Here is a 142,971-nt window from a genome sequence, read left to right as displayed (position 1 = left end):
GACTCGATTTTTCTTATTATCTGTTAGGAAAATTTTAGCAGACTCGTCCCACATGACTCGAGTTTAGCCTAGTTTTTATTTTTTGTTCCTTGATAAAAGAAATCATACACATAAATCTTTTTTAATTATTTCATATTGATATGTATATTTTTCCAAAAAAAAAAAGGAAAATTTGTCAGAAAAAACCTTTTAAATGCCTCATTTTGCAAAAAAAAAATACCTTTTAAACGATTCTTTGCTTAAAAAAACCACCACGATCGCTTTTTTGTTTGATGAAACCTCACCCCTCTTTTTCGACATTGACTCCAACTTTCAGGCATTAACTCCAGATTTTCCCTACTTACAGCCACTGTTAGGCGTTTTTCCCTCTTTTTTTTTTGCTCCCTAATTTCCCCTCTATAATATCCCCAAATCAGTCCAACGAAGAATTAGGGCATATCATTCTAATGAAAAATTAGTGCAAATCTCCCCCAAATCATATCAATTGATAGGTAAATTAGGGTTCTTCAACAATTGTAGTGCTTACTTCACCATTGTAGCACTCACTTTAGTTCTCCTTTGTCTTCTCTAATTCACTCTACCATTAAACCTGACAAACACTCCAACACAAACAAAGTTGCAGAAATTCAACAAATTAGGGCAATAATTGAACAATTCTAGTGAAGAAATTCAACAATCCAAGCAAGTTTTTGTGTTATATTTAAGCACCACAGTTCAAAATCACCAAACAACCAACAACACCCCCTCTCTTCCTCCTTTAGCCATTGACATCAGCAAGAACGTGAGCTTTTCAATTGTCTAAAAAAAGCCCCAATTTTATTTTATTTTATTTTATTTTTTTTTTTTTACGATTTCGAGTCATGAATTGATGAATATACACTTACCTCAGCTTGTGGTTGAAGTATTAATGGCACATCAAAGGAGAGAGAGAGAGAGAAACCCAATTTGATGTATGGTGTTGCAGAGCATTCATGAAAGAAAAGAGAAAGAGAACACAGGGGAAAGACTGTAGAGGGAAAACAAAGAGGGAGTGCAAATATAAATACAATTGGGTGTAAGTAGGGAAAATCTGGAGTCAACGCTTGAAATTTGGAGTCAATGCCGGAGAAGAGGGGTGAGGTTTCATCAAACAAAAAAAGTGATCGTGGTGGTTTTTTTAAACAAAGAATCGTTTAAAAGGTTTTTTCCAGCAAAATGAGGCATCTAAAAGGTTTTTTCTGACAAATTTTCCAAAAAAAAAAAAAATATTGATATGTATTTTTGGAGGTGATAGATAATGGTCAAGTTAGTTGGCCCAATCCGATTTGGCCTGAAAAAGTGTGGGTTTACACAATATAAAAACATATTCTTAGACAAACATGAGTCTTGCCCCATAAGACCGATTTAGCCCAACACTATTTTACAAGTTCAGATACTGAATTTTATACTTAGGACTAGCCCGATCCAATTTTGGATCACCTCTTGATATGTATATACTTTATCTGTTCTTTTTTATCTGATCTGTTTCTTTGATCACATTTGCCATTGTAAATTTTTAACGATCAATAACTTTAATTCTTCATAAGTAAAAATTATATATTATGATAGTACATATTAAGACGAATTTAAAAAGATCTCACATAAATATGTTTTTCAGACTACCGCCGTTAAATATTAGTTTCATCTTTAGAATATTTTATTTCTCACAAATAATACCCTAAAGTCATCTAATATTTAACGGAGGTAGTACATAGTATTTGCAAAAGACGGTAAAAAAAAGAGTGATAAATAGTGTAAAAGTCAAAGCGGATCAAGTAAAAAAAAAAAAAAAAAAAACGGAGGAAGTACAAGTATATCTCAATGTGTCAATACCCAATATTGTTTCATTTGTTTGGTCTGAAAATTACAGTTTTTAGCGCCATAATCCTCGCTCTAGAGTTTAGACCATTGCTAAATCATTGGCCTTTAAATTTGATGGTGCAAAATAATGGGCTTTGAATACCCGACCAATAAATACTACTGGGCCTAGGACCGTTGTCTGAAAGTCGCTGGACTGGATCTTGCGTTATTGGTGCTGTTAAAATTAATACGACTAAATTATTAATGTCTACACGACTACGCCATATCATTATTGGGCCAATCAAATATCTACTTTATTATACTCCCTTTGTTTTTAAATATTTGTTTCATTTTCTCATACGCGAAGTTTTAGGAAAAATTAGTAAAGGTACTCCCTTCATGTTTTAATAATTGTTATACTCCCTCCGTCCCATAATACTTGGGAGTTGGGACATTGAAAACTACAAGTGAGTCCATTTAAAATATTTGTTTATTATATAAAAGATTCTCTTTTATATTTTTATATTGTAAGAAAACAACAAAATAGGGTGAAAGTGGGGTAGGTGAGGAGAGAGAAAATGTAGGATTTTTTTTTATTAGTGGTTTTATTCCATTTTTAGTAACGTGTCAAGTATTGTGGGGCGACCTTAAATGCGGTCGTGTTTTAATAAGTGTTACACTTTCTTTTTTGGCAAAAAATTACATTAAAATATAATATCTCTCTTCTTTCATGGTCCACATCCAAACTAACTACTACTTTTTTTTTTTTTTTTTTATTTCCTTACTTTCACATTCATTGCTTTTCAATAATTATTTAACCCCACTATCTTTTTTTTACAATTTTTTAATACTCCAACTACTCCACTTACCTCTTATTTGATCTAAGTCATATTGTCTAAAATTATGTGCCGGTCAAAATATAACACTTATTATAACACGAAAAGAGTAATACAATATGGAGGTAGTAGGATAGATGGAAGAATAAAAAATTGTAAAAAGCAAAAGTAGTTGAGAGAATTGAAGGAAAGATAATACTTCCTCCGTTCTTTTTTACTTGACCCGCTTTGACTTTTACATTATTCACGACTCTTCCATTGACCGTCTTTTGTGAATAATATGTAATGAAAAACATATTCATGTGAGATCTTTTTGAATTCGTCTCAATAAGTATTAGACCTGGCAAATGGGTCATTCGAGTCAGGTATCGGTCGGGTCATTTCGGGTCGGGTCAAGTTCGGGTCAAAAAGTTATCGGGTTAAGTTCGGGTCGGGTCGGGTCATTCGGGTTCGGGTAGATTTCGGGTCAACTGATAATCGAGTCGGGTTGGGTCGGGTTTCGGGTCAATCTTCGGGTCCAATTTTCGGGTCAAATTCGGGTTGGGTCATATTCGGGTCAATGCATTGGGTTAAATTCAACTCTGTATATATATTTATATATTTTTTGACGAGTAACTCACTATATTTATTAAGGCTACTTTTTTAATGAAATACAGTAATTGTTTGACTTTAGATTATTTTGTAATTTCATTTGGTATTGAACATTATGTTATGTACGCATTATTATTGTACTATTTTTTTTTCTAGACTTGTGAGAATTGTGACTTTTATTTCGAGCTTTAGTTAATTTTTTTAATCTTATGGACAAACTCCGTAGAATAGTCATTAAATTTCAATCTTTTTATGAATTTTTAATAACTTATAGAGATAAAAGACCGAAAAAATCGAGAAAAGTAATGCTCAAAATCTGTAAATTACTTACACTGTTACACATTACAAATTAATAAAAAAAATTAAGTCAGTTTGATTGCGGTTTTTTTTTTTTTATTTTGGTTTGCTCAGGTCAAGTCTTTAATTTAAATAAGTTCTGGTCATTTAAGGTATAAGATAATTTTGGTTCGGGTCCTTTGGGTTTCGAGTCTATTTGGGTCAATTACTTCAAGTTAAAGGTTGGGTCACTTTGGGTATCGGGTCAACTTCGGGTCTTGGGTCATTTCGGGTCGAGTCGTTTCAGGTCTCGGGTCAACTTCGGGTCGGGTCATCTCGGGTTTCGGGTCAAGGTCGGGTCAATTCCACTTCGGGTCGGGTATGGGTCGGGTCGGGTTGATTCGGGTTTTGGGTCAATTTCGGGTCACTATTTTCGGGTCGATTTCGGGTCATGGGTCGGGTCATTCGGGTCGGGTCATCGGGTCTGGGTCAGGATTGCCAGGTCTAATAAGTACCATCATAGTATATAACTTTTATAATATTTAATTATAGAGAATTAAAGTTATTAATCGTTAAAATTTTGCATTGACAAACGTGATAAAAGAAACAAGTAAAGTAAAAAAGAACGGAGGAAGTATGAAATTAATAAATTATGATTTATGTTGGGTTCACTACTTGAGAGAAATGAATTAAATATTGTAACAGTGTGTTTGGATAGATTAGGGGGAAGGAAAAGAAGGGGAGGGAGGAGAAGGGGTGGGAAGGGAAGGGAAGGGGGAGGGAAGAATGAAGAGTTTTCCTTCCAAATCTCTCCATTATTGGAGAAATCAATTTCTTGCTATTCAATCCCTCCATTGCTTTCCCCTTCAATTCTCTTCCTTCCTCATTTACTATCCAAGTGAGAGATTATCAATCAAATTCTCTTCCCTTCTATTTCTTTCAATCCAAACTAAGTGTAAAAGCCTTCCAAATAAGGAAATTAAGTAAGTATTTAAAAACGGTTAAAAATGAAAAAGTGGAATAAGTATTTAAAAACGAAGGGAGTACATTTTTACTAGTATTAAATACTTGATACTCCATCCGTATTTTATTACTCGCTCTACTTTTCAGGACACAGAGGTTTAGGAGGAATAGTAGTTAATATTAATTTATGATATGATGAAAGTGAGGTTGATTAAAAAAAAATGAAAAAAGCAATAGTAGGTATAAGTGGGAGGAGAATGAATGTAAAAGAATATTAAAAATATGATATGAGGGTTTAAATAGAAAAGAGGAAAAAAGTTTAATATTGTTAAAAGTTTCTCAAAAAGGAAATGGGGGAACTAATAAAATACATCCGTAAAAGAAAAGTGGAGCAAATAATAAAATATAGAGGGAGTTGTTCAATTTTTTCCTCAGTAGTAAAATACTTAAAAACTTACTTGTTTATCCAGTCTACATAATCATTTTTTTTATCCTTTTTTTTTAGCTTACTTAAAGATATATTTATTTATGTTTATATAGAGGATATAAATTACTACTCCCTCTCAGTGGCGGAGCCAGGATTTCTAATTCGGGGGGAAAAATTTCGGAGGTTCAATGTTTGACAAAAATCTTAAGGAAAAAGAAAAATCACAGAAATTGTTTAATATTTATTTGAAATCGTATACAACAAGTATTCCTACATAGCAAAAGAGGAGTAAAAATGTTCATCGCATTTTAAGAAAATTATCCGACAAATGAATAAATATTTGTTTGTAAACACCAATTCCAAGTTATGTAATCCAATAATTGATAAATAAAAATCTATTACCTTATCATAATGGTAAATAATTACTCTTTAAACAATTTGATGATAAATATATATAGAGGGATTTGGATTACATTTGAAAAAAATCAACACAACTTTCTATAATCAATCTTTTTTTTTTTTTTTTTTTGAAACCATAATCAATCTTATTATTACAAATGTGCTACGTATATATAAATAAAATTTTAAAGTTATTTACACATAATTAATAAATGGTAATCTATTAATTAAAAACATAAAAAAAAAAAAACAAACGATTGTAGATAGAATTTAATCATACTGTATGAGGTAACTCACTATTAACAAAGTAGTATACTAGTACTTGATTAAATAGTTAAATGAAAATAGTTAAGAAATTGGGAAAAAAAAGAGGCTGTTGAACATTAGAGTAATCAGAAAACAGTAAAAGTAGGAGGGAAAAAAAAAAAAGAGGCTTTTGAACATTAGAGTATAATCAGAAAACAATAATAGGATTAAGAAAAAAATAGAACTGTGCAAGCGTTAGATGTAGGATTCGAACCTAGAATCCAGAGTAAACCTTTTTCACAACTCAACCATCAAACCATTTTCTTCTTTGTGTTATTAACTGCATGGGTAATTTATTTATACCTTATTACAGAATTGTTTTAAAGTAAAAAAAAAAAAGAAAAAAAAAAAGGAAAATGGCTATCCCCCCATGTTCTAATGTGGCTCCGCCACTACTCCCTCTGTCCCTTAACTACGTGTCTATTTCTTTTTATTATGTGAGTAATATATGTTATAAATAGACACGTAATTAAGGGACGGAGGAAGTATTAGTTAAGATGGTAAGAAACGTAATCTTATATCCATGAGCTTCAATGTTCAAAAGTTGTGGAATGTAGTGTATATTTACGTGACAATTAAACCTTTTTAGGAACGCTTTAATATATATATATATATATATATATATATATATATATATATATATATATATATATATATATATATATATATATATATATATATATATATATATATATATATATATATATATATATTAAAGCGTTCCTAAAATTTTGTCCTAACAAAAATTTTATGTATACCAATAGTTTTTTGTTTTTTTTTTGTTTTGTTTTGTTTTATATATATATATATATATATATATATATATATATATATATATATATATATATATATATATATAATTTCATTTACATTGTGAATTTTAGATGGAGTCTTTATCCAATAAGGAAGCCTTGGATAAAACAACTTTCCCCTATGGCTTATATAATAGAGATATAACTTAAAATAATCTCTTCCCTTCCAATAATTTACGATCACAAATATTCTCCTTTCATATATTTAATTGCAATTTATAATTCAAAAGATATTTGAAATAAATGGTAAAACACAAAATAGATATGAAAACACTAAGGGGGCGTTTGGTTCACGAAATATAGGTATGAGGTATGGGTTTAGAATGACTAAAACCTATAACATATGTTTGGTTGACAAAAATATGAATTTCAAACCCATACCTCAAACCCATGAGGTATGGGGTTTAGAAACCTTGGGGGGGAGGTGGGTTTGGCTCATTCCAATCCCTTAGGTATCAAATAAAAGGAGAGAATAGTGAGATATTCCATTCCAGAATTAAACCAAACACATGGTATTAAGTATCAAGTTCCAACCCGATACCACCTTAACCCCATTCCTGATTCCAACCCCATACCACTTTGTGAACCAAACGCCCCCTAAATAGATATGGGAAAACAAAATAGTAAACAAATGAGTCACAATGTGTTGAAGAATAGACCTTTCAAGTATCACCACATATAAGTGTCCCACATTGGTGGAAGAAGAGAGAGTTAATCATTTTATAAGGTTAAGGGACTACTCGTTCTACCATATGATTTTGAAATGAAACCTCCTTTGAATTTGAGAAGTGGACTGTCTCACTCGATTGGAGCAACCCAGATTCGTATTTAACACAATGAATGTTTTTCAATATTATTTGTTTCATGATTTTAATTAATTTAATACATAAATATATTAATTATTATTATTAAAGGTTAAACATGTGCATTGACACATAAGTGTCAGTAAAACTGGTGATGAGTATTAAAAAAATGTGGAGTAATAATAAACCTTCAATTTTCGGAGAGGCACCTTTTTCTAAGACGGAAGGTTTGATATGCTCACATTCAATTGCCAAATACTTGCAAATCGTAGTCCTAGTTAAGAGCATTATTTATATATACTTGTTCTTTTGCTCCTCCAATTTAGGTAATAAAGTTGCATAAGATAAACTTACAAGATTTTGCATGATGATGCGTTTCATATATCTAATAAAAACAAATGTTGCAATACTACAAGGTGTATACAAGTGTTATGACGTGTTTGAATTTGCCTTGAACTTGTTAACCCCATTAAAAAGATTTATTATTATTTACGAGTGTTTTGTTCAGGTGTCGATTATATATGTTGTCTAAGGTTTTTTGCTTTTGGGCCTATGTATGTTTGGTTTATTCCTAATATGTTTTAAGAGTATATATAAATTTGCTAGGGTTTAACCTAACTATTATTAAATCTCCTCTCTTTCATCGCCTAGTCCATTGGTATAACTAACTCTTTGTTTATCAACCATGTAAAATTATCGTCTTGTTTGTTGATATTATTACTTTTATATCAAGATATTTTTTTGTAAATGGTAACATACATGACCTCACGTAGCTAGTTTTTTTTTTAGTCACACGGGTGAGTGACGAGAATTGATCCCAAAATTATTTAAAACTGAGAAGAGCTCTAACTACCAGAGTTATCCCTCACTCTCTTACATAAGTTTATTTGCCTCAACATATACATATCATTTCCGATTAATATATCTAACCAACTAATGACCAATAATTTTTGCCATATATTTCCCCCTAAAAAGTTTTTTTTTTTTTTTTTTTTTTTTTTTTTTTTAAAAAAAAAAAAAAAGGCATCGACAGAACGATATTAGGAGGATCTTTTTCGTGTCAAAAGCAAAGCAATAATGTTGACATTTATAAGTTATAAATTATACAGTTTACACTTTAAAGTATTAAATAGTACGCACGACTGTATATGTAGTCTATTTGCATATTATTTGAGTGCAGTTCCTATATTTTTGCAATTCTGGAGGAATCTTATAACAATAATATGGTATCAAATACACATTATTCTCATGTACTTTTCGTTTTCTTTTTTTGGCTGTTTATAATCTATTGTATGAGATGTCATTAAACTAGATATAAGTCATGGAGTCTAATGATTATATTGATAATTGTCAAAAAAAAAATATATATTGATAATTGTCATGTTGCAGTTATGACATTATTATGTGATGGATTGATAGGACATATCGTTTATTTTACTCAATATTGTAAATATGCAAAATATGCTAACTTTTCATTTATATGTAGTGTCTGTTTTTATTGACTGAATTGAGCTGAGCTGAACTGAACTGAACTTATTAGAGCTTAACTAAAGTGAATATTTTATGAGAGAAGGAAATTATGAACTGAATTGAACTTATTAGAGTTGAACAGAACTGAACTGAACTGAATTGAAAATAATCTGATGAGAAGAGAGTCACACTCAATATAACCTAGATTTCTAGATTTCTGTAAAATTAGATTTTAGAGGGCGTTTGGTTCGCAAAGTGATATGAGTTTGAAATCAGAAATGAGATTAAGGTGATATCAGGTTGGAACTTGGTACTTAATAGTTAATAACATGGGTTTGGTTTAATTTTGGAATACAATCTTTCACCATTCTCTCCTTTTATTTGATACCTAAGAGATTGGAATGAACCAAACCCACATCCCCCCCTAAAATTTCTAAACCTTATACCTCATGAGTTTGAGGTATAGGTTTACTTTTGACAACTAAACATATACTACCTCCGTTTCGTATTATATGCAATTTTGGTGTAACATTTGTGAGATATAAAAAATTCCAAAGTTGCATATAATACAAATCGGAGGTAGTAGTATGAGTTCTAGTCATTTTAGACTAATACCTCAAACCTATATTCCGCGAACCAAATGCCCTCTTAGAGTTATCCATCAAAGTAATGAAGAAGGAAAATGATCTTTTTAATGAAACAATTCACATGTAATGAATTAATGAAAATTTCACATAAATAAAAATCATTGTCAAAGATACAAAGTTTATTCGTTTTTACTAGAATGAATAACATGGTGATGACTTGTTATGACGGTCTTCCGTTGTACGGGGTACAATCTAAGCACATATTTCTTTATAGCATCAACACATACATAGAGAAAAATTTGGAGGTGAATCATTGGGCAAGGAAAGAAGTCGCAAGACAAGGAACCTCCGAACCTGGCCCGATTGGTTGTCTGGTTCTAGCTAATAAGTTTTTGTTCAATTTATTCACCCTCTTATTTATCTTGTACTTTTGTTTATTTGGCAAAAGACCACCATATAAAGTTTCAATTTTGAATGATATAATGAGAATAGCTAGACATAGTGTGTTTAGTATATAGGATAGTCATAACAAGAATGATATAGAATGAATGTGATTCCAAAACATTGATCCCTATTTAAGCTTGTTTACAATTTAATTACTACATTAAAAGGTAAAACTTTTACGTCATGATCTGATAATTAAGTCTTGTCTATCACAATATGAATTGAATGCTTTAATTGAAAACTACATCATTATAAATCACCAAATATTTTAATTAGTGTTGATTTATGCTACAAATCATGAGATAAACTGCCAAATTGAAAAGTTAATCTTGCCATCCTATGATTCTTATCCAATCCTATAATTCTCCAAACTTTTAATCCTTGCCTACTTTAATATAAATAGATAATTAGATAACCAATAAATTATCTTTTATCACAACTTATCATCAATTTTCTTTTCAAGTTTCATATATCCTAATTAGCACAAGCTTTTCTAGCTACCAAACAAAAATAAACAAGTAAAAAAGGTTTGTAAGTGCCTCGTTCATTCTCCCTCCTTGTCTAAAGAATAAATGCATCACTTTTCTTTCTCATCCTTTAATTTGCCGACTTTTCAAAATTTGTAAAATAGGCTTGAGCAAACATATCCATGATTGAGGAGATATGTACACTTGTAGCATTTGGAAGTCTTAGGATTTATGCCACATCAAGAGGCAATAGGATTGGATGACAACAAATTTAGTTAATTAATTCGTACTCTACATACTTCAAATTTGAGTATAAGTTTTACAGGAGGTATAAGCCCTATAAGGTACATGCGACCGAATTGTACTGTGTCGCTATACGTATACTAGTATCAATTATCATTTGAAGTTCGATCTCTCTTTACCAAAAAAGAAAACAATAGTTTATTAAAAAAAAAACCAATTTTCTCTCTTATAACTTAAGAGGTAATTAATTTATTTTCCATAAAAAAGGAGTTACTTTACTAATCTAAAAATAAAATTTTTGATATAAAAGTTCGAAACACTTTTTTAGATATAAAACGTACATACTTTGTATTAAATTTTTTTCATGTACCGTCAAAAAATTAATATGAAGTATGTACATTTAATATCTAAAAAAATGTTTCGAAGTTATATATCAAGAATTTTATTTTTAGATTAGTAAATTAACTTTTTTATATGGAAAATAAAATCCACTGCACGTTACTAAATAAAAGGATTTTTTGTCAAAAACTACCTAATAAAACCTAAATTTTGTGAGAAACTACCTAATTAAAAAAATGTTGTAAGTAATAACTAACTACCTAATAAAAGGTAAAACATTGTAAGAAACTACATTTGACCGAATTTCCACCGTTACCCTAATTTTACGATGCTTACCACCTCAAAACATCACGGGGGTTGGTTTTCAAGTTGGTAAGGTATTTTTCGGGGTGGTAGGAGGATATTACGAGTTGGTGAGGATAGTTTCATACTTCGGGATGGTGGCTTTTGGGGTTAGAGGTGGTGGTTTAATTTGGGGGTTAAAGGGTGGTTTCGGAGTGGTGGAGGCTATTTCAATTAGGTTGTGTGGGCTTTGGGGATGAAAGCTGTGGTTGTATTTTAAGGTTGGTCTACGGTGGAAATCCGGCATAGGTATGTAGTATTTTACAACATTCCACCTTTTAGTAGGTAGTTTCTTACAACATTCTACCTTTTATTAGGTAATTTATTACATTATTTTTCTTATTAGGTAGTTTCTCACAAAATCTGTGTATCATTAGATAGTTTCTAACAAAAAAAACCCTAAATAAAAATAATTAATCACTTGTCATACAACTTAAGTGAGCATAACATAGTGAAGTATATATAACTTTAGCAAGTTATATATACAATAATTGTTCTTTGTTTAAAATTCTAGAACGGTATGTTCTTATAGTACTTAAACATACATATTAATATAAACAAATACTTCCTTAGTATTTTTTAAATGGTTATATTTTTGTTTTGATGCTTGTCAATTTATAACTTTAGTTATGTAGTATTTATAACTTCAATCACCAATAAGTAAAAGTTGTAACAAGTTTATGTTTTGAAAGTGTATATTGAACCAAATCTAATAACACTTACATGATTATATTTTTACTGAATTATATCATCAAAGATAACCAAAGCATGATGTATGAAATAGTGTAAAAAAGATGCAACAAAATCTAAACCAAAAAAGTACCATATACTTCCTCCGTTACGAATTACTCGCAACAAAGGGGTATTTGTGAGAAATAAAATATTCTTTTATTGCGAGTAATATATAATGAAAGGCTAATATAAATAATATATATGGAGTCCTATCAACCTTTAATATGAGTGTCACTCCATTGACTGCCATTGGATTCTACACTACATTGATAAATTTAGTGGAATAAAAGGTAGGGCAGATCCTTTCAAATAATTGGTTCAAGGTTGTATGGTATGTAGCCTAAACCGCACGTCCACATAAAAGTGACTACTATAGTAGGATAATCTTTGTCGTAGCTAGAAGATTTTAAGACAATTAACTAGCTAGGTTTTCAATCTTATCATGAACTTAATTAGCCAGGTTAAGATGAGTTGGTCACCCTATTTTTTTTCAAATTATTGCTTAGTTCTTGATTGTAATTGGTGAGTATTTGGTGATTGTAATTGATGCATAAGTGCACTTGATGAAGTGATAAGAGAGGGGAATGTAGGTAGGGGTCCTAAAGAACATTGCATGCACTTGCAAAATGGTACGTACTACATTTTTCCATTTTATCATCTATAGTATACATAGATCAATAACATTTACTCATGTCTCAAACTCTCATTGCTTTCGAAATTTTAAAAAAAAGTTTTTAATATTAATATACAATATGACTGTACGAGACACGAAAGGGCATGCCCTCTAAAAGTTCCAAAACCTTCTTAATAAGGCTCCCTCGATTTAGGCCTAAAAGATACCAACTATTACATGTCTACACTTTAGCTGCTTCTCTTTCAATACACTATTTATCGTACTTTAAGTTCGTTCTTCATATGTAAGGTGGAGCTTTCATGGCTGATATCTTCTATTTTATTTTCAAAGTTTTACTTTTTATCGATGCATAAGAATATTTTGTTATCTATTTGTATAGATGGATGAGGAAAGAAATAACAAACTTTTCTTAGTTAGAAAGTACGGAGTATTGATTTCATGTTAATGTCCTCAATTCTCTGTACGTTAATCTATTCATTTCACATTAACATTTCTTGCACTTCATTAATTGATGATGAAATTTATTCCACAAACCACATGTTGAAGTGTTTCTTACCAAATAACACATGTAAGTGTTTCACATTGAGGAAAAAAAAAAAAAAAAAAAAAAAAGAGAAAGAGAGAGAGTCAAACATATTATAAGGTTAAGGGGCTACCCCTCCTATTACCATATGGTTTTGGAATGGAACCTCATTTGGATTTCTAAAGTGGACTCCCTCTCTAGGTTTGCGGGTGTGTCCTAGATCCGTATTTAACACGGTATTAAAGCCAAGCCACGGTATGGGACCTCTAATGGCTTGAGTATATTGTCAGCCCAAGGTTTGGGACCTTTAACGACATCAAGTATTCTAGGCCAAATTGAATTGGATCAAGTGATTCCTGAGTTAAAGGGACCTTACATGTGAGGGGGAGTGCTAAGGGGATACTCCTCTTATTGCCATATGGTTTTGAGATGGAACCTCATTTGGACTTGTGAATGGACTCTCTCTCTAGTTTTGCGGGTGCGGCCTAAACCTGTATTTAACATCATATAACTAATCAACTAGATAACCTGTATCTCTTCTCAAAAAAAAAAAAAAAAAAAAAACTAGATAACCTATAACATTAATTACTTGCACCAAATTAATTACGTGTAATTTAAAGACTTTAAACCTCATTACCCCTTACACTAGGGATGAAAAGATGCCAACTAACTCAAACTATACTTAATGATGTGCCAACATTATGCTCATATTAGGGAAATAGTTGACCTCAAAGATTATTAAAATTAACTAAGCTAACTAATTAATAAGTTAATCTAGGCCTAGGGCAAACAATTAATTAATTAATAAAAAAGGGTATCATAGGAAAACAGATTTGGGTAGGAGGAATGATATGATGTCCTTGGAAAACCACAAGACAGGGAAGATCCCTTATTGGGGAGTTTATCAAAGAAGAAAAGGCTTGCTTTGGAGGCAAAGTGGGCAACATTACCATCTTTTTTTGAGAACTTCCATATTTCTGTTTAGGAGACAATTAGCCATATTTTGAGGGAAATATTTAATTAAATTAATGTAACTATGTTTAATACTATAGACTATAAAATTATAGTACATTCTTATTTAAGGGGTTATTAATTTATTATACACCAATTTAAGGAGACAAAGGAATTTCTTTTGAAGTTAATTAAAAAGACAATATGCCTCATTATCCGGTTGTGGATTACTAGTGCTTGGTATATAAGAGAGACAAAAAGCACTTTGGGTTAATAAAGACAATAATTAATTATTTGTTAATTGTGTAATTTAATTAGATTTAGCAAAAGGCACACGAGTGAAGTGATTAATTCGATAAAGACAAAACGACTTTCTATGGAATCAAAATTGACAAATCTTCAAGTTGTTGCCCTAATAGTCAATATGGAATATTCTTAATTATTTTGACATACTTTTCATTTACAATATACTACTTTCATCCACCTAAATAAATAAACAAATAAATAAAAATTCAACAAATATACATCAACATAGGTAAATTTTGGGGAAATTTTTTGATTTAATTAATGATAAAAAAAAATACATAAGCAATGAACAAATGGAGGATATGACTAATTAAAAAAATCTATACTAAATTAACTAACAATAATAATTGAGAAAAACCCTAGCTAAATTCAAGATGATCACAAATTCACAAGGCCAAGTTAGCTAACCTTTTTGTAATTTTGAGGTGATGATTACCCCATATATTAAAGCCTATTTTAGAAAATCATATGGAATCTATATTTATCACCACTACCAAATAAAGTTTAAAATTAACAAAAATTGAAGAAAATATATGAAAGAAAAATGAAGACCTAATTATTGCCAAGAAGATACAGAATAAAGAGGGCGATTTTTCCACCCAAGAAACAAACAATTTTTTTTAACAACCTGAAGTTGGTAACCTTCTGAAGGATAATGAAGCCTAAGCAACAACTTAGCTTGTGACAACGAAAACGGACTCAAGGCTAGACTCTTGAACCCGGAACTCCGGATCATCATTTCCCATGACTCGAACTGTTGGTGTCTATCCATTCTCCTCTCCCCGTCCTCCCCTATGATATCTTTTATCTCCTCCCCGAACCATGCTTCCTCGACTGCCACCCTCTCTCGACTTTGCGGAGGTAGGGTGGCCTCTAGGGAGTCAAACACGGCTCCGTAGTGATCCAATGCCTCTACAAACCTCCGTAAAAAGAGAGGGTGGTTATGATCAGCCTCTCGTTCTCCCAAGGTCAAGACCTTAGGGTTTAAGGTTTTGACCTTGTGGAGAAACCTCCTAAGGGAACATGTATCGTATTCCCTAAGGAGGCGGTGGAGGTAGTCCCCACAATTAATTGCGAGGGCTTCCTCCACCTGATCAAACCTGAGGCGGTGATCCATCAAAGCATGGATCACCGCCTCAGAGTGATCAACTATTTCAGAATCATAAAGTACCAGATCACAAAACTCAAAATCAAGTCCTAGGGATTCGGCAAACCTCCTAAGCCGGTCCCCAGTTCGGTCAAGGAGAGTTGGATCACGGGCAGCCCCCGTGATCCGTATTGTAGGACACGACCGACCTAGGGTACTCGACCGCTCCATGAAGGCTTGCAACAGCGGAGGCCATTGAACGCCGTGCATGATATCCATGTCAAGGATATGGATCGAGGAGTACCCCTCCACGGCTTCCAGGATCGCTTGGTTAGCGGTCAAGTGGGTGAATCGGATAAACGGAGTAACTTGATTAAGAGAAAGATAAGATGAATATCTAGTTGTAACATCTTGTTCTACGACTCTAGATGATCTTGGAATTTGATTAGGTAATATTATTTGAGGAGGTGATGATGAAAAAATGGGACGTTGTTGATGATGAGCTAGTGTAACAGGAATATTAATACTAGGGTTCATAACACAAGTTGTAGTTGATAATAAATAACGATTGATACGCTCTCTTAAGGCTTTACAAAAATAATACACTAGCCTTTCAGTGGAGTCACCAAATTGTAAGGCGAAATCAGTGGATATAAGGGACAGTAGACGGTTAGCTGATAAGAACTCGGACCGAGATATTAGCTCAGCACAAGTGACCAACAACTGCCGTGGATGAATCACTGATGATTGTGGTGATGCTGATAACAACGTTGGCGGTGTCGAAGATAATACAACCGAAGATGATGAAGGAAGAGCAGTAGAAGTAGTAGTAATACTACTACTACTAATCAACAAACGTTGATAATCTAATAACCTTAGTGGTGGTTGTGGTTGTGGTTGTGGTTGAGGTTGAGGTAGAGGTAGATCCAACGGTGAAGATCGTTCGTGATCTCGATCTTCCTCAGAGCTATAAGAGGAAGATCCTAGCATATTATGAAGCACTAGCCTTAAGCTAGCTAACCAAGCAAACTAATGATGAATAACAATGGAGATATGAATGAATGAAAGATGAACACAAAAGCCCTAGGACACTTATTTTTATTTTTGAGGAGGGTGTGACACAAAAAGCAAGGTAAATGTAAAAAGGAAGGCAAACGATAAGATGCTAATACTACCAAGCTAGTACAAATATAATAAATGCAAGAAGAAAGGAGTAAATATCTTAGAACAAGCAATATAAGAAATAAATGCAAAAGAGAAAGATGTAAGTTAGTCCAAAAATAATTATAAAACCTAAGAGAGCAATGAAATAGCAAAAGGAATAATAGAGAGTTATTATTGGGTAGGGGTAGTAGTAGCTTAGCTTAGGGTAGGTGCGCCTGAAGATGATGATATGGCAGAAAGAGGAGAATGAAGAGAGCAAGTAAAGCAGCTCATACAAGTTTTAGTTTCCTTTCTTTTTCACACTTAATTTCAGTGCTCTAATCAGTTCAATTCATGTTCTAATTTCCTTCTCTTACTACCTCCGGTTTGTATTATATGCAACTTTGGTGTATTATTACTGAGACATAAAAAATTCCAAAGTTGCATATAATACGAACCGGAGGTAGTATAGACAATTCATTTCATCTCTATTCAGTTCAATTCAACCCCAATCAGTTCATTTCAGTAAATCAGAATAGGCCATAATTGGAGAAAAAGGGTGACCAAGTAATTACTCCGTTTTTCATTTTTTTAAAATGTATTAGTTTGATGCGGTAGAGTTTTAAGTGATTGAGTTGAATTTGTTAAAATAAGTGTTACTGTGATTTACTTAAGAATTAGAAATTATAAAAAAAAAAAAACAAAAGTGGTTTGTAAATAATTAATCAGAATGTGAGATACTCCTAAGAGAATATAATAATAAAAAGTATGAGGAACATAAGAGAAGAGAGACAATCAAGTAGTGTAGCTGGATCATTTTCATTTAGAAGAATGTTGCATAAACAAAATACAAACAATTAAGTTAAGTGTTGCATAAAAAATGTGTTACATTTAAAAAATAAAATAAAAGGATACAATATTTGTAGCGCGTTTTCTAGGCCACATCGTTTGACTGCCGCTTGTAAAAATGGGGTAACCCTATAACACTAATAGAGTAATAAACCTTTATTATATATATACTATTTGAGTAGGTCTTAAATAACAAATTCTTACAAAACTGATAAAATAGCCTCTATATCAGTAATTAAGTAATTTACTCCTATAATAGTAACAAGTAATCCCTATAAATCTATAACATTAACCGAGTAATTCCATTATCGCTATTGGCCAAGCATACTACATAGTCAGTCACGTTCACATAAGCTAGTGTAATGCTTAAAAATGTTTCGTACAAAATGTGGGTGGATTTAGGGATCAGTATATTTGCTTTATTTGTTTATTTAATATAGGAGAGAAGTGGTCTGATAGCTTCACTTACTACCATCTATCGCACGGTCACATCGTTTGGTACCTGAGCCACACATGTCCCTATGCCCGCACCTATATATGCCCTACTATCACTACTGCATAGTACAACACCCTCTATCTATTCCTTTGCTAATTTATGCCTTTTTTCATTTCTATGATTTCGGCTATGTTGCTAGCTTAGCTTGCTAGTACCATTTGTTTTAGTGAAATTCATTTCATCCAAATATATACTCGAATTATCGTGTCCGTGCCGAAATAATTAGTCATGTTGATAATGTTTTTTTTTTTATTAGTTAATTGTTGTTAACTGATAGATATTATAGGATTATTATAATATTTATCGCAGAGTAGGATATATTTGTATATATTTGTGATATAGTTTGTATTCTTATCGTACTAGGTTTCCTAACATGATTAGGACTAGTATTGTAACACTATATATATTATTCAATGGTACACACTCCAACCAAAGGAGTTTTCCCGAAATCTAACATGGTATCACAGCCTAGAATTTTTTAGGGTTCCACAAAATTTTTTTTTTTTTTTTTTCTAAAAAATTCCGATCCTTTCTTCCGCAAACTCTTCTTTCACGTGGTAATTCATCACCATATTTGCTACCTTATTTTGTCCTTCTTGCCGCAAGATTGACGATTGTTGTTTCTCCAGTAGCAGCCTTTTGTTCTTTTCCTTAATTAACAATGGCAAAAGATGATGAACCTGCCCCATCACCTTCTCCTCCTCCACCTTCCAACGACTATCACCCTGCTAATTCTATTAGCAATATCAAGAATGAGGTGCCTGAAATTCTTGATCGTGACAAAGGGAATTATGGTAGTTGGGTAGAACTCTTTGAGATTCATTGTCATTCCTGCAATGTTATCGACCATATAGATCCAAAATCACCCCGTCCTACGGACCTCACCACGGCGCAGTGGAACCGCCTTGACTCAATTGTGAAAAAGTGGATTTATAACACAATTTCTGCAGATTTACGAAGCACGGTGTTGTACAAGAATGCTACGGCACAAGAAACTTGGGATAGGCTCGCTAATATTTTTCAAGACAATGGTGAAATTCGTGCTATTTATCTTGAAAATCAGTTTAACAATTTGTTTGCTGAGAATTTTCCAGAAGTGTCTTCTTATTGTCAGAAATTGAAGGAACTAAAAGATCAACTTGCTAACGTTGGTCAACCCGTGTCCGAGAGAACTTTGGTGTTACGTCTTTGCGCAGGTTTAATTGACTCAGACTATGATGGAGTGGCTCAATCCATCACTCAAATTCGCCCTCTACCCGGATTTGATGAAGCACGATCACGAATTTTGCTCGAAGAGTCTCGCAAGTCGGCTAAGGAAAACTCTGGACAGGCTTTTGTTACGCAAACTAATAACATCACCACCACCTCCGCGGCAGCCACCCACCAGTAGCAGCAGCCGCAGCACCAGGGCAGAGGAGGTGGTGGCGGTGGGCGTGGCAACAAGGGCAGGGGTGGCAAACCCAAAGCCAAAGGCAGAGGGCGTGGGCAAAACCCGCAGCAACAGTCCGTGGCAGCCCAGCCCACCCCTGCTAATCAATCAGGCCCAAGCCAACAACAACTATGGGCAAGTTTTCAGCAGTGGGCTCAGCAAGCCACATGGGCCAGGCCTCCTGCTCCATTTCCAGCCCAACAGCAGCAGTCTATTCTCGGTCAGCCCAGACCCTCGCAGCAGCAAGCATACACGGCCCAATACGGGCAGCCCATGACACCAACGGAATTGGCATCTTCTTTCTCCACGATGACACTTCCAAATCCCGACAATCAGTGGTATGTGGATTCGGGTGCAACATCTCACATGACGAATAATGCCGGTAATCTCTTACCCCTGTTTAATTTAAGCACTAAAAATCATATTTTAGTTGGTAATGGTCATCGTATTCCAGTAACAGGTTATGGTCATAGCACCCTTCCCCATCCTAAAACACCTCTCGTTCTTCGTGATGTCCTTTTAGCACCTGAACTCATTAAAAACCTTATTTCAGTTCGTAAATTTACCACTGATAATTCTGTGTCTATTGAGTTTGATCCTTTTGGTTTTTCTGTGAAGGATCTTCGTACGGGGAAAATAATAACGAGATGTGATAGTTCGGGAGACCTATATCCAGTGAGAACCACCAAGTCCACTCCATCAACTTGTCTTGCTACTTCCCTTACTGCTGTTTCACCTTCTACCTGGCATAGCCGTCTAGGACATCCTGGAGCTCAAGTTTTTAGCTATCTTAAGTCTAAAAATCATATTTATTGTAATAAGGAGCATGACTCCCCGTTTTGCAATTCATGCCAATTAGGAAAACATACCCGTCTTCCCTTTGAAAATTCTAATAATACTACTATTTGTGCTTTTGATATTATACATGCCGATTTATGGACATCTCCTATTCGTAGTGCTCAAGGTCACAAATATTATTTAGTTTTATTAGATGATCATACTCATTTTGTGTGGACAATTCCTCTAAAATACAAATCCCAAGCTTTTCAATCATTTATCAATTTCTGAAAATATGTTGAAACCCAATTTGAACGTCAGATTAAATGTTTTCAATGTGATCATGGTAGGGAATTTGACAATGACCCATTTAAGCAAAAATGTATTGACCATGGAATGCTCTTCCGCTTTTCTTGTCCACACACTTCTTCACAAAATGGCAAAGCTGAGCGTATGATTCGCACACTTAATAATATTAAGCGTACAATTCTCTTTCATGCGTCTCTTCCCCCTTCGTATTGGTTTTATGCTCTTGAAACGACCACTTATCTTCTAAATATTTTGCCAACAAAAGCCCTTAAAAACAATACTCCTGCTTTTGCCTTGTTTGGAAAAACTCCTTCGTATGATCATATCCGTGTTTTTGGGTGTCTTTGTTTTCCTAATTTGTCTGCAATAGCTCCACATAAATTAGCTCCTCGATCTACACCGTGTGTGTTCTTGGGTTATCCTATTGACCATAGAGGGTATAGGTGTCTCGATCTCACCACCAATAAAATAATCATATCGCGTCATGTCACTTTTGATGAAGCGACCTTTCCTTTCCGAAATATCACTCAATTTCGTAGCCAAGAATATGATTTTTTAGGTGATGACTCTCCATCCCCTTACTTGTTTCATCCCACACTCCACAGCCCACGACAAGTAAGCCCAAATACACCTACCTCTCCACAAATCAGCAGCCCAAACTCACGAGGCCCAGCTACCCTTCCACTTAGCCCACAACGCACCCAAACAAATTCTGCCCAGCAGAATTCTCACGCCTCTCCTGCCCAGCAGACTAGTCCGCGGCTAGGCTGCGGCAGCACTGACCCAGCCACGGCCAGCCCGCGGACTCCTCTGCCCACGGCGCTGCCCCACCCACAGCCACCTTGTACGCCCAGCAGCCCTGCCTCCACACCCGCCTACTCTCCACCACCTATGCGTGGCATTCCTCCCATACAACCCACTCGGCCACCACCTCCCTCGCCCCGAGTCACCCGTAGTCAACGGGGTATTTTTAAACCGAACCCGAAATATTGTAACCTCACAGTTCAACCTTCGGGTCCCCATCTTCATAAATCACCACTTCTAAAGTCCTATAAACTAGCTTTAAATGACCATAATTGGAATGCGGCGATGAATGATGAATATAGTGCTTTAATTAAAACAGGGACATGGGAATTGGTGCCTAGGCCTGCGGGGGTGAATGTTGTCAATTGTATGTGGCTATTTAAGCATAAATACAAGTCTAATGGTGACCTTGAAAGGCACAAAGCTCGTCTTGTATGTGATGGCAGGTCGCAGGAAATTGGTGTGGATTGTGATGAGACTTTCAGTCCGGTAGTTAAACCGGCCACTATTCGTACTGTTCTCAGCTTAGCCTTGGCTAAAAAGTGGTCGATACATCAACTAGATGTCAAAAATGCCTTTTTACATGGTGAATTGCAAGAAACTGTTTATATGCATCAACCTCCGGGTTTCCTAGATCAGAGAGCGCCCAATCATGTTTGTCGTCTCCGCAAGGCTCTCTATGGTTTAAAGCAAGCTCCTAGAGCTTGGTACCAACGCTTTGCAAATTTTCTTATTAAGTTGGGCTTTGTCATTTCTAAGAGTGACACTTCTCTCTTCACTTTCCGACAGGGTGATGATATGGCATATTTGCTTCTTTATGTTGATGATATTATATTAGCTACCTCATCTGACAGGTTGCGTGCAGGGATCATATCTCAGTTACAAACTGAGTTTCCTATGACTGACTTGGGTCCTCTTAGTTATTTTTTGGGTATTGCAGTAACCCGAAAACCTTCTTATTTGCTACTTTCACAGGAAAAGTATGCCCGGGAGATTTTAGAGCGTGCAGGTATGGCCTCTTGTAAACCTGCAGCCACTCCAGTTGACACTAAGTCCAAACTTAGTGCAGATGCAGGGCCACCTTTTCGGGATCCTACTTTGTATCGCAGTTTAGCAGGTGCTCTTCAGTATCTCACTTTTACTAGGCCAGATATTGCATATGCGGTACAACAGGTGTGTCTTTTTATGCATGATCCCCGGGAACCTCACTATGAGGCATTGAAACGCATTCTGCGTTATGTTCAGGGTACCATTGATCACGGCTTACATTTATATCCGACTGTTTCTCATCGACTTATTACTTACACTGACGCTGACTGGGGAGGTTGTCCCGATACTCGACGGTCCACATCGGGCTATTGTTGTTTCCTTGGGGACAACCTCGTGTCTTGGTCATCTAAGCGTCAGCACACTTTGTCTAAGTCGAGTTCAGAAGCAGAATATCGAGGCGTCGCGAATGTTGTCTCAGAGGCGTGTTGGCTTCGTAATCTTTTACTTGAGTTACATTGTCCTCTACGGCAGGCTACTATTGTTTATTGTGATAATGTCAGTGCAATCTACCTTTCTGGCAACCCAGTACAACACCAACGCACCAAACATGTGGAGATGAATATACATTTTGTTCGAGAAAAGGTTGCATTGGGTGAAGTTCGGGTTCTACATGTCCCTTCAAGATATCAGTTTGCAGACATTTTCACTAAAGGCCTACCACGAGATTTATTTCTGGACTTTAGATCCAGTCTTAGCGTACGCCCTCCTCCCGCTACGACTGCGGGGGTGTGATAGATATTATAGGATTATTATAATATTTGTCGCAGAGTAGGATATATTTGTATATATTTGTGATATAGTTTGTATTCTTATCGTACTAGGTTTCCTAACATGATTAGGACTAGTATTGTAACACTATATATATTATTCAATGGTACACACTCCAACCAAAGGAGTTTTCCTGAAATCTAACATTAACATCAAATTTAGAACGTTATGTGTGTATAAGTTTAGTCATAGAATTACATTGTCAAATACTTTTAAGATTAGATAGCGTTTTGGATTGAACAATACTCCTCTAACAGAATGATAGATTTTTATAAGAGAAAAGAAGTGTGTAGAGTCGTAAAGATAAATGAAGTCAATTGTCAAGGGGATTAGATAATGTAACTATTAACTTATGGAAGAGGAGACATTAACTATACCACTCCTAATCTCCTATTAACGATATTCTAATAAAATTGTATCAACATGAAATTATAGAGTTAATTAACTTTTCATTTGACTTTTCTAAGTTTTTAAGAAATTAAAAAAAGACTATTATTTTCTCCCGAGAATTTTTTAGGAATCCTGTTTAAATTAATCACTAGTACTTTGGATTAGTCTAATAAGTTCTCAAATTTATTGATTTTTTTTTTTATTAATTGATCCTAAGTGACTAAAGACATACTGTATTCGTTTCTTATTATTTGCAATAAATGAATATTATTTGTGAGATATAAAATATTTCTATATTGCAAATGAAGATAGTATATAAATTATCTTTAAATTTGACGTGACACTCTCCTTTCTATTTATCCTCTTTGCTTTTCTATTACTTTCACTCCACTAAGAAACATCCTTAGCTTATTTTTGGGTGACGAGAGGAGGATGAATTTAGAATAAATAATTCAGTCATGCATTGGAAATATATATATATATATATATATATATATATATATATATATATATATATATATATATATATATATATATTAAGTTGGATATTGTCAATATGCCATCACCATTGCAAAAGGGAATAGAAAGTCATAACTTACACCAATACACCATGCATTTCTGATAAGAGTGATGCTAGAGTTGGTGTTTGACTGTTTGTCATAATAACTAACATTTAATGTAGGAAAATCTTCTCTAAAAACATACACACAAACAAAACTTGGATTATTTACTCTAGATATTTAAAAAAAGGAAAATGCTATACTTATCTCTAAGGGCTATATATAAGTATTAAAAATACTTTAGAAAATTGTTTAAATTTTGGAAATCATGACAAAAACACACTAATTACACTGATTTGCACGTGTTTTTGTCATAAATTCCTAATTTTTTTACAATTTTCAAGGATATATTTAATACTTATATGTAGCCTAAGGGCTTATAGCATTACCCTTTAAAAAAAAATGTGAATATAGGGTGTTGCAAAAATAGTTTTTGGATATGTTCCATTTTTTTTTTCTTGTGTGTGTGGGTGTGTTTTTTTGGAAGATAGCTTATTGACGCAAAATTAGTTCTTAAGTGATCAACATGAGCTTATTGACTAGTATTATACGAAGTACTTTAAGCTAATTTGGAGTGTTTGGTGGAGAGCGGATTTGAAAAACTAAATAAAGTCTTTTTCAAAAAGTTAGCTTATACAACATCTTAAAGCAAAATTACACTTATACTCTCATTAAAGCTAAAATCATATCTCAATTACCTAAGCTATCCCAAAATTAGCTTATCGTACCTCAACTCTTACAGTTTTCTTGGTCTAGCATTTACGTGTTAAACACTTTGCAAGTGAGGGTCTGGGGGAAAGGATAAGGGATTCCCACTGTACTTTTAAAGTGTGTCTAGTGAACGTTAAACCCCCAACCTCAAGGTTAGAAGGTACAATCATTGCTACAGTGCCACTAGTATAGACCAAGCTTAGTTTAATGGATATTTCTTTGAGCTTGACTCATATGATAAGGAAATACAAAGTGACACTATTTTACCCTCAAAAGTTGTTGAAAGTCATTATAACCCTATTGTGAGTATCCCAAATTGGTGAAAGATAAGAGAGATGATTTCATTTTATAAGGTAGAGGTTAGGAGTTACTCCTAATATTGCCATTTGGTTTAGTATGGAAGCTCCTTTAACCTTGTTTATAGACCGACTCTCCTCCTCATTTAGGTTGTTCAGGCTCATTTCATATTGTTACAAAATTTAACATAAACTTTATATCGAGTCCCACCACTTTTCTCTCTCACATTGCTCAAGTTTGGATTATTGTTGGATACGGAGTACATGGGATAGCGTATCTTCAGCTGTGGCCTCTGCACATCATTTATAGAGAGAGCGAGAGATAAGGGCCTCCAGAATATCCCCAGCCACACACAATTATAGAAAAGCTGAGAGTAGAGAGAGAAAAAGAATCAGCACGCTAAACAAACAGTGCTTTTGATTGCTTGTTGATTGCCATTTTGCTCAAACTGTGCACAAAAAAAAGTTAGTCATCGCATTAAATTCATCAAATTTCGTTGTCCTCAATTGAAATCAGTACATATGAAGCTCAACTGCTCAAGTTTCTAGCTATGATAAATGTGGTTCATTACAGCCCTCTACCAACTAAAAGATACCTCCTAAATCCTAATTGTTCCCTTGGACTGCTTTATGTGTCTTCGGAATACCATATTGTCCATATACGAGTATATTTTTGTGATGAGCAAAGCATGTTCACTAGGGCGATATATTTAGGCAAAACTAGTCGAAGTACATGTATTAGAAAAACATCCATCAAAATGACGTGAATCACAAATAGAAAAGGGTTCATCCCCAATATGTTCATGTCAATAAGAGCATACCATTCATAATAATTTAAATTAATAGGAAATATTACATACTACAGAGTACATAGATAGAGCAACACATTAAATTTCACCATTTGGTAAATTTGTGTATATTCATAATTATAAGCAAATTTGATCATTTATTCAAAACAAAGGGAGTATTTATTAACGATTTATACCAACAGATACACTTTTGACCAACTTCCCACTAACATACTGTTATCTATGGAAGACATGCAAACATCTACATATTACACATACTCTAGGGTAACAATTAGCAATACCGAGTTTCTTGCAGGATACTCCCTTCGGAAGATATATTCTTTGCAAGTCCTCAGTGAGAACATCTTTGATTTGGTTTGAGATCAAAGTTGTGTGCATTTGGAATTTTGGACCCTCGTATTCCTTGGCTTTCAGCACAATCCATATCAGCATATCACCTATTTTATCCTTTTCCCATAGAAACATCACACAAATTGTCACTTGCTGCGCCTCTCCAAGCAAATATTTAAGTACGAACAACACAATTTAAGCTCTTCCCTTTCCACATTAATGAAAGATGCAAAATGAGCTGAATGATAAGATCACAAGAGCATACTTGAGCATGAGATGGCGAAAAAAAAGACCCTGCTTCCAGCAATGCCTAGTGAGATTAGCTAAATGAATAAAGAAACTTGAGCGACAAAATTAGTATTCCCGCTTAAACTTAAGAGCAGAAAAGTCAAGGACCAAATCATCCTCAGTGAGATGGCAATGTTAATAGGTACCCTGCACTCATGTGCGTTCAGTAAATCCATGTCCCCCACAAATTAATTATGGCTGCAAGTGAAACATTATCAAACAGAAGTATAGTATAGCTTACCATTGTAGCAGCCCACAGGTGAATCCTTGTTCTTTCACTCAGAAGACACTTCTACCTCGTGTGGCGGCACATGAGCTCCAAGGGGAAGAATTTGATAAATAATTCATAATTAGCCCAAATATGAACCAGTTCACTCACAAAAAATCTAACTTTAGGTAACAGTGGGATGGTCATGCAGAATAGCATAATCAACGTCTTTTGTCCCAATCTTTTAAACTCAAGAGGCAACTTGTTCTCAACAAACATACAGCGAAGAGGTAGCAAAAGGAGGGAAATGGCAATTAAATGCTTGTCTAATGTCAAGTTAGTTCATACCAGATTACCAGGCCTTTAATGCATCAGCATGACTGCACATGGCGCACAAGTAATATTTCATCACCTTAAAGGACTAACAACCCAACCAGTGATTGGGTTTTGCTTGCGAATCCTGCTGGTCCGGTGTGAACCACTTTGCAGCCTCTCCAGAGTAGCATAAGTTATGAAATCAGGAGTCAAACCCTGTTCCTTGAGTCTAGCATACAAATCAACTGCTTCAGCAGTTTTCCCACTCCGCTCAAAACAATCAAGTAGGATATTATATGTAACAATATTAGGACTGCATCCTTGAGCAACCATATCATCAAACATCCTGCTAGCCATCTCCACTTTGTCAGTCTTACCAAAGCATTCAATGAGTGTGCTATAAGTAACTACATCAGGATTCAATCCCTTCTCTACCATCTCTCTGAATCTCATGTGAGCTTCGTCAAGATCACCATTCTTTCCCAAGCAATTAATCAAAGAATTGTATGAAACAATGTCAGGTTTAAAATCACTTTCCTCAAGCTGCTCAAATATTTTAACTGCTTCATCAACTTTCCCTACCCTACCAAAACTAGATATCAAAATATTATAAGAAAAGATATCTGGCGGAGGTCCATCCCTTTTCATCTTCTCAAAGAGATCATGAAGATGGCTTATCTGCTTTGACCTGCCAAGAGCCGACAATACTGTGTTATACATCATAATATCAGTGTTTATCCCCTTCTCATGAATCTTGTCCAAAAGATCAATGGCCTCAACTGTTTTGCCTGCAGTACATAAACTTTCTATCATGGACATGCAAGCATCCCTGTCTCCTTTATCATGAACAGCCCACATATTACAAAATAGACGATGGGCTTCACTTGCATGCCCCAACTTGCTGAGAGTCCTCACAAGATAGGCATATATTGACTTAGTTATATATTTATTTGATAACTCCACAACTTCATCTAGTTTACCAAGTTGTCCTTCCGCAACAAGAACAGTCAGAATCAAACTGTATGTAAACTCATTGGGGCGACAATTGCTTTCTATCATCTTTGAGAAGAGAAAAATTGTCTTCTCGACCATTCGATTTTTAACAAGTGCCTCAATCATCGTATTATAAGCCATTAAATTAGGGGCTAAGCCCTTACCTAGCATTTCCTGGAATAATGCTAAGGATTCATCAGGCTTCCCCATCTTACCAGTCATTCTGACCATGATGGTGTACGTATATTCATCAGGCTCACAAATCTTCCTCTTCATATCCTCAAAAACCATGTAGGCCTGATCAACCTATAGAAAACTGTATATCAGATCATTAGGATTTAAGCATGAGATGGGCAGAAGACAGGTGTGCACTTTCAAAAGAGATTAGATATTGAAAGTAACTAGCAGCTCCATCCATGCACAAACAAGTAAACAAAAGACAGAAGAAGCTTCATGATTTCTTATGTAAATGGGAGGGACAGCCACTACACATCCTTATATAGCCAAAGAACAAGGAGACCTGGTGCTAGACATACAGACTCCATTTCTCACCAGCAGAACTTTACATGTCCACTACACATTATGCCATCACAGGCCCAAATTGACAGAAACTGATCATCTACAAAAGCAATCATTCGTCACTGAAAATACTTATATTTCTGTGATGCATAGCAATATGTACCATTTCAACCACTTACAAAGAGTCAAAGACATAAAATTAGGTTATAATTTTGAAGTTATATGAATCCAATTCAATGATATGCTACTTGTTTTAAGCTCAAGTAAAAGGTGTGAAGCTTTTGTCGAAAAAGAAATCAGAGAGTACTTCGGAACGTTGAAAGAGACACATTTGAGTTCTGCATTCTAAAGAAATCAGAGAGTACTTCGGAACGTTGAAAGAGACTCTTAACACATTTGAGTTCTGCATTCTATATACTGCTAATGTACAAGTGCAATATTCATCAGTATGAAAAAATTCAAGTAGAAGCCAAACGGCCCAAACCTCCACCCCCCACCCATCTCATCCTACATATAGCTCCCAAAAAAAGTAGCCAGCGACAGCAACTATTGTAATAAATAGCTACTATCTGAACAGCTAGAAATTCAATAGCAAGTGTTTGTCTAGTTCTGACAGACTAATATCGGATACATACAGGTTTCTGTTAAGCCAATATAGTCCATACAAGCAGAGATCAACATGAAACAACAGCAGCAACTCCCCCCCCCCCCCCCCCCCCCCCCCCCCCCCCCAAAAAAAAAAAAAAAAAAAAGGGTCTCACTCAAGGATTATATTAGACGGCACAACGAAGACAAGCTGTTATTAACACATAATACACGTAGCCACGTAGGGGTTGAACAGCGGAAGCATAGCATAAATTATCGATGTATAAAACAGAATTAATAGCAGAAAGCATGAAAGAGACCAACAGAATGTAGAAAGACCTTAAAACTGTTGTCAAACTTTGCAAATTACACCCACAACGGAAGCAGAGTTTCGATAAAGCAAAAATTGAAACATGAAGCTAACAAAGAGCTATGAATCACGACACCGACTCTAATTGAATAATCAGGCGTTCATACTACCACACATACATAAGCATGCATGTAGAAAGCTCAAAGCTTTTGCATCAGATACATACACTGATATACATAGACTTCCTCCGAAACAAATGTACCATATGATTTCAATAGTCTAGTCCCACAATGTAGAGCAAACAACATAATACGGAGTAAACCATAAAAGCATTCATATGTAACATACATCATTACATATTACTTATCAATATTCATGAACAATTCCGTGCTTGCCAAACTAGATTAATGCCGCAATCTGGCATATATTAGATTTATATCCACGAGTAGCCATCAAAACTTTATCTTTCACTCATGGCATTAACCCACGAATTCAAATTAACCAGCTAAGTACTAAGCTAAATTTACCTCTTCAAGTACTAAGCTAAATTTACCTTATGCTAGCTCATACAAATTACCTTAGTACAGCATTAACATTATGTATGTACATATGTATAACCCAAAACAATTATCAACATTGAATTAGAAAAAACACAGTATTAACAATTAAATCAACAAAAAAAAATAACCCAAATTGTAATTTACCTTATTGATCTTAGCAAGAGAATGCAAGAGCATATTATAAGCAACAACATCAAGCGTATACCCTTTCCTCCTCATCACCTTAAAAACCTCGAACGCCTTTTCAGTTTCATACGACCTCAAATAGGCCTGCAAAATACACTTATACGTATACGAATTCAACTGCAAACCCCATTTCTTCACCAACCCTAAACACCAATCAACACCCGGAGCACCCAAAACCCCAATCAAAATATTCACAGTCGAAATATTCCCATGAACTCCATCCCTCTCCATTTCCGCCACCGCTTCACGGCATTTCTCAACCCAATCAGACCCACCACACGACGCCGCAATCGACAAAATGTGAAGCAATCGATTGTAAGAGAAGGTGTCATGGCGGAAATTGGGGAAATGGGAGGGGCAAAAATGGAAGAATCTGAGAGAAAGATGAGGGGAATTGTTGAGGGATTTGAGGATTAAGGAGGCTTCGGAAGGAGTTAGGGTTAGGGTTAAGGTTTGAAGGTAATTGGAGACGTCGGAAAAGGGGTCGGAAATTGGGGATTTGAGGATTTGGGTGATTTTGCAGATTAGGTCGCGGCGAGGAAGAGGAAAGCCGCGGGCGTCGGAGGGGAGAGATGGGGAGTGGACTTCGGCGGAGAGTGTGCGGCCGTCGGTGGTTGTTGAGGTTATTTTGGCGGTGTATTTGGTGGCGTAGTGCCGGAGTTGACGGTGGTGGTGGAAGTGAAGAGGGAGCTTCATGTTTTGGAATGAGTAAATTTTCAAATAGGGAAAACGAATGGACTATACCCCCGTTAGGCCGTAAATCACACTCCCTATTACAACTTCAACTTCAACTTCAACTTCAACTTCAACTTTAACTTTTCCGTCAAAAAAAAAAAAAAAAAAAAAAAAAAAAAAAATTCAACTTCAACTTCAGTCACATTTAGGGTTGTTCTATTCAGCTTAATTTTGCATTTAGGGATTATTCTATTCAGCTTAATTTCACTTTAATTTAATTTAGTTTAGCTCTAATCAGTTTCACTTTCTAATTTTTTTCAATTCAGTTATTTTCAATAAATTGGAACATGTCCTTAGACTCTATTCACTCCACTTAATTTTTATTAAATTGATATTGATTTTACTAAACTAAAATTATTTTTACTAAATTTAAGTCATATTTTAATCACCTTATTTTTACTTATTTCAAGAAAAATAAATTTTGAAAAGAAAAAATCGACACACTTTTATCGTTTTATGTGCGAATTTAAATTTGTAACGAAAATATTTATAAAGTTACATATTCATAAAATACACATTATTACGAATCTAACAAGATCCACTTTATATATTTTTTCTTTAGCTATTATCATACACATAAGATCAAAGTTTGATTAAATTAGGCAATCAGATCAGATTAGACCAAATTAGATCAGATCATACTAGATTTGATCAAATAAACAAAAATAAGGTGAACTCAACAAACCCTTAAATTATTTTTACTTAACTACGGAGTAATATTTTTTTTTATTGGTTCTCTATTACTCCGTATATTCTTCTTTGAAATTAGTGATTTTTACTATCTATTTTACTCAATTGAACATTTTTTTTTAAATGTGAAGTGAATAGGGCCTTTAGTGTAGTCTTATATAATTTGATCTAATTCAAACCTTTTTTTATTATTATTATATAATTTGACTACATTTTTATGTAACCTAAACTATAAATAAAAGATGAGAGTGAGGGATAGCTCCGTTAGTTAGTTTTTCTCTCCGATTCTAGAAGAAAGTATGTTTAGAATTTAATTATTATATTAATAAAATATTAGTTGACATGTTTCTTTTATTTGATCCCACATCACCTCTCTTTCTTAATAATATGTTGTTATACTTTTAAAAATCAATAAAGCATATTACAACTCATATAATATGGTATGTATTTAGGATTATTATAAAACAAATAATTTTAATTTTACAAAATGAATTAACATAAGTACATAACCTACTTGAACAATTTATCTATCTCTTTTTTCCCCCTAGAATTTTATATTTTCAACAAATGTGTAATTCAGGTGTTGCCTCGGATTGCATCTTTAAGCATGATGTTTGGAAAAAAAAAAAAAAAGAGGATTTAAAGAGAAGTATACCGCTCACTATTATGGAATGATAAGAAGTTTGATCTTATATACATGAGGTTTAGTGTTCGACATAGGAAATAGCTTTTTATTTAGCATTGTATGAAGAGTTTAAAGGGAATCTAGCATACACAATTGCACATCTATATCTATCTATACTTTTATATTATAATAAAAAACGTTCCTAATACAAGATATGTGCCACGTGGCACCCTTCACATGTATTAGAAGTATGTCACGTCACCGTAATATGCCACATAATCCATTGTATTGTAAACATGAGTTCAAATGCAATGAAAATAATTATCACAAGGTTTGAACACAAGACCAATAATAAATGAATTAATGTTCTTACCAACTTTGCTATCTTTTCATTATGCTTCATATTCAATTGTAATATTATTAAATATTTTAATTTGTACAAGACATCAATTTGAGAGCATTTATTTAATTTCATTAGTTATTATTGTCCACCTTTTTTTTTTTTTTTTTTTGTAACTATATAATTTATGATTTTATAGCCTAAATAATAATATGTATTGATATTCAAAGCAAAACTCGGTGCATCGTCGGAGGCCACACACTAGTTAATTTAGTTAATGACCGTATATTTTGTCTATGTGACAAATGTGAGGCTTAATTCTATCAAAGCAACTTTGACTTAAAATTATTTTGGCAATATGTAAATAATAACAAGGATAAACACTCATAAACTATACCCTAATTCCATCCTCACATTTAGAGGAAGAGGCCAAACTTTTGTCATCGTCTAACTCAAATACAATTATCTTCGTCGTTTTTGTCATCTTCTATCAATTTCATTTTCTTAAATGATATCTTATTTTAACACAATGTTTTTCATCACACGAAATTTTATTAAATTAAATTATTTTTACTAAAATTAATTTGTTTTCACTAGTTTGCTACCGTATTTATACATTGAAATTAATAATTTTTACGAGTACAAAATTAAACTTATTTTTGCTTAATTTAAATTATAATTACTGAGCATTATATTTTTACAGCAACTTTTTGATGCAGCAGGCCACACTATGCGGCAGGGGTTAACTGAGTTTTTTTGTTAGGGGTTACCTGAGTTTTTCAGTTAGGGGTTACTTGAATTTTTCAGTTAGGGGTTACTTGAGTTACTCGGTCAAGGGTTGCTTGAGGGGTTCACTCGGTTAAGGGTTACTTAATCAAGGGTTACTCAATTTTCTCAATCAGGGGTTACTCGAGTTTCTCGGTCAGGCCGCATACAAAAAATTGTGACTCAAGTAACCCATAACCGAGAAACTCAAGTAACCCTGGCAACTCGAGTAACCCCTGACCGAAAAAGTTGAGTAACCCGTGACTGAGAAACTCAAGTAATCCCGAAAACTCGAGTAACCCCTGACCGAGAAACTCAAGTAACCCCGAAAACTCGAGTAACCCCTGACCGAGAAACTCAAGTAACTCCAAAAAATCAAGTAACCCCTGACCGAATCAAGGTGAATCATCCTTTGTTTGTATATCTAAGGGCAAGGAGGGAAGATGAAAGAATTGAAAAGATTCATTTTACTTTCCCTTTTAATAAACTAAATCCCAAGGAAAATTGAGATTCACCTTTTCTCTCCCCTCACCTTCTTTTCCCCTCCCTCCTTTTCTTTCCCTTCCCTTTTCCTTCACTATTATTATCCAGACATGGGGTAAACAAATGAATATAAAAACAATTCCTAGATAAAGTTTCTCCTCACAAAGTCAAAATCCAAAAGTAAGGAGTTATTCTGATTTACTAAATTGAACTGATTGGAGCTGAATTGAATTAAATTGTACACATTTTAAAAGGTAAAATTAGTATAGCACTATTTATAAGAGTAAGCTTGTACTTTTTACAAGTAGGATACACTCGAGTGTTATATCCACTCGGAGTGTTAGACTAACTTTAACCTGAAAAGGTGCCGCAGTGCCGGGTTGGATTTTATGTACTCCGTACTAGATAACTCATGCCATGATCCCATCCCATGTTTATTTATTTTTGTTAAAGAATCCAAATGAAAAACAAAAAAATGAAAAACCAAGTGTCAAAAAGACCAAAACCGTTTGTGCTCCCCTGGTTTATTTGAGTCACCTTTATTCCTCCCCTTTCTTCTCTCTTACTTCTTCTTCTTCTTCTTCTACTACCAAACTTCACAATTTCACATACATCACTCTTCCTTTTCTCCACCCTTCTCATTTCTCCGACACACCGCTTTCTCTCTCCTCACCACCACCCGCCACCTGTCCACCTTCTCCACCGTCTGATCTTCCCTTACTCTGCACCTTACTCTACTAGATCAAATCCCAATCACACTTTCAATTTCTTGGGTTTTTCTATGCTATGGAATCCTCCAATACTTCCGGTGCACCCTCAAATCCCACCGTTGGATCTTCCAACAATGGCGTGATTAGTTTCGACGGCTGTGTTTCTTCGACACATCTCATGCCCAAGATTGTTCAAGGACAGTGTGGGTTTGTTCTTGAAGATGTTCCTCATTTGTCTGATTATCTCTCCAATCTCCCTGTAATTTTCTTCCCTTAACTTTTTATTTAATCTTAATCTTAATTTTAATGATAATTTTATTTCATTTTTTTTTTTTTTTGATAATCTATTGCATATTTTTAGTTTAATTTGTTTTTAATGAAATAATTTGTTTTTGCTAAATATGGGGGTCCGAATATTTTGCAAATGGGTCCAATCCATTTTTATTAAAAAGTCAATGCAAAAAGTTGTATTATGAATTATGGACATTTAATGTAATACTAGGTTTTAATTTTTGTTCTGTCATTTTCAAGAAAAAGGATGATATGGGACAATTTTGTTGGAATAATTCTAACTTATATTGTGAATTTAGCATAGTGTTACATAACTAATATTATTGGTAATATTTGATCAAATATGCATCCATTTGTTTTGTGAAAAAAATTATATCGGCTAAAATCATTATAGAAATTTAATTTGCCAAGATTATTATTGTTTTGGGTAGTTAATGTACTCCATAGTAATTACGCTATGAAATATCAAATGTGGATTATTATTTTTGGGATGGAACAAGTACTCCCTCCGTCCCTTTATTACATTTCTATATGTAAAATTACACGGGAATTAAGGAAATAGGAATAAAACAAAAAACAATAAAACAAAGTATAATGGAAATTACAAGACATTAATTGATGTCTTTGAGTAAAACAAAGATAGAATAATATTTAATGATGCACATGTCATCAATCCTTTGAAAAGAAAAAGGACCAATAATATTTTTTGGTGGAAAAAAAAAAAAGACTAATCATATTCATCTAAATTGATGCACATGGATTCTGAATTTTTTAAAGCTTGAATGAAGGAGGAGTGAGAAAATAAGAGTGAAAAGTAGAAAATAAGAGTGAGAAATTAGAGAAAGCATTAATTACAAAACAGAAAAGTAGGGATAATTTGGGATATTTAGTAAAAATTTACTTACTAAAAAAGGAAAGTAGGAATGTAATTTTGAAATACCCAAAAAAGAAAGCAGGAATGTAAAAAAGGGACGGAGGGAGTACTCCGCAATTCTTTAGTGGTAGTCATGGAGTAGTATGTTTTCGCTCCAAAAATAAAAGGGTCGTTCATTATTTCGGAATAGAGGGAGACAGGGAGTAATTCTTTAGTGTGTGCAATATATGTATTATTTGGTTTTTGTTGATTTTGTGACAATTTGATGGTTGGGTTTTGCAGACCTATCATAATCCGTTGCAAGACAATCCCTCATATTCTGTTGTCAAGTAAAGTTTTCTAAGCATAACTTGTTTATTTCTTTCTGTAAATGTGATTTTTGAACATGCTATAGTTTTTGGTAATTTGCTAAATTTTAATTTTTCTTGTTTATAGGCGGCATTTCGTAAATGAAGAAGATACAGTCACTCAGACGGTAATGGCTTATACCCTCTTTTTGTTGCTTGAATTGCATAATGTAGTGAATGATTAGTACCATTTATGTTGTTGAATTTGAAGAATGCATATTATTCTTATATTTTTTTTATTGGATTTTGAGAAACTTATGCTTGTAGTCTTTTTTTTTTTCTTTTTTTTTTTTTGAAAATATTAAATTCCAAATAATTTGAGAATTGACATCTGCCAAAGCTATTTTGTAGAAATTGTTGAAAAATAGGAAAGGAAATTCGAACTTAATCTGATTAAATTTTAGTCTCCCTAATTATATCATGAATGTAATTTGGAATAAAATTATTCCTAATACATTCTGATATAGTTGAATCATGTCTCAAATGATCTGAGTTTCTGAATTTTGATGTTTTTTTTTTTTTTTTTTTTTTTTTTTTTTTTTTTTTTCAGATTGTTGTTCATGAAGATAGTCCAAGAGGGACACATTTTAGGCGTGCTGGACCTCAGCAGAGGGTAATGAACATTTCCTGTTTCTCCTGGTTTATATTTTGTTTTATATAATTTTCTCTTTATCGGTGTTGTTTTCTATTTATGTATTTTGAATTTTGTTGTGTCACAGGTTTATTTTGAAGCTGATGAAGTGCAAGCTTGCATTGTGACATGTGGTGGTCTATGTCCTGGTTTGAACACAGTTGTCCGAGAATTAGTATGTGGTTTATACCATATGTATGGCATCACTAGAGTACTTGGTATTGAGGTAAGTCCTCATGTTTAATAATTTTTCATCTCCCTTTAATAAGAGTGCTGCGATTCCACTAAAAATAGTTCCTAGACCTTTCTTAGAAACGAGGTTCTGTTTAAATATGCAATAATATATCTAATTCAATGTTCACTGTATGTTTTCTGTTTCTGAGAATATCTTAGGATATTTTCATTAATTAGTTCTAAAAATTTCTAATGCACGCAAGTTCAGAGTCATATTTGATCGTGAATTGGATTTTCGTCTTACATGAGTGTTTTTTGATGCATGCAGGGAGGCTATAGAGGTTTTTATGCTCGAAATACTGTATCATTAACTCCCAAATCTGTAAACGACATCCACAAACGTGGTGGAACAGTCCTTGGTACTTCACGAGGAGGCCATGATACCACAAAGATAGTTGACAGCATAGAGGATCGAGGGATTAATCAGGTACACACTAGTACATACTTCACAATGTAGCATGTTTCGTACCTTTAATGATATGAGATTTGTTACTTTTGTGTTACAGGTATACATAATTGGAGGTGATGGTACTCAAAGAGGGGCATCTGTGATTTATGAGGTATATCAATTTGTCAATATCTGCTTTTTAAAGCTCACAGACTTATGGACAGCAACTCTCATTGCTCTTAGCTCTTCTGATCAAATCTTTCAGGAAGTCAGAAGACGAGGACTAAAAGTTTCTGTTATTGGGATCCCCAAGACCATTGACAATGATATTCCGGTATTTACATATTTCATTCTTTTGTTGTGTGCTTGGAAGTGTGTTTTCTATTTGAAATTTTAGATTCAGCTGCGAGAGTTGCTGACTTTTATTCATCATTTCAGGTTATAGACAAGTCCTTTGGTTTTGACACTGCTGTGGAGGAGGCGCAAAGAGCAATTGATGCAGCACATGTGGAAGCTATGAGTGCGGAACATGGTGTGGGTGTTGTTAAGCTAATGGGGCGTGATTGTGGTAAATTTCTGGCTTCCCTATCTTACTGTGACTAATGACGGATGAACATTTTATATTTCACTGTTTATGTTGATTTACTTTATTGTTGGGTGGGCTGATAAGAATTGCCCGGGCCTTCTTCAATTAGAAGATTTAGTCAAGGTCATGAGAGACCTTTTAAAGAGTTAAGAGTATATATAATGTAAATGCTATGTTTGAGATATTCACCTCCCCAAATTTCAATTATGTTTCAAATAAATATTTATGCATCTTGGTAATTTTGGAAAGCTTGGAACCTGCCCCTGTTCATATTTTCGTCTTTTACCAATTCAAATATTCAATAGCTTGGCTAGTATTATTAGAGGGGGTGGATGTTGACTTTCTTAAGTGGTGACTAATTATTGTGCAGAATCTACATAAGTATATTGGTTGCTTCTAGATAATCTTCCATAAAAAGTACCAAGCAAGGCTGTATCTATATTCTAATATGCCGCTGGTGGATAGGAACGAGTATTGACATAGTGACGATAGTGTGACTGTTATGTCAGTAACTATTTTTAGATTGTTGGGCAGTTCTTTTACTCAATTATTCTGTTATTCTACAATTAAACACGGATTTGATCAACTTGTGCAGGATTTATAGCTCTGTATGCAACTCTTGCCAGCCGAGATGTGGATTGTTGCTTGATCCCAGAATCACCATTTTATCTTGAAGGACCTGGTGGACTCTTTGAATATATGGAGAAAAGGCTCAAAGAAAATGGGCATATGGTCATTGTCATAGCTGAGGGTGCAGGACAGAATCTTCTTTCAGAATGCATGCCTAATACGGATGCAAAGGATGCCTCTGGGAACAAGCTGTACCAAGATGTTGGATTCTGGATATCACAGAAAATAAAGGTTGGCATTGTTGATTATAGTATCTTAACTCTTTGGGATATATAGGTGCGTGATTATAGGCTACATTATCTCATAGCTCGCTGATTCGTCTTGGTCTTGCAATCATGTTATTAGCTACTTTTTGCGCGGCATAATGATTTATTTGCAATTATGAGGATTCAAATTTTTGAAATGAGTTTTTCATATGTTACCTGCATTGAGAATATATGTCCAGAAGGCTAGAGGATTTTCTTTTAAGACATGGATCTGTTATCATTCCCATATAGCCAAGGCTTGCTTGTTCTCAATTTCATTTTCCTTATATTCGCTGTTGATGTTAAGTTATACTCCACAAACTTTGGTTTGATTCTTTGTGTCACAATCAAAATTTTTCTATGTAAGGAATTATAATTTTTTTTATTTTTGTAGGATCATTTCAAGCAGATCGATTGGGTGATAAATCTCAAATACATTGGTTTGTTCTCAAATCCTCTCTGAACCCTTACCCCCCCTAGAAGGGCCAGAACTCTGCCTGATAGCTATACTGACTCTTTCATTTGACTGTTATGTTCTCTTTGGCAGATCCCACGTATATGATCCGTGCAGTTCCTGCGAATGCTTCAGATAATGTTTACTGTACACTACTTGCACAGAGTGCAGTTCATGGTGCAATGGCAGGGTTCACAGGGTTCACTGTTGGGCCAGTTAACAGTCGACATGCGTACATACCGTTCCAGGTATTGCCATTTATCCTTCAATGTTTTGATCAAAGCATTGTTGTTGTTGCACCTAATTATGGTACATTTTCATTATAAAAATGCTGAGGAGTACATATTTTTTTTGGTATCAGTTTTAGAATGCACCCCTTACTGTCCTCATTAATTAAATGTTAGAAGTATACTCGTCTGAATGCCTTCTACATTTTTTGTGATATTTTAATATATATTGATTGTACATTTGTCTTCCTAGAGAGTAAGGTAATTTGGCAGTTTTAAGTAGTAGGATACAAATTTCACATGCCATTGGTGATGTCTGGGTAATTGAAGCATATATGTGCTTTGTGAAATTCCTAAATACCTGATGGTTTTCTTACCTCTGATTTATATATCTGCCTTCTTTTGCAGCGAATTACCGAGAAGCAAAACAAGGTTATAATAACTGACAGGATGTGGGCTAGGCTCTTGTCCTCCACCAACCAGCCAAGTTTTTTGGATCCTGAGACCATTGAAGGATTGAAGAAAGAAGAGCACAAGCAGACATAATAGCTTGAGTAAGAGAAGCTGATGAATTTCCTTAAAGGAAAGAAGACTACGTTTTCTGTACATTTCAATATGCTTGATATCCTGTAAAACATATACCATGAGAGGGTTGTTGAGGTTTTTATGCAGTCACTGAGAAAGATCTAACTGAAATCTTGATTGGATGGCGGAAGCTATATGACTGTGCTAACACTTCACCACTGGGATTCATCAAATTTTGAAAAATGCATGTCAGTGAGATGTTTAATGTAAACAATTTTGTTTCTGATAATTTTTTCTTAAATTAGGTGATTTGTTCTTTGAGATGGCCTTGTAAAAAATTGAGACATTTCCAGTTGTGCTTTGTACCTTTTAAACCCATAATTGGTTCATAGTGCCTTGTACAACTCCTACGCCTATGGTTTTAAGGTCCAACTTTTGCATAAAAAATATGGAATTGCTTGGCCTGATTATTCAGGGAATATACTCCATAGATGATACCCCTTCTCTCCTTGCACGTGCCATGTCGAGCAAGCATTGAAATTTTACATTTCATTTTTTTTTTGAAATCCAGAAACTAATAAAGCTTAATTAGGCTATCCAAATGGACAAAATTTTACATTTCATTATTTACGTTTTTTATTCCTTGAGCCTTTCAGTGTGCAGAATCAAGATTGCTAATCGATTAAAAATCTTGTTCTATAGTACCACCAAAAGTTCCACCACAATTCCACAAGTATCTGAAATTCCTGCAACCCTCCAAAATGTCACCAAAGTTCTGTATCATCACAAAAGTTAAAAGTTCTATAGCACCTTTTTATGTATCACAAAAGCGCGAAATCAACTATGAGTCTCTTTTCATTCAATAATTGAAAGACAATAGAGAAGGCCTTGGTATTGACAAAGTTCAGATGTAAAACTACCCATAGGGCTCCAATATTTTATATTAGCATTATCAGTAGACAAAATTGCACATGTGCATTTCAACCATGTGCTTGTTCAGTACATGAATGAACCGACTCTAGTGAGCTTCGTCCTTAAATAGAGGTAAAATCGAATATACATGAGTGCATCTAATAATCTATCTATGTCATATTTACATTCCACCAGATTCTTACACAACAATACAACATAATATCAATGTTACATATGCTTATAAGATGCCAAAAAAATGAGAAAAGTTTATGGTTTCTCTTCTCAAGTACTGAATACTTTATCAATGACTTCTTTCAGGTTCTTGCATCCCACTACCTGTAACCCTTCAAAGCCGAGAGCTGCTATGGCTTTTTCAGCCGACTTTGGAACAATGCATGTTTTATATCCAAGTTTAGCCAAAGTATTAACCCTTTTTTCAATTCTCGAAACCTGCAAAGAAGTTTTCGGTCAAAATATAGACTAACATAACATTCTAAGTTAAGAAGGGGGTGTGAATAAACAACAGACAATTTATGGAGCATTATATACACGCTTAGAAAAATCAGTGGTCAATTGGTCATAGAGAAATAGAAATAGATTATGTGAGATTATGTCACTTCCTCAATAGGGCAAGCATTTTTAATAAATTGTTGGAAATTTACTTCAGTTGCATATTTATATTGGCAAAAAATTGATTTGGCAAGAGCCTCATACTTACCATTCGGAGTTCACCACCAAGGCCAATTTCTCCAATAAATGCTACATTATTTGGTAGAGGGAACTCCAGAAGACTGAAGAAGGCAAATGTAGATATGTTACTTCGAATTTGATAACAAGAAAAGGATAGCTATAGTTTTTTGAGCAATATACACATTACAGAACTCACGAGTAAGGCATATATCACCAACCAAAAACCGAGACTCCTCACCAAGATGACAAGAAATTAAAAAAGACTCTAGAAAGAATATGAAAAGGCTGGACAACACAAGTCTCTAAAAGTGTAGTGGAGAGCCAAGAGAAATGGTTGGATAAGAGCTTAGAATCAGGATATCAGTACACTACTGCGGTCATACCAAACCTAGTAACATAATTTCTCTCTAAATGCCAGAAAATTTGGTGAGACAAATGAGCCAACAAAAAAAGAAAACATGCCTGCTGCAAATTGCCGCTGCCACAGCAAGATCTCCTGCAGTTTCAGTGAGAGATACTCCACTAACAACATTAAGAAAAACACTCTACAAAAAAGAAGTTACATTAGCATATAGCACATACAGAGATGAAATTCCAACAGGCTACAATTACCATGAACTTACAACAGTTAAAAAAACAAAAATGAATTATAACAAAACTATATCCAGTGTACCAGACTCTAGCTTGGAAATGAGTTCCACAACCAGCACATAGTAAAATCAGTAATACATTAATCATCAGGTACAGGAAGCTAATATATTAGCATCATGTATGTTGTTTAACATGGAACAATGGCTTGTACAAATTTAGAAACAATTAAATTGGACATGTGCCCACTGTTCTGTATCCACTGTCACTGACGAGCAAGCATAAAACTGTTTTTTAACAGTATGAGTTAAAATGGGTTATTTATCTGACTAACACCCGGTTTTTGACTTTTCTCTGATCCTTGTAGTGGTTTTCTAATTATACAATGGGATTGATACTATTTGTTAAAAAATATAAAACTTTTAACAAGTCTCTTTGGTAGTTCATGAGTCTTGTGTACATATAGTATGAGTCTTGTGTACATATAGTATGAGCAGGGTGCTTCCGGAAATGCTTCTGACTTGAAGATCAGCTGCTCAACGGACGTATAGGCTTTTAGGCTACATTTCCTAACTGAGGAGAGGATCTAAGAAGTCCTACACTCCCTTGCAAGAATCCAGAAAACTAAAGACGCATTGTAATGTTTTCAAATGAACATATTGCTGATAACCTAGAGCTTTTTGGCATTTGGAGATGATCATAAAGGAAAAGAAGGGAAACAGTGCTTTAGGTTGTTCAGTTTAATTTGTATTGAAATAGATTTTCTGAAAATTCCTTTCCTACAGATAGACCAATTCAGAGACGCTGCTGACAGTTGTTCAATGCATGGAACAAAATTCTCCATTGAACTAACCAATTGAAGAAGACCCTAATATTAAGTAATCAGTTAATATAGAACTTATACTCTTAAAAAAGATGCTGAAGCCAATGAACAGTGATGTAGAACTATTTATCATGGCTCTACATTAAACCACTAGTACCAATTTTTGATACTCGACACTCTGATATGGATATGAACACTGGACATTTCCTGTATACAAATAAAAACATGCATAGTTTCCCTAATATAATCGAGTGTAATACCTGGGCATATAGTCATGTCCAACATCACTAATTGATCAGATTAACATAAATGCAAATTGAAGTAGGCACAAGATCTTTTCACAATATGCAATAAATTATGTTTTGGGACACTGCATGTTCTTGAAACATAATGCACCATTGACAAGATCCAGCTGGATTTTTTATAATTATATAACAGGATATTATATTCTCCATTCTAATTGACATCATCTTAACATTATCCTGAAACCCACCATTCATCATCCAACTATATCATACGAAGTATAATTTATAATTGAGAATTTTATGGATGCAGTATGGCTCCTGACTGAGCTATGGTTGGTTGAAGATATATTTAGCCTTACCCCAACAATTATTTTTAATTTTTTTTTTTTTAGAAAGAGAGTGAACATGAAAAAGAATTTAAAAAGATGAAAGACTAAATATGAGACTAAGACACTTTAGAGCTATAGCATGAAGCACAAGGGTAGTAGTGAAGAGAATGATTACATAGTCTTGCATTTTCAGTCCCGCTTGCTTTTTAAGAACCTGTAAACAAACAATGAAAGCATAAATAGTTCATCCATTGCACTCAATAAAATGAAAACATTCAACTACCCTAATGCGTGGTGCTATCATCCTTCAAAAAAAAAAAAAAAAAAAAAAAAAAAAAGTGTGGTGCTATCAACTTTCTACGCCATTATGTGTGAAACACTCAGTCTTCTACATAAATCCTACTTTTATCATGCCTGTCCCTAACCAAGTCACAATGAAATTCAATTCCTATAATAAGTAACACCAGCATAAAATTGTGATCTGTCAACAAACTAGTAACAGTTGTTATTTATGCTTTCAACGGTTACACCCTGTTTTTTAGAAGATAAAAACAGAGTTCTTCCCTAAATTAATGCTTCACAGCCCTTCACGGAAGCATTTTTTAACAACTATACAGTGAACTAAATTGTATTAATCCAACTGTGAAAGTAACGTATGTTAAACACTACCCTAGGGCCTAGGGGTACAGATTCCAATAATTTTCAAGTAGAAAGTCTTGGGGTTCATGGTACCAGTCGAAAGCTTTTTAAGGAACTCATCGTGATATTTTCACGGAACATTCTGTAACAGCTATAGCCAAACAAAATCCAGGATATTTAACACTTAATGGAAATATAGACCTGTGGTCCAACGTTTAATGAGGTACCCCTTGTCTTAATTTCACTGTCTAATTTTTCTTTTTTTTTTTTTTTTAAAATGAAGCTTTTCTTGATTCAATACATCGTTACCAACTGCCAAAGAAAACCAAGTAACAAACTAACACCATCATGGTGATTATTGGATAAAACAAATACTTCCTCCGCTTAATTACTAGTTTGCTTGCCTTTTCACGGTTTTTAATGCACAACTTTGATTACCAGTTCTTTAACTATGTATATTACTATATTAAGAAAGTTGATATTATCAACTTAAATAGATTTGAGAGCTATAGTCAAAATTTCCAAAGTTTGACACCCGAAAGGCAAATGTTGCAAATAACAGGGGGTAGTTATTCTAACCATTAATCAATGTACCATAACAAATAACTATATTTACTATCAAAGGAAAGATACGCAGGAACTAGACATGTATTGCAGCAGCAAGTGAAGAATAAAATTGCTGTTAACAGATATAAAAGTTAAGGAAGATCTCAACCAAAAGACGTACTGAAATAATCATATCAGCTCTGCTTGTTGAAACCCCATTAAGATGCTTGCCAATAGAGTCGGCTACACATAATGCCTGTAAGTAGAAGTGACATAAGAGTGTTGCAAAATCAAGACAAACATTTACCAGGCAACAGAAAATCAATTAATTTGAGTCGATGTCAGGAGGATAACTCAAGATGCTACTTTGTCTTGATCCAGTTGGTTGTCTCTACTTTACAACTAAGTTTTCAGTCCGGTGATTCTAATTACATAGCAGCCTTGCAAACAACCCTTAGGCTATCCTATTGGTTATATGAAAAGAGAAACTTATAGGAAGGAACTGTAAGACCACTGTTAGACGAAACTCTTAAGAAGACAAAAATGTTGATCAGCAAAGTGCATGATTGTGGGGGAAGACATCAGTTTGAACACTATTTTGTGGTGCAAAAACAAAACACTTTCATCAGATTCACATGGGAACAGTATCTAGCATATATTTTTCTGTCTTTTTAAAAGAGGATTGCAGTAGTATTAGGGCTCTAGGTGAATGGAAGGTGCGTGTGCGCCGTGCGCGCGGTGGGGGTGGGGGGACAGCTTGTAAGGATAATATTCTTATAACAAGATTTATACCTGAACTTCAATAAGAAAAGTTCGAGAGCCATCAATGATTACAGCAACGGCAATTCCAGCTAAATGGTCTGATTCTGAATGCTCCTCACTCATGAACATTTCACTAGGATTCAAAACAGCTTGCAGTCCAGATTCTGCCATTTCAAATACTCCCAGCTGCATCAGAAGTGAGATTTGAGAGCATAAGTATCTCAAGTAGGGGGTAGGGCATAATCAACAGTGAGATAATATCATAATACCTCATCAGTAGACCCAAAGCGGTTTTTCACAGAACGAAGTAAGCGGTAAGTTGAATGCTTTTCCCCCTGAAACTCGGGTGATACAACCACATCATTAGATGCAGAAAAGTAGGCTACTATATTATTTGATGGTATATCACAAAAAATAAAACACTCTGTTCTAAGAAGTATTGTCAAACTAGCCACATTTAGAAAAGGCAAAAGCATATGTTAAAACCTTGCATAGTTGCATGATTTGCCTCTAACAATAATTTGTTAGTATCTCTCTGTGTGTGTGTGTGTGTGTGCGCGTCTGTTTTAGGGGGGGGGGGGGAGATGGATGTTTAAAAGTTCCTTAAACAAGCGAATGGAATTACAATGTAACAAGTAGTGATGTGTGGTCATATGGGGATCCTTATACAACATTACACATGTAAAATCAGCCTTCTACAACATTCTTAATACTTTAAAACAGCCTTGAATAACAACATTACACAAGTAAAATCAGCCTCCAGGGACAAATCAGTGTGAAACCTGTTGAATCCTTAACAAGTTCCTTACGCTTGCAAATGGAATAACAATGTAACAGGTGGCTTTGCAAATGGGAACTCATTTTCCACAAAATATATGTGACGACGAATGAAAATTTTCTTAGATGAGAAGAATAACATTTGTAGGTGCTGTGCAGGGATCCTCATATATGGTGAATAAGCAAGCTCCAGTTGAAACATGTAGCAAGTGATGCAATAACACAACCGACAGTGTCATTTAAATTCAGTATTTTAAGGCCTTATACGCTCTAAGCAGATACATTAAATGGACTTTTAAAGTCATGAAACAAGATGTGGATAACTGAATATGAGTTTTTTCCTTTGTTCTCAAGGATCAGTATGGGAAGAGAAAGAGAAACCTTGGTTTTAAAAAGCGCGAGGCGCAAAGGGTCCTCGGAGCCTAGGCGCGAGGCACAAAGGCGCACCTCAAGGAAGAAGCTCTGAAGCGCGCGCCTCCTGGACTTCGCTACGCTACAGAGCTGAGAGGCGCTTTGGAGGACACCTCGCTTCGCCTCGCCCCTCTAGTGCGCCTAGGCGCACTTTTTAAAACTAAGAGAGAAACAAATACCACGATCAACATATAACTGTCTCATTAAACAAACCTGTGGCAGAAGAAAAATGAAAACAGCAACAAAGATGATGGAACCAGTGATTTTCCATCAAAACGTAATAACACAGGGCAAAAGGTACCTCCATATATAGCACAGTATCTACAATGTGCTCCAAAACACGAGGACCTGCAATGTCTCCAATCTTGGTCACATGTCCAATCTGTCATAAACAGAAATATAAATTTCAGGGAAACAAAAGGACCAGTGGTATTTTCACACAACATGGAAAACAGTTTAAGATGAAGATAGGCTCACTCCAAGCTAGCCGCCATTAGCAGCAAGGATGATCCTGGCCAACATTTGTAATCTGATCAGGGGTCTAATGACTTACACCAGACACCAGGCCCTTTGTTTTCCTGTCTCTAGAGTCTAGACTCTACACATGTATCTTACATTATTTCCAGCTTGCAGTGCAGTAAAGGACAGGGTAAGCAAAAGCTACATTAACTATAGTCCAGAAGCAGGTAAATCCCACCATGCCCTCAGAGTGAGAGGGGGAAAGGAGAATGTCATGATCAAAAGCAAGAAATCCTAGGCAAATTATATCCAGCACAGTCTAACTGCTGCAATGCTACCTTTATATAAGTATGTATCGAATAGTTCAAACATTTAATTGGGATTCAAGTTCAATCATACCACTCTAAAGGAAAACAAAATATAACTATAGATATCAAGGTCTAGATATGAAAACAGGTGACTGCAATTGGTCAGACAAGAGCTAGAGTGCCAGCAGGCTAAACCATTCTGCACATGAGTGATAGAGGCTATACCATTGATTTGGTGAATGCACTTATTCACATGACAATCAAATTCCCTCCTAAAACAAAGGTCAATGGCCTTACTTCTTCACATTTCTATATTCCAACAAATTCATAATCGACTAATCGTACAGCTTCATACAGGCTACAGGTATTTCAATTATCAAACAGGAGACCTTGAACTAGCATCAATGGTATGCATCTTCATGTCTAGCTTCCAGCAAAATTTGTACTTCCTCCGTTTTATATTAGATGCATCACTTTCTATAAATGGAAGTTTGAATTTAGGTGCATCACTTTCCCTTTTGGTCAATAAATTCTCTCTATCTCTCTCATATCACATGTGTCCTCTTTATTTTTACTCCTATCCCTCTACTCTAAGAATTGCCAAGGAGTCCACAATTTTAAAACTGATGCATCTAATAAAAAACAGAGGAAGTAGTAGAAATGTCAATAAAAGCTAAAGTTGCCTAGTCATGTCAAAAGAAAAGGTCTTAAAACATAAAACTGAAACTAGTGGACAAAAGCTTACTTTTATCAAGATATGGAGTTCACTTCATGGATATTAACCAAGTGAGGAATGTGGGCTTTGATGGTTCCACAATTTCTTTTGATAGATTAAAAATAAAAATGTTTTATACTCCCTCTGTTCCATAATAAAGTGCTAGTATTCTTTTTAGGGGCGTCCCACAATGTTGTGTCTGTTATAATATCTCTATATTTATTTTACATAAGTTTACCATAATACACCTTTTTGTGAATCAAATTTATTTTTTTACCTTTCCCATATTATATGTCCCTACAATTTCCCAAATTTTCGTGTCACTATTTACCTTTTCACCTTCCCCATATAAAATACCCATATATCCAAAGATTCACCAAATGTCATCATTAATTTTTTCCATAGAAATTAGAATACACCACTATATTTAAGAATATTACATACTCTTACTACCTTGATTACTGTGAAAATTAGGAAACATGCACTATATTATGGAACAGAAGGAGTATTAACCCCCTTTTTTTTGGCATCGGTTTGACTATGTAAGTGGTTAAATGGAGTTAAATATTGTGTAAGTAGGGTTTGTTGGGAATTAAAAAGCAATAGAAAAGAGATAATGGGGTACTAGATAATATCTGCCTGATGTTATTACAGTCCATACTTACCAGCAGAATAGGGATGCCTGTCTTCTTTGAAAATCGAAGCAATGCTGCCGTACAATCCTTCAACTGTCATCACAACATCAGTATCAGTAGTCTACCTACAGCTACCCAGAGTAGGTCAAATACTGATGTAACTTTAAGAAATAGTCAACCTCTTTAGCAATGCTGAATAAAAACAACGGAAATTGATTTTGGCACACCCTTATGTGAGAAGAGCATAGAAAACTATGCTTTCACATAGAGGTGTGCCAAAATCATTTCCCAAAAACAACTGCTTCTTATTCTTTTTTTTTTTTTTTTTTTTTTTTTTTTTTGGGAGAGAGGAGGGGGGGGGGGGGGGGGGGCGGGGTAATATTTAAGCTTTCAGTTCTAAGCATGGCACTATGGCAGGAGCACAAACTCTAAAGTACATAGAGCATTTTAGCATTTCAGTATCACTGTATCAGACACTTTTAGACAGCTTTATCAGCTATTAGGTAGGCTTTTTTCTTCTTTTTTTTTTTTTTTTTTTTTTTTTTTTTTTTTTTTTTTTTTTTTTTTCAGTTATAGCACATAAATTAATGATACTAGCATTTATGAAACTTATTGTGTCCACATGCAAACACAGAGAAACAGCATACAGCCATACATTCCGCTTTCTAGCTTCCAAACTAGGAAGTGGCAAAGACGACTGAAGTTTCTGAAAAGATAGTTTATTTTGAGTAATAATAATGATGAGGTGGCAATGAAATTAGGAAAGAATTTCCATTAGCATCATAGAGTATTACATGCTTCAACCTCATTTGGGGTCAATTATTCAGAGGCAGCAGGACAAAAAGAGCAAGAACTTAAACAATCTGGTTATTATCAGCACATTAGGTACTGAGAAGTTTCTAAAGCACTTTTCTAGCTCAAGCACATACACCCAATAAATACCTGCGACATTCCTCCTGGACTTCCCGTCACTCCTTGCAAATATATAGTCTGAATGGAGTCGATGACCACAGCCCGTGGGCAAAGAAGTGACACCTTTTTCAAAATATCCTATAAAATGAATAAAAATCAATCTTTTTGGACTAATGGACTTCATAGCTGTAATCCCAAAAGCAAGGTTAGAAAACACCCACTTTAACTCCAATATCAAATTATAAAATAAATAAAAATATATACTACGTACAAGGTTTATGACAAACAATAAAACTATGAGAGTCATGAAGTAAACCATAGAGATCATCATTTAAGGCTTTAAACTTAAGGGAAATATCGATAAACCTCAACATCAGTGCTTGAATACAGAAACAAGTCCTCTGCATTAATGCTCAGCCGATCTGCTCTGTTTCCAATTTGCTCAATACTCTACAAACAAATATGCAACATATAATGATTGGTGCAAAAAGAAATCCTTATAGCAAGATTGATGAGCCTGTAGCTTATAAGTACTGGAAAGTTTTATTCTTTCTGTCTAGATTAGTTCATTTGGCTTTCATGAATGTCGTCATCATATTGGGAGCAAGAGCAACTTGGATATTGTAAGTGTCCCTCTTCTTCCCATTTTCCATTCATGAAACACAAGTATTATAAGCACGAAATCATGCTGTTTTCAGTCTTTTCACAGACACTAACCTCTTCACCAGAGATGTAGACCACCGGTGCGCTTTCAGAATTATCAGGACTTTCTGCTATTAAGGCAGCAATCTTCATTTAGAATATAGCTTGTCAGTGAAACATAAAATATTGTAATCTTCAAGAATAAGGAAAGTGAAGCTGTGCAAAAAAAAAAAAAAAAAAGCAAAGCAAAGCCAAAAACTAAAATAAAATATGTAACCACAAAGAACAGGTAGGGTAAACCCCCACCCGTCCCCCCCCCCCCCCCCCCCCCCTCCTCTCCCTCCAATCCATACAAAACGAACACAAGGATTGCTAATTTCATGATCAAAATGCCATACCTGCAATAACAGGGTGCTCTTGCCAACGCCAGGATCACCACCAACCAGAATCAGTGAACCTAGAAAGATAAGATTTGTAACTGCTCTGCACTTAGCACATACTAGCAAAAACGAGGATTATCTCACTGCATATATCCATTAATATTAAATTGAAGCAAGAGAGGATGAAAACATGGAGACAATGATTGACTCTTGATAAGCAAAAATATATGTACCATATAGTAGTGTTGCTTATGAAAATCATAGTAAGAGTTTAATATATGTATCATAGTAACAAATAGTAATGTAATTTCAAATTGCTTCATTGCTTGCTCCATTGATGTATGCATTAGGAATAATTCGGATGTTCTTTAGGTAGATAACAATTAATTAGACAGAGTTAACAGCATTAAGGACATTTTTTTAAATGTAACATTTCAGCTCATATGTTGAAATCTTTCAAAAAAAAAAATGATACCCTTTTCAGTTTCCTCATAGGGCATTCCCCTCCCTTCACAAACCACCTCATTCACCACCTCATGACTGATCTCCATTATGAAACTAGAGAACAATTAAAACTCGTGAACATACAGAACAAACCACAATAAAAGACCGGTAAAACTAGTCTATATATACCTGGCACAACACCACCACCAATCACTCTAGAAAATTCACCTCCGAATGTACCGTACCTACAAACATTAAATCAAATAGCATAGCCAATGCTCAGCAGGAAGCACAAACCACTCTACAGTCTAATGAACCCCAAAGCAATCAATTCATGATTCTGTAAAAAACTCTTTCAATAAGGGTTTTGAGGGTTTTGCAATGCATAAATATAAAATATATGAATGAAATTCCAGCATTAACACAAACATTTAAAAACTTACAATTGAATCCTCCATTCAGAAGGATTAACACCGCGGTTCACATCCCCTAACCTCACCGGACCACCTTGCCTAGCATTCTGCTCAGGCAACCAAGACTTCATTGCATTCTCGGAAACCTCGAACCCACTAACCTTTCCTCCATCCACACCTTCTTTCACTAAAAAGGGCTTCAAAGTACCAAAGTTTTTGCAAGCATTACAAGCCCCCCACCATTTCGCTTCAGTATGCCCACAATCAGAACATACCCAATACTCCTTACTCTTCCCCTTCTTCCCTTTCACCACATAACCACCCGTAATCGGACCATCCGAGTAGTTCGGAATCGAATTCACTCGATTTTCAACCGATTCTTCTTCAGAATCACTCGTTTTAGGGTTAATTGAATCGGGGCCAAACATGGACCAAACCCTAGCGGGTTCAGAATCTGGGGAATTTAATGGGGTTTCTTCGGTTCGACCATTGAAGGAGAGAAGAGGAGATTCAGGGGATAGTCGACGATTGACTGTGTGAATTAACCGAGAATTCAAAGGAGGTTGAAAATGGCGGGAAAATTGAGGGTTTTGGGGAAAACGATTGTGGAAGAATTTGCAGTTAGTAGGAGGAGAGAGAAAATGGAAGCCATTGAAATTGAGATTGTGAAATTGAGAACGAAGTAAGCGGAAAGTAGCCATGTCTGAAGCTTTCATGCAGAAGGAAGAGAGAGAAAATGGAGGTTTAGAGGTTGTACAGTTGAAAAGGGGAAACGCGCGAAACTGCAGAGAGGAGTTAGGTTGTTAGTACTCACTAATGGAGTTATGGTACTACTACGGGTCTACAATAATTCCTAAATAAGTTTAGGTGTCACGTGTCACGTTAAGTATATGGAATATTATATTACTAGCCAATAACCTTTATCATATTATATGTAATTTTATTAAATTAAATATAATTAATGATTTTATTTATGAAATTAATGTAGAAATTCGGGGCATTGCCCGAGGCCTATAGTAAAAACTAGTTGAGTGATTAAAAAGAGTAAACAGACAAATTAATTATACTACTGTAAATTTTAAACTGTAACTACCCTGCTTTTAATAATTTTATTAATAGTGATAAAATTACTTTCAATTAATTTGTCCGTTTGACTATTTTAACATCTTTAAGTTGCGTGTCATACTGTCATGAGTGTGTTGCAATTAAATAAGAAATTGTCGTGGTTAATTTGGTTATCACTAAACAATTACGTTATTGTAATTTAGTTAAGTTATCTTATTATTAATGGTATACCGTAAAGAGTTTATTGTTTTGTATACATAACAATCTAATAAAATATCCGTGCTTTTTTTTTTTTTTTTTTTTTTTTTTTTTTTTTTTTTTAAACGAACTACTAAAATTTTATTATATCCTGAATTTCTAATGCTTTGCTAATACCATACAATCTAATTGATAAAGTTTTGGAAAATATTGTCAATTCACTTCAATAAACTAGCGGAAAGTGCAAAGCCTTGGGAAATAAGTCAAATACGAGTTAAGAATCCTAATAACACGAGACTAGGAAACAAGATATGAACAAAACTATCTGTTTCCTAAACACAACAAAACTTCCCTAAATCTCGTATTCTCACTAATCCTATCTTTGAGCACAGGAAGAAAAGAGTGAACATCTTATAGAGGAATACTGATAATAATAATAACTCAATTATTTTTAGTGGGTAGCTTATTCGAGTTTGTCAATGGAGGAAAAGGTTGAGCAGCATCTTAGCCTTTCGTCACTCATAAAAACACCGTGCCTTTTGTATACACATGAATCTAACAACCATGTCCAGACGTTTCACTCCATATCGGGGCCATCACTTGAAGATGACAGCAGTAGATCTTGTGTCAAAAGTATCCCTCAATTGCGCGGCAAATCTATACATGGTTGTTTTTACAATGAATGGTTGATTCTACTAGATGATTTGAGGAACGAAGCAAACTTCTCTATCTTTAATTTATTTACCTTACAGACCATACATCTACCTCCGTTACAAGCTCCACCTCGTAGTAAACTTTTCAAAGTCAAGTGCACCCTCAAATCACCCCCAGATTGTGATGATTGTGTGTTGCTGTTTTGTTTTTCTTTGAGCGAAATTTGCCCAACTTTTATCTTTTCCTGCCGCCCTGCACACCCTAACTGTACTTGGGTCTCATTACAAACATTCGGGTGTAATGGTCATAGTGATGTATTTGTCTATAACAAGGTCATGTACGTCTCTGCTATCATGTATGTCTCTGCTATAATGTCGTATGTTAAATTCCGCGAGATAGATGATGGTACAAATACACTCACCTTTGGGCCATCGCGAATCCCTAAGCTAAACCTAGAGACTCTGGATCTTGTCTACCCTGTACAATATTTGATTGAACCTTGTCAACGTCTTTACCATATTTCCTTACATTCAACCTGCGCATATGACAATGAAGTTACGGAAGTTAAAGTATTCGAGCTGGATTTAGACGGAAAAAACTGGAGGCAGATTAATTCTTTGGATGGCAGAGCTTTTTTCCTAGGCCCTAATTGTTGTACTTGGTGTTGGGGAACAATACACGCGCCTGAATCAAGAGGAGGTATCCAGGGGAATTGTATCTACTTTTGTCATCAATCTATAAAAGATAAACAATTTTATACGTACATGTACAACCTACTTGATAATAGTTTTATGACACTCCGGCCTTGTTCGAACTCATTAAGGCCTAGCAGCCAATCAAAGGTAAACTTTTTTTTTTTGATAGTGTTAAAAATCAATTTCGTGTATTTTTGTGGTGTTAAAAATCAAAATTTCCTTTTAATTTTTCCTCAGGTTATCAACAAATAATGAATTGAAAAATGGAATTGAGCAAGTGGATATCTACCAAGGGGTTATTGATCATAAAATGATACAACACGAAAGCAGGGTCACTAAGCTTCCTCTACACTTGATAGAGTTGATTTCAAAGCATATGCGCTTATTTGATTATTGGAATTTTCGAGCTAGTTGCACGGATTTCCGATCAGTATGTCCTCCGCGTCAATGGAGAAGTCACACCAATAACGCCGTGTTCCCTGTGGTCATGTTATTTACGAACAATGGTGGATCATGGGGACTAACTGATCCATGCCGGGGTACTTCATACTCGAGTACTCTCCAACTATTTCCACATCCTTTTAGCCCGTTTTATTCCAAGAATGGCTGGCTCCTCACCTTTTCTGATCGACGGTCTATCCAATTTTTCAATCTCACCACTGGGAAAGACAGGATTTGATGCGTAGTCGTTAGGAAGTTTGCGTAGCTGCATTGGCTTCTCAACCGATCCAACTTGTCCTAATTGTTTTGAGTGTTGAAATCGATAATACTGATTCTCAAGTGCGCTCTTCTATCATATAACTAAATACAAAAACTGGCATCGTCGAGAATTTGACTGTGCCCAATTTGGGACTGTTATTAGTACTCCCATCTTTCTTGACGGAGCTGTTTATTTCTTAGACAAACAAGGACATCTCGGAGTTTTTCGATTAATAGACGGAGAACCCCAATGGGATGTGTATGGAAAGCCACTGACCTTTCGAAGTAGTCTCTATTCATTTTATCTATTAGAATGTTTAGGAGACTTATATTCCGTCTTCATTGAGAAGATGGGAAGCTGGGTTCGAGTGTTTAGATTTGATAACACGGCGAAAATTTGGGTTGAAGTTGATTCTTTGCAAAGACATTGCTTTTGTTGAGCTAGGCTTATGTATTTAGCTTCTATTGGGCTTATGTTTTAGCCCGATCCTAGGTTGTATAAATATACCCTTATACGTAATACACTGACTAAGGATTCACATTCTTGACATGGTATCAGGCCTAAAAACATAAAAATTCAGAATTTTTTTTTTTTTTTTTTTTTTTTTTTTTTTTTTTTCCGATTAATCATCAACAATGGAGGAAGGAAAGATTGATCCTGCTTCTCCATTTTACCTTGGCTCCGGTGATCAACCGGGTAATTTGATTACTCACGTAATCCTCACAGGCGATAACTACTTGGCATGGTCGAGGGCGATAACACTATCTCTTCGATCAAGAAGGAAATTTGTGTTTGTTGATGGAACCATCACCAAACCGACAGAGAAGAAGAAGCTGCTTAATTGGGAGACGGTAAATTCGATGCTAGTTTCCTCGTTATTGCGGTCTATGGACTCCAAGGTTGCGGCATCGATTCCTTACTTTGAGGAGGTGAAACGACTTTGGGATTATTTAGAGGCACGATATTGTGTATCGAATGGCCCTCGTTTGCAACAATTGCGGACTAGCATCACCGATTGCAAACAGCAAAAGGGCATGACTGTTGAAGCCTACTACACAAAATTGATGGGGCTATTTGATGAACTCATGCGAATCAAGCCCCTCCATGGCTGCGAGTGTGGCCTTTGCACGTGTGATGTGGCTGGGAAGTTTGCTAAGGATCGAGATGAGGAAATTTTGCACCAATTTTTAATTGGTATTGACGATGACTTATATGCGATGGTGAGAACAAACTTGCTTTCTCAACAACCCCCTGCTGATTTGAACCGTGTTTACCAAGCTTTCCTTCAAGATGAGGAATCTCGTGGCATTGCAAAAGGGAAAGCCGAGAAGTCGAAGGAGGCTCATGTGTTTGATGTGCCTTCGATGCGTGGGAAAGGAAATTTTGATCGTCAAGATCGTTCTAAGTTGTTTTGCACTCACTGTAAAAAATCGGGCCATGATGTTGAAGGGTGTTTTGACCTCCATGGGTACCCCGAATGGTGGTTCGAGCTCAAAGGGAAAGGCAAAGGGCGAGACAGAGCTGCTGCTGCCCCTGCCTCTGCACCGAAGCACCACGCTGCTGCTGCCCCTGCCTCTGCACCGAAGCACACCCCTGCTGCCCGTGCTAACACCATCACAGGAGGTCCTCAAGCTGCTTCCGATGTGTCCTTGGCCGATCTCAAGCCTGCTGATGTTCAGGTTTTGCTAAATATGGTTCACAATCAACAAGAGCGTATGCAAGGTGAGTGTTGTTTTGGGGTTTTTTGTCCCTCGGGAGATTTACAACTCGAAGACTGATCCTGCCGGCTCTGTACCTGCAAAATTAACGGAGACACCAGTTGGATGGTGCTCCGCCTCCAACGCTCAAGTTAGTAACTTGAAGTAGAGTAAAAGGTGCGGAAATTAAGGTGGGGATCTGCTTGGATTCCAAGCTCAGTTGTCTCTATCAAAGGGACGGTTTGCAATGAATACCTTAAAATATCAACCTCCCCTCCAAAAGAGGGGAATCTCCCTATTTATAGGGTCCTTGGGAATTGCGCCCCTGATTAGGGTATCAAACCCTAATCATTGGTGGGCTGCGCCGTTCTACGGCTTTCTCGGGATTTGGGCCTGAAGGCCGACATTTTCCCAAATATCTGGGATGACACGTGTCAAGCGGGGAATGGTCCACTTTGGACTATCCTTGGGCTGACACGTGTCGCCCTCCGATTAGGCCACATGGCGGGGTAAAAATACCCTAAACATTTGCCCCTCACAGATGTGACGTGGCAATCCGCGTGGCATCTGTGACACATGTCACTCGCTGAATGATGGTAAATTTACCGCCAAAAAACTACTGTTCACCTTCTGGGTAAATTACGGGAGTACCCCTTCATTTACCCTCTTTATATAGCCGTTTGACCCTCATAATTTTGCTACGCCTTGCCAAAATTTCAGAGTTAACTTAGAATCTTGAAAGAGAGAACAGAAGTCATCCGTCTGAGTCAGGCGCAAATTCGAAGAACTCAGCCGCACCAACACAGGCGGAACCGTCTACCTTCAGATATCAAATCTAAAGGTACCGTCTCTGACTCTTTCAGCTCTTTTTTCATTTTTCCGTTTGTATATATTCCTTGCAATAAATGGATTCATCACCAACGCACACGGCACAACCTAGGGTAGAATCCAGCCGTTCACCAGGGACGGCTGAGTCTAGGACTGGTAGTGCCGTCTCTGGGTGTTGGGACCACCCTCATGCTTGGATTCCGACCATCTGCGCGTCTGTGCAGGACACAATGGCTCGGATTAAGCAGACGGCACGAGATCCAAATTACAGAAGCGATGACTCAGGCGATCAAACGTCTGAGGGGGAGACGTCTGGCTCTGGACACCAGACGGCTCCGGAGAGATCCCCTCCGCGCGGCCCCCCAACTCCCCCTAATTCCTTTTTGGAGGAGTGTGACCAAAGCGGGGAAGAGGACAATAACCAAGGCGGTGAGGAAGCCGCCTCAGCTTCAATTTCTTTGTCAGGGGAGGAGGCGAAAGATATTCTTAACATCCCCTCTTCTGAAAGCAGTGATGATCTTCCCCCGCTTGACGATAGTGAGGAAGAAGAGAGGAAGACGTGGAAAGAGAAAGATGACCCCTTTAGAATCCACGTCTCCTCAAAAGATATTGACCTTATGGAGAAGGGTCTCAAAAATTTCTTGAAGGCCCACCCAATGGGAGACGGGTGGAGTATAAGGGTGCCTCCCCCAGACGGCACCATTTCCTGGGAAGACTCTGAACGCAATGCAAACGGCTACTTCGGCTGTTATGAAGCAACGTTCAAGGCGGGTCTCCGCTTCCCCCTTCACCAGGCGGTGAAGTCAATCTTGAGAGGCTACGGCCTCGGAGTCTGGCAACTTACCCCCAATTCTTGGGCAAACATTCTGGGGTATGTTGCCGCCTGCGAATTCCAAGGGGTTCACCCCGGCTGGGAAGCATTCGCCAAGATGCACTATCTCAGTCGTACCCCAGGCGGGTATAGAGCGTGGTACACTCTGACCACGTTTCCCCAATACATGATGACCTTGGATAAGGTCTCCAAATTTGACGGCTGGAAGCACAGGTTCTACCTGTGCACGGCTCCTACCAGGCGGGAGAACTATGAACTCCGCCTGTACAATAAGAAGCCCGACCTTATGGGTCGGAAGTGCTGCCTTCCTCGAATCCCGGATGAGGATTTGGAAAAGATAATTGAGGCTGATCTCTTCGGCCTCACAGACGCAACCCTGTCAACCGGGGAAACAATAAAGGTCCCGAAGAACTGGATCCCCAAGAGCGCCTGGCTCAGGGACGAGTGCTTCCTAGCCGCCTGCGGGCTAGGGCACATGTTTGATAGACGTATGCGCCTGACTCACTTCCGTCTGCAGTACTTTTGTATCGGAAATGAATTTCTTGATAATGTTCTAACTGCTTTCCCATCTGATCTTGCAGAAGAAGCATTAAACATGTTGCCTGAAGAGAAGACACCCAGACGGTCTTCAGCGCAGATCCGCCGTGACTTGGCGGAGGCCCAGGCGCGAGACCTCAGGGCTAAGGTAACGCCTGACCTACTTTGTGAGTTAACTTTCACAGTTTCCTCATTCCGTCTGCTGACATTAAGTTATAATTTTTTCAGGGAGGCAAGGTGGACAAGACGTTTGAGAGGAACCTCAAACGGGCCAGGGAGGAGACCCCCGTCTCTAACCCCAGCAAGTCCTCCAAGAAGGCCGCCTCCTCTGCTACTCCTACTGCTCCGCCTGGGAGGCAAATGAGGATTGGAGGGAGGAAGGAGCAAGTGTCAGGCTCCATTGGCCTTGACTTGGCCCAGCCTCTTCCTGCAACCGGGGGGCTCTCAACGGCTGCCAGCGGCTCCCGCCTGGCCGGCTCTGCAGGTAAGAACCCCTTTGAATCTCCGCCTGAGCTGGGATGGCCGCTGCGAGTGAAATCACACTCCCAGCAGACGTCATCCTCAGACGGTCGGAACCAGATAGGCGCTGCTTTAGTAACTCAGTCTGACGCTGATTGTGATGCAGATCAATCGCCTCGCTGGCCAGACGTCCAGAGGCATGCCAGGGCCATGCTGGACGCTGTAGGCAAACGGGATAAGGATGCTATCCCTGGGATTGAGACGTTCAATCTTGAACGTATCCTTTCCCTTCTGGCTGAGGTAATGTACTTAGCCATTTTCAATAACTTTTCTGTTTTCTGCTCCGCCTGCCTCCTTAACCTTGTTTAATTTGCAGGCCTTGCTGCGGGTAGACGGGCTCAAGCGTCCCTACACCCGCAAACGGGAAGAGGTAAGACGGGCAAAGCAGTCCGCCTCCACTGCCACTGATGTCGCTTTGCATTCCTCCATACTTAACGAACTTGAAACTAAAGCAACAGAAATGTCGCAGGCGGCCAAGATTCAAGAGCTGGAAGCGGAACTGCAGGCGGTCAAAGAGAAGGCTGAGGCTGCAGAGACGGCCCAGAAGCAGGCGGAGGTGGATCTCCCTAAACTTAGGGAGGACCTCCAGAAGGCCCAAGAAAGCCTCCAGGCTCTTCAAGGAGTCTCTTCAGAGAATGCTGATCTGAAGAGCAAAGTGGCCAAGATGGAGGAGGCGGCAGCCAAAGCTCAAGAGAATTTTCGAGCAACCCTCCAGGCGGAGCAAAACCGTCTGGTTGCTGAGATGGCTGCCGATAATGAGGCTATGATGAAGATCGCCTGGGATGCCTTGAATCCTGGAAAGGATTATGGCGTCTGGGCCCTGGCTCACAAGTATGCAGACGAGGTCATCTACTTGAGAGAGAAAGGTGAGCCAGAGCCGGAGTCCTTCCTCGCCTGGGCTGAGACGGAACAACCTGAGCCTGAAGATCCAGAGGCTCCAGAGGTTGAAATCGTGGATGATGGCGAGGAGAACCAGGAAGGGCCGCCTGCAGGCCAATGATTTAAGCGGCTGAGTGCCAAGTCTTCTCTTTTTTTCTACTTTTTTCTGCGGCTGTATGCCAAACTATTTACTTTTCCGGCCTGCGTGCCGAGTATTCTTGTCTCTTTACCGGCTGAGGAGCCGGGTTTATCAAACAATTGATCCATCCCAGCCGTTTGGCCGGGTGGAAAGTTCAATGAATGCAACCGACTGAGTCGGTTTTATAACTTTGCGCATGTGTTTGCACTTAAAAAATTTTTGCATTTGCAATTTTTTCTGCCTAACTTATCAAAAGTATGCGGCTGACCTTGCCCCTGGACGGCTGTGTGGTTGGTTCCAGGTGGAGTCGGTTGATTGACTTGGGGACGTCTGATGCTATAAAGAGCATGATATGTCTGTAAGTCAATCAATCACAGTAGTGATTGCCCCAAACCAAGTACACAGCCGTACATTAACAGGCGTTTCAGCGTCTAACTAGACGGTGCTTTCCGTCTTAGTAGACTTCATATAGCCATTGTACAACTCTTTGCCCCGAATGAGGATGTGTACAATTTTTTTAAAAAAAACGCTAAGAAATGCAGCCGGTCTCCGACTGATGTCCTTAGACATCCGGGGTCCGAAACTTGCTCTTTTTCTTACTGTTCAGGTCAGACGGCTATGGATGGCTGATTCAGCCGTCCAATGGTGGCCGTCTGCATTGACAGGGTAGGGAGGCAAATAGAGCCGCCTGACCCTTCATGGAGCAGGAAGGCAAATGCCGCCTGGGGGCAGGAGGCAAATGGCCGCCTGACCCTTCATGGCAAATGGCCGCCTGACCCTTCATGGTGCAGGGAGGCAAATGCCGCCTGGGGGCAGGAGGCAAATGGCCGCCTGACCCTTCATGGTGCAGGAAGGCAAACGCCGCCTGGGGGCAGGAGGCAAATGGCCGCCTGACCCTTCATGGTGCAGGAAGGCAAATGCCGCCTGGGGGTAGGAGACAAATGCCGCCTGGGGGCAGGAGGCAAATGGCCGCCTGACCCTTCATGGTGCAGGGAGGCAAATGCCGCCTGGGGGCAGGAGGCAAATGGCCGCCTGACCCTTCATGGTGCAGGAAGGCAAATGCCGCCTGGGGTGATTGTAATCCAATTATACTTTCAATGTCCTTCTACCCCATTGGGGGGACTTGTATAATTTCAAAAAGTAATCTAAGTAGGAACTTCAGTCGGTCACCGGCTGATGTCCTGTGGACATCCGGTGATCAAAACTTGGTCGTTCCTGAGATTGCTCAGGTCAGACGGCTATGGATGGCTGATTCAGCCATCCAATTGTGGCCGCCTGCATAGGTACGTAGAGTAAGCAGGTTGGCTTCTCTCTGCGACGATTGCACCCGGAGGGGTGTCGCCGGACGCCTTTGTCCATGTTGGGACAGGCGAATTTAGGTCGAAGTAGCCATCCGGCCATTGGCCTCTGGTCTTGTTATAGACCGGCTGTATAGCCACTAAGCGTGTCTATGCTTAGCTTACTTATCTGGCCATTGGCCTCTTCGTCAATCAGACGTTAATTCAATTTCCAAGAACTCAGAAAAACCAACAGGTGACCCGTCTGGGTTCAGACGGGAAACAAAATATGATAACAGAAAGCAACTTCTCATTAATGTGCTTCTTGTTTACAAAATTTACAAAATCTCAGAAGTAGTATTTTTTCAAATTATCTACATTCCAAGTTCTAGGCAGGCGCCTGCCGTCTGGATTTTCCAGGCGATAGGTGCCGTCTCTTACTTCTTCATAAATCCGGTAGGGGCCTTCCCAATTAGGAGTTAGCTTTCCAAGCTCATTAGCCCTACCGGTTGCCTCCATTTTCCGTAACACTAGGTCGTCCACTTTCAAGGGACACCTGTGTACTCTCTTGTTGTAGGCTCTTGTCATTCTCAGACGGTAAATCTCATGACGCAAGGCGGCATTGCCCCTACGTTCTGGAAGTGAATCCAATGCCAGGCGCATTGCCTCCCAGTTTGCCTCTTCATCATATAACATGACTCTGAGAGTCTGCTCATAGTGTTCAATGGGCAAGACGGCTTCAGCACCGTAAACCATGAGAAATGGGGTTTCTCCGGTTGACCCCTTTGCTGTTGTCCGGATGGCCCATAGGACATGGATTAATTCCTCAGCCCATAAGCCACCGGCTCTTTCAATTTTCTTCTTTATGCCGTCTGAGATCAGCTTGTTGAAGGCTTCAACTTGGCCGTTTGCTTGGGGACGGCCGACTGATGCGAAACAGGTTGAGATCCCTTGATCTCCCAACCAAGTTTTTAGCTGAGGCGTCTCAAACTGAGGGCCATTATCAAACACCATGGACATAGGTACCCCATACCGGGTGATGACATTCTTCCAGATGAAGGAAATGACGTCTGATGTCTTGATATTCTTTACCGCCTCAGCCTCTACCCACTTGGTGAAGTAATCCACAGCCACCAAGATATAACGCTTACCGCCTGGTGCAGGCGTGTAAGGACCTAAAATGTCCATGCCCCATTTTGCAAACGGAATTGGGCTATGGATGACCGTCAGATCAGTAGCCGGGCGGTGAATAAGTTTGCCAAATTTCTGGCACTTGTCACATTTTCTCACCAATTCTTTGGCGTCTGCCTCTAGAGTAGGCCAAAAGTATTGCCGTCTGGCTCTGACGGCTAGAGATCTGCCGCCTATGTGGGAGGCGCAGAACCCCGAGTGCAAGTCTTCGAGAACTTCCTTCCCCTTCTCTGGGGTTACACACTTCAATAGAGGCTTAAGAAACCCCGCCTTGAAGAGTTCTCCATTTCTCAACTCAAAGCTTGCAGCTCGCTTTTTCAGAACGACTGCCTCCTGTGGCGAATCAGGGAGCGTGCCGTCTGAGAGGTACGCCCGGATGCCATCCATCCAGGTGGGGCTTCGGTCTAGGACTCCAATAGGATCTTCAAAGATGCTTCTTTTTTCAAGTACTTCCCAGAAGACTGACCGAGGCGTATCATGGCAGGCGGAAGATGCAAGCTTCGATAGCGCATCCGCCTGGTTATTGTCAGACCTGGGCACTTGATTCAGCCGGAACTCCTCAAGTGACCCAGCCTCTTCTTTGACCGCCTGAAGATATTTGATCATAGCCGGGTGAGTTGCCTCATATGCTCCCTGATACTGGCTAACGACCAACTGCGAATCTGAGTAGGCGTCAATTTTTGTTGCCCCTGTCGCCTTACACATACGGATTCCGGCTAGCAGGGCTTCATATTCCGCCTCATTGTTTGAGGCCTGAAAATTGAACCGTAGTGCATACTCATATCTGTCCCCTTCAGGAGACTCATAAATTACGCCTGCACCACAGCCGTTCTTCGTAGAACTCCCGTCTACATACACTTTCCAAACCTGATCAAGATTATCCGGAGCCACCGGACGGGTCATTTCCACAATGAAGTCGGCAAACGCCTGACCTTTCACTGCCTTTCTTGGTTCGTAAATGATTTCAAGACTTTGCATTTCAATAGCCCATTTTAGCATTCTTCCGGATGACTCCAAGGTAGACATTGGCCGCTTGAGTGGCTGGTCGGTGTAAATTACCACCGGATGAGCCAGAAAGTAAGGCTTCAATCTTTTGAATGCCATGTACAAAGCAAAGCCAAATTTTTCAACCAGGGGGTACCGGAGTTCAGCATTTTTAAGAACATGGCTAATGAAGTAAACCGGGAGCTGAACGCCGTCTCGCTCAGCAAGGAGAACGGCACTGAGAGCATGGTCTGAGACAGCCAAATACATATACAACGTCTCCCTAGGTAGAGGACTGACCAACCTAGGCAGAGAGTGCAAATGCTCTTTTAGCTTCTGGAATGCCGTCTCAGCATCGTCTCCCCATTCAAACCTGGTTTTCTTCCTGATTGCTTGGAAGAAGTAAAGGCATTTGTCACCTGACCGGCTGAGGAACCTCCCCAAGGCGGCCAGGCAACCAGTCAGCCTCTGGACTTCCTTGACAGAACGGGGTGACTTCATGTCAATTACCGCCTGTATCTTTTCGGGGTTAGCCTCTATCCCCCTTTGATCAATCAGGAATCCGAGAAACTTCCCAGACTCAACACCAAAGACGCATTTCTTGGGGTTTAACATGACCTTATGCCGCCTGAGGGTGGTGAATGTTTCTCGGAGATCAGCAAGGTGATCCGCCTGTTGCTTGGATTTGACTATCATGTCATCAATGTACGCCTCCACATTCCTCCCAAGTTGATTGATGAAGACCGTATTAATCATTCGTTGGAAGGTGGCAGGCGCATTCTTCAAGCCAAACGGCATCACAGTATAACAGAATAACCCCAAATCAGTGACGAAGGCCGTCTTCTCTTGATCTTTTTTCCACAGGGGTATCTGATGGAAGCCGGAGTAGGCATCCATGAAGCTCATCAAGGCGTGACCGGCTGTAGAGTCGACCAGACTGTCGATCTTTGGAAGCGGGTAACTGTCCTTTGGACACGCCTTGTTGAGGTCTGTGTAATCAACACACATGCGTCAGGTCCCATTCGGTTTCTTAACAAGGACCACATTGGCCACCCAGTCGGGGAAATTGCAGGGCCGAATGAACCTGGCGTCTAGCAGCTTTTTGATTTCGGCAGCTGCCGCCTGACTTCTTTCCTCGCCATGGTTTCTTTTCTTTTGCCGGGTGGGCTTCTTTTTGGGATCCACGGCGAGTTTGTGGACAGCGAGATCCGGGCTGACGCCTGGCATCTCTTCCACTTCAAAGGCAAAGATGTCTTTGAATTCTTTCAGCAGAAGGTGCAAGTCTGCACCCAGAGCAGCATTAGCAGCCGTCCCAACCTTCACCGTCCGCTCTGGACGGCTGTCGTCCAGAACGAGATCAATGTGTTCTCCAGCCGGTTGGGGACGGAGCTCGTCTGACCGTTCGCCGGCCAGTGATTGCTATTTTTTCTCTTTTTTCACCTCCACCAGCAGAGGCGCTTTTCTCTTCTTACCAACGGCTGGTGGGGCAGGGTTGGCATCCTTGACAGCGTCAAGGTCTATTGGTTCCTTCCCTTGGCCGTCTGAGGCCACAGTATCTTTAACGGCTGAGAGATAACACTCCCGAGCCGTCTTCTGATCCCCGTTCAGGGAACCAACAGAGCCATCATCCCGCTCATACTTGACAAGCATGAGAGACGGGATGATCACCGCCTTGGTTTCGTTGAGGGTTGGCCTACCAAGGATAATATTGTAGGCGGTCAATTCCTCCACGACCAAGAACCTGACGACAACATGCCGTCCCTGGCCTTTTTCTCCCAGCCGGATGGGCAAATCAATTCTGCCGGCTGGGTAGACCATCCCACCCCCAAAACCAACCAAGGGGTGGGTAACCGGATGCATGCTGCTGGAGTTGTACTTCAGCTTCTGCAGGCACCGGAGGCTGATGATGTCCGACGAGCTGCCGGTGTCAATAAGGATCCGTCCAACCAGCTGGTTGGCAACCTTACATTCAATGACGACCGGGTCGTCATGCGGACGGCGGACGCTGCCCCTGTCCTTCTCAGTTATGAGGACGTCTGGGAAGGTGGAGGAGGCAGACGCCTGCTCATCATCATCCTTGTCCATCTTTCGAAGATGGCTCTTGGTGCCCCGGATGGTAGGGCCACCACATGAAAATCCGCCTGCTATAGTGTAGACCGGATCCTTATCTGTATCCGAACTACTAGCCGGCTGGGTAGCCTTGGAGGACTGACTCTCGCTCTTCTTTTTTGCCCCGACTGGGGACTTAGAAATGTAGGACTTTAAAAGCCCTTTGTCAGCCAGACGGTCCAACGTCCGCTGCAGACTAAAACAGTCGTTGGTGTCATGGCCAACCTCCTCATGGAACTGGCAATATTTATTTTTGTTCCGTGACTGGACGGAGCTCTTCATTGGATTCGGCTTCTCAATGGACAGCCGGTCCTTTACCTCCATGAGGATGGAGTTGCGGTCTTTGTTAAACTCGTACTTGGGGACGTACGGTTTAACCTCTTTCTTCTTCTTCTGGGACGGCTGCTCAGAATCGCTGACCGCCCAGACTTCTTTTCTCTTTCCGCTCTTTTCTTTTTTATTACCCGGCTGAGCTGGCCGGCTGTCTCTCTGTTTGTCAGACTTCTTGGAGTCTGACTGGCCACCAGGCGTGCAGAGGTCGGTAGCCTGTATATAGCTTTCCGCCTCCCTCAGGGCCGCCTATAGCGTAAATGCCCCTTTTCTGACAAGGTCGAACTTAAAAGCCGACCCGTCTCTCAGACCCTTGAAAAAGTCTGTGAATGCTACCTCGTCAGACAGCCCCTGGATCTGTATTCTAACCAGGTTGAACCGCCTGACATAGGCGCGTAGCCCTTCTCTCTCACCCTGCCTAACGGTGCTCAAATCAAGGCTCGTTTTCTTGGCAGGAATGTTCATTGAGAAGTTGGTAGCAAACAAGAAGGCTAGCCTCTTGAAGCTATCAACAGAACCGGCTGGCAAGTTGCCAAACCACTGCTGGGCAATGCCCTTCAGTGTAGCCGGGAAACAACGACACCAGGTGGCATCGTCCCACCCCTGTAAGCACATGAGGTTGGTATATGCCATCAGGTGGTCTTCCGGGTTGGTGGTACCATCATAGGTGCCCACCAAAACATTCTTAACCTTGGTCGGCTGAGTCGCCTCGGTTATATTGGCTGCAAAGGCAGACGGCTGTTCGCCTAGCCTCATTAGCCGAAGCTGCCAGTCCAGAGGCTGGGCAGGAGTATATGCCGCCTGACCTCCAAAAGGAGGTGGCTGCATGAACTGGAGGCCATATTGCCCATACTGCGCCTGAGGTGCGTATGGTATAGACCCTATCATCAGCTGAGGTTCGGTGTTGACGGTTTTACCGCCTGTCCGACTCTCATGCAAGGACACAGAGTTCCTTGCAGAAGCTTGCTTGAAGCTGTCTGGAAAGCTCGAAGTGGAAGCTGACTCAGACTGCTGCCGCCTCCTTCGATCGATGACTTGTCGTGCATCGAAGGTAGACGCATTTTGTGCCTCCGGCTGGGGTCGCCGGGGCATCAGAATCTTAGACCAGTCAAGTGTTGCGGCTGCCTTCTCCTTTGGATGAGGAGTTGGCTGCCTGTCCTTGACCGGCTTCTTCTTCTTTCCAGAAGTGGGAGTCTTTTTAGCCGGCTGACTCTTGCTAGAGCCTGCCTTGTTTTTGTTGATCATAGCCTTGATTTCACCTTTGAAAGAGGTCATGAATCTCATGAGCTCATCTCGGGTGACTGGGGCTTGACCTTTGGCCTTCTGGGTTTCCCCGTCTGGCCTTCCAGGTGGGCGCCTGCTTGGGCCCGCCTGGTCTTCATTTCGCTCCAGTTGATCCCTGGAACGAATAGATTTAGAGATGAGAGATCCATCCCTAGAGATGTAAGTCTCAACATCATTATCTTCCTCCTCATCCTCCTCCTCAGTGAATACCTCTGGCTGAGGCTGAGGTGGAGGCTGGGGGATTTCGAACCCGACCGGTTGAATAACCGGTTGCAAGCCATCCAAGTTACCCGTCTGGGTACCCGGACGTAGAGAGGTAGAATTGAGAATCGGTACAGAGTTTTGAACCATCTTGAGGTACTCTCCCCACAGACGGCGCCAAATGTTTTGGGGTTTTTTGTCCCTCGGGAGAGTTACAACTCGAAGACTGATCCTGCCGGCTCTGTACCTGCAAAATTAACGGAGACACCAGTTGGATGGTGCTCCGCCTCCAACGCTCAAGTTAGTAACTTGAAGTAGAGTAAAAGGTGCGGAAATTAAGGTGGGGATCTGCTTGGATTCCAAGCTCAGTTGTCTCTATCAAAGGGACGGTTTGCAATGAATACCTTAAAATATCAACCTCCCCTCCAAAAGAGGGGAATCTCCCTATTTATAGGGTCCTTGGGAATTGCGCCCCTGATTAGGGTATCAAACCCTAATCATTGGTGGGCTGCGCCGTTCTACGGCTTTCTCGGGATTTGGGCCTGAAGGCCGACATTTTCCCAAATATCTGGGATGACACGTGTCAAGCGGGGAATGGTCCACTTTGGACTATCCTTGGGCTGACACGTGTCGCCCTCCGATTAGGCCACATGGCGGGGTAAAAATACCCTAAACAAGTGTGTGCCGGGTTCTTGGATTATAGATACGGGGGCTTCTCACCATGTAACCGGGGATGAGTCTTGCTTGTTGGATGTGTGTTCAATTTCCGCGTGTCCCGTGGGTTTGCCTAATGGAGATCAAGCCGTGGCCTTGAAAGAGGGTCGGGTTTGGTTGAGCAACGATTTAATATTGGAGCATGTTTTATTTGTTCCAAAATTAAAATGCAATTTAATATCGGTGTCAAAAATGATTGATGACTCTCAATGTTTTGTTCGTTTCACTAATTCTTTATGTGCTATACAGGACCAACATTCGGGGAGCCTGATTGGAGCCGGTGAACGGAAGGACGGACTCTATTACTTTCGGCAAATTCCAACAGTATGTGCGGTGCAAGTTCCGGGGTTATCAGTGTTTGAGTTGTGGCATCGGCGACTTGGGCATCCGTCAGACAGAGTTGTCAAGTTAGTTCCTGCTGTTAGTAATAGTACTACTATGAAAAATTTGAATAAAGCTTGTGATGTGTGTCCTCAAGCTAAACAGTCTAGGGATAGTTTTCCTAATAGTGATAGCAAGGCTAGTCGAATTTTTGAATTAATTCATTGTGATTTGTGGGGGTCGTATAAAACTCCTTCTACTTGTGGTGCACATTATTTTTTGACATTAGTTGATGATTTTTCAAGAGGTGTTTGGGTTTATTTGTTGAATTCCAAAACTGAAGTTCATTCCGCATTTTTATCATTTTTTGCTATGATTGAGCGTCAATTTGAAACGACCGTCAAATTGGTAAGGAGTGATAATGGAACTGAATTCAATTGTATGCTTCCGTATTTCAATGAACATGGCATTATTTTTCAAACTTCATGTGTTGGGACACCCCAACAAAATGGCCGTGTTGAAAGAAAACATCAACATATATTGAATGTGGCTCGTGCTTTGATGTTTCAAGGGAATTTACCTATTGGTTTTTGGGGTGAGTGTGTTCTTGGGGCGGTATATTTGATTAATCGTACACGCTCTCGGTTACTACAAAACAAGACTCCATATGAAATTTTATTTGATAAAGAGCCTAGCTTTGATGAGTTGCGTGTTTTTGGTTCTCTTTGTTTTGCCCATAACCAAAAATCCAAGGGAGATAAATTTGCACCTAGAAGTCGAAAGTGTGTTTTTCTAGGCTACCCTCACGGTAAAAAGGGGTGGAAATTGTACGACCTTGAAACGAGGGAGATTTTTGTGTCTCGTGATGTGAAATTTTATGAGAATGAATTCCCTTTTGCTAGTGAAAAGAACTTGATTGTTGGCTCCGAAAATAATGTGGACATGCATAATATGGATGTGGATAATGTGGGGGTCGATATTGATTTTTTGGATGACTTGGAGGCGATTTTGGAGGTGAGTGAAGGGAGCCGAGAGCTGCAGCCAGAGCCCACTGCCGAGGGGGCACACGAGACTGCTGCTGCTGCCCCTGGCAGTGCAGTCCGCAGCCCACCTGCAGCAGCTGGCAGTGACCGCAGCCAGCCTGCGGCAGGGGCTGCTTTAGCCAGCAGCAGCGCTGCCTCTGCGATGGACAGCAGAGCAGCAGCAGCCCGGGACAGCAGCGCTGGCAGCACCCTCGACATTGGGGCAGCTGCTAGCGACGTAGGTGAGGGCGATGAAAATGAAAATATTCTTGATATTGATCGTGGGGGTCGTGTGCGACGTGCACCGGGTTGGCATAAAGATTATGTGGCACATACTGTACAAGCAACGAGTCCTCCTAGTTCACTTTCTCCATGCTCCTATAGCACATTATGTGAATTGTGAAAATTTTTCCCTGCGACACCGTATATTTCTTGCAGCTGTAAATGCAGGGACTGAGCCTCGTAATTTCAAAGAGGCTATGAAAGATGTAGGGTGGAGAGAAGCAATGCAGAAGGAAATTGCAGCATTGGAAGACAATCAGACTTGGGTGATGGCTCAATTACCTCCGGGGAAGAAGGCTCTTGGTTGCAGATGGGTCTATAAAATCAAGTACAATTCTGATGGTACAGTTGAACGATTAAAGGCTCGTCTGGTCATATTTGGCAATCATCAAGTTGAGGGCATTGATTATAATGAGACGTTTGCTCCTGTGGCTAAAATGGTTACAGTTCGAACTTTCTTAGCAGTTGCGGCTGCGGAAAATTGGGAATTGCATCAAATGGATGTTCATAACGCCTTTCTTCATGGTGATCTTGATGAGGAGGTTTATATGAAGCCACCTCCTGGGTTTCATGGTAGCAACCCAGGAATGGTTTTTCGTCTTCAGAAATCGCTTTATGGTCTTCGTCAGGCACCTCGCTGCTGGTTTGCCAAACTTGCAGGGTCACTCAAAAGGTATGGCTTTAAACAATCATATTCTGATTATTCTCTGTTCACTCTGAATCAAGGGAATGTCCATCTTAGTGTTCTGGTGTATGTTGATGATTTATTGATTTCTGGCAATTCTGCTTCTGTGATTTCTGATTTCAAGGCATATTTGAGTGATTGTTTTCATATGAAAGATTTGGGTGTGTTGAAATACTTTCTTGGTATTGAGGTTGCTCGTAGTCCGGAAGGCATATTTATGTGCCAACGGAAATATACACTTGATATTATTGCAAAGTCTGGTTTGTTAGGGGCACGCCCGGCAGGTACTCCAATTGAGCAGAACCACACTCTGGCAAAATCAGAGGCACCACCTATTGCGGACCCCGAAATGTATCGGCGGCTTGTGGGTCGTTTGCTCTATTTGTCTTTCACTAGACCAGATTTGGCATACACGGTCCATATTTTGTCTCAATTTATGCATCAACCTCGTCAAGATCATTGGGAGGCGGCTCTTCGTACGGTGCGCTATTTGAAGGGTTGCCCGGGCCAGGGAATTCTTTTGAGGTCAGATTGTGACTTGCAATTGACAGGTTGGTGTGATGCAGATTGGGCTAGTTTCCCTGTTACGAGACGTTCGATTACAGGTTATTTGATGTTCCTTGGGAATTCTCCTATTTCTTGGAAAACTAAGAAGCAGGATACTGTTGCTAAATCTTCTGCAGAATCTGAGTACCGTACGATGTCTAAGGCCACTGATGAGTTGAAGTGGTTGAAGGGTCTTCTTGATAGTTTGGGAGTTTCACATCCGCAAGCAATGAGTTTATTTTGTGACAGTCAGTCGGCGTTGTATATTGCGCAGAATCCGGTCTTTCACGAACGTACTAAGCATATTGAGGTCGATTGCCATTATGTTCGGGATGCAATTCAGGACGGGATAATTAGACCATCATATGTGAAGACCACGGACCAACTAGCGGACATCTTCACTAAGGCATTAAGCAAGCAACAATTTTTGTATTTACTTGGCAAGTTGGGCATTTGTGATTTGCATGCTCCAACTTGAGGGGGGTGTTGAGCTAGGCTTATGTATTTAGCTTCTATTGGGCTTATGTATTTAGCTTCTATTGGGCTTATGTTTTAGCCCGATCCTAGGTTGTATAAATATACCCTTATACGTAATACACTGACTAAGGATTCACATTCTTGACAGCTTTATTAGTCGAGTGTCATCTTTTTCAATACTATCAAGAGATCACACAATAAGGAATAGAATTTATCTCCCCAGGCTTCGAAGGAATGGTATCGTGTTCTACTCTCTCGTTACTAGGAAGTATCATGTTTCGGGTTATGATTATTTCATGGAGGATTTATATGATACAACTGAACCATCAAGTTGTTGTTGGATGTACTTGTATTGTTGCTGGGATGGAAGGGGAGGCTCTATACGTGGTCGTTTTAAACAATTTAGGGGTCATGTGCTATTAATAATGTTAAGTGATAGTTTAACCTATTATTGTTATTTTTCTTCATTTACATGCTAAAACACGTGAAACTTATGCTCCTACATTCGTAATTATTAAGTTTATGTTGATAGCATTTGAATTTTGTAAGGTTAACTAAATAATTAGCACATAAAACTTATACTCATATTATTAATTTAGTTTATGCTTTAAAAAAAAGTTAGCTATATTATTGATAGCATTTTATTTTTCAAGGTTAACTAACTTATTTCTTATTATAATATTTAATTAAGATTAATTTCAGAGTAGAACAGTTCCATATATAAAATGAGATAACAGTTCCATATATTATGCTTAAAACTAAGATAATAATTAATTATAATAAGATATATAGTTAATAATATTTTTTTTTGTAATTCGTTTAAAGAAATTGATCCCACTAACTTATTTAACTAAGGCCCATTACGTTAGACATTATTTTATAATACGTTTTTTTTAAGGCCCTTATTTTTGATTTTGCCTAAGGCCTATAAAAGTCAAGAACGACCACGCAAAGGTCAACAATAGTTTATTAAATAAAACTCCAAATTGAGTAGTTTATGTTCACAATATGTGTAATGCATCCCACTAATGGGCTTTACAATCTATTATTAGTATTCCATATCATTAAATAATCGTTGCCACAAAGTCAACATCCTCCCACAATCTCCTTACACAAATAAGTCAACTTGACTTTCATGCAAGTCTTCCCATTTTTCCATAAAATAAAATTAAAACAAATAAATTACAATTTCAAACATTTACTTGTTCAAACACTCAAAACATAATAATCTCTTCAAACCTTGTAATAATAATTGTGCATATACCAATGGCAGGATTCACAGGGTTCCCTTTCTCTAACAATTTTCCACCCCCATACGGCTTCGCCGCCTCATCCTCCTCCTCGGCCACTCCTTCAACTACTCCATCATATGGACCATCACCTTTTTCTACCCCTTCCCATTCCTCAACAACCAAACAAACCAACGACGATGCAACAATCAAATCGATTGTTGAAGCCGTAGAAAAACTAGAGAAAACCGAGGGATTTCCTCTAGAAATATTGTAACAAATCAAACAAGAGCTAAAAAAGATGTACCCTAATATATCTTTTAACCCTACTCAAAATAATTCTCAAGGATCGGAGGGTTCTTCTACTACTACTAATACTAATACTGCTAATACTAATAATTACACTTTTCCTAACAATAATAATAACTTATTTATGAATAGCCAACAAGAGTTTTACAGTAATTATCTTGCTAGTTTTCAACATCATATGATGAGTGATCAACTTCAGGTGGCTCAAGCTCAGGCTCAGGCTCAAGTAATGCAACAATACTACATGAGTATGTTAGGAGTTACAGGAACAATGCCTGGAATAAGTCCTAATTATTATGGTAATCCTTACCCAAGTTACAATAGTAACATAATTAATGGGCCTCAAAATGGTGGTACGACTTCAACAGTCGCGAATACGGTGAAGATGATGCTTGAGATGATGGGGAATAATGGTACCGGTGGACTAACTGGCAGTGCCGCCGCCATCGGAGGGGTCGGAGCCACTGGTTTTGGAAGTGAAGGTTTTAGCGCCCTCAGGTAATTGCTTGTGTAATTAAATTAATTATGCACTTGGCTAATCTATTTGATTATTATTGCTTAAAGCTATATATATCTCAAGAAAATATCAACAACATGATTTAGTTTTCTCTAGAGGCACATGCATTGATTTATGGATGCATATTTTGCATTAATTTTTAATTTGTATACTTAAGTATTTTAAAACTATATCTAATTTTTAAAAAATTCCCATTACCTCCATCCTATTTTCCCAAGACATAGTTTTATGTCAAAAATTCTGCTATTTTAAAAGGTAAATAGACAAATATTTTGAGCACATGTAAGAGAGATATATCACGTTATTGACTTACTAGTTTAAGTCCCGTGTAATGCACGGTTATTATTAAATTTTATAAAGAGTTATTGTATTGAATTTTATAAAAAAATTAAACTCATAATACTAATTCAAAAATAAATATAACTTTAATTTTATATGTAACTCTATCAATGTCAAGATTAGTAACACTTAGACTTGATTTAAAAAAAAGAGGTCTTTGAAGTTTTTATTTTTTGTAAAAAAATTCTAAGGATAGTACCCGCACATGTTGCGTTAGTATTGATACGACTTTTAATTGAATTAAACATTATTGCAAAAGTAACAAAATTGGAAGAAAAAAAAAGTTAATAATATTATCGAAGACTAAAATAATATATAGTAGTATTGTTTAATAATATTTACCTCATTTTTTTTACAAAAATAATACCAAATAAAAGACTACTTATATGTAAAAATATATTAGTTGGGTTTATATGGAGAATTATTATTGTTAAGAATTTTAATTGGAAGAAAGATATTTTAAATTATTATAAAATGATTTTCTTAAAGAATTTTGCGTAAAAACGGAAAGTAAAATGGGCGGGAAAATTGTTAATGAGATTGTGACAAGTGTCATTTTTGATTCGCTTTTAGTATAGGTTATTAATTGATTGATGATTAGTGTTACGACTTCAACAGTCGCGAATACGGTGAAGATGATGCTTGAGATGATGGGGAATAATGGTACCGGTGGACTAACTGGCAGTGCCGCCGCCATCGGAGGGGTCGGAGCCACTGGTTTTGGAAGTGAAGGTTTTAGCGCCCTCAGGTAATTGCTTGTGTAATTAAATTAATTATGCACTTGGCTAATCTATTTGATTATTATTGCTTAAAGCTATATATATCTCAAGAAAATATCAACAACATGATTTAGTTTTCTCTAGAGGCACATGCATTGATTTATGGATGCATATTTTGCATTAATTTTTAATTTGTATACTTAAGTATTTTAAAACTATATCTAATTTTTAAAAAATTCCCATTACCTCCATCCTATTTTCCCAAGACATAGTTTTATGTCTAAAATTCTGCTATTTTAAAAGGTAAATAGACAAATATTTTGAGCACATGTAAGAGAGATATATCACGTTATTGACTTACTAGTTTAAGTCCCGTGTAATGCACGGTTATTATTAAATTTTATAAAGAGTTATTGTATTGAATTTTATAAAAAAATTAAACTCATAATACTAATTCAAAAATAAATATAACTTTAATTTTATATGTAACTCTATCAATGTCAAGATTAGTAACACTTAGACTTGATTTAAAAAAAAGAGGTCTTTGAAGTTTTTATTTTTTGTAAAAAAATTCTAAGGATAGTACCCGCACATGTTGCGTTAGTATTGATACGACTTTTAATTGAATTAAACATTATTGCAAAAGTAACAAAATTGGAAGAAAAAAAAAGTTAATAATATTATCGAAGACTAAAATAATATATAGTAGTATTGTTTAATAATATTTACCTCATTTTTTTTACAAAAATAATACCAAATAAAAGACTACTTATATGTAAAAATATATTAGTTGGGTTTATATGGAGAATTATTATTGTTAAGAATTTTAATTGGAAGAAAGATATTTTAAATTATTATAAAATGATTTTCTTAAAGAATTTTGCGTAAAAACGGAAAGTAAAATGGGCGGGAAAATTGTTAATGAGATTGTGACAAGTGTCATTTTTGATTCGCTTTTAGTATAGGTTATTAATTGATTGATGATTAGTGTTTAGGCTATCTTAGTCAATTTAAATGTTTACCTATTATAAGAACAATGATTTTACTTAATAAATCATACATGACTTAAGGATCCTTCTATCATCTATCACTTGGAATGAATGATAATAAAAAAGATAGAAAGATTAGTTTATATTGTACGTCAAGTAAACATATATTTTATGTAACACAATATATATATGGCTAGAATGTCCTAAACGGCTAAGCCTATATGTGCATTTAACATAATATTTTGTTGTGAATTTGTGCAGTTTCCTTGGCGGCATCCTTGGTGGCTTTGGTTTATGATTTACTTGACTGAATGGGCAATTTTAAATGTCATTTCCTTTTCCTCTCTTCACGCTTTGTTTGGATAGCAAAGAAGGAAGAAAAGGAAGGGGAGGGGAAAAAGGAGGAAGGGAAGGGAAAAGAAAGGGAGGGGGAGGATTATGCTTATTAAAAGAGAAAGGGAAAATGGATCCCTCCCTCTCCTTCCCCTTCCTTCCCCCAATCTTTTACCCAAACAAGAGAATTTGTCTCCCTCCCTCCCTCCCTTTCTCTTCTCTTCTTTTCCTTCCATTTCTTTCTATCCAAACAAAGTGTTAGTGAATGTAATGTAGCAATCTCATTCTCTTCTTTAATCTTCATTCAAGATAGATTTTATTAAATTTGAATTTCCATAAAATAAGCTTTCTTGGAAATTATACAATGTTATTGTTATCTTGTGAAATGGAAGGTGTATTAACTTTTTTTTTTTGAATAGAAGAAGGTGTATTAACTTTGTTAGTCTCAAATAACTTTGTTAGTCTCAAATTTATATATATATTTTTTGGCTCGAATATGTGACTTATTAAAGTTTGATCGATGATTTTCATAAATATCTATTACAAAAGAGAGGATTGGTTTATTAAAAGGAAATTTAAGGAAATTTCCTTTCCCTTCCATTTTGCTATATGTCTTATTCACACAAGGAAAATTGTATTACTCACTTTCCCTTCCCTCCCTTTTTCTCAAAAAATTTTTTTTTTTTTAAAAAAAAAACCATGCACATGAGTTTTCAATACAACCAAATAATCAACCAAGAGAGTTGATCATGTCTAATTAGCCTAACTCAAAAATTGCTCTGGGAAATAATTATTGGGGCTAAAGTCAAGGCTCGAGCCAACCCGCCTTCAATTATTATTATTATTTTTTGTTTCACTTTTGGACATCCTAAAATTTATTATTTTAATTTATTGTTTTAATCAAACTATAATAGACTGAAAATCGTGTTAATTTTAATTTAAAATAGCAGATTAAACTTTAAACATAAAATTTTAACCCGAACTTCGGCTCAACTCAGCTCGATTGTTTTTGGCTTGAAACCCTGAAACTGGCCAACTTTATTAACCCCACTCGTGATCATGTCTAATACTTCGTAATCTTGATAGCCCAATGAGTCAATGTTTGTTGACTTTGAGAGTTTACAAAAGCAACTCAATTTCAAAACGTACACATGCTAGTCTTCTCTAGCTTATTGGTTTTTGTTGAGCAATTAGGTTTTGATGATTATAAACTAATGATGATTATCTATCTAACGTGTATGTTAAGTTGTGCATAGAAAGAGCAAGTTATGCTTGGAACAGGATACAAGGAACCTGAGTAATGACAGGTATATATGTAAGGAACTTGAGCAATATAGGATAAGCAATAGAGGAACAAGAACAACGATAAGTGTTATGGTTGATAAGCATGATGATGGCTAAGGAACCATGAAGGTAACTATGTAAACATGTGTTTGCATATGTTAGCTTCATAAGGTAAGTATCCTATACATATATAGGTCATGTATGTGTAGGAGTCTTTTAATTTAGTTTAGTTTTCTTTATTGTTTTTATAAATGAAAAAACTAACCTTCTGAGTTACTTTGTTATCCTCAGAAGTTTGCTCAGTTTGTCATCATTAAAAAGGGGCAACTTGTTGACCCTTATGAGGTTTTGATGATGATGTTAAGAATTGAGCAAACTTCCATTTAATAAGGATTTTCTAGTGTTGTGATGTTGGCAGGTTCAGTAAGCGTAGAGGGCTGAAGTAGGAACTGGAACAAAGGAACTTTGGAAGATCCATGAGGACAAGTAAAGAACAGAAGAAGAGTTCCAGCAATGGAACTTCCCGAAGTTTCTCAACAGGAACTTCAAAACGGGTGTAACGACCTGGTTCTGGTGTAATGCTGGGGCAAACCCTAAGATCCAGAATATATCAAGACTACAGGATTCCAGAACAAGAGTTTCAGAGAAGCAACATGAAGACAGAGAAATAGAAGTATATTGCTCTAGGATTCATGTAAGTATGTTGGACATAAAAGTCGGTCTGGAACAAGTCTATATGGAACCAAGGTGAACTCCAAACAGTTAATGAAATTAGAGTGACTGACTTGTCAGGAACTCAGAGACTGTCAGAGTTCAGGAACCTAATAGGAACTTAAGTATGCACGTCGTTAAAAGTCGGTTTTAATGATATATATATTTACTTAATACGTGCATATCTTTTAGGGATTTGGTTTTACTGAATAAAGATATTTATCTTCTAATAAATCCCTTTTGGAAAAAGATAAATTTTGTTTAAAAAGTATTTTTAAACGAAAAGATAAGATTGGAATAAAAGCTGATTTTATGCTAAGTTATCTTATTATTATTGACAGATTTTATTCTGAACAAAAAGATATATTTTCGGAAAACTTGTTTTTAGAAAATATCTTTTAAACTTATCTTTTCAGAAAATCTATCTTTTTCAAGATGAAATGAATATTTCGAGTGTACTATAAATATGCTCATAAGTATTCATTCAAAGTTGAGGCTGACGAAGTGTAGTGGTCGTGCTTAATGGTTTTATCCTTCACCACGAAGCTAAGTCAGTTCTCCTGGTCAAAGTTCCTATCAGGTTTTGGTTACAGTATGTCCAGTGAGTTCCAGACAGGTCTCGAGTGTTCAACATATTAGTTTTATCTCTTTATTCATAGATATGTATTTAGGGATATTCAATGAGATCTTGTAATGGGAAAAAGGGTTTTTGAGTGTTTTGTATTTTGGGGTGAGATTGTGAATTCTCTTAAATTCACACAAGTGATGAGTTTGAAATCTCGTAAAATTCGAGTGGTAGTTAGTCACCCCGAGTGTGTCTTGGGTTGCAAGTGGGAAAAAGGAACCTGAGTGTGTCTTAGGTCGAGAAAGGAACCTGAGTGTGTCTTGGGTCGAAAAAGGTGCCTGAGTTTGTCTTAGGTCTGATAGGATAGGTTCCTGTCAATCAGCAAGTGTCTTAAGAGGAACTTGCGAAGCAAAGGTCTGTGTAATAGGTTGTACTAGGAGAGTTGCCTATTATAGTGGAATTTGTTTATAAGTCCCAATAGGGCCGAGGTTTTACTTCCAGTTAGGCACTGGATGGTTTCCTCGTAAAACTTGCTGTGTGCTTTAAGTTCCTTTACGCTTTAATTGTTTATTTCCGCTTAAGTTCAGCGATTGGAACCTACTACCATTCACCCCCCCTCTTGTAGTAGTTCATCTAAACTAACAATTGGTATCAGAGCTGGTGCTCTTGATAAACCGGGCAACCCCGAGGAGCAAGTTCCAGGCTAGGATGGATATCTACAAGGAATGCAACGAATGGAACTCAACCCTAGAACGTACCCAGTACCACGCGAAGACCAAAGTCTGCTTGTGAAGCAGAAGTGATTCAAAGATGAACATCTTTGAGGTAAGTGTCTCGTCTTTGAAGTCTTGATTATATGCATGATATTATGTGTAAAAGTTTCTTGCAGTATTTCTAGTTAAATTTTGGATTTTGTTTTGGAAGTTTGTAAATCAATTTTGTGTAACCTCAAATCTGATTTATAGTGTGAAAAGTATTTGTCAGATTTACAAATTGATTTATTTTTAAAGAATCGGGTTACTAGAAATAGTTCAAGGAACGTATTGTGTAGAATTATGCATATTTGGTCTCTTGGAACCTGGATTACTGCTGTATGGAAACTTAATTCTTTGGGCAAGGTAATGAACGTATATTTTGAATATTTGCCAAAGAATGACCTTATCATGTGTATGTGTTATTCTGAATATTTATTATGTAGACACATGATTTTTATTGTTAGTAAAGATAGTTGATTTAACCGTAGTTGTTTTAATTATGGATTATTGACGTCAATTACTAACATGAAGGTACCCAATATATATTGGGTAACCAAAGCCAAAAGATGACTGATTTTGCAGGCTATATGAGTGGAGACAACTTATTAATAACGATGATCTTTGGTTGTTTGTATATAAGGAATTATGTGCAAGTTCCTTTCACTAGAAAGCCTTTATAAGAGGTTTATAGTAGGTGAAGCGACAATATGGATAAGTGTGTAAGTCACCTATACATCTCTCTGTAAATATTGGTCATGTGCTTTTGGTATGTATTAATCCTTCACAAATTCCTATTGAAATTCAATTCCCTATTCTTATGAAGGTTATTTGTGAATGGATGAAAAGAGAAGTTGTTTTGATGTTTATAATGTATATCATGACAAACTAACTTCTCTTCTAGTTTTGTGCAAGTTATTAATGATTGTTTTGTAGGTTTGTCCATTGAGACAAATTGGTGCATAAAAGTTTGTTCCATTAGGAGCTCAGTGCTTAAATTGGTTGGAACTTGGTGAACTTGAAATGATAGAACGAATTAGGGATACAGGAACAACAAAGCTTCTATATCAAGGTGCTATAGGAGATAGCGTATACGTTCCTGTAAAGATTCTGGTTCAAGTTCCAGTTAAGTTCTTATTATTCAAAGTTCCTTGGAACAAAGAATTAATTCCTGTAGCAGACTCTTATGAAGGATGATGAGTTAAGATGATTATCTTTGACTGGGTGTTGGAGATTCATCATTTCGTTGATGGAACGACATCTAAAAGGGAGTATTCTTACAGGAACTTTATGTTTCAACACTTTTATGCTTTAGGTTTTTTCTATCTCTTTTGACTAACCTACTGACATTTTAAAGGCACAAAGGAATCTCTTGGGTTGTGAACTTTCAGGTTATATCTTTTGAATGATAATATGAGGGACTTTGACAAGGTGTTGAAGAATTTGAGATTAAATCAACACGTTCCTCTACCCAAGATACAATGGTCTAAAGGACCAGAAGACATGTTCCAACTTTATGTCAAAAGGAACATGGAAGAGTTGAAGGTTTATAATAGGAGGGAACTCGCATTATCTCGACAGCGAGGTTCCAAAAGAGATGATGATAGCCAAATCAAGGTATCTCTTACTATAAACCTACAATGGAAGAACTTTGACTTATAATACTAACACGAAAGGTAAAATTTCTACATAACAGGAAGTTAGTAAGTCAAGTTCCTATCCCATTGTGAATATTTTTCTCGTCGAGTTTTTAATGCACATTCTGGTTTTCAATTGCTTGTAACTCTATTTGTTTCATGGCTTCAAGATGACATCATCAATAAAGAGTGGAAATGTCACATATGAAGGGAATCAAAAAGGGAACACATCATTTGTGGATCTCAAGGTGATTCCTAACAACAACCTGACATTTCTAGGTTTTATTGAAGATGAGATACTTCTATGCTTCAAACTGTGAACATGTAAATCTTTTCATGCTTGATAAACCTAGTAGGAACTCGATAATAGGTATATGTATATGTAAGTTCCAAACAGGTTAAGATCGAAAAGCATGAGAATCAAACACATGTTACATTCTCTTTCAACATCAGGTAGATGGTAAGCAACACTAATCCATTGGATCTTAGTGATATGGATATGTTTACCATGTGATATGTAGAGACTAATTGAAAGAGATGTCTTGTTTATAAGTAATGAAAGCAAATGTGCACTTGGTTACTTTTCTTAATAGAAGAGACGATGAATTGTTTGAAAGTCTTTTCTATCACAGGGTAAGTGGCTAAGTGTTCATCATCTATGAGGTTATAGATCTAACAACGGAACCTAGTTCCAGTCATGTTTAGTGTTTGTTGCAGGAACACAGATTGATAACAAGTTTTCAATTTTGAATCATGAAAGACAAGAAGAGAACAAAGTTATATACTAATGGTCTTTGCAGGTTCTTTGGAATAGTTTTCAATGCCTCTTGCTACATCATCAACACTGAAGCAATAGATCTTTGATTAACAAGACACCCTATGTTCCACTTAGGGATGTTTGATGATAGAAGTGCCAAGGCGATTTATCCATAAACGCCGAGAACAGCAAAACATAAAGAGTTTACCCTATCTTATTTAATGTGCAATAAGTGAACATATTTTGAGACTAACATGTTTGTTCCCATCAGACAGGTGATAAAAGGTGAACTCGCAAGTTCTTGAAGAACTATCTGAGTTCCTAGTAAAGAAATATGTCACTAAGAATAACAGCAAGGGATAGCTACATATGTTGAGGAACTTCGAGATGTTAAGTTCCAACTCATGCAGCAAAGTTCAAAGAACTCAATACAAGAAAGCAAGTTCCAATGAAGTTCCAGAGCTGAGATAATATTTGTTCCGACCAGCAATATCTCAACAAACTATGGAACTAAAGTGTCTTTCATGCATATGTAACCAAAGGGAAAACCTCAACAACCAAGGATCAGAGAAGAGCTCGAGATATCAACTGAAAAAGATGGACTTCATAACTCATAGTTGTATAAAAGATAAGTTTGTTTTTAAGGTTGATGTAAACATATAATTGGTTGTTATCAGGTTAGATGTGCAGCAGGAACTTAATAAGCTTAAAAGGAAGAGGATGCATGTCACATCCTGAACCTATTCTAGAACACCTAAAAAGGGTCGGAGATTAAAAAGGGTGTTCTGGAAAATGCTTATTGAGTAAGGCACGTGGATGGAACAAGGCCAGGTTGGTTCTTAAAAGAAACAACCAATACAAAGGTATGTATTGTCTTTAAGGAACTTGTTGCGTGTGTAGCTAGACTTGAAGCAAATTGAATAATATTTGTTCTTGCTGTTTATATGGGATTAGAGTTGTACCACATAGATGTCCTGTATGTCTTGATATGAATTTTTGTAGACGTCTATGTGGAACATACTCTAGGATAGAATGCTATCCAAGTTCCTTCTTGAAAATTGAGTTTTAAAAAGTATCAATTTTTGTTTTCAAGATGAACTGAGTTATTAGTAGTACTTGTTTACATTGATATATCTCTGGTACTACTAACGAGCCATTGTGCATTGATTTTTGCTAATTTATGATAAGAAAATATATTTGTAAGCATTAACCACTGACAATGGAACTTGAGTTAGAAGTGGAAGTTCATATTAGATTCGAGATCATCAAGGAACATAACAGCCACTTCAAGAACTCCAAGGTAAGCCATCACATTCAACCAATGCTTTAAAGTTATATTTTTACTGGTAAGAGACTACATAAGATACAAGTTCCTTTTCACATGTCGGCATTAGATGAATTGAATTGATATATTTGTGGTATGAATGCAATATGTGAATTTGTGAATTGATTCTCTTTTGGTTTTGTCTTGACTTGTCATATTCTTGTTTATTGCTTAATAGAACAAGACTTGATGAAACATAACATGAGTATAAAGTATTTTTCCCATAAGTTATGTCAAGCTGGGGTTCCTATGCATGTAATACTTAAAGTAAAGAATATGTGCTTATTGTTTATGTGTCACACTTAATTCTTGTGTTGTAAAAGACATACTTACTTGCCTAAGAGTATTAGAGGTCTCATAATAGAACTATGGGTGCTGTCAAACACGAAGTTCCTAAGTTGCCAAAGGAACAATGAAAGAAACTTTGATGGAACAAGACAGGTAAGTTCCCAGACCGTTTACACCTCACTTGTTTAAATTTCAGAGGGAACTAACCTATATTTTAGCCAACTTTCAAGCATCCACGTCATATATCTTCGATCGCAACATTATTCTACAACTCTAAGTTGTGTGTCCGTGTTGCATATACTTTAATTGTCCCATATTCAGAAAATCGAAGATTCTTATTCACCCAATTCAATTTCCTCTTTCCGTTCACACACTTTTACTTCTTATTCTTGATTCCCATGTGCTCTAAGTTTGTTGATCATCTTTTTATGATTTGATGAAACATGAAAAATGGTGACTATATTTTGAGGGGGAAGTTGAAGATAAATAAAGAAGTAAGTACTTGAAAAGGAAGAAGAATGGTAAGGGACTCAGGGGGAATAAGGCAGGAACCAAGAAATCAAAATGGTTCAGATCTGGTTGTGGAACTCAAGTGTATGAGTAAGTAATATCTTCATTGATTTAAAAATGTGTTATTCCAGGAAAGTATGCAAAATTTGTATAATGACACCCTTTAAAAAAAAAAAATAAAGAAAAGAAAAGAAAAAGAAAAGGGTGATCAAATATTTAATTTCCTGGATATCTAAAGATGAAGAATATTGACTTTGATGTGGAGTACTCGTATACTTGGTGAGCTAGTAAAGGAACAACGACAAACGTTGAAGGAACTTGGCTATGATGAAACTGAAATCTATAAAGTTCCAGTATGCAGAATGTTCCTCAAAGAAGTTGGTGGTAGAAGTAAGGGAATTTGGTTATCAATTGGTAAGATGAATATGTGTTGTGTTTAGCAGAAGGTTCAAGAGTATGAAATGAAGAACAAATGTGGTGAACCTTATCATCTCAAAAGGTCTAAACGAAGAGCACAAATTCCATTTCATGTTCCCTCTACTTATTTTGTTCCATATGCTTCTTTATATATCCTTGAATTTGCGCTTTCATTTGTCTATTCATGCAGTTCATTCCTAACTTTTTAGCTCTGATCTTTACTTGATTCTTAACCTCTTATTTGTCAAGTTCAATTAAGGGTTTTGAAGTTGGGCCTTTGGATTGTGAGTTGGAAATTAGTGTGAAAATGGCATCCGTGTTTGAAAAGTGAGTACCTTGAGGCTTTTAGGAACAACAAGTGTTTAACCATTATATATTTACTTATTATATGGTGGTAGGTGTGACATATGACTTTAAGTGTGTATAATTTACGAAAAACAAAGATGTGGAACAATACCCTTTTTGATAATGACAAAAGGGGGAAGAATATGTATGATGCTTATGGTATGCAGTAATTAAGTCTAAAGTTCTTACATCATGATCGTTGAAAGTATATATATATTGATAATGATGTGTATTTCTAAGTTCCTAACTATGTTAAGTTCCTGTGTATGTTCTTAACTTGTTCATAAGTTATTTCCTTGAAAAACTAAGGGGGAATAAATGTACAACGATTATCCTTTAATATGTGATAAGCATCATTAGTTTGTCATCATCAAAAAGGGGGAAATTGTTGAGCAATTAGGTTTTGATGATTATAAACTAATGATGATTATCTATCTAACGTGTATGTTAAGTTGTGCATAGAAAGAGCAAGTTATGCTTGGAACAGGATACAAGGAACCTGAGTAATGACAGGTATATATGTAAGGAACTTGAGCAATATAGGATAAGCAATAGAGGAACAAGAACAACGATAAGTGTTATGGTTGATAAGCATGATGATGGCTAAGGAACCATGAAGGTAACTATGTAAACATGTGTTTGCATATGTTAGCTTCATAAGGTAAGTATCCTATACATATATAGGTCATGTATGTGTAGGAGTCTTTTAATTTAGTTTAGTTTTCTTTATTGTTTTTATAAATGAAAAAACTAACCTTCTGAGTTACTTTGTTATCCTCAGAAGTTTGCTCAGTTTGTCATCATTAAAAAGGGGCAACTTGTTGACCCTTATGAGGTTTTGATGATGATGTTAAGAATTGAGCAAACTTCCATTTAATAAGGATTTTCTAGTGTTGTGATGTTGGCAGGTTCAGTAAGCGTAGAGGGCTGAAGTAGGAACTGGAACAAAGGAACTTTGGAAGATTCATGAGGACAAGTAAAGAACAGAAGAAGAGTTCCAGCAATGGAACTTCCCGAAGTTTCTCAACAGGAACTTCAAAACGGGTGTAACGACCTGGTTCTGGTGTAATGCTGGGGCAAACCCTAAGATCCAGAATATATCAAGACTACAGGATTCCAGAACAAGAGTTTCAGAGAAGCAACATGAAGACAGAGAAATAGAAGTATATTGCTCTAGGATTCATGTAAGTATGTTGGACATAAAAGTCGGTCTGGAACAAGTCTATATGGAACCAAGGTGAACTCCAAACAGTTAATGAAATTAGAGTGACTGACTTGTCAGGAACTCAGAGACTGTCAGAGTTCAGGAACCTAATAGGAACTTAAGTATGCACGTCGTTAAAAGTCGGTTTTAATGATATATATATTTACTTAATACGTGCATATCTTTTAGGGATTTGGTTTTACTGAATAAAGATATTTATCTTCTAATAAATCCCTTTTGGAAAAAGATAAATTTTGTTTAAAAAGTATTTTTAAACTAAAAGATAAGATTGGAATAAAAGCTGATTTTATGCTAAGTTATCTTATTATTATTGACAGATTTTATTCTGAACAAAAAGATATATTTTCGGAAAACTTGTTTTTAGAAAATATCTTTTAAACTTATCTTTTCAGAAAATCTATCTTTTTCAAGATGAAATGAATATTTCGAGTGTACTATAAATATGCTCATAAGTATTCATTCAAAGTTGAGGCTGACGAAGTGTAGTGGTCGTGCTTAATGGTTTTATCCTTCACCACGAAGCTAAGTCAGTTCTCCTGGTCAAAGTTCCTATCAGGTTTTGGTTACAGTATGTCCAGTGAGTTCCAGACAGGTCTCGAGTGTTCAACATATTAGTTTTATCTCTTTATTCATAGATATGTATTTAGGGATATTCAATGAGATCTTGTAATGGGAAAAAGGGTTTTTGAGTGTTTTGTATTTTGGGGTGAGATTGTGAATTCTCTTAAATTCACACAAGTGATGAGTTTGAAATCTCGTAAAATTCGAGTGGTAGTTAGTCACCCCGAGTGTGTCTTGGGTTGCAAGTGGGAAAAAGGAACCTGAGTGTGTCTTAGGTCGAGAAAGGAACCTGAGTGTGTCTTGGGTCGAAAAAGGTGCCTGAGTTTGTCTTAGGTCTGATAGGATAGGTTCCTGTCAATCAGCAAGTGTCTTAAGAGGAACTTGCGAAGCAAAGGTCTGTGTAATAGGTTGTACTAGGAGAGTTGCCTATTATAGTGGAATTTGTTTATAAGTCCCAATAGGGCCGAGGTTTTACTTCCAGTTAGGCACTGGATGGTTTCCTCGTAAAACTTGCTGTGTGCTTTAAGTTCCTTTACGCTTTAATTGTTTATTTCCGCTTAAGTTCAGCGATTGGAACCTACTACCATTCACCCCCCCTCTTGTAGTAGTTCATCTAAACTAACAGTTTTAAAAAACTTGAACTTAACTATAACTATTACCATCATCAACATCAATCAAAGTTAAATTCTAGATGAACCAAAGTTCATGGAATAATCTCTACAACTTTTGCCAACTTCTGAAATCATGCATTGCTCAAAGAAATCTATTAACAGGCAAACCTCTTCATACCCTTTACATAAAATCTATAATCCCACCTTCAATCTATCTTTCCAATCACTTCATCATTCTTTACTCAAAATGCCGACGCATTTCTGCAGCACGCAACGTTTTCGACGCAACACCATACCCAAACGTCTTCTCCTACAATGCCATTATTGCTGCATATGTTAAAAGAGGGTCAAACCAGGATTGCCCACCAACTGTTCGACGAAATTCCTGAACCAGATATTGTGTCTTTTAGCACCCTTATTGCTGCCTATGCTGAACGAGGGGATACATGGTCTGCTTTTAGACTTTTTGATAGGATTAGGGAGATGGGTGTTGAGATGGATGGGTTTAGTTTGTCTTCCATGATTTCGGCTTCGTGTAATGATGTTTTATTGATTAGAGGGTTGCATTGTTTGGTTGTTAAAGGAGGGTATGATGTTTTTTTATGCGTCTGTTAATAATTCTCTTGTTAGTTGTTATAGTAAAAATGGGTTTTTGGAGGAGGCTAAGAGGGTGTTTTGTGAGATGAGTGGGAGGGAAGACGAGGTTTCGTGGAATGCTATGATTGTTGCGTATGGACAGCATAAAGAAGGAAAGAAAGCTCTTGAGATGTTTCAGGAGATGGTGAAGAGGGATATGTATGTTGATATGTATACTTTAGCTAGTGTACTGACTGCATTTACGAGCTTAGAGGATCGGTTTGGCGGTCTTCAATTTCATGCTCAGCTGATCAAAATGGGTTTTTGTTCGAACCCACATGTTGGGAGTGGGCTGATTGACTTGTATTCAAAATGTGGGGGGAGTATGTCAGAATGCAGGAGAATATTTTAGGAAATTCCAGAGCCTGATTTGGTTCTGTGGAACACTATGATCTCTGGATATTCTCAGTTTGATGAATTATCTGAAGAGGCTGTTGCGTGTTTTAGAGACATGCTGCGAATTGGTCATCACCCAGATGATTGCAGCTTTGTTTGTGTCATTAGTGCATGCTCAAGCTCGCGTTCCCCATCTCATGGAAAACAGATTCACTCATTAGCTTTGAAGTCTGACATACCATCAAATCGAATAGCTGTAAACAATGCTTTGGTAGCAATGTATGCGAAATGTGGAAATCTACATGATGCAAGGCGGTTGTCTGATAGGATGCCAGAGCATAATGTTGTCTCTATAAACACCATAATTGATGGTTATGCTCATCATGGGTTTGGGAGCGATGCATTACAGCTTTTCAATTGGATGCTTGAAACTGATTATACACCCACGAATATAACCTTCATATCTGTTCTTTCAGCATGTGCACACACAGGGAAAGTGGAGCAAGGCCAGAAATATTTTGACATGATGAAGGAGAAATATGGGATTGTTCCTGAAGCAGAGCATTACTCTTGCATGATTGACATGCTGGGTCGGGCTGGGAAACTATGTGAAGCTGAGCAGCTGATTGAGTCAATGCCGTATAACCCAGGTTCTATTGGCTGGGCAGCTTTGCTTGGGGCCTCCAGAAAATATGGCAACATCAACTTAGCTATTAAGGCAGCGAATCAATACCTTCTGATGGATCCTTCAAATTCTACTCCATATGTCATGCTAGCAAACATGTATGCTGATGCTGAAAGATGGGAGGATTATGCAAAGGTCAGGAAGCTTATGCGAGACAAAAATCTTAGAAAGAAACCAGGTTGTAGTTGGATTGAAATAGACAAAAAGATTCACACTTTTGTTGCTGAAGATGCTTCACACCCTATGATAAGAGAAATATATGATTACTTAGAGGAGATACTATTAAAGATAAAGCATGCTGGTTATGTGCCAGATCTACGATGGGCATTGGTGAAGGACGATGGAGCAGGAGATGCAGAAAAGGAGAGGATGTTGGTTCATCACAGCGAAAAACTAGCAGTTGCATTTGGGCTTCTGTCAACTAAAGACGGAGATCCTATCCTTGTAGGAAAGAACCTAAGAATATGCGGTGATTGTCATAATGCTATTAAGCTTATTTCTGCAGTCACCGGAAAGGGAGATAACTGTCAGAGATACCCGAAGATTTCATTGCTTCAAGGATGGAAAATGCACATGCGAGGATTACTGGTAGCACTTGCCAATATTGTTACCTTCTTGTTGTTTAGTATGATGGCACTTAATTTGAAATTTCTACAGCAACATTAATATTGGATTATAAGGAGATCTTCTCTTATTGGCTGATATTGTGCCGGATACTGATTTAAGGTAAAGATATGTTAACCAGTTACATAATTTATTTGAAATTTTACATAAGCAGATAGTTTTGACTCATATAGGGGACACAAGCTTTAATTCTGTGTCATTTAAGTTGAAATGCAGACCCTTTCATTACAGACATTCAAAAAAAGAAAAAGTATATTTTTAGCTTGCCTCGGCTTGCTTTTCCTTTTTTCTTGTAGTCCATCTTCCTAGCCTTTGAAGTGTGAGTTTCCTTGGCTGGTCTACATCAAGTCAAGTGGGATTAAATATAATGAGCACTGTCTTCCAATTCAAGACTTCATTTTGTCATTTTGCTCTACTTTTGCATGCTAACATGGTCCAAGGTTGTACCGAGAATTTCAGTGCTTTATAACCAAATTCTTCTTGTTTAATTTCCAGTTGGCAACTCTTCAGTGACCCATACCCTCCTATTGATTAGCTGATTATGTGAACATTAATTTTGCTAAAAGTTAATCATAAGTAGAATCTTTGATGAATGAAGTCATGACATATAGGTTTTTGAGGATTAGCCCTCGAGAATTGATATGAAAGATTCCTGCTAACTTTGTATTCAGTTATTTTTGCGGTGTGGCAAACATTGTTGAAGTAGTTTTGTGTTGACAGATGTATGGAGATTTGGGAGCAAAAGGCTAACGGGCTCTTCTGTGTGTTGTACTTGGAGATGAATTAATTCTCATATTTCTAGCGAGTTCAATCACTAGTGATAGCATTATAGCATTGTTGGAGATATTTACAGGAGCTGCATGCCTACACCCATGTTTACAGCAGAAGGGGAAGTGAAGCAGGTTTATTGTAACAATATACAAAGTATTTACTACCCTGGTTAGTTCCTTACCACTCTGGTTTGTTTACTAAGTAGAAAACATATTTTAACATCAGATTGCTTGCTAAGTTCTGTGGTGTGTCACCCATGAAACCTGTGAATATGTTTTAAGTGTTTTTAGAGATCACTGAAACTCTCAATTCTAGATAGAAGAATAAATGAACTCAAAACGAGATTCTTCAGTTTGCATTATCTTGGAAAGAAATCAAAAACCTGATTATGTCAGCCTGTCAGGTGTAGGTACTGGACGGTCTACGCAAAATTAGTATAGATATTAGAATTAATTGCAAGTTTGAAAGTCTTCACTAATTAATAGGTTACGTCTTGTAAAATGTTATATATTGGCACATTTAAGCTAACTAGTAACTTCTGTGCTTATCTTAAATACTACGTAAAATCGTAAATTTTGTTAAAGAGGAAGTAACTTGTTTGCTTCGAACTTGAAAACGAATTTTCCTGTGAATTTTGAGTTTTATGAAAGTACGAATTTAGTTGATGGATATTGAGTTTTGTGAAAACGAAATAAGGTATTTATAATTCCTTTCAGACGGTAGGATATTATGTCCCAGGAGCATAATCCTGTTGTAGGTGAAGGACCTCTGGAGACATTAGTCAGAATTACTTTAGCATTTGTGGATTCCATGGCACTTAAATGTATTGTGGAGCTTGGCATTGCTGACATCATCCATGCCCATGGCCATCCAATCAGTGTGTCTGAAATTTGTGCCCATTTCAAATCCCACCCTCCCAACTTCAGGTGCCTGAAACGTGTCATGCAGATTTTGGTTTGTAGAGACATCTTCACCACAGTTAATGTTAACCCCACCGAATTCAGTGAAGATGACACCCTTTATTGGTTAACACCAGCCTCTAGGCTACTGTTACGACATGATGATGATGATATAAGCTATGCTCCTATGATTCTTATGCAAAATCATCCTCAATTATTAGCCGCAATGCACCATCTCAGCTCTGCCATCAAAGAGGGTGGAATAGCTTATGAGATGGCTCATGGACATCATATTTGGGAATTTTTATCTAGAGATCAAGAAGTTAATAGGGTGTTCCATGATGGGTTGGCATGTACAGCAAAGATTGGGTTCAGGGCTATCACGTCACTGTATAAAGATGCGTTTGCAGATGTTAAATCGGTTGTAGATGTAGGAGGGGGAACTGGTGCAGCTATAAATGAGGTTGTGAAGGCCTTTCCTAATATCAAAGGCATCAACTTTGATCTGCCTCATGTTATTGCCATTGCTCCCAAGTATGATGGAGTTGCTCATGTTGAAGGTGATATGTTTGAGGCCATTCCTGATGCTGATGTTGCAATCTTGTAGGTAATTAACTAAAACTACTCCATATTTGTGTATCAATATTTATTTTTTCTATAATTTGAGGATTGAATAGTATTCGAGAAGGCTCACGGTCCTGCTTCCAATGCAATATATTTGTCATTTTGATCCAAAGTAGTAGTTGTTCTACATCAGTTTCACTTTATGACATCAATACAAAATTACAGACTTCTACAAACTAAATTAAATAAATCTCAAAAGTATGTTGTTCATTCTATTAATTGCTGTTGAAATGGCGCTTGTGAATCACCCAAATTGCTGCCTTTTTTCATTTGTTTGGTAGTAGAATCAGCAGATGTTCAGTGTACCTGACAGGCGAGCATCTACTGATTCGGGTGTGCTCATCTGTATAAATTCATATAATCTCAAAACATGTAATTGGATGTATTTATGAATGGCTTCATTATCAAGTATGTTTAACAATCTCTATTCCGTCATTCTGGTGTTGCAGTCAATTCTGCATGATTGGAACGATGAAGATTGTGTAAAGATCCTGAAGAACTGTCGAAAAGCAGTACCAGAAAAGACGGGAAAGCTGATATTATTTGAATTAATACTTCACCTAGAGGGGGAAGAGTCAATGGAAGGCATATTACTTGCATCAGACTTAATAATGATCGCGCATACTGGCGGGGGTAAGGAAAGGACAGAGCCTGAATACAAATCTTTGCTACAAACTGCAGGATTTCCTCGTTACAGACTACTCAGTAACCCTGGAATACCATCTATCATTGAAGCTTTTGTAGAATAAGTAACTACCAACTCTTTAGTGTTAGAGAATAATGGGCAAACCATATATATTTTCGTAATATAAAAGGCTTAATTTACTACATTATTTTTTTTAGAAACATATTTCTTATGTATTGATTAGTGATTTCTAATTTTCTACGACAGGTTTCTAATAAACTTCACAAAAATTTCTGCCTAGCTTCACATTGAAATAAATTGTTTGAGTAAATTAATGAAATGTGATGTACTCCATATTGTTTTGTAATAGAGACTTTCTTTTTAAAAATTTTCTTTTCTTTTGATTGGCTGAAAAACTCAGAATTTTCTTCTCTTTTTACTGTTGTTGTGGTACGTCTTCGTCCTAATCTTCACTGTTTTCTTAAGTACAACATTTTACCAAAAATCATACTAGTATTGTTCAAAACTCGACATAAGGTGGTCTAATATCCTGCAAAAATAAAATTTTTAAATCTTAGATTATTATTCATAAATATATATTGTGCTATCAATTATTGAATTGTGCAATGTTTTTTATAAATGCATTGCAAAATGTCTCACCAGCAGTCTCAGTTTGGTTTTACCCTCTTTGATCTCTGACTTCCAAAATGCCTTTGTTCCAGGGAGATTATTATCTCACAACGCATTGATGGCCCATGAAGTACTTTATTTCATGAATGCTTTTAAAGCTCGGAAGTGCTTCTATACAGCATTAAAGTTAGATATGAACAAGGCTTATGATCGAGTTCGATGGTATTTTTTACTCAATGTCTTACAGGCCTTTGGTTTCCCTGCCTACTGGATTCATATTATTCAGCAATGTGTTTTGACAGTCTCTTATCAAGTCTTGGTCAATGGGGATCCTTCGTCATCCTTTCAGCCCCAATGTGGTCTCTGTCAGGGGGATCCCCTCTCCTCTTACTTGTTCGTCCTTTGTATGGAAGTTCTTTTAGCTATGCTTCGCGTAGCAGAGGATCAGTCTCTCTTTCATGGTATTCGGATATCGAGAGGAGCCGCTTCTATCTCTCACTTGTTCTTTGCCAATGATTCGCTGTTATTTTTCCAGCAAGTCTCTCCGGATGCTTGTAACCGTGTTTTTGGCCTCTTAAATGATTTTTGTGAAATGTCGGGCCAGATGATTAGCCAGCAGAAGTCGTTTGTTAAGTTCAGTCCAAATACTCCTCCCGACTATCGTGATTACTTGGCAAGCTGTTTGAAACTTCAATGTAGAGAGTCCTTTGGTCCCTATCTTGGTTTGCCAGTGGATTTGAGGTGTCGAAAAGTCTCGGAGTTTCAGTATTTGGTTGATAAGGTTTCTCGTCGTTTGGATGATTTCGGTTCCCTTCATTTGTCCGCGGCAGCTAAGCTAGTCATTATTAATTCAGTTTTGGTTGCCTCTTTTAATCACATCTTATCTGTTTTCAAGGTCCCTTCCTCGATTTGTCGAGTCATCGATAGCTTGTTAGCTTGCTTTTGGTGGCGTATATCCGCAATTTCTTGAGGAGTGGCCTTACGGTCGGCCTCTTTGTTACATCTTCTTAAGGGTATGGGAGGTCTGGGACTTCGTTCCATGGAATGTTTTAATTCTTTCCTGTTAGCCCGGCAATGTTGGCGTTTTCGTCAGCATCCTCAACTCCTGGCTTCCAAGGTCTTTTCTGCCAAGTATCCTTATCTGCTTTCTCTGTCTCCCGGTCGAATCGCTTATAAGTCGTGGGGTAGCCGTGGCCTGGCTGTTGGGATGAAGACTATTGCCAAGGGCGTTGCTTGGAAGGTTGGTTTGGGTTCGCAGGTTCGTATTCTCGAAGATGATTAGGCTCACGGGGGCCATGTTCAATTTAAAGTAGGTGTTGGTGGGTCGGAAATCCCGACTCATGTTTCTTCTATCCTTAATCCGCGTTCTTACGCGTGGGAACCTTCGTTGGTTCATAAGTACTTTGATGATCCTACAACATTTCGTATTCTGTCGGTGGAACGCCCTCTGCAACCAATGGACGATTTGGTTTACTGGAAGTTCTCGCGTGATGGACAGTTTTCTACTAAGTCAGCTTACACTCTGCTGATCAAACATTCGATGGAGGTTATTGTTAGCCATCCTACTTCGGAGTCCTGGTGGAATTAGTTTTGGGGTTTGCCTGTTCTTCCGAAGTTAAAGATCTTTTGCTAGAAAATTCTCCATAACGCTCTACCTCTTTCAGCCACTCTTTGCACGCGTGGTATTCCGGTTAATCCTGTATGTATCTTCTGTCGAGTGGATTTTGAGATAACTTCTTACCTTTTTCGAGATTGTGCCTTTGTCCGCAATCTTCTTGCCTGCAGGTTTTCGGCTTTGGGAAGTGCTTCCTTTTATGGAAGGCCTTTTGAGTTGTGGTTTACTTATGTGGTTTCTGAGTTTAGATTTCTTAAGAATTGGAAGGCTTTAAGTTCTTTCCTGTGTCTTTTATGGGCTATTTGGCTGACTCGTAATCACATTATTTTTAGACAGGCCTTGTATTCTCCTACTACGATTTTCAATCTTGTAGATGAGTGGATCTCTCGTGGAAATCAAGCTGGGTTGTTTTCTCTTCAGTGTTCCTCTAGGCAACAGGTTCAGGCTTTACGCACCGTGTTTACCTCTTCAGTTGTCTTCGTGGTGTTCCGGACGATTCTTTGGATGTATGTCTTGTTTTAGACAGTGCTTGGAATGTTCATGACAATTCTGCGGGTGCGGGCTGGATTTTCTGTAGAATTGATTCAGCTGAGGTATTAGGTGGCGGTGTAAGAGCTCGTAGGACAATGTCTGCTCTCCAAGAAGAACTTCAGGCTTGCTTATAGGGCCTTCAAGCAGCTATCCATAGGGGATTTTGTCGCCATCTTATATATACAGACTGTGCTACCTTGGTGTCTTTCCTTCGCCGTGATTGTTCGAAGGATATTTCCTGCTTGTGGTTGATGAGTGACATTAGGCGTACTCTTTTAGGTTTTTCTACTTGCAGGGTTACTAAGGTCCCTCGTGGTTGGCTAGGAAAGCTAAACAGCGCGACCTTTTGTTTTGGTCCTTTTGAATAGAGTAAAATCAGACAAGATTTATGTATACTAAACAAAATAGAATCATACTTAAATTCATAAAATATTTTAATGTGTTTTACTCAATAATAGTCTACATGGATTATAATTTTTTTTGGTCAATATACTGTAACAGAAAAAAAAAGAAACAGTGGGGTAAAAGCCCACATGGTTTCCACTCATACTCGATAACAAATACTTTTTTGGTCTATCATATCCTCAGAAAAGAGAATTGCAAGTGTTTACACTACAATTTCAAAAAACACAATACATGTAGCCCTTAGCCCCTTAGTAATTACGGGACTAACTAACCCGTAACTACGGAACTAACTAACCCGTAGTTACTAAGGGCAGTTCAACTTGAGTAATGCTTACTACTCGTAACTATTACCATAAGGGTATTTCAAATTAGGTAGCCTTTCCTTACTAAGGGTAATTCATTCCACTCAGGTAGCGCTTGTTAACTGTTAGGTCTTGTACGAAGTATAGAAGGCAACCAAAAAAAGGGCTTGAATTTCTTACAGGTTACGGCTCAACAAACCAATCATTTCAACCTCAACCCACAAATTAAAAGTTACTACTTCGGTTGCACAGAAACGGATACAGTAACAAGTGCGAGTACGGTGACGAAAAACAACAAAATCAAAATTCCAAAAATGGTGAGAGTGAGGGATAGCTCAAGTGGTTAGAGTTTCCCTCCTGATTCCATGAGTTCTTGGAATCGATTCTCACCCTCGTCCTTGTGGCTCTCTAAACACAAAACATTCCAATAACGGTATGTCATAGAAGGCAAAATATCTTGGAAAATCAAAATCCATACAATGTTTTTTTAATAAAAATAAAACTCAAAAGAGTAACAATGAAGGGTTTGTTCTCTTCGGCTTATTTTCAATTCTGTTCACCTCCAATAAGTTCACTTCACTTCAGTTCTTAATTTCTTTCTCTCATAAAATATTCAGTTCATTTCAGTTTAGCTCAGTAAATCAGAACAGGCTCGAAATCATGATTGATAATACTCCAAATTAAATTAGATCAAACTAAAATAAAACTAAAAACATCACACCATAATTTTGTTAGATTTGGAATTATAAAAAAAAAAAAACACATTATATTGTATTAACCTAGTGGTGGAAAAGCTCGTGACGATGAGGCATCGAGTAGGGTTGCAAACGATCCGGGCCGAGCAGAGTTTTAGTCTGTTCGAGCTAAGCTTGATAAAAAATATTTGTGTTCGAACTATCTCGAGCTTGAACGAGCTTTTAAAAATCTTGTTCGAGCTAGGCTCGTTAGAAATTTGGCTTGCTGGAGCTTTGTTCACGAACATACTCGTTTGAATTTTATGTCTAAGTTCGAGCTTGAACGGGTCTAAATCGGGCTTGATTAAATAAACGAGCCGAAATTTATCGTTAAAAATATGATTTGTTCAAATTTTAACACATGATGAAATAATTAGTACTTTTTACAAATATGTATGAATAAAATATTTATAATTTTTTCAAGTTTTAATTGGCCGTGAAAAAACTTATAAATGGACTTAAACGAGTTGTTCATGAACGCTACCGAGTCGAACATGATGTTGTTCGAGCTTTGTTCATTTATTTGATGAGCTTAAGATTTTTGTTCAAGCTTGTTTGTTAGCTTAACAAACGAGTTTTGACCGAGCTTGTTCGCGAGTAGTTCACGAACGTATCAACTCATTTACACCCCTAACAGCGACACAGCGACGGTGGTGATGGCAGCTAAAATCCATAGCAGTAAATTAGAAAATTAGGCTTGAAAGATAGAATTGCAAGATAATCACAAGATACCTGCCGAAAACCAATTGTGCAAAAAAAATAAATTCAATTCCCCAAACTTAATTTATTTATGCCCAAATTGAATAAAAAACCCACCATTATCACCACCCAGCCAAATCACCACTCGCCGCACCTCCCTTGCCCTTTCCCGCCGTCCGCAAAGCTTCCCCAGCCCCGAAAACCCCTAAAAAATTAGGGGGAGAGGGTGGATTTTTAGGGGTTTTCGGGGATGGGGAGAAGTTTTTTGGGGGAGGGAAGCTTTGCGGGCGGCGACGAGGGGCAAATTCTCGGCTTATAAAAAACTATATAGCAATTTAGAAAAAAAATGAAGTGAGAATCAATTTAGAAATAAGTCGAACCGAACGTATGAAGATAGCCGAAGAAGATGTAACTAAACAATTGTTGGTCCTTGCTTGAGTTGTCGATCAGGTTCTGTTTATGGTGTTGGTCCGTGTTGATCCGGCTCTGTTGATGGTGGTGGAATGACAAGAAGTTTCTTGGCAAAGGCTGCTAGTATGAATGGGGGTAAAACCAACATTGCTAACATCATTGCACGAAACCAACCATTGTATCTGAAATTTGTGCCCATTTTATATCTCACCCTCCCAACTTCAGGTGCCTGAAACGTGTCATGCTGATTTTGGTTTGTAGAGACATCTTCACCACAATTAATGTTAACCCCACCGAATTTAGTGAAGATGACACCCTTTATTGGTTAACACCAGCCTCTAGGTTACTGTTACGACATGATGATGATGAGATAAGCTATGCTCCTATGATTCTTATGCAGAATCATCCTCAATTATTAGCCGCGATGCACCATCTCAGCTCTGCCATCAAAGAGGGTGGAATAGAGTTTGAGATGGCTCATGGACATCATATATGGGAATTTTTACTTAGAGATCAAGAAGTTAATAGGGTGTTCCATGATAGGTTGGAATGTAAAGCAAAGATTGGGTTCAAGGCTATCACGTCATTATATAAAGATGTATTTGCAGATGTTAAATCAGTTGTAGATGTAGGAGGGGGAACTGGTGCAGTTGTAAATGAGGTTGTGAAGGCCTTTCCTAATATCAAAGGCATCAACTTTGATCTGCCTCATGTTATTGCCATTGCTTCCCAGTATGATGGAATTGCTCACGTTGAAGGTGATATGTTTGAGGCCATTCCTGATGCTGATGTTGCAATCTTGAAGGTAATTAAATAATGCAGAACTTATTGTTATAAAGGAAGATATTACTACTTGCTGGGCTAGAGGAATCCGCTTCCTTATGCTCAAGCTCTAGAACCCGTCATATACTACATCGATCATGCCCTGTCCAACATTATTAATGATGTTGTTAAACTTTTGCAAAAGGACTAGAGTGTTATGCTTCACGTCAAACGCCACGCTAATAGAATTGCTCATGGTCTTGTTGAGATAGGTAGAATGCGAACTGATGATGAGATTGCTTATCAATTCTTCTCCCCTCATACTCTTTCCAAGACATAATTCGAAGCTAATTTTTTTGTATTTTCAGTACTCTAGTTTTATTTTCGCTTGATTTCTAATTCTATTTTTATTTTAGTACTCTAGTTTTCCTTCCTGTCATGGCTGATCAAGGTTAGATTTTTCTCGATACATATGTTCAAAAATTAAACTTAATCAATAGTATTTTTCAAAACTTGTAGAACATATGAACGTAGAACATCTAGGTTGGTTTTGAATCAAACTGACCTTAGCTATCACTACTATTATAATCATCGATCAAATTTGAAATCTAGATGAACCAAAGCTCATATAAACGATGTTCCTTTTTGTCACAAAAAAAAATCAATTCTTATTTAAAGGCAAAATAGAAATTAATATTGCATTAAGGACAAAATTCCAAAATTTTACAAGAATTTACTTTTCTACATGATAGAGAATCTTCATTAACACTACACCACAATTTTAATTAAGCCTTAATACAATTAATTAAAAAAAGAAAAAGAAAAAAAAACCCTTAAACTCCGCACTATATCAGTAATTTTCTTTTAATACCCTTACTTAGCAAAATAAAAACACTTTATTAATTACTACTTCCTAATATCCACTACTTCCGCTACTTAGCAAATTAGAGTGTACTCTTATTACTCTTTAAGTCTTCAATCGTTTGCAATCGGAACATTTCGCAGGATTAGTATGAAACAGAGAACCTTGATGATCAAACAAGCGTATGACATCCTACTCATTATCTTGACTTTTTCTTGAGTTATAATTGCTACGTAGTACAGCACAACCATCACCCCCGAAACTTAAATAACACAATAGAGGAGGATACGAAAAGTATGCCAAGTGTTGATTAGTCATGGACCAACCAACCAAGTTGTGGGAAACATTTAAAATAACGAATAATTTTACGTTATTTGTTAATTTACAATTAATTTTACGTTATTTGTAATTTACGAATAATTTTACGAATACCATGTTAAAAATGGGCTTAGGCCGTACCCGCAAACCATGAGAGAGAGTCCACTTCACAAGTCCAAAGGAGGTTCCACCCAAATCATATGGCAATAGACGGAGTAGCCCTTTAGCATTATAAAGTACTCAACTCTCTCTTGTTCAACCAATGTGGGATACTTATCATGTGGTGATACTTAGGATATCTATTTTCCAACACTTTCCCTCACATGTAAGGACCCTTGATCTTTGTCTCATGTGATTTTTTGGGCTAAAGTGTTTCTTCACTCCTCCTCACATGGAGCAACTCATGACTTAGTGAACTTTAGCCATTTAAGGTCTCATATCGTGAACTTGGCTTTGATACCATGTTAAATACGGGGCTTAGGCCATAACTGCAAACCAAGAGAGAGAGTCCACTTAACAAGTTCAAAGAAAGTTCCATCTCAAAACCATATGCCACTAGGAGGAGTAGCCCCTTAACCTTGTAAAGTGTTTAACTCTCTATTCTTCAATCAATGTGGGACACTTACCATATGGTGATACTTGGAGGTCTATTCTTCCACATGATAAATATTATAGTCATGATAATATTTGTCAAAGATTAAAATAACATTTGTATATATTATGTATCCTTATTGTATTAGGTTACGAGTATTGTAAAACTCTATGTATATTGATCAATGGTACATACTCCAGATTGAAGAGTTTTCCCAAAATCCAACATGGTATCACATCCTAGGTTTTAGATCCAGCTTCCAAAATTTTTATTTTTTTCCTTTCTTTTTGCATCTACCCAGATACACTACCTTTCCGCACCTCTAGTGCATTCCTTTGACGTTCTAGCATGGCCAAAGACGACGAGAATCCCTCACCTCCACCACCGCCCCCACTGTCGTCAGATTTTCACCCAGCCTTGACCGTCAACATTAAAAATGCGATTCCCCTTGTTCTTGATTATAAGAGAGTCCAATACACCAATTAGGTGGAACACTTTTAGAATCACGCTTGTGCTTACAATGTGTTAGATCACATTGATCCTACCGTTACTCGTCCAACAGAAGTTTCGGACGCTTTATGGCAGCCCCTTAGCCTTATAAAGTGTTTAACTCTCTATTCTTCAACCAATGTGGGACACTTACCATGTGGTGATACTTGGGAGGTCTATTCTTCAACATGATAGATATTATAGTCATGAAAATATTTGTCACAGATAAAGATAATATTTGTATATATTATGTATCCTTATCGTACTAGGTTACGAGTCAGGGCCGTCTCCGGCAATTCGGTGGCCGTGTTCTAATTATAAAAATGGGGCCCTTAAATTTTTAAAGGACTACTTATAAAAGGTTATTAATATTATTATTATTATAAAATGACTTTTTTTGTTTTTTCACAACCAGAATCATATTTCCAGATTGAGTCAATTCTTCAATTTTTTTTTTTTCTTTTACATTTTTCACAACCAGGATCATATTTCCTAATTTTAGGAGCCATAATTAAAAAACAACAATTTATATTTCAGAATTAAAAAATTATGTATAAATTAAAATAACAATAATATATATATAGATACTGCTCTATAATCAAGTAATCAACCTCTGTACTCCACTACTCCAGATCCACCGAACAAGAACAGTTCGCCAGAATTTTAAGTGTTTCCATTAACGTTTTTTCCACCTTTTGAATTGAGTAAAAATTGAAAGAAAACTGAAGATTGTAATATTTTGTGGGTATTGCTTGATCTTGAAATTGGTATAAATAAATAAAAATTTGGCCATTAATATCAATTGAATCGTCATTGATTCTGATAAGAGTATAAATTGCTCTTCAATTTTGCCTAAAAATAGAGAAAAAAATTGGAGATAATTAGTCAAATTAGCCGTTTAGGAGTGATAATTATTCAGTGAATTTAATTTTGTTTTGGAAATCAAAAGGCAAAAGTCAAAGATTGAATTTTGGATAGGAAGATTTTTTGGGTTTTGGTTTCAAAATGGAGGTTTTTACGAGGAAGAAGATGAATAGGTAAAGTATATTTTTTTATATATATAAGTCAGTATTTTTTTAAAAAATTATGGGCCCTTGATTTTTTGGGGCCCGGTTACGTGTGTGAGAAAAACCCGGCTTAAAGTCGGGCCTATTACAAGTATTGTAAAACTCTATATATATTGATCAATGGTACACACTCCAAATTGAGGAGTTTTCCAAAAATCCAACATGGTATCACAGCCTGGGTTTTAGATCCAGCTTCCACAATTTTTATTTTTTTCCCTTTCTTTTTGCATCTACCCGGATGCACTACCTTTCCGCACCTCTAGTGCATTCCTTTGACGTTCTAGCACGGCCAAAGACGACGAGAATCCCTCACCTCCACCACCACCCCCACTGTCGTCAGATTTTCACCCAGCCTTGACCGTCAACAACATCAAAAACGCGATTCCCCTTGTTCTTGATTATGAGAGAGTACAATACACCAATTAGGTGGAACTCTTTAAGAGTCACGCTTGTGCTTACAATGTGTTAGATCACATTGATCCTATCGTTACTCGTCCGACAGAAGTTTCGGACGCTTTGTGGTAGCGCCTTGATGCAATCGTAAAGTAGTGGATATAAAGCACAATCTCAACCGACCATCTTGAAACCATTTTGGCTCTAAGGTCGACCGCTCAAGCAACTTGGGATCGTATCAAACAAATATTTCAAGAGAACAAGAACACTAGGCCAGTGTACTTGAAAATCAATTCAATATGCTTCACCTTAGAAATTTCTCTAATATCACCGCATATTGTCAACAACTTAAGAGCTTATTTGATTAATTAGCAAACATTGATCAACTAGTCTTGGAGAAAAAGATGGTGATTCGTCTTGTGTATGGTCTCACAAACATCGATTTTAATACGGTGGCGACTATGATTCAGAAAACCGACCCATTAACCTCCTTCAACACTGCCAGGTCTCGTCTTCTTCTCGAAGAATCACGCCGAGCCAATGACCAAGGTAAATCACAACAGTCATCTTTTGTCGCACAACAAGATTCGGACCTTTCCTAATCGCAGCCTTCATCTTAGTCCGACCGTGGCTAAAGTGGCAGAGGTGGCGGTGGGCGTGGGGGTCGCACCGGTGGTGGTAAAAGCGGCGTAGGAAAGGGTCGAGGTAGGGGTCGTGGGAATAGCAACAATAGTAAATCCTCTAATTCCTCGCAACAGAATTAATCACGACAACAATCTTAGTGGGCTCCCCAAAACTTTCAGCCAGCTTATCAAGGCACACCATGGCCGGCCCAACAGTGGCCTGGGAACTAGGCCTCTACTCCCTGCCCATATCCCACTACACTAGGCCCAATTGGGCAACCCATGCGGCAACCTACACCAAGTGGCCAGTCCGCCCCCCGTGGCCCGCCTCAATAAGCTTACTTCATTGGACTAGCCCAATATGGTCAGTTGTACACTCCAATTGAGCTTGGATCGGCGTTCTCAACCATGAGTTTAAAAAATAATGACAACAGATGGTACATGGAATCGGGTGCAACATCTCATATGACACATAACGTAGGTGTTTTAATGTCTAAGGGCAAGTGTTCCAATGTCTTTGATATGAACATGTCTTGAATTGCGTCTCTCATAGAGTGCTTGTTACCGTGCCTGAGAATCATGAATGCTAAGTGAGTGATGGACCACATGATCCAAGATTGCCCACATTGATTCAAAAGAATGAAAAAGAAAAAAATGAAAAAAGAAAAGAAAAAAAAAATAATAACGTTGAAAATAAACTTGCAAAATTCAAAATTTTCAAATTCACAATTATACATCTTGGGGGCTTCTCTCGGATCTTGAGTCTTTTACCCTTTTCTTCATTAAACCAATATCTTAACTACGTTACAACCCTCAGAAGACCTTTTTGAGGTGTATATACTTGTGCGAAGTTCGGCTAGAGCTACGTTCGACCTGATTCCTAACGGATACGTAGGCAACCTCACATTGAGGTGCGACCATATTCACATTAATATTTATACATGATCAAGTCAAAACATTTCCAATGCTTATCCCTACCCATATAGAGCTAGACTTGGGGGTTTGAACCCACATCATCTAGTCTACCCAGCGTAAAGAGTCACCATCTCGACTCTTCTCACATTTCTTTCCATCACCATAGCCTTTGTAGCCAGCCTTAGTATCATATTCACACACTTCTTCCACACATACATATCCATACATCCTTCCCTTAGAAACCCTTTATCATGAAATCTTGTTCCCTTACTGTGCATGTTTCATCATCTTTCAAGACAACATCCAAAGAAACATTGTATATTTACTTAGCTTCTAGAGCTAAGCAATATTCATTGTTTCATGCATTGCATATCGTGTTTATCTCCCTGAACTAAGCAATACTCAGCAATCACCATTGTATACGTGCTTGGCTTCTAGACTTAAGAAACTTTCAAGATGGTTTATTTATTTTTCACATAATACATATGATGCTTAGTTTCCTGACCTAAGCAACATGCATTGTCAACAAACTACCGCGCTTAGCTTCACGGCTTAAGTGCATTCATTGATCGTGTCACATGATGTAATTGTCCTTAGCCTCCTGGCCTAAGAACATTCATCATGCATACATTATCTTCAAGAAAAGCAATTCAATTCGACAAATAGAATATTCATGCGATTTACCTTACTTTTCTCTATTTCCTCAACGAGGAATTTCAAAATTTCTTCCCATTTTCATATTTTTTCTTTTAGGGAAGTTCAAAAACTTTCTCAAATTTTTTCTCATCGAAGGAAGTTCGAAAACTCTCACTTCTTTTTTCAAGTCTTTCTTTTTCGGGAGAAAGTCGGTACCCTCCACTCATGACAAAAATGACAAAATTTATTTTTGCTTTTGCATTTTCATTTGCTTGTATCTGTACACACAATCAAATCATACACATACTCAAGTCATACATATGTCATGGAAAGTCAAGTCAAGCTTGGTCAAGTCAGTTCGTCAAGTCAATCACAGTATATGCGAGTCCTTTGGAAAATCCCATTTAGCAGGTCTCAGATACAACCCACGTTTGGGGATAAGTGAACCATTTACAACCCACGTTCGGGGATAAGTAAACCATTTACAGCCCACGTTCAGGGATAAGCGAACCATCTACGGCCCACGTTCGGGGATAAGCGAACCATCTACAGCCCACGTTCGGGGACAAGCGAACCATCTACATCCCACGTTCGGGGATAAGCGAACCATTTATAGCCCACGTTCGGGGATAAGCGAACCATCTATGGCCCACGTTCAGGGACAAGCAAACCATCTACGACCCACGTTCGAGGACAATCGAACCATTATCATTTTTCAAACATTTAGTGGTCATCTCCCAAAGCGAAGACAATTCATGGCGCAAGGTTGTTGTCGATACACAGAGACTTGCAATCTCATCATCAGACAAGTTTTTCCTCAATCATAGAAAATTGTCGGTCGTTGCCACTTCTCAAGGAAAAGAAGCCATCGATTATATTATCTATCAACATTCCTCAAGCTTGGAAAATATCACAACAATCTTCATCCGGTGGATTTCTTCAGGCATACAAAACTACAAAACTCATTTGTCACCGATACACTGGTGTCATATACTATTGAACATATTCGTCACCGATACACTGGTGTCATATAAGCACTCTATCTCTTCTCTTTTATCTGTGGAACTAATGTTTTTCTACAGGTATCGGCGTATACAAAGTGATTTAGGATCGCAGAACGTTTTAAATCATTCTCCGTCCCAATTGACTACTTTGACTATCGTTTTCGAAACTGATGTTTCTACAAACTCAGTCAAAGTGGGGGCTTCTGTAGACATTTAAAAATGTCTCCCCGAAACCAAACCCGATGATGAACAACCTTTCACCACCATTATTGGGCGGGTTGAGTATTTAATCTCGGGAGTGCATAAAGTCCATGTTCAATCAAACCTATCTCACAAAATAGTCAACGGATCAGTCCTAATGTTTAGTTAAAGCATAGTCCAATTCATCTTGGCCCAAACCCCTTTTTATTCCTTTGGTATTATTTATTAATTGAGCCCGATTAATAAATAATAAACCCTAAAACCTAAAATTAGCTCGGAAATCTAAAGCGGCGCCTAAAACACCACGTGCTTAATCATTAAGAATTAGGTTAAAAATGAATCTAGACGTTTTTAGGGAAAACACAAATACCGCGTCACGACACACACACCGTGACACGGTATCCAGCGCTACATCGCGGTATTGCGTGCCGTGACACGGTACACGCACCGTGACGCGGTGCCCAAGTAGGGTTTCTTCGCGGCGCCTCTTCATTTCTAGGGTTCCGTGGATCCCTTGTTCATTTCCTCTATAAATACCCACCTCATTTTTGTAGTCCGGGGGCATCAAATAATTCTCTCTTTTCTCTTCTATGTTCTAGCCTAAACACTATCTTAGCCTACCCTATTCTCTCACAATACTTTCCTTAAGCACTCCAAGGAGTCTGTACTTTACCCGTAGTTCTACTCTCAAGCTAAGGCGTGAAAGGTAGAATTGTTTGAGGGTTTTGGCCCCAAATTAACTTTATTTTATTTAATTTAATTTCCATATTTGTTGTTGATTAATTTCCTTGAAGTTACTAACGCGTTTATTATTTTGCAGTTGCAAACAAACAAAACCAAAGTAAGGAATCATGTTCCTTCTATTTCTATTATTTTTCTAACGATTTTGGTCATGTTTGTCATATATTAATTTTTGGATTTATTGTTAAATTGCTTCCAATATTAATGTTAATTTTATTATATTTATTGATCACCATATTGCATGTTTAAAGGGAACATGTAATTGAATATCACGCCTAATAAGATAATTTGGACAACCGGTTTAGGTTCCTTTTTAATCTTGTTATTTAATCAAGTGATCACAAATATTTTAGAATTATGTTTGCATTAATATTCAACCAATTTAGCATAATAATAGTTTGGAGCAAATTGAATATATATTTTGTTTGAATGCCTTTGAGATCGTAGGTATCACTTTTCACAATAAGAATCAAGTAGAGGCCAATACGGGCGAATGTGACTCCCTGACTCACTTCGCACTACCATCCCCGATCATCCTTTCGTGGTTCTAAACCATATGGAGTTAGTAATCTCATGGATTATGAATGGGGTGCAACTTTCACGGGTCAATCGTTGTTGCCTAACGTTGTCCCTTATCGTGGTTGCCTTAAATTATTCGTGAACGGTTTACAAGTTCCTTAAAAATTTGTTGGCGGCTCCCTACTTTCCCTGTCCCTAATTCTATGTCAATTCTCACTTCCTATGAGTGCCAAGCATATTCACAACATGCTTAACATAGGCGCGCTTCGAACAACACCTACAGTTACTCATCCACTTCCAAAATCAACTTCACCTGTTCTAATACAACACTTAGAGAATTCTCATTAGATGAAGTTCGCTCTTTGTATTCATCATCATCAAAACTCTTAAGCTTCAACGGGGAGGCATTGATGTGGTGGTTCAGAACGATAATGAGACTGTCTTAAGAGCTATCAAGAACAAAGAGCAAGGCTGCAACTCTTTCCATTTACTGTTAGATGATATTGTTATGGTTGCAAATTCGTTTTTGTCCATTGATTCATTTGATTGATTTTGGATTAGAAGGAAGGGAAATAATGTGGCTCATTGTCTTGCACATGAGCCTCCTTGGGTTATTGGCAGCAAAGTTTGGCATGAATCTTTTCCTTAAAATGTTTGTAATTGGTCTTGAATAATTTTTCTTTCAATAAGAGTAGTCCTTATTCCTATGAGACTTTCTTTCAAAAAAATAAAAAAAAATAAAAATAAAAAATTTTACAATATAATTTTGTAAATATTTTTTGATAAATATATGTTGTTTTAGTTTTCTGCTCTTTGCACATATTGTCATAATTTTATTGTAATTCACTCTACCCTCTTATTTGTCTTCTTATTTAAGAGTTTTGAAGACTAAAATTTTTTATTTTTTATGTACGCAGTTGGATGTATGCTAACAAAAATGAAATCCCCCTTCCACATATCTCATTCTCCCAACTTACAAAAGGCACACAACTAAGATAACCACATACGTTTTCTTGACATCAGCCTCATTTCTCTCTCTAACCCCCATTCTTATCCTCCACCACCTCCACCGCCCCACCTTTACTCAACCCCTGCTCGCCGACAACTGGTGCTCTTCGCCTAGCCGTCGCCGGAGAGCCCAATTCTCCTGTCCGTTTCCTTTCTAGTTTTTTATTTTTCGTTTTTTGCTCTGTGGGTGAAGAATTCAGAGGTCCTCTTCGGTGGTTTCGTTTTACCGGGTTCATCGTCAAGTGTTTTGCGGCCGGCTAGCTTCAACGAATTAAGAACCAAAGGCTAGTCTTAACGCCGCCGTCGAAAGGAATTTCGTTAATTAATTCTTGTTGGTAAAGATGAAGTTAAGGTTAGCTAGGGTTTCCTCGCGTATCCAAGGTTAGGTTCAGTGAGGGGTTCTTTGTGTTGCCATTGATGATTGTTCTTGGTGTTGGGTTGATTTTCTGCCGGTGAGGTTTTATTAATTTTTTCGTTGCTTTTCCTCTGTTCTCATGTAAGTTTGAGCTTGTTTTCGTTTAGTTGTTGTTTTTGGTTTTGTTTTGGTTTATTTAGGAGCTTGTTTCCTTTTAGTTGTTTTTGGTGTTGCTTTAGTGTATTTATGTTGCTATTGTTTAAGTTGCTTGTTTTGTTGGGTGGGTTTTGGTTTTTAAATAATCCTCTTTCTCAGCTTGGTCTTGAGTTAGAGTTCCTTAGAATAGTTGTAGCTTTGGAAGTTAACGAAGTATTGTCGTGGTCTTTTGAGCCTTATTGGTTGGTTTTAAGGGTTGTAAGATTAAGTTTTCCCTTATTAGTTGGGTTGGTGATACTACAAGTAGCCTTGTCGGGGTGTGTATGTGTACCCCTGGTAGTTAATACAATTCTCCAGGGGTGAAGTTATTTGCGCAGGTGGATGGTTTTCCTTGTATATGGAGATTGCAGGAGGAGTGTGGTTTTGAGGGAAGAGTTTGGTTTGCGGGTCTTGTTGCTAGGTTGTGGGATGATATAGGAATTCAAGCAATTACTATCACCCCTTTGTTAATTTGGGTGATGACAAGGTTAGTCATCGCTGTTAATCAATATCTTGAAGGAGGCTACCCATCTTTGATGTTTGGGTTAACCAAAGTCCTCCATTTTCTTGCATTCTCTGTTGGTAGAGTTGCAAGAAGAGAACCTCCATTTGGATGCACGGTTTCTCATAGAGTCGTTAGGATATATGACTCTATAGGTTTGGTTCCCATACTCCTAGGATGCAGATATGCTTTTCAATCCCTAGAAGTGGAGTGGTGTCACAGGTCCGCTTTTCAGCAATAGGGTGCATATTTCAGGCTCTTCCGTCTCCCAATAGTTTCCATCACGATTTCCCTTCGTTGTCAATGCCAGGTCGGGTTCTCTTTATTGTTTATGATCTGCGCTCTTGGTCCATCTCGACTGTTTCAGTCAATTCGGCTTCTCTTGGTCCACAATATGGATGTGGTTTGGTTTTCTTGGTTGTCCGGGCTCCGCAGCTATTGGTGTGCTGCAAGACCTTTTCAGTATTTTGTTCTCTTCGTTCAACCTGTAATAGTGCTTAGTGTGTGTAGGTTGTTTTGTGTTCTTGTATTAGTTTATGTTTAGGTTGTAATTATGTTTTTCTTTAATAGTATCTTTTGTCAAAAAAAAAAAAAAAAAAATTACAAAAAGGCATAAGCAATTATATTGTTGTTAAAAGTCAGAGAATTAATAAATGACCTACCATGCATGTTCACAAATTACATGTCTTTAGTCTAGCCTGATATTATTGTATTGAACTTTACTCAAATATTTATTAGCCATGATATCTTATTCGTATATGTAACATGAGACCTGAATTCTATTGTTCTTTTGCAATGAGTAATTTTATACACTAACCCTCTATAGTTACAACACTCCATACAACCAAGAATGATGATGTCTATCATTTTATACACTATTTACCCTACGAAGGAGTGTTGTACTAGCTAGATGGGCTTAATGAGGGACTCATTAGCATTGACCCTTGCGTTGGGGGATAAATGTCTCTGAATGGCTACAAAAGGTTAAGATTGTCATCCAAGAATGCAATGAGAAGTACTCGAAGAATGAGATAAGGTTTAATCTTTTAGCCGTAATTAAAATTAAAAAAAAAAAAACAAGTAAGCCTATATATTGTGGAGCTTAAGAAGTGCCTGAGAAGTTGAGAGTGAATTTTACAGCAAATGCACAATCAGGAACAACATGGGTATCGGAAAACACTATACTTAAAGAACTTAATAGGGGTGCCAGAAAACAGGAACTTTGAATTTTGAATTAGTCTATATATATGCTTGGTTTAAGCTGGTTTAGTTTACATCCAGGGAAAGTTAAATTTGGTAATGGGAGATGAAAAATCAACAATAATTGTGATGTAGAATAATTATAGGTAGAGAGAGAGCTTTTCATACCAGGGGAGTAGTGAATATTGTTCGATCTATGTGAATTTAGTTTAGCTTTCTTAATTAATTTTCTCATATGCACTTAATTTTCTGCAAACAAAAGGGTAAATTGCATAACGGAGCATTTTCTTCAACAACTAATCACCATCATGGAAGAGAAGAAGACAAGACTAAGCTACATACTCATTCATACTGTTGTATACTTTTATAATGTATTTTAATGATTGAGATTTTGTGTTTTTTCTTGTGCAATGAATTTGATTTAAGGTGTCATAACTATGATGAAAGCACATTAAACTTCACCGAAGGAGACCAGTGCCTCTACTCTTCCACCGCATTGAGGAGCTACTTGTAGTGACATGCAAGGGATGTTGTGAATGGTGGGAGGCCATAGTATTCTACCTATTCATAGAGTGATCGTTTGATCGATATAGGATATGTACTCTCTCTTTTTATTCTATATATAGTTAATAAAGAAGGGTGACTTAGGTTTCTTACATATACTTGTATATATTTCTTGGGAGTTAACAGTCTTATTTTGTTATGTCTTGTTTCTCCGTACTAATAATGTTATGCCCCTTACATATATATTTGTTGGGAGTTATGTCGATGTAATTTTTCTTTGATCTCATATATATATTTATTTACGGAGTACTTAACTTGTAGGATTTTTTTTTTTTTTTTTTTTTTTTTTTTTTTTTTTTTTTTTTTTTTTTTTTTTAAATGGCGGTACTTAAATTGTAGTTATTGAATTAGCAATTTAATTAATTTTTATAAATTGTTTACTCTTGGAGATACGGTTTCTTATTGAATCAGTTTGTCTATAATAAAATACTAGATGAAGCCCGTACGATGCACGGTTTGTTTGAATTTTCTGAAATATATTTTTTTGTATTTATGTGCTAAAATTTGTTGCATATTTAGATAAAATTCTTAATATCAAAAGATAATATTTTATATTTAATTAATTTAAACTTTAAAATATCATTTGTCAATTTTGATTACGTGGCATTTGAATTATTTAATTGTAAAATATATTAATAATCTCTTATTTAATTGGCTACAACTAAACTTTATAATCCTACGTGGCGCGCTAAGAAAATTAAATCCTACGTGGCTCTCTAAAAACTCGGTAAAAAACTCCCCTTTATATATATATTAGATTAACTGAGAGAGTTAACTAGTCCTTCGGATTATTTTTATGACGTTATTGATTTGCAAGAAATGACATTTCTTTTATACAAGTATATATTTTCAATTCCAAAAAAAAAAGTTTCAGACTTTCATCGTTTCTAAGGTTTAATTCTTGAAGTGAGTCACTTTATGATGGGCCAACCGGCCAAAGATACTTCTAATAAATAAACATCTGGGCTTAATGAAGATATGTTGCTCTTATTTATGGCAAATTTTAAGATGCACCATGGTGCACCTATTTCTAGGTGCACCACGCCTATATTTTTGAACAATCAGTAAAAAAATCTGAACAATTACAAATTTTGAACATGTAGTAAAAACATCTGAACATCGCAAATTTTGAACATTTAGTAAAAAAATCTGAACAATTGCAATGCATCATGCCTATACTTTTGAACATTTAGTAAAAGAAATTTGAACAATCAAGAATTTTGAACATTTAGTTAAAAAATCTGAACATCACAATTTTGAACATTTAGTAAAAAATATGAACAATCGCAATGCACCACGCCTATAATTTTGAATTTTTAGTAAAAAAATATGAACAATCAAGAATTTTGAACATTTAGTAAAAAAATCTGAACAATCGCAAATTTTAAATTATTACGAGCCAGACAAATTTTGAACTGACTCGTAATAATTCAATAGTTTTGTAATATAAACTGAACATTTAGTGTATACAAAATGAACATTTCTTGATAAAATATGAACATAAAAATTGCATGTTTATGTTCAATTTTTGTGACGTGTTCATAATCTTTTTACTAAAATGTTCATTTTCATTTTTTGTAAAATGTTCAATTTTTTTTACCAAATGTTCAAAAGTATAGTTGTGGTGCACCTATTTCTAGGTGCACCATGGTGCACATAATACTAATTGCTTATTTATTTTATACTGGGTCTAACCAATTTTAATCCAAGGTATGGCCACTAATATTGGCTTCTCGTTATAATTATGAATTAAAAAATCACATTTTTTTTGTTTCGGGTTATCATTTTTTCCCCTTTTATGGTCTCAATCATTAGAAATTATTCATAAAGTCTCATTTTTTTTTTGGAAGAATTCATAAAGTCTCATTTCTATGTTCATATTTATAAAAACCATAAATGAAATTTGCAAAATATATAATCGCTAAATGTTTAATAACCGAGTACGCATAAACTTACTCACGAAACTTACTCTAATTTTAAATGCAATTTACTTTATCAACATGTACGTTCACTAATTAATCTACATTTTTTCATAATTACCTAGATAAACCTACAAATTAGCCAAAAGAAATCGCATTTCCGATCTCACACACTAGCAACATTACATTACTTCGCGTGCAACACGGGCATAGCACCGCCCTAGTGTCTGCCAAAATTTGTTTATTTTTTATTAACCTCCGTAAATTCTCCAAGTTCAAATGAAAGTGAGATGCAAAAAAAAAAAAAAATGTTGTATTGTTGAATGCGTGTTAGAAGACAATTGACAGATTTTTCTAACCGTAAAAAACAAGTAAGGAAGTTGTACTTTAAATAATGTATTCTTGCCGTAACAAAAGAGCTAGTAAGCCTCAAACTTACACGACGTACCGAACAAGTTGCATAAAGACTCAGCGATCCGACGTTCCGAACAATGCAAGTTGGTGTTTGTACTATGCATAAAGCGATGAATGTCAAGTTCCTATAATAGACTTGACTCCTCTAGTACATTTTATATTGATTGGTCTATAATTAACTTGAACTCCTCATCACTACTACTCGCTCCTTGATATTAAAACCACCAACTTACAAAGAACAATACGAGTATAAAAATCAACTACATTTATCTCTCTTTCGATAATTTATTTTGTGATAGATTCAAAACTATATTAAAATAAATTATATATATTATGTTTTGATTGTTTGATTTAACCGAATTTTAACCATATGTGTATGATAATCTATATTAAAAAAAGAATAATATCAAGTTGGGTTTTGTTAGATTCGTAATATTATATATTTTATTAATATATAATCTTAATTACAAAGTTAAAGATAATTAATTTTAAAAAAAATTGCACATAAAACGACAATTTGAACTTATTTTTTTATAATCTGATCATGATATAATTTATACTTATTTTTTCTAAAATAAGTAAAAATAAGGTGAATGAAACCTAGCCGAAGTATAAGAAATTTGTTAACTAACAAATTGTACCTTAGTTTAATAAATTAAAAGACTGAAAGTGTTTGTACATTGAGTTAAAAAGTCATCTCATATATATTTTTTTCCTAATATATACTATGTAACATTTTGGGTCATTTTTTTTAAAAAAAGACAACCTTTAATTTTTATAACTTTTTCACTATCCTATTAATACAGGTTTATTTAGGATTTAATTTTTTTAAAAAATGGATTATCTTAGTAAATGGAACATTAATTAACCAAAGTTTTGTTATCATAATTATTAATTTATTACTGAGTGCTACATATTAATCAAATGTGTATGTAGGCATTAAAGCTTTATAATTAACGCACATTAAAAATAAAAAAGGGATTTTTTTTTTTTTTTTTTACTTTTACAACCAAAAAAAATACGAATTTGTTTTTTTTTTTTAACCACCAAAACATCTAAAATTTTTATTTTACCAAAAAAAAAAAAAATTCTAAAAATTGTTTTTTATCACCTACCATTAAGAAAACAATTAAATCTAACGATGTTAAAAAAAATAAAAAATAAAAAACTTCAATTTTTTATGTGCGAAACATGTTCTTTATAGGTTTAGGGGACATTTTAGTCCTTTAGATCCAATTTGAGGTCATAATTGACAAAAAAAAAATGATCGAAAATGCCTCATTTTGCATATTTTACGCAAATCGAGAAATTTTTAGTAGGAAAAACGAGCCATTTACAAATATTTTGTTAATTATGACCACAAATTGGATCCTTAGGACCAAAACGCCCCCCAAAATCCCTAAAAGCATGTTTTTGGCACAAAAATCGAAGAAGTTAAAATTCCTTGTAGTTTACCGATTTTTTTTTTATACATGTGGCCTGGTAAAAAACAATTTTTTTTTTTGTAAAATAAAAGTTTTAGAACTTTTGGTTGAAAAATAGAAAAAGTTGAGTATATATCAAATACTCAAAATAAGCTAACCTTTACCCAATAGCTCAAAATAAGTCAAATTTTTAATTAACTAAGAATAAGTTTTACTTTATAGAGTATGTTTTTAACATGAGTCTTGACCGGTTGGAAATGGGTTGAACAAGTTATTGTGACACATGTTGCAATTTTATTGGTTCGGCTTATTATTTTATATTTTTTTTATTTTTACTTATTATTTTATAAAATGTTTTTTTTTTCTTTTACTCCTTTCTTTCATCTCCTTCTACCGTAGCCGATCCCCTTGTCTCTCCTACCACCGTCACCTTCCCTCCTCCCCCATCACAATCCATTTCTCTATTCTCGATTCCTCGCCACCTTTCACATCCCTTCCTCTCTCCTCCCTAAAGACTTCATCAACCACTCTTCAATCTCGCTGCTAAACACTGCCTAGCTAACCACCGCAACCAAACTCCTTCTCCACCTAAGAATTAATGGATGAGACAAGGAGATACAATCAGTAGCCCACTAATTAAATCTAAAAATAGCTATTTTAATATATATAAAAATAAAAATTACAAATATTCATAATTTATTTTTATCTATAAGTAAACACCCATGTTATTATATTTTTGTGCACTTCGAAAAATCACAATTTTTTACTTAATTCGTTATTATTAAAAAATTTACTATTGTTGTGGGTTTTTTTAGCCCATGACCATGAGTGTGTGAGGAGTAGACGTCCATCACATTACACAAAAAAAAGTCAACTTGACTTTCATGCAAGTCTTCTCACTTTTCCATTAAATAAAATTAAAACAAATAAATTACAATTTTAAACCTTTTACATATTCAAACACTCTAAACCTATTAATCTCTTCAAACCTTCTTTCAAAAAAATTAAAAAAAAAAATCTCTTCAAACCTTGTAATAATTGTGCATATACCAATGGCAGGATTTACAGGGTACCCTTTCTCTAACAATTTTCCAACCCCATATGGCTTCGGCTCTCCTCCATCCTCGGCCACTCCTACTAGGCCATCATATGGATCATCATCTTTTTCTACCCCTTCTCACTCCTCAGCCACCAAACAAACCAACGACAAAGCAACGATCAAATCGATTGTTGAAGCCGTAGAAAAACTAGAGAAAACCGAGGGATTTCCTCCAGACATATTGAAACAAATCAAACAAGAGCTAAAAAAGATGTACCCTAATATATCTTTTAACTCTACTCAAAATAATTCTCAAGGATCGGACGGTCCTACTACTACTAATAATAATAATTACACTTTTCCTAACAGTAATAACTTATTTATTAATAGCCAACAAGAGTTTTACAATAATCATCTTGCTAGTTATCAACATCATATGATGAGTGATCAACCACAGGTTGCTCAAGCTCAGGCTCAGGCTCAGGCTCAAATGATGCAACCATACTACATGAATACGTTAGGAATTACAGGAACAACTCCTGGAATAAGTCCTAATTATTATGGTAATCCTTACCCAAGTTACCATAGTAACATTAATGTGCCTCAAAATGGTGCTACGATTTCGACAGTCGCGAATACAGTGCAGATGATGCTTGAGATGATGGGGAATGGTGCCGGTGGATTAATTGACAGCGCCGCCAACTTGGGAGGGATCGGAGCCACTGGTTTTGGAAGTGAAGGTTTTAGCGCCCTCAGGTAATTGTATAATAATTAAATTAATTATTCACTTGGCTAATCGCTAATTTATTTGATTATTTATGTATGTAACACAATATAAGGCTAGAATGTCCTAAACGGCTAAGCCTATATGTGCATGCTAACATGATACTTTTTGGTGTGAATTTGTGCAGTTTCCTTGGCGGTATCCTTGGTGGCTTTGGCTTTTGATTTTACTTGAATTGGCAATTTTAAATGTCAGTTCCTTTTTCTCTTTTAGTTAATGTAATGTCAACTAATCTCTTTCTCTTCTTTAGTTTTCAATCAATATAGATAATACTTTTTGAATTTCCATAATGATTTTTCTTGGAAATTATACAATGTTATTGTTATCTTTTGAAATGGAAGGTGTTAACTTTTGTTAGTCTCAATTTTATATTTTTTTTGGCTCCAATATGTGACTTATTAAAGTTTGATCGATGATTTTCATAAATCTCTCTTATAATGAAGAGGATTGGTTTATTAAAAGGGAATTTCCTTTCCCTTCCATTTCGCTATATGTCTTATTCACACAAGGAAAGTTATATTACTCACTTTCCTCACCTCCCTTTTCCTCAAATATTCCTATCCAAAAAGCATGCACAGAGTTTTCAATACAATTAAGAAATCAACCAAGAGAGTTGATCATGTCTAAACTACCCTAGCTCAAAAATTGCTCAGGCTTGGAAAAAATTATTGGGGCCAAAGTTAGGGCTCGAGCCAACCCGACTTTTATCATTATTCCCCCCCCCCCCCCCCCCCCCCACTTTTGGACAACCTAAAATTTATGTTTTTAAGTTATTTTTTTAACCAAACTAAAAATAGACTAAAAATCATGCTCTTTTTAGCACAAAATAGCAGGTTTGAGTATAAACTTTTGGCCTGAATTTAACTCCCAATTCAGCTTGATTATTTTAACCTGAAACCGGCCAACTTTTTTAACCCGCCCTGTGATCATGTCTAATAAAATTGATAGCTCAATGAGTCAATGTTTGTTGACTTTGAGAGTTTACAAAAAGCAACTCAATTTCAAAACATACACATGCTAGTTTTCTCTAGCTTGGTTTTAAAAAACTTGACCTTAACTATATAACTACTGCTATCATCAACATCAATCCATTTAATTCCTAGATGAACCAAAGTTCATGGAATAATCTCTACAACTTTTGCCAACTTCTAAAATCATGCATTACACAAAGAAATCTTTTAACAGGCAAATCTCTTCATACCCTTTACCTAAAATCTATAATTCCACCTTCAATCTATCTTTCCAACCACTTCATCATTCTGTACTCAAAATGCCGACGCATTTCTGCAGCGCGCAACGTTTTCGACGCAACACCATACCCAAATGTCTTCTCTTACAATGCCATTATTGCTGCATATGTTAAAGAGGGTCAAACTCGGATTGCCCACCAACTGTTCGACGAAATTCCTGAACCAGATATTGTGTCCTTTAACACCCTTATTGCTGCTTATGCTGAACGAGGGGATACATGGTCTGCATTTAGACTTTTTGATAGAATTAGGGAGATGGGTGTTGATATGGATGGGTTTAGTTTGTCTTCCATGATTTCGGCTTCGTGTAATGGTTGTTTATTGATTAGAGGGTTGCATTGTTTGGTTGTTAAAGGAGGGTATGATGTTTTTTATGCGTCGGTTAATAATTCTCTTGTTAGTTGTTATAGTAAAAATGGTTTTTTGGAGGAGGCTAAGAGGGTGTTTTGTGAGATGAGTGGGAGGGAAGACGAGGTTTCATGGAATGCTATGATCGTTGCGTATGGACAGCATAAAGAAGGAAAGAAAGCTCTTGAGATGTTTCAGGAGATGGTGAAAAGGGATATGTACATTGATATGTATACTTTAGCTAGTGTACTGACTGCATTTACGAGCTTAGAGGATCGGTTAGGTGGGCTTCAGTTTCATGCTCAGTTGATCAAAATGGGTTTTGGCTCGAACCCACATGTTGGGAGTGGGCTGATTGACTTGTATTCAAAATGTGGGGGGAGTATGTCAGAATGCAGGAGAATATTTGAGGAAATTCCAGAGCCTGATTTGGTTCTGTGGAACACTATGATCTCTGGATATTCTCAGTTTGATGAATTATCTGAACAGGCTGTTGCATGTTTTAGAGACATGCTGCGATTTGGTCATCACCCAGATGATTGCAGCTTTGTTTGTGTCATTAGCGCATGCTCAAGCTCGCGTTCCCCTTCTCATGGAAAACAGATTCACTCATTAGCTTTGAAGTCCGACATACCATCAAATCGAATAGCTGTAAACAATGCTTTGGTAGCAATGTATGCGAAATGTGGAAATCTACATGATGCAAGGCGGTTGTTTGATGAGATGCCAGAGCATAATGTTGTCTCTATAAACACCATAATTGATGGTTATGCTCAGCATGGGTTTGGGAGTGATGCATTGCAGCTTTTCAATTGGATGCTTGAAACTGATTATACACCCACGAATATAACCTTCATATCTGTTCTTTCAGCATGTGCACACACAGGGAAAGTGGAGCAAGGCCAGAAATATTTTGACATGATGAAGGAGAAATATGGGATTGTTCCTGAAGCAGAGCATTACTCTTGCATGATTGACATGCTGGGTCGGGCTGGGAAACTATGTGAAGCTGAGCAGCTGATTGAGTCAATGCCGTATAACCCAGGTTCTATTGGCTGGGCAGCTTTGCTTGGGGCCTCCAGAAAATATGGCAACATCAACTTAGCTATTAAGGCAGCGAATCAATACCTTCTGATGGATCCTTCAAATTCTACTCCATATGTCATGCTAGCAAACATGTATGCTGATGCTGAAAGATGGGAGGATTATGCAAAGGTCAGGAAGGTTATGCGAGATAAAAATCTTAGAAAGAAACCAGGTTGTAGTTGGATTGAAATAGACAAAAAGATTCACACTTTTGTTGCTGAAGATGCTTCACACCCTATGATAAGAGAAATATATGATTACTTAGAGGAGATACTATTAAAGATAAAGCATGCTGGTTATGTGCCAGATCTACGATGGGCATTGGTGAAGGATGATGGAGCAGGAGATGCAGAAAAGGAGAGGATGTTGGTTCATCACAGTGAAAAACTAGCGGTTGCATTTGGGCTTCTGTCAACTAAAGACGGAGATCCTATACTTGTAGGAAAGAACCTAAGAATATGCGGTGATTGTCATAATGCTATTAAGCTTATTTCTGCAGTCACCGGAAGGGAGATAACTGTCAGAGATACCCGAAGATTTCATTGCTTCAAGGATGGAAAATGCACATGCAAGGATTACTGGTAGCACTTGCCAATATTGTTACCTTCTTGTTGTTTAGTATGATGGCACTTAATTTGAAATTTCTACAGCAACATTAATATTGGATTATAAGGAGAATCTTTTCTTATTGGCTGATATTGTGCCGGTTACTGATTTAAGGTAAAGATTGTTAACCAGTAACGTAATTTATTTGAAATTTTACATAAGAAGATAGTTTTTTGACACATATAGGGGACACAAGCTTTAATTCTGTTTCATTTAAGTTGAAATGCAGACCCTTTCTTGCAGACATTCAAAAAAGAAAAATATAAGTATATTTTTAGCTTGCCTCGGCTTGCATTTTCTTTTTCTTGTAGTCCATCTTCCTAGCCTTTGGAGTGTGAGTTTCCTTGGCTGGCCTACATCAATTCAAGTGGGATTAAATATAATGAGCACTGTCTTCCAATTCAAGACTTCAATTTTGTCAGTTTGCTCTACTTTTACATGCTAACATGGTCCGAGGTTGTACTGAGAATTTCAGTGCTTTATAACCAAATTCTTCTTGTTTTACTTCCAGTTGGCAACTCTTCAGTGACCCATAGCCTCCAATAAATTAGCTGATTATGTGAACATTAATTTTGCTAAAAGATAATCATAAGTAGAATCCTTGATGAATTAAGTCATGACATATAGGTTTTTGAGGATTAGCCCTCGAGAATTGATATGAAAGATTCCTGCTATCTTCGTATTCAGTTATTTTTGCGGTGTGGCAAACATTGTTGAAGTAGTTTTGTGTTGACAGATATATGGAGATTGGGGAGCAAAAAGCTAACTGGCTCTTCTGTGTGTTGTACTTGGAGATGAATTAATTCTCATATTTCTAGCGAGTTAAATCACTAGTGATAGCATTATAGCATTGTTGGAGATATTTACAGGAGCGGCATGCCTACACTCATGTTTACAGCAGAAGGGGAAGTAAAGCAGGCTTATTGTAACAATATACGAAGTCTACCCTGGTTAGTTCCTTACCACTCTGGTGTGTTTACTAAGTAGAAAAAACATTTTATCCTCAGATTGCTTGCTAAGTTCAGTGGTGTGTTACCAATGAAACCTGTGAATATGTTATATGTATTTTTAGAGATCAATGAAACTCTCAATTCTAGATAGAAGAATAATTGAACTCAAAACAAGGTCCTTCAGTTTGCATTATTTTGGATAGAAATCAAAAACCTGATTTTTGTTTAGAACAATAAAAAACCTGATTATGTCAGCCTGTCAGGTGTAGTTACTGGATGGTCTATGCAAAATAAGTACAGTACATGAATTAGAATTGAATGAAAGTTTGAAAGTCTTCACTAGTTAATAGGTTACGTCTTGTAAAATGTTACTGATATTGGCACATTTAAGCTAACTAGTAACTTCTGTGCTTATCTTTAATAAATTTTGTAAAGAGGAAGTAACTTGTGTGCTTCAAAATTGAAACGAATTTTGCTGTGAATTTTGAGTTTTATGAAAGTACAAATTTAGTCGATGGATATTGAGTTTTATGAAAATGAAATAAGGTATTTATAATTCCTTTCAGACGGTAGGAGAATATGTCCCAGGAGCATAATCCTGTTGTAGGCGAAGGGCCTCTGGAGACATTAGTCAGAATTACTTTTGCATTTGTGGATTCCATGGCCCTTAAATGTATTGTGGAGCTTGGCATTGCTGACATCATCCATGTCCATGGCCATCCAATCAGTGTATCTGAAATTTGTGCCCATTTTAAATCCCACCCTCCCAACTTCAGGTGCCTGAAACGTGTCATGCAGATTTTGGTTCGTAGAGACATCTTCACCACAGTTGATGTTAACCCCACCAAATTCAGTGAAGATGACACCCTTTATTGGTTAACACCAGCCTCTAGGCTACTGTTACGACATGATGATGATGATATAAGCTATGCTCCTATGATTCTTATGCAGAATTATTAGCCGCGATGCACCATCTCAGCTCTGCCATCAAAGAGGGTGGAATAGCGTTTGAGATGGCTCAAGGACATCATATTTGGGAATTTTTATCTAGAGATCAAGAAGTTAATAGGGTGTTCCATGATGGGTTGGCATGTACAGCAAAGATTGGGTTCAGGGCTATCACGTCACTGTATAAAGATGTATTTGCAGATGTTAAATCGGTTGTAGATGTAGGAGGGGGAACTGGTGCAGCTGTAAATGAGGTTGTGAGGGCCTTTCCTAATATCAAAGGCATCAACTTTGATCTGCCTCATGTTATTGCCATTGCTCCCAAGTATGATGGAGTTGCTCATGTTGAAGGTGATATGTTTGAGGCCATTCCTGATGCTGATGTTGCAATCTTGAAGGTAATTAACTAAAACTACTCCATATTGTATATCAATATGTATTTTTTCTATAATTTGAGGATTGAATAGTGTTCGAGAAGGCTCATGGTCCTGCTTCCAATGCAATATATTTGTCATTTTGATCCAAAGTAGAAGCTGTTCTACATCAGTTTCACTTTGTGACATCAATACAAAATTACAGACTTCTACAAACTAAATTAAATAAATCTCAAAGTATGTTCTTCATTCTATTAATTGCTGTTGAAATGGCGCTTGTGAATCACCCAAATTGCTGCCTTTTTTTTTTATTTGTTTGGTAGTAGAATCAGCTGATGTTCAGTGTACCTGACAGGTGAGCATCTACTGATTCCGGTGTGCTCATCTGTATAAGTTCATATAATCTCAAAACATGTAATTGAATGTATTTATGAATGGCTTCATCATCAAGTATGTTTAACAATCTCTATTCTGTCATTCTGGTGTTGCAGTCAATTCTGCATGATTGGAACAATGAAGATTGTGTGAAGATCCTGAAGAGCTGTCGAAAAGCAGTACCAGAAAAGAAAGGAAAGCTGATTTTGTTTGAATTAATACTTCACCTAGAGGGGGAAGAGTCAATGGAAGGCATATTACTTGCATCAGACTTAATAATGATAACGCATACTGGCGGGGGTAAGGAAAGGACAGAGCCTGAATACAAATCTTTGCTACAAACTGCAGGATTTCCTCGTTACAGACTACTCAGTAACCCTGGAATACCATCTATCATTGAAGCTTTTGAAGAATAAGTAACTACCAACTCTTTAGTGTTAGAGAATAATGGGCAAACCATATATATTTTCATAATATAAAAGGCTTCATTTACTACATTATTTTTCTTAGAAACATTTCCCTTATGTATTGATTAGTGATTTCTAATTTTCTACGACAGGTTTCTAATAAACTTCACAAAAAGTTCTGCCCAGCTTCACATTGAAATAAACTGCATTTGAGTAAATTAATGAAATGTGGTGTACTATATATATATATATATATATTGATAGAGACTTTCTGTTTAAAAAATTTCTTCTCTTTTGATTGGCTGAAAAACTCAGAATTTTCTTCTCTTTTGATTACTGTTGTTGTGGTACGTCTTCATCCTAATCTCCACTGTTTTCTTAATTACAACATTTTACCAAAAATCATACTAGTATTGTTCAAAACTCGACATAAGGTCGTGGTCTAATATCCTTCAAAAATAAACCTTTTAAATCTTAGATTGTTATTCATAGATATATATTGTGTTATCAATTATCTGTACAAGTGTAGTTCAAATGTTTGATGTGCTAAGGTATTAAGTGTACAACTACCATGTAACGCAATAACGTACATAAGCTAGTATTAGGTAAAATTTTCAAAATAAATAATGCATGGTACTCCATAGTGTTTATTTCGGAGTATTTGTTTATTTTAGAGTTTAACAATTAATGAAATTTTTTGAAGTATATCGTATGAGATTAAGGCTTTGATTGATTGATTGATTGATATATTAGTATAAAAACACGGTCAAATTTTGATTAGATCATATATACATACAAAGAATGGAGTAAAATCAGACAAGACTTATGTATACTAAACAAAATTGAATCATACTTAAATTCATAATATATTTTAATTTGTTTTACTCAATAATAGTCTACATTGATTATAATTTTTTTTTTGGTCAATATACTATAACAGAAAAAAAGAAACAAAACTTGTAAAGAAAAAAAAAAGTGTGGCCAACAGGAATCGAACCAGTGCGATTATTTCTAGTCATACTCGATAACCAATCCAGCACATCACTTTTTGGTCTACCAACTCCTCAGTATGGAGAAATTGCCAAAAATAATACAACCTTTGGCTAGTTCTTTTTTAATAATACAACCATTGGATTATTTTATAATAATACAACCTTTAGAGAGTGTTCATTTAAACAAGACAAAATCGAATTTTTAGTGGATTTTAAGGTTAGGAAAGGGGAGGATATAAGTTAATGGTGGTAGGGATGGGGAAGGGGGGAATATCCCGGCCTCTTCTCCCACCTTAAAACCCACCCAAAATTCGATTTTGTCTTATTTAAAATGAACACCCTCTAAAGGTTGTATTATTCACTAATAGAAAATAAGTGATGGGAAGCCCCAATGGCAAGCGGTTTTAAAAATTCGCTTGCCATTCACCCATTTTTTTTTAAAAAAAACCTGTAATATCTAATGGCAAGCGGTTTTGGCGCGAACCGCTTGCCAATATATATAATGACAAGCGGTTTGGGATTGAACCGCTTGCCATTAGATATATTGGCAAGCGAACCCCAAACCGCTTGCCATTTAAAAAAAAACCCTAAATCCGCGCGCCCCCCCTTCTTTTATTTCTCTCTCTCCTCTTTCTTTACTCTGCTCTCTCTCTCTCCTCTTTCATTTTGGCTGCTCTCTCTCTCTCTCCTCTTTCTACTCCCGTTTTCCCTCTCTCTCCTCTTCTATTCCCTCTAATTTGCCCCTTTCTTCTTTCATTTTCTCCTTTTCTCTGTTCTTTAGAGATAATATCGAGCAAATTTCGAGCAAGTTCGAGATAATTTCGAGCAAATTTTGAGCAAATTTTAAGGATTATTTCGAGCAAATTTCGCGGATAATTTCGAGCAAATTTTGAGCAAATTTTGAGCAAGTTCGTGCATGCGTGTGGGTGTTCAAGTTTTTTAGGCCAAATTTGACCTTTAAAACCATAATTTGAAGCCAAAATCGGTGGTTTAGATGGTCATGGTGGGTTAGATCGGTGGTTTTTGTTAACTTTTATTTCGATTTTAGTTTTATTTTTTATTTTAATTTGATTTTTGGTGGTGGTCGTGGTGGGTGGGGGTCGTGGTTTGGGTTAGGGTCGTGGGTGGAGGTCGTGGTTTAGGTGGGGATCTGTTTTGGTGGGTGGGGTCGCGGTTTCATTGAGGGGTTTTTCGGTGGGTGGGGGTCGTGGTGTGGGGTGGTGGCTGGTGGTGTGTGGTGGTGACTGGTGGTGGCTGGTGGTCTTTGGTGGTTGAAAAGCATACATTGTAATTGTTATTAATTTTTTTGTTAATTTACTTTTTTGTGATTGAAAATCAGAAATTGTAATATTATAACAATTAATTAATAAAAATATTAATATTTTTACATATGGTTTGATTATGTCTCAATTTAATTGAAAAAAAAAATAAAATAAAAAATAAATTTATTTTTAATACCCCTAATGGGCAGCGGTTTGGCGCCAAAACTGCTGCCCTTTCTTTACAATTGGCAAGCGGTTCTGAACCGCTTGCCATTTCAATGGCTATTGGCAAGCCCCCCAACAGGGAGCGGTTCAAAACCGCTTGCCATTGGGGGGTTTGAACCGCTTGCCAATTTGTTTTTTCTACTAGTGATTACAACATAATTAAAAAGTTGTATTATTAAAAAAAAAATGGGGTAAAGATTGTACTTCCTCCGTTTCGTATTAGTTGCAACTTTAGAATATTTTATATCTCACAAATAATGCCCCAAAGTTGCAACTAATAAGAAACGGAGGTAGTATTATTTTTAGCAATTTTTCCTTTCAGAAAACACAATACAGGTAGCCTTTAGCCCCTTACTAACTAACCCGTAGTCACATACCATAAGGGCAATTCAATTTGGTCCGGCAGTTCAACTTGAGTAATGCTTATTACTTGTAACTATTATCATAAGAGGGTGTTTGTTTAGAGGGATAAAAGAGGAAGGGATAGAATAAAAGACGAGGGATATGATTTAACAAGTCTTTTGTTTGTTTAGAGGGATGGGTATTGTGAGGGGGGTTAGGAAGTGGATAAAAAGAGGAGTTATCCCTCCAAATTAGTTAATTAGTAACTAAGGGGGTGGTATAAGGGATGAGATTAAATTTAATGGGTAAAAGACATTTTTACGTTTAATGAAAGAGAAAGAAAAAGAGAGTGAAGAAAGGATAGTAAGGGTATTTTTGTATTTTTATTAATTATTCCAATCTAATCCTCATACCAAACAATGGAATATACCATTTTTATCCTTATCCCATCTAATTATTCCACTTTGTTATCTCACTTAATCTCATCCCTCCTACCAAACGCCCCATAAGGATATTTCAAATTAGGTAGCCTTTCCTTATTAAGGGTAATTCATTCGAATCGGGTATCGCTTGTTAATTGTTAGGTCTTTTACGAAGTATAGAAGGTAACAAAAAAAGGGCTTGAATTTCTTATAGGTTACGGATCAACAAACCAATCATTTCAACCACAACCCACAATTCAAAAGTTACTACATCGGTTGCACAAAAACGGATACAGTAACGAGTGTGAGTACGGTGACAAAAAACAACAAAATCAAAATTCCAAAAACGGTACGGCATGGAAGGCAAAAATATCTTGGAAAATTAAAATCCATACAATGTTTTTTTAATTAAAAATAAAACTCAGAAGAGTAATTAACAATGAAAATATAGTGGCTAGGGTTTCGAGGGAGGATTTTTTAGGGGTTTTCGGGGCTGGGGAGAAATTTTTCGGGGGGAGGGGAAGGTTTGCAGGCGGCAGCGAGGGGAAAATTCCTCAACTCATTCAAAAATATATAACAATAAGTAACCAAATTAAGAAGAAAAAAAAAGTGAGAATCAATTTAGAAATAAGTCGAACCGAATGTATGAAGATAGCCGAAGAAGATGTAACTAAACAGTTGTTGATCCTTGCTTGAGTTGTTGATCAGGCTCTGTTAATGGTGTTGGTCCTTGCTTAAGTTGTTGATCTGACTCTGTTGATGGTGGCGAAACGACAAGGGGTTTCTTGACAAAGGCTGCTAATATGAATGGGGGTAAAACCATCGTTGCTAACATCATTGCATGAAACTAATTAAAGTGGTCTGTCTAATAACAAATGTTGCTAAACCGAAACAAATTAACCATATGATTTTTTTTGGTGCAAACGAAGGCTAATGCCCTTTATTCAAAATAAAAGAGAAATCAAATTACAAGCCGGAGAGTCGTGACTCCTAAGATATCCTCCCGGAGAAATTCCTTTCTTTCGATCGGAGGATTATCAAAATAAAGGACTCTCTCAAGTTGGATTACACCTAAGTTAGCAAGACAATCAGCCACCCTATTCCCTTCCCGGTAACAATGAAAAATACAAGAATTAAGTCCTAGGGACTTAATGATACTACGACATTCTCTTAGCATGATCAAACCCTCTCCTCCTTGTAGATGTTCATTTTGAAGTGCTTCGATGCAAGCCTTGTTGTCCATCTGAATAACTAGCTTAGAGATGCCTTTAGATACTGCCAAACGAAGACCCAATTCTAAAGCCAGTAGCTCAGCTCTATATGCAGAACAAACACCAAAATTAGCAGAGAAGCCTTTGATAAAATTACCACAGCAGTCACGCAAAACGCCTCCACCTCCAGCAGCTCCAGGTGTGCCTTTAGCCGCACCATCAGTGTTTAATGCAACCCAGTCCCCTGGTGGAGCTAGCCACCTAACTAACACCTCTTTTCGAATTGGAGCCTTGTTGACCGAAGCTTGATCTTCAGCTTGAACCATCAGCACTCTCCAAGTTTCCTCTGCTTTTCCTTTGATGAAGGCTGCTTTGTCATAAGGAATGTCATCAGGACGACCAAACGTAGAGAAGTTACGCCATTTCCATGACCACCACAAAGTAAGGGCAAAATAAACAGGCCAATTTTCAGAAAAATTAGGACCCTCAGCCTTTAGATTTCGAACCAACCAGCTGTGGAGATCACCACTAAAAAAATTAGGATTGCTAGCAGCCCCTCCCATGTTAGCCCAGAAGTCTTTGGCTAAGTCACAATCACGAAACAAGTGTAAACTTGTTTCATCTGAATTGCTAGAACAACGAGCACACCTAGGATCAGTAGCTAAATGGCGTTTGAAGCGGTTAGCATTACAGAGCAGTCGGTCATGGAGCAGCAGCCATAGGAACATTTTGACTCTTTGCTGGACAGGAGTGCTCCAAGCTAAATCCCATTTGGGATCCTTCGAGATATGATCATCATTTTTCATTATTTTCATTGCATACTTGACAGAGAATTTACCCGAAGAAGAACCTTTCCAGAATCTATGATCTTCAATTTCAGAATCGTTGTAGACTTTGTGAGCAGCGATGAGTTTTAATGAATATGGAGGGAGCAAATTAGCAAAGGAGTCCCATTTCCATTCTCCTTCAACATTCCACATTTCTTCCACAGTCGCACCATCAATGCAATCAGGAATTTCACCATTGGACAAGTCACGAAGAGGAACATCAGTTGCCCAACAATGATCCCAGAATAAGGTGCGACGCCCATTGCCAATAGCCACTGCCGATCCCTTCCTAATCCATTGAGCATTTTCTGTTATTCCTTGCCGCACATTAGACATATTCGAGGAGGGTGTGAACATATCAATGTCACACCTTGTTGTGGTTTGGTGAGTCCGACTCACCGCGGAAACAAACCCAAAACCAAGACCGCACTCGCAATAAATAAAACCATAAACATAATTAAATTAATCACAAGATTAAGATAAGCTAATTACCCTTGACGCGTGCTTCGCTCCAAATGAGCTCTTACTTGAAAGCTTCAAGTCCCGCTTGCACGGAGACCTCCAACGAAGTCCACCCGCACCAACAAAACCGACTAGGTCCAATGTCTTGGAGTTAGCAAGACCCGACCAACAAAACCCGAGTAATAATATTGAGTTCAAAGGTTTTCACTAATTGTGATGCCTTTTCCAACTCTTACTCAAGCATCTTTCCCAATGCCCATACTTGGGTATTTATAGGAAATGATGGGAGTATCATTTACTCTCCCATCAATGTGGGATAGTATGATTTTTCCATTTTATTTTAAAGCTAAAATAAAATCAATAATCAAGCTAGTAATAAATCAACAAGTGGCAAGCTCATGTGAGTGGTTAGGTGAGGACCATTTGGAGAAGGGGGGGACCAAACTTGCTCCCCACTCCCTCTCCCATAACCGGCCACCTCACTCCCCACACACTCAAGGACCACAAGCCACATGGCACCCACCCTTGGGCACCAAGGCAGCCAAGGTGGGCTGCCATGTGCTGCTGTCCGTGGCAGCCACACCCAGCAAGCCCAACACTTGCATGCGGGCTGCTGCTGCTGCTGGCCAGCACGCCCAGCATGCTTGTGCGGGCTGCTGCTGCTGGCCTTGTGCCTTGGCCAGCGCTGCTAGGCAGCAAGTAATGGCCTAGCCATGCTGCTGCTAGCTGTTGCGAGCTGGCGCGCCTAGCGTGCTAGCTCCGGCAGCTTGTTGCGGCATGGCTTGCTAGCCATTGCGCGCACAAGGCTGCGCCTAGCATGCTAGCACGCACTAGGCAGCGCCTAGCCTTGCAATGCTAGCATGAGTGCGCTAGCACGCACCAGCCAGCCTAGGCTCGGCTTGGTGCGCATGCTAGCCACCATGCTAGGCCATACGCCCTTAGCACTCGGTTTGCTAGGGCATTCCGATGCTAGGGGTATTTCGGTCTTTTGTTGATTTATTACTATTTCTCGTCTCGTCTTTCACTATTTTTCGACTCGACTTCCGACGCTCGGTTTCGACGCTCTAAGCTCGAATTTCCGACGTCTAAATAAATATTACTCGGTCGACTCATTAATTCCTTCCGAATTAATTCGTCGTTTCGGTTTGTTGAATGCTTGGGTGTGACCCGAAGGGTTCAGTCAAGATTAAGCTGTAACATTAATTATCCATTAATATTACTGATCGGAAGCGGCCTCCACCCAGGCATTCCGATCACTTGACCTTACTGAATATATTAGCTTTCTAATAATTCTGAACCCGCTAACGGAATAGTACACTTGTTCGAAGGACACCATTCCTTTCAATCTCCCACTTGTCCTTCCGGACAAGTGCTCATTTTGTGTACAGCCCTTTCCTATGTCGCTTAATGTCTCTTCATGAACTATAAGGTAAGATTTATTTTGTCATCCTTATTACGTCCAGAAGTGTTTCCCGATTCCGAGTCCGACTGTCAATAAACAGATGATTTCTAAAATCCATCCGAGCACGGCCATGCATTTTACAGTCTCGCTCTACGAGAGGCCTTGAATACAACAAAGACATCTTCCCTATTTTACTAGGGGGACATTCCCAGTCTTGTAATGTAGCTCCTCTTACTGAGAGGACCTAGCCGCCCGAGTGTTGCCGTTATAATCCCCTATTACGGCAGACGTTTGACAACATCAAAGCGAACTAGTACTCAAACAAGAGAACTCACAGTACTCATGGTCGAGGAAATAGGTTCCGATAGCCATAATGAGAAGTATACTTATGACAAATTTTTAATTTCTTAAAGTATTCTCATAGGTCGATCCAGTATGGTTCTAAACCAATACCTGTGCAAATGATTTATGACAATCATGTCCTCGTAGCACATGAAACGGTGCTATAAATCAGACTACACACTAATCTCAATTGGTCATTAATCGTCCATCGTTTAAATGACCTTGATTAGGGATAATTTTCGATTATAATATTCAATGTTCACTTAATAGGTGTTTCCTTACCAAGACTGGTCTTGATACCCTATTTTGAATATTCTCAGAATCGAATGGACTCATTATTTAATCCTAAACCACAATTAAATAGCATAACGGAGTAATAAAATGTTGCATGAAATTTTATATTACTCCAAAACATGAATGATTTTCCTTAGTGTCTTACATTAACTTTTCTCAAAATTAACTAAAACACTAAACAAGGAAATCAAAGCCAGTCTCCTACGTGCTTGATTCCCATTGCCTCAACGTGCTTGTTGTGCTTCACTTGAGGCAAAGGTTTAGTAAGTGGATCGGCTACATTGTCATCCGTTCCAACTTTGCAAATTCTGATTTCACCCTCTGATTTCCATTCTCGAATCATGTGAAATCACCGCTTGACATGTTTGACCTTCTGATGTTCTCTAGGCTCTCTGGCCTGAGCAATAGCTCCATTGTTGTCACAATAGAGGGCTATTGGACCCTTTATAGAGGGTACAACATCAAGTTCGCCAACGAACTTACGAATCCAAACAGCCTCCTTAGCTGCTTCAGCAGCTGCCAAGTATTCGACTTCAGTTGTAGAATCTGCTGTTGTACTCTGCTTTGCGCTCTTCCAACTAAACGCCCCTCCATTTAGACAGAACACATATCCAGATTGCGATTTGAAATCGTCTCTGTCTGTCTGGAAGCTTGCGTCGGTATAACCTTCCACAACCAAATCCTTTGTACCACCATACACCAGGAATTTATCCTTGTTCCTTTTCAGGTACTTTAGGATATTTTTGGCCGCAGTCCAATGCGCCTCTCCTGGGTCTGATTGGTAACGGCTCGTAGCACTCAAGGCATACGACACATCTGGCCTAGTACATATCATGGCATACATGATAGATCCAATAAGCGAAGCATATGGAATCTGATTCATTCTTACCCGCTCATCAGGTGTCTGTGGACACTGCTTCTTGCTTAGGGTTATGCCATGTGACATTGGCAGGTGACCTCTTTTGGCCTCCTCCATGCCAAATCGAGCAAGTACCTTATCAATATAAGTACTTTGACTCAATCCAATCATCCTTTTCGATCTATCCCTATAGATCTTGATGCCTAGTATGTACTGAGCCTCTCCCAAGTCTTTCATTGAGAAGCACTTTCCAAGCCAGGCCTTTACAGACTCTAACAACGGAATGCTGTTTCCAATGAGCAATATGTCATCGACATATAAGACTAGGAAGGCGATGTCACTCCCACTGACCTTCTTGTAAACACAAGATTCATCTGGATTCTTGATAAAACCAAACTTACTGATGGCTTCATCGAAACGCAGATTCCAACTTCTGCTTGCTTGCTTTAATCCATAAATGGACTTCTTAAGCTTACAAACCTTCCCAGCATTGTTTTGGCCGACAAAACCTTCAGGCTGTGTCATATACACAGTTTCTTCCAAATAACCATTAAGGAAGGCGGTTTTGACGTCCATCTGCCATATTTCATAGTCGTAATATGCAGCAATCGCTAGGAGGATCCGAACGGATTTAAGCATTGCAACTGGTGAAAAGGTTTCATCGTAATCAATACCATGAACTTGTCTGTAACCTTTTTCCACCAATCTAGCTTTGTAAATGAATACATTTCCATCTTTGTCGGTTTTCAACTTGAAAATCCACTTACATCCGATCGGTGTACAACCTTCGGGTAAGTCTACCAAGTCCCAGACTTGATTTTCAAACATGGAATCCATTTCAGATCTCATGGCCTCTTGCCATTTAGCAGAGTCGGTGCTTGCCATCGCTTGCTTGTAGGTTGCCGGTTCATCTCCATCCATAATCAGGATGTCCTGATTCTCGGTTAATACTAAACCAAGATATCTATCAGGTTGAGATCTCGGCCTCAGAGACCTACGTAGGGTAATGGATTGAGCATTTGCATTGTCGGTTCGACTTTGCACATTTTGATCATTTTGACCTGCGTCAACAGATGCTGTTTGAGCACTCTGACTGTCATTATGATTTTGTTGCTCATCCTCACGAACTTCGTCGAGTTCGATTTTCCTCCCACTTGTCATTTTGGAAAGGTGCTCCTTCTCCAAAAAGACACCATCGCGAGCAACAAACACTTTGTTCTCCGATTTGTTGTAGAAGTAATACCCTTTGGTTTCTTTTGGGTAGCCCACAAAGTAAACCTTGTCAGATTTGGGATGAAGTTTGTCAGAGATCAATTTCTTGACATATGCTTCGCATCCCCATATCTTTAGAAAAGATAACCTAGGAGGTTTCTTCGTCCATAATTCATATGGAGTCTTTTCTACAGCTTTTGATGGAGCACGGTTCAGTGTTAGTGCCGCAGTTAGAAGTGCGTGTCCCCAGAAAGAGATAGGAAGATCACTAAGACCCATTGTTGATCGTACCATGTCTAACAAGGTCCGATTTCTCCTTTCGGATACTCCGTTCCATTGTGGAGTTCCTGGAGGTGTCAATTCTGAAAGTATACCCTTTTCTTTCAGATGGTCATCGAATTTTTGGCTCAAGTATTCACCACCTCGATCCGATCGAAGGGCTTTGATTTTCTTGCCAAGCTGATTTTCAACTTCACTCTGAAATTCTTTGAACTTTTCAAATGATTCAGATTTATGCGACATGAGGTAGACATAGCCATATCTACTATAGTCGTCTGTGAAAGTGATGAAATATCGATGTCCATTTCTTGTGGTTGAGCTCATTGGTCCACATACATCGGTATGTATAAGACCCAATAAGTCACTTGCCCTTTCTCCCAACTTGGAGAATGGCTGTTTAATCATCTTGCCTAATAGACATCCTTCGCAATTCTCAAACGATTCTAAATCGAAAGAGTCAAGAACACCTTCTTGTAGAAGTTTCTTGATGCGTTTGATGTTAATGTGGCCAAGACGACAATGCCACAAGTAAGTCTGATTTGACTCCATGGTCTTAGCTCTTTTGGTATCATTATTCACATTATAAACTTGTTTGTCTAAAGAAAGCACATAAAGACCATTTTCAGAATGTGCAATACCATATAAAACATTATCGAGATAAAATGAACATTCTTTGTTCTTTACTCGAAATTCAAAACCTTTGGCGTCCAACGCCGAAATTGAAATAATGTTTTTGGTAATGTTAGGAACATAATAAACATTATCGAGTTCCAAAACTAGCCCGGTGGGCAAAGACAAACTGAGAGTTCCTACGGATACGGCACCAATTCTGGCTCCATTGCCGACCCGGAGTTCAATCTCTCCCTTCTCTAGCCTTCTAGCATTCCTTAGTCCCTGAGAATTGGAACAAAGGTGTGAGCCACATCCGGTATCTAATACCCATGATGTTAAGCTAGTGAAGTTAAAGTCTATAACGAATATACCTGATTCAGAAGCAACGGTTCCGTTCTTCTTATCTTCCTTGAACTTGAGGCAATCTCTCTTCCAATGTCCCTTCTTCTTACAGTAGAAACATTCGGAATCAGATTTAGAAGACGCTACCCTCTTATCCTTGGTAGCTTTAGACTTAGGCGGAAAAGTTTTCTTCTTACCTTTCCCCTTAAAGCCTTTCTTCTTCTTGCCCGAAAATTTGAACGGCTTGCCCTTTTTAATCATGAGCATATCATGCTTTCCCTCATCCTTGAGCGTTTGCTCAGCTTGCTTCAACATACCATGAAGCTCGGTGAGGGTTTTCTCCATGCTGTGCATATTATAGTTCATCTTGAACTGATCATAGCCTTTGTGCAGCGAGTGGAGAATGATGTCAATTGCCATCTCGGTTGAATACCCCGCATCAAGCCTTCCCATGTTTTCAAACAATCCAATCATTTTGAGTACATGTGGGCTGACTGGCTCTCCTTTCTTGAGCTTGCTCTCAAGGATCTGCCTGTGGGTTTCAAACCTTTCAGTTCGGGCCTGCTCTTGGAACATATTCTGTAATTCAGAAATGATCTCAAAAGCCGTCTCCTTTTCAAAGAAAGTCTTTTGAAGTTCAGGAGACATTGTGGCCAACATGATACATTTGACATCTCGATTGGCACTTTGCCATCGATTTAGGGCAGCTTGAGTCACCTCCTCATTGGGAGTCTCGGGCATTTCCTCATCAAGGACATATTCCTTTTGCTCTTGCATGAGAACAATTCGCAGATTCCTTTGCCAATCAAGAAAATTTGGCCCACTCAGTTTCTCCTTGTCGAGAATTGAGCGTAACGAGAATTGGTTGTTTGAGTTATTAGAAGACATGATTCTACAATTGAAAGAATTTAAAATGAAAAACCATTCATTATACTTAAATAAGATTGAAATCATGCATTTTAATCAAACTTATTTAAAACGTCTTATTCACACATTAAAGATTGTCCCCAATTTTGGTGAGAATAAGTCGATTCCAAGATCCAAAGAAACAAAGAGTGGTTAAGCATGCTTTGGCTTGTCTTAACACTCAATCTCCTAAGGTAAGCAACGCTTTGCTAATGGCTCCAAGCCACTCTTGGTTGAATAAATCGTCGCATCCAATGCTCTCTAAACAATTTATTCACTTTGCCACGACATGTTAGGACTCCATCACTCATATCGTTGAGTATAACCAAAACCACTTGCATACCTAGTATGCCTTACGTTCCTTGGAGAAGTAGTGATGCCTCGCTTTGGCGTAGCCCATCACTACCCTCGTTCGGTTGGTAAGTGTGTTTTGGAATGGCAAGTTTTACTCAATTTTAAGGGACCTAGGGTTTCTATGTTGGTTGATTTAAGTGAACTTAATTAATCATCTCAACATTCGAAATCCTAACCATGCATCTAACATATAATTCAAATATATAAACATAAATATATATCGAAAACATAAATAGAGATGCATTTGGCAACTAGCATGACCCCTTGAGATCTTCAAGTCTTCAAAAGGTCTTCTTTTGCAACTTCATGGCTTCGTCTTCTAAGAACTTCGTCTTCAAGACTTGACCAAATAATATAATTGCTAGTTACTACGATTAGGACTAATCTAAATATTAAGGTACAAAAATACTCAACGGTTCGCAAACCGTATTTAGATTTACAAAAATACATCACGGATCACAGTCCGTATTTTCTATCCTAATCGGGCCCCACTAGTTGCCATTTCATAAAACCTGTGAGAGAATTTTACATTCCATTCATCCATTCACTATCTGTGAATGGCCCATGCATTTTACAACGATCAAACAAGTAACAATGCATAAAACCGCGCGGGAACTAGTAATTAATCTAGGTGGTTAATTCAATTAACACGCCTAATTAAACTAGTCAAAGTTGTCTTAACCGGTTATGGTAATAACTAAGAGACGCTCCCACTAAATTCCGCATCCAATCTTAACTAATCCAATTAATTAAGTCGGTGAACCCAAATATTTGTCAAAATTAATTTTGCAAATGTCGCTCAAAAACCCGAGGCCTAGCCTCAAAAATTTTAATTAAATAAACAAAATAATTAAAACGACAATCTAAGCAAAATTACGTATTCCATAATGTCTAAGTGCCTAGCACTAAGACTTGGAACCCAAAATTGCCCTTATTTACATATTAAGCAATGCTAAAATTAACTTAAAATAACATCGCCTTAATAACCCGGGGTTATTGTGCCAATTATGGGATCGTACGTACCGTACAACAAGCTCGTAACATACCCATTCGCACCCCCGCAACACCAAGCATGCCCATGGGCTGCTTGTGCTCGCACACGCCACGCCCAGCCAAGCCAAGCGTAGCAGCACGCACAGCGCGCACAGCACTATGCTGCTGCTGCGCCATGCTGCTGCTTTGTTGCTGGCTGGTGCGGTAAGTGGCTGGCAGCGAGCAGCAGCCCACGCCCTTCCTCGCACACACAGTCGCACAGCACCACGCACCTAAGCACGAAACACCCAGCAGCCTCGGCAGCCACATATGGGTTGCGTGAGCAGCCCAGCTGGCCGAGAGCTAGCTCGGGGCTCTTAGGCCTCGTGTTGCGTGCTAATGCTTCGAAAATTATCGAATTTTGTGTGTGACATTATAAATCAATTCTAAATTAATTTTAGAATCAATTTTGAGGAAAAATGAAAAATAACAAGTCCAACTTAAATAATTCATCCAAAGCAACTAACCAAATTTATTACCAAGAATCATTCTTTAATAAAATTGGTTTAACTTGGTGTAACAAAATAAATTAGGGCATTTCTCACTATTAATTTAATCACTTTAAATTAATCTTGAGATTTTGACAAAATAAAAGGGAGTTGGAAAAATGAACATAAGTTCAATAAAGACTCCAACTTTAATACTTGTGACTTCATGAAAAATTATATCTTCCAATATGAAGATAAACCAATTTCTATCACAAGTTTTAAACTTTATGATTCCAATCAACTAAAAAATGATTAAATCAACAAAGTTTAACCAAAATCCATGGAATTTAGTAACTCAAAGTTTCAATCACTTATCAAAAGTAAAGATTGAATCTTTAATACTTGGAAGCATCAAAGAACAACTATTTCACACTCAATGCAATTAATTTGCAATTATGTGAAAAAATAAAACCAAACTTTCAAGCACCAATTACTACCAAGTAATCATGCTTAAAGTGGTCTAAAATTGCATATAAAATAAGGAAAGAACCATTTACATAACCACCATAAATATGCAATCAATTTTCAAGGTTAGAAAGACTTAAAATTTTTCGTCAAAACGAAAAATCCCTCGAAAAATGCATTTCTGGTCATTTTCTGGCTAAAAACCGAGCCCTAGAAGGGTAAAACCATTTCCAGAACACCTTTTCCACCCAAAATTCACTATTTTTGGGTCGAAATCTGGGTTCGGGGCTGAAGATAGCTCTAAAACGAGGTAAAATTTGAAAAACGAGTTACTAATATAATTAGCAACTTAAAACCAGAAAAAATAAGCCATAATAACACCTTGAAAATATTATGATTTTAAAATAAACGAGCGAGGCTCCGATACCGCTGTTGTGGTTTGGTGAGTCCGACTCACCGCGGAAACAAACCCAAAACCAAGACCGCACTCGTAATAAATAAAACCATAAACATAATTAAATTAATCACAAGATTAAGATAAGCTAATTACCCTTGACGCGTGCTTCGCTCCAAATGAGCTCTTACTTGAAAGCTTCAAGTCCCGCTTGCACGGAGACCTCCAACGAAGTCCACCCGCACCAACAAAACCGACTAGGTCCAATGTCTTGGAGTTAGCAAGACCCGACCAACAAAACCCGAGTAATAATATTGAGTTCAAAGGTTTTCACTAATTGTGATGCCTTTTCCAACTCTTACTCAAGCATCTTTCCCAATGCCCATACTTGGGTATTTATAGGAAATGATGGGAGTATCATTTACTCTCCCATCAATGTGGGATAGTATGATTTTTCCATTTTATTTTAAAGCTAAAATAAAATCAATAATCAAGCTAGTAATAAATCAACAAGTGGCAAGCTCATGTGAGTGGTTAGGTGAGGACCATTTGGAGAAGGGGGGGACCAAACTTGCTCCCCACTCCCTCTCCCATAACCGGCCACCTCACTCCCCACACACTCAAGGACCACAAGCCACATGGCACCCACCCTTGGGCACCAAGGCAGCTAAGGTGGGTTGCCATGTGCTGCTGTCCGTGGCAGCCACGCCCAGCAAGCCCAGCAAGCCCAGCACTTGCATGCGGGCTGCTGCTGCTGCTGGCCAGCACGCCCAGCATGCTTGTGCGGGCTGCTGCTGCTGGCCTTGTGCCTTGGCCAGCGCTGCTAGGCAGCAAGCAATGGCCTAGCCATGCTGCTGCTAGCTGTTGCGAGCTGGCGCGCCTAGCGTGCTAGCTCCGGCAGCTTGTTGCGGCATGGCTTGCTAGCCATTGCGCGCACAAGGCTGCGCCTAGCATGCTAGCACGCACTAGGCAGCGCCTAGCCTTGCGATGCTTGCATGAGTGCGCTAGCACGCACCAGCCAGCCTAGGCTCGGCTTGGTGCGCATGCTAGCCACCATGCTAGGCCATACGCCCTTAGCACTCGGTTTTCTAGGGCATTCCGATGCTAGGGGTATTTCGGTCTTTTGTTGATTTATTACTATTTCTCGTCTCGTCTTTCACTATTTTTCGACTCGACTTCCGACGCTCGGTTTCGACGCTCTAAGCTCGAATTTCCGACGTCTAAATAAATATTACTCGGTCGACTCATTAATTCCTTCCGAATTAATTCGTCGTTTCGGTTTGTTGAATGCTTGGGTGTGACCCGAAGGGTTCAGTCAAGATTAAGCTGTAACATTAATTATCCATTAATATTACTGATCGGAAGCGGCCTCCACCCAGGCATTCCGATCACTTGACCTTACTGAATATATTAGCTTTCTAATAATTCTGAACCCGCTAACGGAATAGTACACTTGTTCGAAGGACACCATTCCTTTCACACCTTCCCTTGCAGTACTTAGAACGAAGCACACGTGACCAAAGAGAATCAGGTTCAGAGAGAACTCGCCAACCAAGTTTGGTAAGAAAGGCAGAGTTGGTTTGACGTGCTGAGCGAATGCCCAAACCCCCCTTTTCTTTGGGTAGTTGCAGGGTTTCCCAAGAGAGGAGATGTATGCGTTGATGTTCTTCCGAGCCACCCCAAATAAACCTTCGAGTTCTCTTGTCAATGTCATCACAAATACTCCGTGGGATCTTAGCCGTTTGCATAGAGTAGTTAGCCATAGTAGTGAGGGTAGATTTGGCAAGGGTAACCCGTCCAGCAAGGGAAAGGTATTTCGTCTTCCAACCTGAGAGCCTACGGTCTATTTTCTCACAAATATGTGCAAAGGTAGCCTTCGTGACTCGGCTGGTTAGTGTGGGCATACCAAGGTAAATTCCCAAGTCCTCTGTAGCGTCCATCCCAAGGGCGTGACTAATATCAGATGCAACCGAGGTTGAAACATTGCGAGAAAGGTACACTCTGGACTTCGATAAATTAACACGCTGACCCGAAGCTAGTCCAAATCTGTCAAGACAGTCCTTAATAATAATAATCTGATCAGTTGAGGCTTCGGCAAAAAGAATTAAATCATCGGTAAATAAGAGGTTTGACAGAAGAGGCCCTCCCCTACTTGCATAGATAGGCTTCCAACTCCCATTGAAGATCGTTTCCTCTATAATTTGGTTGAGCCGTTCCATACAAATTACAAAAAGATAAGGTGATAACGGGTCACCTTGTCTTATGCCACGGGATGGAAGGAAAGCGTTGGTTTTTTCCCCGTTCCAAAGAAGCTACGTTGAGGGTGAGGTAACACAATCCATGATCACTTCCAATAATTTAATTGGAAAATTCATCTCCTTAAGCGTGTCCTGAATGAAGGACCATTTGAGACGGTCATACGCCTTCTCAAAATCAATTTTGATAGTCATATAACCCTTGCCACTTTGTTTGCATTTCATTGTGTGAATAACCTCTTGCACAATCACAATATTATCGGTTATTTGCCTCCCCGGAACAAAACTCGATTGGGTAGAAGAAATGAGCTTCGGAAGTAGAGGCTTTAACCGATTCACAATTGCTTTTGTTATGATTTTGTAGGTGACATTGCAAAGGCCAATAGGACGGAATTGAGAAGGAGATTCCGGGTTGTCAGTTTTTGGTAAAAGAACTAGAAAAGTCTCATTGAGAGAGTCAGGAAGCCCTTTACCATCTAAAACTGATAATGCTAAAGAATACACATTAGGAGCGACAACTTCCCAATTTTTCTGATAAAAAATAGCTTGAAACCCATCCGGACCCGGAGCTTTCAACGAACCCATGTTCTTAATCACAAAATCAATATCACATTTGGTAAAGGGGCGACATAAACCTTCCCACTCCGAACTCGATAGCTCTTTACAAACTCCAGTAGGAATATTAAAGACCCCTGCCTCACCATCATCAGTGTAGAGTGATGAAAAATAATTTACCACTAAGCTTTTCACCTCTTCCGAATTATGAACCCACTGCCCTTCATTGTTCTTGATGGCTGCAATTTTGTTTCTCCATCGACTGATAATCGTACTTAGATGAAAAAAGGAAGTATTGCGATCCCCATTTTCAATCCAATCTACACGAGCTTTTTGATACCAAAGCAGCTCTTCTTGTTGAAGAATATCATCTAACTCACGACGGAGTTTTGCCTCGAGTTTAATTAAACCCGAGTGACGATCAGTAGCTAAAGAGGATTGTACTCCTTTGATGCGCGCCATAAGAGTACGTTTCTGTCTAAAAATATTGTGGAAAATATTTTGATTCCACTCTTGTAAGTCCTTGGAGAATGAGGATAATAATGGAATGAGAGGAGCTTCAGTGTTCCATTTATCCATCAAAAAATCAGAGAATTGCTCGTGAGAGAGCCAAGCAGCTTGAAATCGAAAGGGACGATTCTCTGAGTCAAGAGGAGCAAAACCATTCGGGGAAATAAGGAGAAGGCAGTGATCTGATTGTAAGGCAGGGAGGTGTTTAACTCTTGCTGCATCAAAACGGACACTCCAATCAGCCGAACAAAGCACTCTATCTAACCGAGCACTCTGCCTTGTAGCAGGGGTATTACCTCGAGCCCAAGTGTGAGAGGGGCCCGAGAATTCCACCTCGATCAGTTGATTATTATCAACCCAAGCATTGAATTTTGCACTTCTCCGAGAGGTTTCACTGCAACTTGAACTTCGTTCCCAAGAGAAACGCGTTTCATTAAAATCCCCCGCTAGGAGCCAAGGTTTATCATTACGACGAGCAAAGTCCGAGAGATCACGCCATAATTCTTGGCGTTTAGAGGGGTCCGGGCTAGCATACACTGTAGAAAAATACCAAGGCACCTCACCATTTCTAGTGATCGACAAGGTGATATATTGATTTGATTTTTCAATTGGATCAATAGACACAAGTTCGGGTTTCCAATAGACCCAAATTCCACCACTAAAGCCTTGGGCATCGACTCTAGAGTGGCCATTATATCCCACCATGTTTGCAATTTTTTGAGCATGTTCACCACCCATGTGAGTTTCAACCAGAGCAAAAACACAAGGCTTGTGCATTCGGATAATCTCACGGAGAACCGCCATGAATTCTTTACTACCGGCACCTTGAGCATTCCAAACCAAACACGAAATTGGAAAGGAATTAGGATCAAAATTTTGAACTCTATTCATAAAATCAGATGAATTAGGGAAAGTTGCTTTGTAGGCTTCAGCAATAGCACGCAAAGCATGCTTAATTTCCAAGGGTAACTTCAGTGTTACCATCATCTCTAGCTTCCCCGGACTCGGAGGGTTCCATGAATGTATCTCCATCTGAAGGATGTGGGTCAGGGGGTCTGCCACACCCAAGTATGGTTCCTCCATAGGAGCAGTCATGCATAGGATCTTCTCGGGGGGAATATGAACTGCAATCAGGTTGGGGAGTTGGAGAGACATGAGTAAGAGTAGGGTGAATTTGGCTTAGGGAAGGCTGCTTGTCAAGACCAAGGGTAGGGGACGTGTTTGAGGCTTCGATTTGTGCTTGAGGAGTGAATGGGATGTTTTCCTTGCCTATAGGGACTGGTACAGAGGATTTTCGTGGAATATTCTTAGCCTTATCATTAGTAGAATTTCTTAAGATAGACTTTTGAGAATCTTTTTGAGAAATTCTAATTTCCTGCCATTGCTTCGAATTTCCTAAAAATTGGCCCTGATGTTTATCCTTCGAAGTAGATTTTCCAGAATTAAATTGAAGAGGAACAACTGGCGGATTTATCTCGTGGGAGTTATTTCCTAACTCCACGGTCTTAACATGAATATCAGAGCTAATCATATCCTCTTCTTCCTCTAAAATTGGATTTTTTGAAGTAATTGGAGGAGAAATTTCCTGAATATCATCCTTTTCCAAAACTGAAAATCTAGATCCTCCTAAAATCACTCCCTTTTCCTTAGCCAAATCTTTTTTGAAATTTGAACTCTTATCTTGCCCGCCTTTTGCAGCCACCGTAGCAGGCTTCTCCGGTCGAGGTGGTCTCTTCCTTGGTGGTGGTTTTTTAACCTGCATCCAGGAGCCGTAATCTTGCACTTCAACTGTGGAATGGGGTTTAAGAGGTTCGGAAATAGCTAGAGCATTATCATCAACCGCATCCTGAGCAGGGGAATTAAGAGCATGAACAGAGCATTGATCACTTTGATGCCCAATTTTGCCACAATGGAAGCAAATCATACGAAGCCCCTCGTACTGAATTTTCCAAAAATGACCTTTAAGCCAGAATTTCGATAGCAAGGGTTTAGTGAGGTCAAGTTCAACACTTAATCTCGTAAATTGACCTCTTTGAGCTAAAGCAGTATTATTGTCAATTCGAACCACCTTACCAATTTGGCTACCAATCTTATGAAGGAATTCTTTGTCGAAGTATTCGACAGATAAATGGGGGATACGTACCCAGGCAGTTAAGAAGCGCATCGGAGTATCATCAGGAATGAAGTTGGGTACCCATTTTCTAATGGTTAGGTAATTATCATCCAACATCCATGGACCCTGAGTAAGAACATGGTTGTAATCCCCCAAATTAGAAAAACGAGCAATGAAGTAGTCGTGACCAATGTCAGTCAAAACTAACTCCCCAGAAAGTTCCCATTTCGTCTTCAAACGTTTCATAAGAGACATATAACCAATCTTACTATCAAACATCTTGATAATAAGGGTATGTTTCCATGGTTGTCGAAGTCTAGCTTTCTCCTCCTTCGTGAGTAGAATAATAGGACATTTAGGATCAGGCTCCATATCCTCAGGGGCTTCATCATCATCTGAAATCTCATCCTCATCCTCCACTATAGGAGGAAGATTATT

At 37.5% G+C, this 142,971-nt stretch overlaps 5 protein-coding genes and 6 pseudogenes across 7 annotated transcripts; 8 read left to right on the top strand and 3 right to left on the bottom strand.

Moving 5' to 3' along the window:
• Positions 1-14,825: 14,825 nt before the first annotated feature.
• Positions 14,826-16,346, bottom strand: LOC145587925 (scarecrow-like protein 18 pseudogene; annotated as a pseudogene).
• Positions 16,347-25,820: 9,474 nt separating this feature from the next.
• Positions 25,821-30,808, bottom strand: LOC145587923 (pentatricopeptide repeat-containing protein At1g51965, mitochondrial-like). Of its 2 annotated transcripts, XR_014101492.1 has the most exons (3): positions 30,000-30,808; positions 26,607-28,187; positions 25,821-26,371 (listed from the first exon to the last, which is right to left on the bottom strand). XR_014101492.1 is itself a non-coding variant. In XM_081644570.1 (2 exons), exons 1-2 carry the CDS (start codon positions 30,735-30,737, stop codon positions 26,982-26,984), a joined length of 1,944 nt encoding a protein of 647 aa, XP_081500696.1. In that variant the 5' UTR covers positions 30,738-30,808; the 3' UTR covers positions 25,822-26,981. The 2 variants fall into 2 exon arrangements, 1 of the variants encoding a protein (XP_081500696.1); XM_081644570.1 differs by having other exon boundaries at positions 25,822-28,187.
• A 3,326-nt stretch (positions 30,809-34,134) lies between these two features.
• LOC145587922 (ATP-dependent 6-phosphofructokinase 3-like) lies at positions 34,135-39,986 on the top strand. Its single transcript, XM_081644569.1, has 13 exons — positions 34,135-34,648; positions 35,837-35,883; positions 35,990-36,029; positions 36,452-36,514; positions 36,621-36,758; positions 37,035-37,193; positions 37,273-37,326; positions 37,420-37,488; positions 37,593-37,722; positions 38,336-38,601; positions 39,010-39,055; positions 39,163-39,317; positions 39,705-39,986. Exons 1-13 carry the CDS (start codon positions 34,466-34,468, stop codon positions 39,840-39,842), a joined length of 1,488 nt encoding a protein of 495 aa, XP_081500695.1. The 5' UTR covers positions 34,135-34,465; the 3' UTR covers positions 39,843-39,986.
• A 769-nt stretch (positions 39,987-40,755) lies between these two features.
• On the bottom strand, positions 40,756-52,251 carry LOC145587921 (uncharacterized). The gene is made up of 15 exons (XM_081644568.1): positions 51,482-52,251; positions 51,228-51,283; positions 50,613-50,671; positions 50,290-50,361; positions 49,939-50,022; positions 49,603-49,710; positions 48,691-48,753; positions 46,845-46,925; positions 45,625-45,690; positions 45,386-45,541; positions 44,775-44,849; positions 43,584-43,622; positions 41,886-41,968; positions 41,452-41,524; positions 40,756-41,183 (listed from the first exon to the last, which is right to left on the bottom strand). The coding sequence occupies exons 1-15, from the start codon at positions 52,165-52,167 to the stop codon at positions 41,016-41,018; spliced, it is 1,869 nt and encodes a 622-aa protein (XP_081500694.1). The 5' UTR covers positions 52,168-52,251; the 3' UTR covers positions 40,756-41,015.
• Positions 52,252-55,398: 3,147 nt separating this feature from the next.
• Positions 55,399-82,459, top strand: LOC145588936 (uncharacterized). Its single transcript, XM_081645519.1, has 12 exons — positions 55,399-56,485; positions 58,702-58,805; positions 68,534-68,803; positions 69,359-69,977; positions 70,066-70,349; positions 70,452-70,700; positions 70,785-71,546; positions 73,355-73,653; positions 74,613-74,759; positions 80,756-80,981; positions 81,172-81,249; positions 82,436-82,459. Exons 1-12 carry the CDS (start codon positions 55,399-55,401, stop codon positions 82,457-82,459), a joined length of 4,149 nt encoding a protein of 1,382 aa, XP_081501645.1.
• A 4,639-nt stretch (positions 82,460-87,098) lies between these two features.
• On the top strand, positions 87,099-89,373 carry LOC145587920 (pentatricopeptide repeat-containing protein At3g49710 pseudogene; annotated as a pseudogene).
• A 1,447-nt stretch (positions 89,374-90,820) lies between these two features.
• On the top strand, positions 90,821-92,423 carry LOC145587919 (desmethylxanthohumol 6'-O-methyltransferase-like; annotated as a pseudogene). The gene is made up of 2 exons (XR_014101490.1): positions 90,821-91,597; positions 92,064-92,423. The product of XR_014101490.1 is annotated as a desmethylxanthohumol 6'-O-methyltransferase-like (transcript).
• A 5,315-nt stretch (positions 92,424-97,738) lies between these two features.
• On the top strand, positions 97,739-98,668 carry LOC145588935 (desmethylxanthohumol 6'-O-methyltransferase pseudogene; annotated as a pseudogene).
• Positions 98,669-115,224: 16,556 nt separating this feature from the next.
• On the top strand, positions 115,225-116,456 carry LOC145587916 (uncharacterized). The gene is made up of 2 exons (XM_081644567.1): positions 115,225-116,064; positions 116,220-116,456. The coding sequence occupies exons 1-2, from the start codon at positions 115,322-115,324 to the stop codon at positions 116,254-116,256; spliced, it is 780 nt and encodes a 259-aa protein (XP_081500693.1). The 5' UTR covers positions 115,225-115,321; the 3' UTR covers positions 116,257-116,456.
• Positions 116,457-117,179: 723 nt separating this feature from the next.
• On the top strand, positions 117,180-119,468 carry LOC145587915 (pentatricopeptide repeat-containing protein At3g49710 pseudogene; annotated as a pseudogene).
• Positions 119,469-120,911: 1,443 nt separating this feature from the next.
• On the top strand, positions 120,912-122,551 carry LOC145587914 (desmethylxanthohumol 6'-O-methyltransferase-like; annotated as a pseudogene).
• The last annotated feature ends 20,420 nt before the right edge of the window (positions 122,552-142,971 follow it).

This window comes from Chenopodium album, chromosome 17 (genome assembly GCF_948465745.1).
Source record: "Chenopodium album chromosome 17, dcCheAlbu1.1, whole genome shotgun sequence".
NCBI lineage: Eukaryota > Viridiplantae > Streptophyta > Magnoliopsida > Caryophyllales > Amaranthaceae > Chenopodium > Chenopodium album.
Note: the sequence above shows the minus strand (reverse complement) of the source record. Positions and strands in the feature narration are given on the sequence as shown.

Excerpts from the sequence above, each read along its gene's own strand:
- LOC145587923 (XM_081644570.1), bottom strand. The coding sequence starts at position 30,737 with ATGAAGCTCCCTCTTCACTTCCACCACCACCGTCAACTCCGGCACTAC. Across the intron at positions 28,188-29,999 it reads CTCTTGCTAAGATCAATAAG|GTTGATCAGGCCTACATGGT; the intron begins GTAAATTACAAT and ends AGTTTTCTATAG.
- LOC145587922 (XM_081644569.1), top strand. The coding sequence starts at position 34,466 with ATGGAATCCTCCAATACTTCCGGTGCACCCTCAAATCCCACCGTTGGA. Across the intron at positions 36,030-36,451 it reads AAGATACAGTCACTCAGACG|ATTGTTGTTCATGAAGATAG; the intron begins GTAATGGCTTAT and ends TTTTTTTTTCAG. Across the intron at positions 37,327-37,419 it reads GGGCATCTGTGATTTATGAG|GAAGTCAGAAGACGAGGACT; the intron begins GTATATCAATTT and ends CAAATCTTTCAG.
- LOC145587921 (XM_081644568.1), bottom strand. The coding sequence starts at position 52,167 with ATGAAAGCTTCAGACATGGCTACTTTCCGCTTACTTCGTTCTCAATTT. Across the intron at positions 48,754-49,602 it reads GTCCAGGAGGAATGTCGCAG|TTGAAGGATTGTACGGCAGC; the intron begins GTATTTATTGGG and ends TTGTGATGACAG. Across the intron at positions 45,542-45,624 it reads GCTTTGGGTCTACTGATGAG|CTGGGAGTATTTGAAATGGC; the intron begins GTATTATGATAT and ends CTTCTGATGCAG.
- LOC145588936 (XM_081645519.1), top strand. The coding sequence starts at position 55,399 with ATGGAGGAAGGAAAGATTGATCCTGCTTCTCCATTTTACCTTGGCTCC. Across the intron at positions 56,486-58,701 it reads TCAACAAGAGCGTATGCAAG|AAGAAGCATTAAACATGTTG; the intron begins GTGAGTGTTGTT and ends CTGATCTTGCAG. Across the intron at positions 81,250-82,435 it reads CATCATTTGTGGATCTCAAG|GTTAGATGTGCAGCAGGAAC; the intron begins GTGATTCCTAAC and ends GGTTGTTATCAG.
- LOC145587916 (XM_081644567.1), top strand. The coding sequence starts at position 115,322 with ATGGCAGGATTTACAGGGTACCCTTTCTCTAACAATTTTCCAACCCCA. Across the intron at positions 116,065-116,219 it reads GAAGGTTTTAGCGCCCTCAG|TTTCCTTGGCGGTATCCTTG; the intron begins GTAATTGTATAA and ends GAATTTGTGCAG.